Raw genomic sequence first — 113686 nt, forward strand, 5'->3', positions numbered from 1 at the left:
ACTTTTAACATCTTCACTGCGCCCACCATCTTTACTAATAATACTACCAAGATAAGTGAAGCTGTTCACTTGATCAATCTTTTCATTACCCTACGTCACCTTTTCATCTTCACTTATTCCTAGCCTTAGTGACTTAGTCTTCTTAACATTAATTTTAAAACCTATTCTAACACCTTGAACTCGCAAAACCTCTAAAAGTTCATTCATTTTGCTCATAGCTTCCTCTAGGATGCTTAAATCATCAGCGTAATCTAAGTCCAGGAGACTTTTTCCTCCCCATTTGATTCGGTTGTCTCCCATTGCCTTTCCTGTGCTCCTTAAAACAAATTCCATCAAAGTAATCCATATAAAGGGGGATAGAACACAACCCTGCTTAACTCCTGATTTAATGCAAAACCAGCTGCTAACCTCATTTCCTACCTTAACCGCAGCAGTGTTATTCTCGTACATAGCACTAATCACTTTGATGTATTTGTCTGGTATACCATACAAGGATAAAACCTTTACTAAAGCTCTTCTATCAACATAATCGAGCGCTAAATCATAATCTACAAAACTGAGGACCAAAGGTGTTTGACAACTCAGCCACTTCTCAATTATTAGCCTAAGAGTGAAAATTTGGTCGACACATCCTCTACCTTTTCTAAAACCGCACTTTTGTTCTCTTAAAACTTTGTCTACGGCATCTCTCAGTCTAAAAAGTATCATTTTACTAAGTAGTTTACTACCTACAAAGACCAGACTAATGCCTCGATAATTATCACACTCACTTTTATCACCTCTCTTATAAAGTGGCTTAATGAATATTTTTCTAAAATTATTAGGTACTTCCCCTTTCTCAAAAATCATAATTATAATCTTCAGTAACTTATTTCTAGCCTCAGAGCAACCATATTTGAGAAACTCGTTTACCACACTATCAGCACCTGGAGCCTTACTATTTTTAATCCTTTTAGAACTGTTGCTAATTCCTCCTCACAGAACAAATGTTCCTTCACATTCAAGGTATCACAAACTTTTTCATTTTCTTCTATATATTTTCCTGCAGCTCTATTTTGGTTAAAAAAAGTCTCAAAATGTTCGGCCCCTCTTTCTGTAATTTTTTCCTAGTAGCTAATTGTGACCCGAATTCTATCTTTAGCTGGGCCAAGTCCGCATCGACTCCTCACTCTCAATTTTTTAACATGCCAGAACAGTATTTTACTGTTATGCCGCCTAGATGCATCTTCCAGATCCTCGGCAATTTTATCCATGTCTTCCACTTCACACCTCCTTAGTTCATATTTTAATGCTTTCTCCACTTTCTTTATATTCTTTTGTTTCACTATCACTCAGATAATTCTTGTACAAGTCCTTTCTCCTTTATATTAAACATAAAGCTTTTTCTCTAATATTCTTATCTGCAGTTCTAGCTTTCTTCCCTAATACACCTTCAGCAACTTCACAAATTATTTTTCTGAAATTATTCCAACCATCTTCCACATTATCAAATTTTAAACTCTCAAGTTCAGTTTTCAACTGTTCCTGGAAAGTTTCTCTCAAATTCTCATCCTGGAGTCTACCAACATCCTAACTTTTCGGGAGGTAGTTACTCTTCCGATATTTCAGCTTTAAATTAACCCTTGACACTATTAGATGGTGATCTTTACTTTTAACATCAATAACGGCCCTCCTATATACCCTAGTATCTTGTATTGACCCTGCCAGTCTTCGGTTTACTATAACATAATCAATAAGGTTTGCTGTCTTACCATCACGCGAATACCATATTAATTATGAGCCATTTTATGACCAAACACCGTATTGGTTATAACTAGATTGTTATACCTACAAAACTGCAAAAGTCTATATTCATTACTGTTTTCTTTTCCTACACCTAATTTACCTAGGCTAGGATACCATCTATTCCTATTTCTACCGACCAGGGCGTTAAAATCTCCCAGTAATAACATAGTATTTCTACCTGGGACCCTATCTATTTTCTCCTGTTGTTGTAAATAAAATTCGTCTGAGGCACTAGTATCTCCATCAGTCGGTTCTACAGGGACATATATTACTATAACTGATACCCTGAACTTTTTAGTCATGAAGTAAGCAGTTAGTATTCTATTATTAATACCTTCCCAGCCTAAACAAGATTCAGCAGCTTCCTTATTCATCATGAGCACTCCCTGTCTATGTACCCCATCCTTCCTGCCTGAGTAAACAAATTCTATATCACCTAATTTCATGCTTCCTACCCCTGGGATATGAGTTTCTGAAACTCCTAATAAATCCAGTTCGAATCGTCTGAATTCGTCAGTCAAAATGTCGATACGATAGTAATTTTTAATGTCGTAACATTCCAAGTTCCAATCTTCATGTTCTTTAAATCATTGAAATTATTTTCGCCTCAGGAAAATCACTGATCCTAGATACCAGTGCAGGACGGGGATCACATATCTTCTCAAGTCTACACCGAAGTGCTTAAACCGGCTTATAACCGGACAGCCAGAAGTCCCTGGGACCTCCATGAATGGAGGCTTTGTGAGATCCTGGGCCCATCTTGGTCACAACATGGTTTTCAGCGCTTGGCGATGTTCTTCTATCGACAAGAGTCGAAATCCTGCACAGACAGTCTCAGGCCTATTACCTCCGACTCATAATAAATTCATGCCTACAAATATTATGCTACTACGGGGAGGCAGCCGATAATAGATAAATTAGCTAGGAAGAGGTTTTTCAGCTCGAAGACGCCCATAAAACATACCAAGCCCAGAAGAATTGTCCATTAGTCAGAATCCCGTGCGAATGCTGTGCCGTTTATTAGGCTATAATTTTCTCGAGGGGCGCCACTCCTCAAGTGGGAATAGAGTTGACCGCAAGGTCCCCAGTCTTGCAGGTACCCCAAAATGGTCGAGGCAGCCCTTTGCAGAGGCCGTTGTCCATAGATCTGGATCTTACGCCGTGCCGCATTTGTCCTCCTATAGAGGATCCTCCTGCGACGGTGTTCTGCATCACCATGCAATTTAACCCATTACTGGGAGAAGGTTTGCAACTCATGGGACTTCTGGACAAACCAGTGGGCCCTTTTGAGTGTAAATTTGAGGGGCCTTCTTCCTCCTCCGCCTGTATTTATGACCCCGGCGAGGGTGCCCCAGTTTCTATTATGGACCCCCAGGGACAAGGTCCCCCCTTGGTCCGTGCCTCCATTGTAGGTACCCTGCATATCTGTAGAGCGTTCCCCTATCGCCACCTGGGGACACGCTGAATGGCCTGGGGAAGGCCAGGAACAGAAAAATGAAATTAATTAAAAATATTATGTTTCCTTTAAACATGGAAAATGGTATAGTCTTCTGTATGAATTTTTAAACATCAAATTATTATAGAGAAGTATGAACAAAGTTATACAGAAGACTTTTTGGTTTTCTTATTTAATATAAATCAACATTAGCTTGTAAAACTAATATCTAGCCGAATTTATTAATTTACTTCAACATTAGCTTGTAAAACTAATGTAAAAATCTAATGTAAAACTAATGTCTAGCCTGTTTTATTGATTTACTTCAATATTAGCTTGTAAAACTAATGTAAAAAACTAATGTAAAACTAATATAAAGCTAATATCTAGCCAAATTTATTTATTTACTTCAACATTAGCTTGTAGTTCACCCAAAATGTAAAAACAAAGGCCACGGATTTGCACTAATGAATGTCTATTAATTAAGGACAAAAAATAACTTACTTAATACTTAGTTTCTACGACAACGCTTTCTATACAAAACCTTATATGCCCCCAGGGCATAACTTACAACCCTTGCCCTGAGAGTTGTGTGGGGGAGGGGGGTGTTGTTATCCTCAAAGACCTAATTTCCTGAATTTTCAACTACGTTGAACAAAATGGCTATCTAAAAATTTTGATTGGATGTGTTTGGGGAAATAGTGGGCGTGAGAGGGGGATTAGTTGCCCTCAAATCACTTTCAACTATTAAAAATGTCACTAGCCCTTTGAATTTCCAATCGAATAAGTCCTTTTTGTAGTTTCTACGACAAAGATTTCTATAAAAACCTTATATGCCCCCAGGGCATAACTTACAACCCTTGCCTTGAGTGCTGTGGGGGAGTGTCCTGCTCAAAAAAATCATTTCTGTCTGGAAATCAAATACGCTGAACAAAATAGTTATCTCAAAATTTTAATTGGATGTGTTTCGGGAACTGGTGGGCGTGGAAAGGGCGTTAGTTGCCTTCCAATCCCTTTTGACCCTTAAAAAGAGCACTAGAACTCTCGATTTCCAATCGAATGAGCCCCCTTTGAAGTTTCTACAACGACCCCTTCCATATGAAGTGCCTCTGGGAAAAAATAATAAATAAATATTAAAACATTGGAGCCGTATGGCCTTTACTATAGGTAACGCTATAGCGTTGCCTCTGATTAATTAAAGAGCGTGACAGATTGTACAAGGAAGAACAAATTCGTGTTCGACAATACAGTCCAGAAATCGTTGGGTAAATATGCTGATAGATTTATGCTACTAAATGATCAAGGTATTCCTGTCTATGCAAGTATTATTAAAGAGCATATTGAATCCATGTATTGAAGCTATCCTCCACATTCTCTTTTTCTTGAAAATCAGACAGAGGACAACATTCCAATAATCAAAATCGACCAAGTTAATGACTAGTAAGTCTAGATGTCCTGCATACCACATGCATGGGCGTAGGCAGCATATTGTCTAGGAGGGGGGGGCAGTCGATAGTGTGATGGAGTTTTATCAACTGCTTTTCCCAAACCATCTGCTTTTTCAGCCATATATAATGTAAAATTGAAGGTCTAGGGGGGGCCGCGGCCCCCACCCCCACCCTACGCCTATGACCACGTGGCATTGATCAACGGTTAACAAGCTGCCAACTAACTGCATTTTTAACCAGTGTCTTATTGATGGTATCTTTCCACGCATTTTTCTCTGATTTCTAAGATAAATCCCGCTAACGATATTAGCGACCTTAGGCTTATTTCTAAAATGCTAGCTCTCTCCAAGGTTTTTGGCAGTTTTCGTTTGTGACTTAGAACTAAGTACCAAGGAAACTGTAAAGCTCATAGGTCGTTGTTCTGACAGTGACCTTATGGGTAATTAAATAAAAAAAAACAAGTTTTTCTAACTGGAAGTAAGGAGCGACATTAAAACTCAAAACGAACAGAAATTATTCCGTATATGAAAAGGGTTGTCCCCTCCTCAACGCCTCGCTCTTTACGCTAAAGTTTTTTATTTTTTTAAAAAATAGAGTTGTGAGAAAGAGTCTAACTTTAGTGTAAAGAGCGAGACGTTGAGGAGGGGACAACCCCTTTCATATACGGAATAATTTCTGTTCGTTTTAAGTTTTAATGTCGCTCCTTACTCTCAGTTAAAAAAACTTGTTTTTTTAAATTTAATTTCTGAACGTTTTTGATTAATGCAGGTTTTGATTTTGGCTCACTGTACATGAATAATTAAAACAAAATTTGTATATTAATTTTACTTTCTTTTGGTTAAATGGCTTTCTCGAAAGTTGTTTAATTTTATTTACGAACGTTTTTATTAGTAATAAATATACGTAACTTACGAGTTAACTTAAGTAACGAACTTCTACATTCATATATTTTAAATACGTATATCAAGGGGTTCGCCCCCTAGTCAATACCTCGCTCTTTACGCTGAAGTTCGAATTTTGTTCCAATTCTATAAAAATGACCCCTGAATCACAAAGGCCATTAATTAGAATAAATAGCTCTTGAAAGTACTAAAAAAAACTTTAGCGTAAAGAGCGAGGTATTGACAAGGGGATGAACCCAATCATATACGTAATAACTTTTGTTCGTTTTAAGTTTTGATGTTGCTCCTTATTTTCAGTGGAAGAACTTGTTTTTCTTTATTTAATTTCTGATCGTTTTTTAAATAATGCTGGGAAATCCGGCAACCTCTTCATAGCAATATCCCTTCCCCCATGAAAAGATCCTCCCACGTAACCCCCGACCCACCCACCCCTCACTACCAGAAAAAATTCCCCCTGAAAACGTCTGTATACTTCCAATAACCAATACTGTATGTAAACATTGGGCAAAGTTCATTATTCGCAGCCCTTCCCCCGGGGACTGTGAGGGATTAAGTAATCCTCAAAGACATAGTTATTATATTTTTCGACCATGCTGAACAAAATTGCTATTTTAAAATTTTGATCGGGTGACCTTGGAAAAAAATGAGCGTGGGAAGGGGCCTAGTTGCCCTCCATTTTTTCGGTCACTAAAAAGGGCACTAGAACTTTTAATTTCCGTTTGAATGAGCCCTCCCGCAATATTCTAGGACCACTGGGTCGGTACTATCAGCCCTGGGGAAAAACAACAACAAATAAACACGCATCCATGATCTTTCTTCTGGCAAAAAATACAAAATTCCACATTTTTACAGATATCAACTTGAAACGTCCACAGTAGGCTTCTTTGATACGCTGAATTTGATGGTATGATTTTCATTAAGGTTCTATGACTTTTAGGGGGTGTTTCCCCCTTTCTTCGAAAATCAGGCAAATTTTCTCAGATGCGCAACTTTTGATGGGTAGGACTAAACCTGATGAAATTTATATATTTGAAATCAGCATAAAAATCCGATTCTTTTGATGTATCTATTGGTATAGAGTTCCGTTTTTTAGAGTTTCGGTTACTATTGAGTCGGGTCGCTCCTTACTGACAGTTATACAGACAAAATATTAAACCTACTAGCTCTTTGATAAACTATTGACTTATAACCCTCTCTTTATCGTATGTTCGACCGCCACTTGAAGACGCTTATCCCATTTGCCATCCATGTCTCATCGAAGATTAGCGATCTCTTGTTGAGAATATTCAAAAGGGGTCTAAAAATTATTCTTTGCTCTTCCTTTACTTCCTATGAATCTGACTTAAATTCGAATTTCTTTGAAAAAGACGACATAAACTTGCCGTGGACTTCGGTCTGAAATGCCAACAGTCTGACTTTCACTGTCACATTCTTCCTCCCTATTAGGACAACTCGACAGCTAAATATCATACTAGACTAAATAAAAACATAACTAGTAGACTTTTATTTCAAAAGTTTCGCTTCGGCAAAAGAAAGATGTCGTAGTTTCTTCGTACATTTTTTTCTTTGTCATCTTAACCGTTGATTTTAGTACTTGACATTTTCCACATACAATACCTTGTTGTGCTAACCTTGAAATAATACTTACCACTTTTGAGTTTTGTTGCTGATGTTTCTTTTGTAGCTGTAGGCATTATTTTTTTTAAATATTGACAAACCCGTGGTAGGTTAAATTTATTGTTGCGGATAAATATATTTTATTCTACTTCTTCTTCCAAGCTGTCTTATTTTGGAAAAGGAATATTTACCACAAGAACCGAGTATTCAAGATTGTTAATACCTTGGGTATATTGTTTATTTTTGCATGTGAAGTAATTATGTAAAACCAGTCCTGTCTTCTTCCTGGAAGATGAAATTTCATTATTCTCTTTCAGCACATATGGCTTCAACACCCACCAACTCGCTTTTGGGCTCCTAAGAATGTTTTGTTATCATTACGCATTGTCATGTGAAAAAAAAAAAACTAATTTGCTTAGAATTGGAGCAGCAGGCGTGATTCAACAGGTAAAGCACGTAAGAAAAAGTTAATTTAGGACTTAATAGTTTGGCATACTGGAAAGACCAAGCTGATCGAATGATCTTATCTAAAAGACGTTGATATTAACCTGACTAACAGCGGAAGAAATACACGGCTAAAGCGCATATCTGATTAACCTGAGCGATTTTTTAAGAAAATTGAGTTTTGTGACAGTCAAGATGACAAAAATAGGCCGAATGTCAAATCTCGAATTTTCGTTCAGTTGTTTGATGCTGCTTTGATCAATTTCTAGAATCGATGACCGTCTATTTCCACCATAAAAAAAACCTTCCTTTATAAACATAAAAATGCTTTCAAGTTACCCGCGCTCTAATGATTACCAGCCCAGTTCTACCGATCCTTGACGTAAGCAAGATCGTTCAATACCTCTATTTTGATCTATCTTTATTCGAAACGGAATATTTGCTCACTTGTTTCATGCAATCCAGTAACAAAAACCTTATAGCTTGTCTATGGGATTGAATATATTTTGATTTAGACAGTCCAATCCAAGCCTAATCTATAGTAAAGTGGCTTACGTTTTAAGCCACGGTTTCACGGACTAATAAAGAAGCAATAAAGCTAATAAACCGTGATTTTACCTCTAGACTCTTGAGGACTTTACCTTAAAGAAACTGAAGAATAAAGTATCGAGAATGTATTATCGAATTTAATATTTACATAACAAATTTACGTCCAAAAGTAAGAATTTAGCTTTCATTTCTTACATCACAGTGAAATCAGTCTATAGTTTCATAAAAGTCATAACAAAAAGAAACGGGCATCGTTTCTAATGCATAAAATGTGTTTTAAAAACCATAAAAGCCACATTTTTATCATGCAAGAAATCTGGTTCAATGTAGGCCTAGTAACACTAATCTACATACAATGCTATTATATAAGCTCACTGACCGTAAGTAGAAGATAGGAGAATGTTTTACCAAACGAGTGAGAATGATAAGCATGATCGTAATAAAGCAGCCTGGTTTTTCACAACCAGGATTATTGAAAATCTGTAGTAGTGGAATAATAATAGTAATAATAATGTTAAAAAAACCTACGACTTATGTTCTTTCACAATAATATATAATAATACATAAAATAAAAAAACGAATAAATCGCAGCCAGTCACTGTTCTAATAAAAAATCATCAGCAGGGATTTATCCAAAGGCATGTTTGTAACTGCATTTTTTACCAGGCCATGATTTGGATATAAATGTTTTAGAACTTCCAGCAAGGCAGTATCCAGTGGGGGGGGGGGGTACCAGGTTTGAACCACGAACCCCCCCCCCTCCGAAAAAATGTTCGACTCGTAAAAACATAAAAAATACATATAACAAATTTTGATACCTTTTTTCTTTTTTCGCAAAACCCCCTCGGAGAATTCTAGCCAAAAACAAATATTAACGAACTTACATGCTCGGGGTTTGAATCACGCACTGAAACTACATTATTTTAGAAACTAAGTACAGTTTTGAAGTTTCTTTATCTAAATTATTTCTTCAAAATGAAAAAAAAATTTGGAAGTAAAACGTTCAAAAATATTTCGTTGCTATCATACAAAACTATGCCTCAACTTTGGGCCTCCAGGAGTTCTGTCTTACACTATGTTATATCTTACAGCAAGATTTCTTCCATTTATCAATATATTGGTGAGCAGCCTTTTAACAACGACAGGCGTCCTTGATCACTGTTATGTAAGAAGAAAAAGAAAACAAATCCATTTCACAATAATATAATTAGCTTATACAAATTTTGGCATTGATGATTCATGAACGTAAAACCTGTTTTCGCCATCCAAAAAGAATTGTCAGTAAAAGTATTAAAAGCAGTTATGTTTCCGTGAGCTAAAAGAAAATTAATATTAACGATTATTAGATTCAAAAGGCTGTTGGGGAAAATAACTGACGAACTGCAAACAAAGCAAATATATACCAAAAACAAAAATTAAGTTATCATATTTTCTTCATTTAAGAAATGACTGTGGACGACTGTATTACAGATTTATATTGCATATATATATTCACTTTGAAGTTTAATTTACTATTCTAAATCGTCATCTACACTTGAACATTCCAGTTATAAATATCCTATTCAAAAAATAGGTTTCCACAAGTTATTAGCAGTAAATTTTGATTGGTTCACGGCTAAGACTTCCACAACCTAATAGAATAATATAACTAACAATTGGAAATGCGAAAACAGGTCTTTGAGTAACTTTCAAAGGCAAGAAATTTAAAGAGCATGAAAGTAAATAAAAGCTAGCTAAATTGGTACATCTAAACAATTGTAAGAATTGCAGCACAACCATAAACAAGAACAAACTAATCAAGGACTTCATTATAATACAAAAACACTAGCTGAAAAACCACAAAATTAGAAAAAATCCGACAGAAAGAAAGAAAACATAACCGGATTGGCGTGAAACTAAACACTATTCCTATGTATGTATATCGCGCTCAGCGGTCCCTGACACACTCGAACTAACATTGGCCTATGCGAGTAGATAGAACATCATTCAGATCTGAAACAAAAGGATTATTTTAATCAACTAGCATCTTTTAAAACTTCAAACCTTTTTCTTTGTTTTAACGGTGTTTTACTGGCAACAGTGCTGACAAGTTCAGCTCACTGAAATCATTTATAGTCAGGGTTTCACATTGAAAAATTTTGTATAATGCAATGCTGCTTAAACATTTTTGTGTTGGACTCTATTTACAACACGTTTAATGCAAAAGTTTATCTGCTAACTCTGAAAAAATTAAGTGTACACAAAAATATTGACAATAGCAAATATTCCTCAAAGTAAGGGTCAATATTAACTGGGATACTATAGGAAAGTTCTTTCTCAGCTTTAATATTGCAGGTAGAGGGACTGCTTAAGAGCCTACAAATTTTAAAGAAAGTAGTGATAATAATAGGAAAAGCTGGGACAGTGAAAGATAACTAAGCTTTGTGTTTCCTCGAAAACATCTCACATAAAAGCAAATCGAAGCAAAATGCACACTCACATCATACCTACTACTTTACACCAGCACACAACAACCGTCAAGTTTATGATTAGCTACAACAATAAAAGTGTGGTGACTCCTTAAATGCCCAAATATATCCAGGATTTTTTTTTTATATATCTGTTTACTGTCTTAAAAGTCATATCCTTTTATTTTTATATCCATACATTGTATTATAATTTACTGTGATTTTCAGTATTAACGCTCGTGCTAAATTTCATATTTCATATTCCAATTTTCTTTTCGTGTTTCTATCTGTTTTGTTTCATTTTTTGAATTTCTTTATACCTCTATTTCCGTTTGTTTTGGTTGTATTACACTATAACAGTGCATATGTCTACAATTTTAGTCACTATAATATTTTACTATCCAGAGGGGATTTTTTTTTTCTTTTTTTTTTAACAATTCACAGATGTGAAACTGCCCAACATACATTTAACGCTACGAACACTATTCTATAAGCACAAAAATAAGCGTCAGCTATGAAACCAATCAATGCGCCAATACAGTTAAGAAAAAAACGGTACTTACATGTTATAAGCGACCACACCCAAGAAGTGAAGTTAGGTTAATCCTAATAAAATACACCAAATATGACGAAAATATAATACTTTAGTAACATAATTATGGAAACTACAACAGAGAATTATGGAAAGCAGGCCACCCAGAACACATTGTAGTAAATACTAAACCTAAACAACTGTATATATTAAATATTTAGTCTAAACATACCTGCATAGTAGTTTATCTCACTAAGACTAAGCTAATTAACTCCGAATGCAGACAGAGAAGCCGGTTTGACTCAGATCAAGAACAACAGTGAGGTTACTATAACATGTAAGTACCAAAAAAAAAACATATAACTAATTAGTAATACTGATAGACGTAAATAATTAAAGGGGCTAAACCAAAACAGAATAAGATCGTGTCCAAACACTAGAACTAAATAGAAAATAAATAAGCTGAATAGTCACTTTTATTGACACACTCATCTTGGACTAAAGCTATTGTACTAGACAAGGCCGTACCCAGGATTTTTTTTTCGGGGGGGGGGGGGTTTACAGGAAAAGCTTAAAAAAAACGCATACAAAATTTGCTTATATCCATTTTTGTTACGTTTTTACGTGTCGGAAAAACATTTCGCGCAGAGTTCAACCCCCCCCCCCCTGGGTACGGCTTTGGTAGTAGATAAACATATCCCATTCAATTCTAGAACTTACCTTATCGATAAATCTGAATTATACTCAGATCTAATTTACCATCAACGTGTGGGTCTCCATAGGTGGTGCCGAATCATATAATGTGTCTGTTTCTTGGGTAGATTCACCTTGAAGTTGACATTGGTTGGATAGCGTGCCAGCTCCACAATCACAAAAAAATCTGGAGAAGGAAACATTTAATTAACCGTTTATTGACCAAAAATCACATAAAGACAATCTAGAAAATATCGAATAGCTATATAATACCTGCTCACGCGAGGGATCAGGGATTACTTTGTTTAAAGACTTCAATTTTAGAATCATAATCAACACATTAGCGGTGACATAGTAGAGAGCAATATGTCTCCTACGTTTTTTTGTTATTCTGGCCGCATCACGTATTATCGTAGACATAGGATCAACATTGTAGGATAGCCATTTCTATCACAACGGTCAAAAGGTACGAAAACTGTTTTATTCAGGCGGAGAAGATCCGTAAACCCAGGGGGCAAAGGCCTCGAATTATAAAATAGCCGATATCAAATAGGTATAATTTAGCAGAAAGGAAGAGGTGTTGTACCTAGCTAAAATCAGCAGTATTTGATCATTGGACACTAAAGCAAAAACTCCCTCCAAACCCCAACTTGCTTCACAAATGTAGACAGGCTGTGCCTCTTTCGATTCGTAATTGTTTAGGGACCATTTCTGGGATGGTTTTCATATTATACTTGATCACGGGTCTGAATCGACTAATTAAATAATTTTTCTGTATGCATAATTAGAGTGACTAAAGCATACCAGTAACCCAGTCTCTTTCAAATTCATATATGTTGACATTTTGAACCTCATCCAATTCGTAATCTTTCGAAGTTCATTTATGGAGTATAACCAGAGAGCCCAAAGATGGCCCCTCATCCTGCAAACTTCACGCACTCATATTGCAATACGAGTTTCCTAAGACAAAACGCAGAATGTAGCCAAAAATAACATATATATATTTTTTTATTTTATTTATTTATTTTTACAATTGCTTCCATCTTATGCCACCATTTTGAAATGAGGGTTGGTTACAGACTTTAGTGTACAAAAATCGGGCCCATGCCTCCTCCACCTACTATTTTAGTAAACATGATGGACCTCTTTTGATCCATGATTATTCAGCGATCATTTACATAGTGGTACGAAGGGATCCGATGACTGTCCAAATTCAAAACATAATATACAAGTATTTCAAATACTTATTGTAATTAAATTTTCATTTACGCTTTACTGAAAACATCTTTTTTATTATTTATATATCCTGCTTCAACTAGTCAACCTTCATGAAAAAGTAACTCTCTCTGCGAATTATCTTGTTACAACCTATATAGTATCACTGTTATCTAGAAGACACTAGTTTCCATCAGCATTTCTTCTCCTCAAGTCACTTCCTTTTAGTCGTTTTTTTTAATCACTTAATAATGCATTCAGAAGCATCGACTAGTAATATTTGAAGCCATCCATTGAGTTATACAATGGATACTTAAGAAGAAACTAAATAAACAGATATTACCACAAATAAGGGCAGGGTAGCCATCTCCTCAAGTCCAGGTCTCAGATTAAACCTTCCTTTGTTTGTTGACAAAAAAAAGTCTTCATATTAAAACATTCATGACAATTAAATTAGTTTTACTTTTAAAAACATTCTTATTTTCATCACCGTATTTCAGCTATGAAATCATTTCTTTTCAAATGTATAAAAACAAAATGGCTAAAGATAACTTTCAACCAAAGTCACATATTCAGTTATTCAGTAAAGCATAGCTCAAACCTTTTGGGGGATTTGAGGAGCGAAGTAACGACACGTTTACTAGCTGTGATTTCTGCTCGTTTTGAATTTAAAATTTGTTGTTCATCGCAATATTACTTCGTTTTAGATTTTATTGCCTCATTCCTCATTTATTGTACTTTTCCATCTGCTTTTAGTCTATGTTTTCCATAGGCTGATTTTTGCTTGTTTAAAGTTTTAATTTAGTTTTTTACTATTCGTGGAATAATAATATTTTCAAGTTAACATAAACAAGAGCCCATTCTTCGAACCAATTCTCCTATGAAAATGCTTAATTTATGTTAATGAAATCGTAACTTAGGTGTCTCAAATAGAATGTTGAAAGCTAAAATCACAGGAGCTAGGCATCGTATTAGGAATATATCTCTCTTAAAAAAGAATAAAAAACCAAAGATAAGAAAAACTAGAATAGTTTTATAAGGCCAACGAAAATACTGCAGGAAACATAACGGATATTTTGAAAGGAAAATATCCTCGCTTCTTCAACGCTGAAGAAGAAGTTAGAAGGAAAGATGTTGACATTTTTTAAGCGAAAAGAGGAAAACCCTTGAAACTTTTGATTCATCCCTTTTTGAGCATACTTATGACCACCCGCATCAAAACATTTTATTCGACCAGGCTAGTTTGATCTCACACGACAAGGTTGTGGCCCAGCAATATAGAGACGTTTGAAATTTATAAATATCAAAATTTAGGTTTGGAGAGATACAGATGATTTTGAAATAAGTGGCTCTTATTTCGGTTTTCTTACATGAGAAGCCGATAGTTTATCCATCCTTAAGATAAATCCTATGCAACTTTCACAATCACAAAGGAACACCTGCCCCAACCGCTCAGATCGTAAAGGGCTAGTGCAAAAGAAGCGGTAATTAAAATTAGACTAAACCTGATGTAGTACTTTTTCTAGGTCACTGACCTAGTATTGTGCAAATAAGTAGATTCGCTTTTTTGCTAATCGTAGTTTTTATGTGAGTGGCTTAATTTTGAAATAGGGATTTTTGACTTTTCAATTTGTAATTCTGCTAATTTTAAATTTTTTCTGTTTGTTATTTTTGATGGTTCTCCGCGTTGTTTGGCATATAGGTTTTTTTGTTCTTCCAATTTTGGCTTTTATTTGTTTTTTCTGTTTGCTTTTCGTGTTCTTTGTTTTTATCCAGTTTGTTTCGTTCACACTTTCGTTCAGAAAATGTGAACGTGTTTCTTTCTAAGTTTCTCTGATAGTTAATCCAGAAATAACGTTGGCCTTACAAAATCCTATTCTCGTGTTTCTTTTTTTTTAGTTTTTTTTTAATTCTTTGTTATGAAGGCTAATACGGCTTACGAAGTTATCCTAAATCTCTCTTACTGTTGATCTACCTTAGGTGGAGAATAATATGACTAGTAGGGAGCGTACATCTCCAATTTACGTACACTAGAACCATCTTCGTGGTACCAATTTCATATTACAAACTAAGAATCTACAAGTTACAACAAGCAAGTTCTTTTCTTTAAAATCCTATGTAAAATAATCCAATCCCAAGATTTAAGCATTTGATTCTTAATGCATACACATTCATGTGCAGTTTGAGAGCAAGTCTTATGACGCTGAAACATTCTATTTAGCCTATGGACCAGTAGGGTCAATCCTAAGCTTCAAGACCCCCCCCCCCTTTACTAAGTATTATATATTAGGAATATGTAATGACAAACTCGTAAGATTTGTTTGAAAATTCTTTTTAAGGAGGTAGCTCGAATTTCCGTCCTGAGGCTTATGGTTTATCTTTTAACATATAATTTTTCTTTATCTGAGCTTTATATAATTTTTCTCAAGCAAATATTTTAGACCGAACTGCCTTCTTTCCTTTTATAGACCCTGTACATAGAACAATTAACATTCTCTCACTTGAAATTTCAACCTTATTCACTGTCGCACACTGAAAGGTACATGTTTGCACCACCCGATGGATAAAAAAATCAGTACAGTTAATGAAAACGTGAAACTCTATTTTGGACAATTTATTTGTTTGGCAGATATTCCGTCCAGTTTTTAGCCTTTAAAGCTTCCATCAACAGCGTATTAACCTAAACTTGTCCAAAGATTTTATTACTTAAAACTTCTGAAAGGAGCATTTTTCAGAAATATTTTCCAGACAAAACACGCTTATTCTCCAGCAGATTCTAAATATGTAAGATTCTATGTGTGTTTCAGTCTGAAATTCTGGGTTCAAAACCTGTGACACTGAAGGGGGAGGGGGGAATGCACTCTGCCATTCATATCAACATCGTTCCCCTTATGAAAGTTCAATATGAATATATCTATTTTTTCAAAAAAAGGAAAAAATCTACAGGAAATGGAATAAGAAATAGAGTAAAATACTATTTGCCCTTCACACTATTTGTCCAACAGGAAATAAAAAAGTACAATACTATTTGCCCTTCAATACTATATTATAATACATTTCCTACAGGAAATGGAATAAGAAATAGAGTAAAATACTATTTGCCCTTCAGACTATTTGTTTAACAGGAAATAAAAAAGTACAATACTATTTGCCCTTCAATACTATATTATAATACATTTCCTACAGGAAATGGAATAAGAAATCGAGTACAATACTATTTGCCCTTCATTTAAAGAGTAAACAATTTTTAAAGCAGAACTGACAGCTTACCTATCGTGCCGGACAAATTCTATATCATGTCCTGAATGGCAAGTCTTGATACAATTCACACAAACAGCATTTCTATCCGTAGTATTACACGTTCGACAACGGTAAAAGTCATGCATAGGAAAACTTGTGTAGGACGAAATTTTATACAAACATTGACCACCATTTACAGCTTTTTCCACTACGTCTTGGTTGTTAAATATCTTATTGCCACGCATAATTGGCATCACTCCAGATGCAATACATAGTCCACCAAACCTATTATTAAATATTTGATTATGCTCGAGTGTTGCTGTTGCATTATTCGTTATTTCAACGCCAGCAGCTAGGCCATCATAAATCCGATTTTTTCTCAATATTGGATGCGACTGGGTAGATATTAAAACACCTGCTTGTGCGTTTCGAAAGATGTCATTTTCCTCCAACACTCCTGTTTAGGAGAAAACATTCAATTAAAATAGAAAAGTCAAAACGTCATACACGCTTTAAGGGACAGCACTAGTCTCATTTCATTTCAAGACAAAAGATTTTAAAGACAAAGCATTAATTCGATAAACACTATTTTATATAATCTTATCACAGTGGCGTCAATTCAGGAAAATGTAGGGGGAGGGAGGAAATTTTTTGTTACTCTTCAGATTTTTCCAAAAGGGATATTTTTTCAAGGAAAATACAAAAAAAAAATTTTTTAATCTAGAGATCAATGCCTCCAATACCCCCTCCATAAATAGAAAGCCCTGTTTGATCAGAGAAGGCAAAGGGCAATCCTAAAGCCTAAGGGGTTTTATAAAACTATTTTCTAAGATCAAACTTCTTCTCAAATGTAACCACTGCAGGAAGTTTAAAAAATTAACTTATTAAAGGGTAATATTTTTTCCATATTAAAAAAAAAAAAATAAAGATTTCAACATTTTCAGGTCCATAAGGAAAAGATCGTTAACTATAATGTTTAACTTGATGTTTTAAATGATTGTTCATTATGATTTTTCTTTTTCGTTGTTGTTTTTTGCATTTTTGCCAGTTTTAGTGCAACCATTTATATTGTCGACTCTGAAGTCCGAATTCGGCCCTTTGTGGGCTTATGATAGTGATATTTTTGAAATAAATATCTTATCTACGAGATCCCTTTCATGCCCTTTCTTTTTATACCCGGTCGTGTTTCCACCCCGAACATATCTGATAAAAAACTTGAAATAACCCTTTTGTTCAGGGTAGACAAAAGTCAAATAAACATGCTTTTGGGCATTATATAAACCCCACAGCCAGTAAGGCGAGTGTCATGGATAATTCAAATAGCTAATTGTCTACACATAGGTTTTACAATCTAAAAAAGGGGATGGGTTTGTTTGACCTTGGATGGGCGAATGACCCCAAATTTTAGGGAGCGTTCTCCGGGTCAAAGGATACCACATTTGGTCTTGGGGTGGGGGGAGTTAAGGGGAAAGGAAACGGGCTGAAAATGATTGTCCCTAGTTAGTTTAAAACTTTCAGTCGTAACTACTTGAGCCAGGACTCGGAGGCAAATATACAAACTGAATTGTTTCGCGGAACAGCCCCCTTCCCCAGAGAAGCGGGGCACCAATGCAGGAGGAAAAACATAAAACAGAATACTAGTTTCCCAAAAACTGACCAGATAAAAGGCAAGAAAAGGGCAGAGAAATTTCCAATACTATTTCGTACTTTAGATTTGAAATCTAAAGTGCACATAGTGTCTATTGATCTAATCAGGTACGCTTGTAACTCCCAGAGTATATAAGTGGAGAACTCTAGAAATCTTGACTCGACTAATGATCCCTAGGAGCTCCTAGTTGATGGGAACGAACCTAAGAGGAAATAAATATTAAAAAAAAAAGGTTGTACGGATTCGTGGAAAACCAAAATGGCCCAAAAATCGTTTTTTTTTCTCTCATCGCTGTAAAAATTTAAGGGCAGGATAATCAAGTAAAACTTAAAACGAAAAGAAATTACCAGAAACAGGAGTAAGGCTACTGACCCCTAACCTTCTAAAGGCCAGAGCGTCAATGGCGCTCTACTGAAGACAAAATATATTTCAAACTTTTCTCTGCTATAATTATAACACTGAAAAACCAAAAATTGCTGTGACTTCCCAGAACTAATATCATTATATATTAAACAATCAGCCTTCTTACATTAGCTCTTTCTAGTAATCTCTCAGTCCTTTTGATAGTTTAAGGAGCAGCACCTATGCTCCTGGTTGTGGCAATTTCTGTTCGTTTTAAGTTTTATTTGCTTATTCATTTTAATTCCTGTTCGTTTTGAGATTCATTGATTAATCAATATCAGTATGTATTATCTCTATGTTTCATGTGATTATTCATTTTAATTTCTGTTCGTTTTGGGTTTCAACTATTCATGGATAGAAATTTTTACTCGTTTTAATCTTGACCTATTATTTGAATTTATTCAACGTGGAATTCGTTTCAACGTTGACTTTCAATGTTAGAGTTAAGCTAAGATCCCGTATACTGTATTCATAGACTAGACCTCAGCTACCTAAGGATTAGTTATCCGATTTGCTAAAACTTACTGTTTCTTCATCAATAGCATTGACTTAGATTAACCTTCCAACTCGCTTCTTTTTATAAAGGGCTTTCCAATGATTTCCACATTGGAATTGAACCTAACAGTGACCTTCAAGAAGAAACAGTAAATGATGGAATTATTTTTAAATTTTAAACAATAAGATGGCAAAACATGTTAAAATAAACATTTATATTTAACAAAACTTCTAAAAAGAGACGAGTCTTTACAAAAAGGAAATATATACAACTTTTTTTTTATTTCAGTGAAATATTTAATATGGCATCTAGCATTGTTGCCTAATTCTTAAAACTGGAGCCGGGCAAATTATGTTTTCGGACCAGGAAGAAGTCCCTTTCTTTCGTGGACGTTACTCACCTTTCCCGCTGTTAAATATACATATTCCTCCATCTCTGCCATCAAAAATTTTGTTCCTCCTTAATGTAGGGTTTGAATCTGTTTTTATCCATACTCCAGCCATTGCGTTGTCAAATATCTCGTTTTGTTCCAATAGTCCTAATCCTCCATTATATACAAGAACACCGCCGTTTTGTCCACCCCAAATTTTGTTACGTTTAATTACCGGATTGCTGCCAGTCCTAGTAAAAAATAGCAATAACCAATAAAATACGTGTGATCGCAACAGACTATTTTAATTATGTTCTATTGCAGTTAGCTTTCCAAATATAAAACAGAACTGTAAGACAATTGTTTCGATGTAGAAAACATACAAAATATAGCAGCATCACCCCTCCAAAGCAGGAGATGTGGGTAAGGAATCCTCCCTGAGATTTGTCAGAGTATTCGTCTTCGAGGATAAGAGCACATTTTGAATCATTAATTTTTATTTGGACCAACATCACCCCCTCCTTCTTCCTCTTAGTGTTCAGGTATAATAAAAAATAAAATACAACAAAAAAGGTGCAAAGAAAAGTACTCCCTATTGTAAGTATTTTAATTTTTTTTTTTTTGATTACCAGCAAAATACTATAGCCTTTTATTCACCTTTGTTTCCATTGACAAAAGTTTCAAATATCAATTTATATATATATATATATATATATATATATATATATATATATATATATATATATATATATATATATATATATATATATATATATATATATATATATATATATATATATACATATATCGAAAAAGCACCAACTCGTAGATACACAAATCGGAATACAACCCAATCGTCCCTTTAAGCAATGAAAAAAAACAACAACAGAACGAAATAGAAATGAGCATAAACAGAGAAAATCAGAAATTACGGATTCTGCTTGCTTATGCTGGCAATGGCTAGAATTTCACCGTTATATTTTAAAATCATTGAACTTTCAAAACGGTGCTACTACTAGTGCTAAACCATTGACCGCCCATTACAATATCAAGCCACCTGAAGGCAACACAGCTACACACGCTCCGCTTATACCCCACCCTGTTTAGACCTTAGATTTTTGCGCCATCCCACGAATTTCCTGTTTCCTTCAAATGTTTTCTTTTAGCCCTTATTGAGTAGCCAAAAAGCACGATTTTCAGTCTTCATCCGTAGAACATGACTCTAATCCAACTTAATTTTAAATCGTAATACGATAGTAGAATCGAACCCCATTTGTCGTCTAGTTTATTGCTTGATGCACAATTTCTCAAATGAGTACCTGAAACTATCCAACCTAACCAGAAAATTCCTCTGGAAAACATCGAGTACGTTCTTCATCTCCGTTTCGAAGAGCCCACATTCCAGAACCAAGCTTGACCCATTACCGTGGTTACCAAATATTCTAATTGTAGTTTGGACTAATTTCTCCATTCCACCAAACTTTTGACAACAGCTAAAAAACGTGTTTTGTCTTGGGTATTCTTCTTTTTACACCTTTTGTTGTTGTGTTTGAATTTTTACGAACCAAGAGTGATGTAAAACTTCACCAATTATCATTGGTTCTTTCTTTCCACAGCTCAACGTGGCAACACTAAGGAAAATATGAAACTGCCCTACAAACTTCCTAATTTTGCAGCAACCGAAAGGAAAATCTTAAAAAATCACCGCCTTCAGGGATGATTCGACCTAAGATGAAACCAGCCGGCAAAAATTTCTTATATTTTGATGTGCACTGTACTTGGGCAACAATATTTTCATACATATGACTAATCATTTTGGTACTTATCTGGTACACCGTTAGGACCGTGCACGGATAGCACCTTCACTAAAGCTTTCCTATCAAGCGAACCCAATTCTCGGTCACTACCGATCAAACCAAGGACGAAATGGGTATGATAATTAAAGGACTATTCAGTTATTAACCTAAGCATACAAATTTAGTCAAGGCCCCATAGCTATTCTTATTTTCCCAAAACTATTTCTATTGACGAACTTTGTACCAGACACCTATTAGTCAAATAAACATCATCATTCTAAGCAGCTTGATTTTTTACTGAAATCAAGTTCATGCTTAATGTTTCACTTTTATTGCCTTTTTTTATAAAGGGGCCTAGCTTAAGCTTTCCTAGATCAATAGATATTTCTTGTTTATCTAAAATTAGAATCGTAATTCGTAGCATCTTATCTGTAGCATCATAGTTTCGAAAAATCTTTCAATGTATAAACCACAAATTTTTGAAGTTTTCACAAGAGTAACGAATACATTTTTGACGAAAAATTTCCTGTTTTGTCTTTAGATACATTTTCATGTATTTCTCACTTGAAAAATTAACTTATGATGGCACAAAATTTCCAAGTTAAAAAATCGAAAAGTCCCAAGCTATAAAGATATAGTGGACATTAGAAGATACATTGCTGAAGGGTAAATCTTTCCCCATTTCTTCTCCATGGCTTCCTATATGAACTTGATTAGATATTAAAGAAGGCAGCGCCTGAAAATTGATGGTTTATCATAGAACACAAATAGACTTATTCATTGATCTATCAAATGATGCACATGAGACCTATAAAAATATTATAGAGAAGGGAATAAACCAAGGCTTGTCCATTTTTATTGACAAGTGACCCACTTCAATAGAACTTTCAACTTCGACAATTTTTCCTTAAGAAGATTTGATACCTTAAAGAATCACCCTATAGCGTCCATTATAATTTTTTTTTTTTGCTTGTGTGGCCAAAACTGTTCAGAATTGGTTCGGAGGTCTTGTCAAACTTATAGAGCTTGGGAAAAAAAATACGGATAAATGACAGAAAACTAAAAGCCGAGGCCTAATTTCCCAGAAATCTTAGAAAAACCATTCAACTTCGGTTGTTTTGTGTCGGAGATAGATACACTCAGTTTTAAAGAAACATATATTATTTGATAACCCACTTCAATAGAACTTTCAACTTCGACAATTTTTCCTTAAGAAGATTTGATACCTTAAAGAATCACCCTATAGCGTCCATTATAATTTTTTTTTTTTTGCTTGTGTGGCCAAACTTTTCAGAATTCGTTGGGAGGTCTTGTAAAACTTATAGAGCTTGGGAAAAAAAATACGGATAAATGACAGAAAACTAAAAGCCGAGGCCTAATTTCCCAGAAATCTTAGAAAAACCATTCAACTTCGGCTGTTTTGTGTCGGAGATAAAGACATTCAGTTTTAATGAAACTTACAATATTAGAAAATGTGAATATTTATCTTTTCGATTAAAAGAAGCAGAATTTTCTTTTTAAAGTTCAGGAAAGGGCAGTCCCTAAAAATGTTCTACCATACCTGCTAAGAAAACGGTAAAAGTCACCTCAAAGGAAATATCATTCGATCAATTTATCAGCTTTGGGAGTATCCTGTGGTGCTACCCCCTTTGATTGAAAGACTTGTCGACATAGGGAACATAAAATTTCATTATGCTTTAAATCGAATTTCATAGTTAAACCACGTACTCTCAATAGATGTCGCTGGAAGCTAATCCCCTGGGAGAATTCGCTAACAAGCCCTTTGCCTTTGAGACGGTCAGCCAAAGCTCAGGCTCGCAAAATGATTTTAAGGTATCGACTCTCTTTAAAGGAAAACATACTACAAACACCAATGCTTGACAGAAAAGTGAAGTAAAGACAACTAATACAATAAACAATTTATCTTCAAGATAATCAGGAAGCAATTAGTTCAGTGCACATTACATCACTGGTGTAAAATCCCTCGGACAAAGTGAAAAAGAGGACAGATGCATATCAATAATAGAATAAGATATTAGTAACTAAGAAGAGAAAACAAAAAACAATCGGCAAACAAAGATGAAGTGTGATTATAACTCATATTGATGGCTTCATAATAAAGAAGAAAACAGGAAAAGAAGGATTGCCACCTTCTGCTGGAAATCCTAGGGAAGTAAAAAAAAATATATTACTTTCCTAGGAAAGTAAGAAGTAGTAGCCCTATTCCTTCAAAAAATTTTTATTCTACCTAAGATAGAACATAATTTTTCTCCGGATGCTTTAAGTAAGGGAATGGTTATAAAGGTCTCCAGTCAAATAGTTCGTTGTACGAACTGCAAGTAAGCCGCAACTCGGCCCAATAGTAACCGAAAATCTAAAAAAAAGGAATTTCGGTAATAATGGATATATCAAAAGAAGTGCATTTTTATGCCGATTCTAAACATATAATATTCAAGTCTAATGTTGCCCATCGATATTTAAAAGCCCAAGAAAATTTACCGGATTTAAAAAAAAGAGGGGAAACGCCCCCAAAAGGCATGTCGACTTTAATGAAAATCACACCATCAGAATAACTGTACCAGAGAACCATACTGGAGAGGTTTCAAGCTCCTATTACAAAAATTTGAAAATTTGTATTTTTTACCAGGAGAAAGATCACGGATGCGTGTTTATTTGCTTTTTTTTTTTTTTTTTTTTTTTTTCAGGAGTGACCGTCTCAAACTAGTGTCTTTTCTACGGCACTAGTTCTAAGTGACCAAACTTTTTTCCAGTTCTAGGCGACCACAAAGATTGGAGGGCAGCCAGCCCCCCTTCCATGCGGCTTTTTTCCCCAAAGACATCCTATCAAAATTTTGAGATAGCCATTTGATGCACCATAGTTGAGAGATCCAATAACTACACCTTTGGGGAGGACATGACCCCCAGAGTCCCCGAGGAAAGGTCTGTAAGCTACGGGGAGTTTTTCAGCGGAAATTTTACATGAAAGGAGGGGGGACGGAATTTCCAGCCATAATTTGAAAAAAAGTCAGAAATTAAATGCAAAAAAAAGAAAATATTTTTCAACTACAATTAAGGAACTAGATTAAAACTCACATCAAACAGAAATTATTCTGTATATGACGGGGCTGCCCCTTCTTCAACCCTCACTCTTTATGCTAAAGTTTGAATTTTTGACACAATACTGTAAGACAGACTGTTCAAAGACAAGGGCCGTTGAATTTGAATGAGAAGTATTGTTATACAACTTTAAGACTTTAGCGTAACGAGTGAGGGTTGAGGAAGGGACAGTCCCCCTCATAGACGGAATAATTATTGTTTGTTTGAAGTTTTAATGGCGCTCCTTACTTTCAATAGAAAAAACTCGTTTTTTAATGTTTAATAATATACAAGGACTCGGAAACCTGCAAGACATTTCTTTGGAAAATCGAAAAATGTGATATTTATCGACAACAATATCATACAAAAACATCTAAAATGATTGGATTGTCTTGAGTTTTTTTTTTTGTAAGTGCCTTTACTTTTTTTTTTAGCAATATTAAATACAAACTTTTAAAAATGTTCCCAATTCACATTCAAAAGCACACACCTATATGACACTTTCAAATATCCATCAATTTTATTGACACTTCTTTTCTTTCTTCTGTTGCCAATTGGCAACAAATATACAACGAAGGTCTAGAACAACTTCATACTTATGAGCTCTTTGAGATAGTTGCGACTTCGTGTTAATAGATTGCACAGAATACGTTGATCTTTAATTTATTTTTTTTTTCTGTGAGTTTTATGTTCATCTTTGGGTAACAAATAAATTCCTTGTATTTTTTTAGTCTTCACGGAAATTAATAACAATTTTCAAAGAGCCAGTAGAATAGATCCTTTGAATAATTCGTATTTGCGATTTTCATGTCTGTCCATTTTCTTCAGTGCTGAAAGTGACTCAGCTCTCGCAACTTTCATTTTTCTTCTACATTAAGAATTTCATTTAAAGCCTCGTATAATGGCGATGAAAGTTTTGTAGCTAGCGCAGCGTCTGCACTTGCTGATCGTCTTGTGTCATAATCAGTCATAAAAGACATCCCTTTCCCTTATTAATAATAGCATAAATAACCATGCAAATACAGATTTAGACAAATTACACATGTGACATATCAGACTTAATGGACACAATTTTTTTTAGTTAAATTTTGGATCTCCCGCACTGAAATCGTCAAAACTAGAATCCTAGACCTAAAGAGATCCAATAAGGGAATTTACAAATTAGAAATGAACAAAGACAAAATTTATTTGCCCGGAAAAATGAATGCTGCACAATTTGGGATCATATGGTAAGGACTCAGTAGTACCACTAAGACAACTACTACCTAGAGAAGGGGTCAACCATTGTTGCCTTATTTTATAAAAATCCTGCATATTAATAGATTTCTTTGACATCAACTACAGTGAATACTAAATATGACAACAGCTTTCATTCAAATTGTTGTTTACTCTACTTAGTTTTACTTAATCATATAGTCTGCTTGAAATGTCATTTAGAACTAATTCGACTTTTTCAAATCTTTCCAGTTGGCTTTGAACTAAATACACCCTAGGGGAGAACAACGTTAGGTGCTATCCCTCCTGCAGGGTCATTCCTCAGACAAACAAGTTTAAAGCGTTCATTTTAAAAGAAGAGCATACGTTCTGCGCTTTAGAGTATTCCCAGTTAAATACGTCATCTCCAACGGTGGATTAGTTATCATACTTTCTCTTTTCAATGTTACGTATTGTTACTACAATAAAGGCTAAAAGCTAGGGGAATGCTCCCCTAGTCAGCCAATAAGCAAAACTTCCTGTATCAGTTTAGTTGTTGACCTCAGTAGGAGTTTAGTAGTTGTGATGTACATTGTCAAAAAAGCAACGATGATATTTGGAAAGAATGAAATAAGGAATCGTAAAGAGTGTTGCGAGGCTATCGCAAGTTAGAAATACGTGTATTTCTCGTGTTTAGTATTTTATTACGTTAAGGGTATATTTTTGGTGTTTAGTGAATGTTTCATTTTAAGGACATGTTTGGGTATGTGCCGTTTTGTGTACTTGTTCTGCCTTCTTTTTTATCAAGGTAGTCGATCACCATGACCAAAAACCTGCCAGCCAATGAGAGGCTACTTTGGGGGTCATGGAACCAGAATTCTATGCTTGGGCCTTGGAAGATAAGAAGGGGGAAAAGACAACTTGTGGACAGTTCAGCTTTGAGAACAAACAGTGACAAGTGGTTAGAGGAACACCCCTGAGAGATTTCGAGCAGCCTCCACCTTCTAAAATATACGGTGTACCGTAAGTGTTTTACAATGAAATTCACAGTAACTGCTATTACAGAATGTCAGCAGACTCAAATAGTTAATTATAGATGCTAACCTTGGAGGGTGCAGTAGTTACATCCACATCAACTGTGCCAGCCGGTGCAAGCTGACTATAGCTCGGATTCTCTACGGCTTCAAGTTGTACGGCTACGGTGCAAGTTGACCATAGCTCGGATTCTCTACGGCTTCAAGAAGACTGTTCACGAGTGTACTCTAGTATTGTATTTTGTTTATTAGTTCATCAAAGTAGTTTCAGCAACATCTTAAGTAGATACGAATCCTGCCTACCACGCCACCCAAGGTCTTGTCCTCGTGGAGGCTTGATCAACCCCCACTAGGGACCAATAAGATGGTATTTCCTTAGAGAAATATACCATACTTCACAGAATCGTAATGGTGCTACTTTTACTTTATTAGAATATTTCCTTTAGATGTGGTCAATCACTATATTGATGACAAAAGTCCAATATTCTCAGTCCAAACCATTTGGAAACCAGTTTGCATTTTGAAACACTGCCTCACGTGTGGTAACTCCAAAAATTTTCCACAATTTTCATCCCCTGCCTTGCCCATGGTGACCCTCAGAGGAAGGGGGCACACACCTTTACTCATCCAATTTAAAGGAAATCATCCTTTTCCATCATTTATAAAGAAATATGACACTTGTAGAGGATAGCCACTAACCAAATTTTCACCACCTTCTGGATTTTTTTGGAGGTTTGCTCGACTCTAGCTAAATTTTCTTCGGCTTATTTTGTCTCATTTGTTTATCCTTACACGATACAATCCTTATGAACAGAACTGAAACTTTTCACAGCTCGCATGACGTAAATATGATCAATTCCAAAATACTATTTTATAGTTGAATTTGAAAGCTTTAAAACTTGAACTCTTTGTCTAGCCTATTTTTTTGTGTGAAAGACACTAAATTTCAATCACTAAATTCCGACCCAGTTACATTAGCGCCAGTCTGAATCGAAGTCATATACTTTTCACTTGATACCAAGTTTACAGAAATTACGGGTCGAGTGTCGAAAGGTCAGCTGCTCAGAAGCAAAGCATGCAAACCTGCAACAATAATGGTAATAGTAATACAAAAGACGTACCGGATTTGGACTCCAGAATAAAGGTGGTTAAAAATATCATTATCTTCTAATCTTCCGTGGCCATTGTCATAAAAATATACACCGACTTGCTTCCCAGAATGTATTCTATTCCGTCTTAAAACTGGTGTCGATCCTGTTGTTATCCAAACTCCAGCTAATGTATTGGCATATACTTCATTCTCTTCAATAAGCCCTTGACCTTTTTCATGAACATAAATACCTCCATGCTGTCCATGATGGATTTTGTTGTGTCTAACAATTGGATCACTGTTTGTACGAATTTGGATTCCGGCTAATGCATTACCTGGAAAACAAATAGCAATGCATTTTTTTTAATAAAAGTGATACATATGATGTGATACATACAAACGTCATAATAAACGTCACATCCAAAGATATCTTACAGTGGAGAACAACACACAATATCCTTGTTAACCGAGAGTCAATACATACATGTGTGAAATATTTATATATTGGAAAACGTTATACTTGCTCGAAAATATAGCAATCACAATATAAGTAGGGTGAATCGGGGAAAGTCCGACAGTGGGGTAAGTCCGATACCGGCCTTCAACTTGTCTATGGTTCATTGTATCTGTGGGAGGCTTTCATATTTTCTTCCATAATAGTAGCAGTAGGCAACAGTGCCATCAACTTCCGGCAGAGTTAGCACGCCTTCTATTCAGAGGGTTTTGAAGTTTTTTGGACAGCGTTTTTTTAGGAACACAGGTAACTGACTTTACTTTAACTTATGCAGATTATAAAGTAAGAGAGATAGAGAATTTTTTTTTCAATTCTTAGAAACTAGAAGACCAGGAGCATCTTCCTGATTTTTTAAAACAGGCTAATATTATTAGTTGAAGAGATAAGAGGGGTGTTAGTCTTACCCCCGAAAAAGCCCATCTGGGGAAAGTCCAACATGTCGGTCTTACCCCCTACGGGGGAAGTTTGGCTGGGGTGTCGGACTTACCCCATGTTACCATAGATGGATATTTTAAATGGTAGAACAGATTCTAAGCTTTAGATAATAAAGGTTGAAGCCAGTAACCATCCTTAGATGGCTCTACTAACTTAGTGGAATGTAGTGTTGTGTTGATCATTCATGTTTTGCAGTTCTGTGCCTGCTTTCGTTTATCTTTCTCCCTTGTAATTTTTTTTTCGTCTTAACCTTTACTTGTGACCTGCCGTGCAAAAAGTGTAGCAAAGTAGAAATGCTACTTGGCATGTATCAAATTTGTTGGCAGATTTTTTCTGAAAATACCCTTTTTACATATAAAATACTATACACCATTAGCAGTATTAAAATAAATATGAGACAGTACTTGAATATGATTAAATATGATTCAGAAAACTATTGATATTTCTAACCACAAGCTATACTAAGTTACATTTGTTACTTTTCTGCAAATTTTACCTATAGAAATACTTTTTGCTCAAAGAAAAGCTGTCAAAACACGGATTTTGATGCTAAAGTGTTGGCAGCTTTTGGAATTCTGCTACTGGCAGTTTTGGAATTTTTTGCACACCTACTTGTGACAGATTTTCGAATACATTCATCAATTCATTCATAATTCCCCTTCGAATAAATTCATCCATTCATTCATAATTCCTTTTTCTTTTCTAGATGCCTAGAAATTATGTTCGGAAAACACAACGCAGGGTTGAAGGAACATATGATGCAACTCAGCTACAAAACGCACTAGCAGAGATATCTTCAAAGAGAATGTCTATGCTACAGGCTTCGAAAGTATTTCAAATACCGCGCACTACCTTGCATGACCATCTTATGAAGAAGACACAAGTAAAAAAAACAGTTTCTGGTGGAGGGAGGAGCCAAGAAATTCCTGCTGAAATAGAAAAGGATATGGCTCAGGGTCTCCGAATACTTGAAAAGTGGGGCATAGGTCTCAGCAAGCAGGAATTTTTTTACCAAGTCCAAGACTATCTCATCAAGAACAAAGTTCAAACTAGATTTAAGGACAACAAACCTGGTCATGACTGGTGGGTGGGGTTCAAGTGCCGAAACAAAATTTCACTAAAGAAACCAGAAAGGTTAGAAAACAAAAGACTTTTGCAGCAATCTGATCACTTCATAATGTATGGTTTTTATGAGCTGTTGTATGAAACTGCCATGGCGATGGATATTCTTGACAAGCCCCAATGCTGGTTCAATTTGGATGGGACATCTTTCTGCAGAGATCCTGGCAACACGAAAGTTGCTGGAGCCAAAGGCTCACCAGCCACTCGTAGAACAGATGGTAATGGACGTGAAAATACAACTGTCTTTGCTTGTATCAGTGCAAACAGAGAAAAACTCCCACCTTTAATTGTTTTCTCTGCAAAGAATACCTGGACCTCATGGATACCTGTAGATGGAGCTTACCCTGGTGCATCTTACTCATCTACCAATAAAGGGTGGATGACGTCTGATCTCTTTATGAACTGGTTTGAATTCCAGTTTCTTCCTCATGTAAAGGGAAAGGCACTTCTCATCTTAGATGGACATGGCTCACATCTTTCTCTTGCTCTTGCAAAACTTGCAAACGAAAATAACGTGACAATTCTCAAGCTACCTCCACATGCATCCCACATGCTTCAACCTCTCGATAAAGTAGTTTTCAAGGGAATGAAAACGTCTTATGATCAGAATCTCTCGAAATGGCAGAGGGAGCACCCTGGCAACATTCTGTCAAAGAAGGATTTTGTATGTCTCTTATCAAAGGTATGGGATACCTATCTCACTCCTAGTCTGATCGAAAAGTCGTTCAAAGCAACTGGAATCTTTGATCTGAGTGTTCCAATGAGAGTAAACCCTTCCGTAATTGACCAGACAAAGTTTGAACCCACCAAGTTGAGACGCTATGCACAAATGAAAAAGGAGTAAGAGGAAAATTCAGGCACATCTAAAGTCACAACCACCGTCAACACTGAACTAGAAAAAATTACCTTTTCTGTTACCTTTAGTCCAAGGAAGTTGCTTGGCAACCAATCAAAAACTTTTGAAGAGATTCTTCTTGACTCAATCAAGCGGCCCGACCTACAATCAGTTTCAGGAATAGAAAAACGGAAGAAAATTGCAAGAGAGGCAGAAGTGATAACATCAAAAGAGCATCTAGAGGTGCTTAAGAGGGAAGAAAATCTGAAAGCAAAAGGCAAAGGTAAGAAGAAAAGTTCATATGGGACGGGTTTAAAATCGAAAAAAAAAATTCTTCATAAGAGGGAAGCCAATAGAGATATGGGTGATACCGAATCAGACATCAGCCTTGAACTTGGATCTGATGAGGATGAGCAGAGTATTCAAGATACTATTCAAGAAAGTGACAGTGATGACAAGGAGACACCCAATAAGCAAAAGATTGTTCCCAAGCTAAATGAGTACTATGCAGTTAGATACGATGCCAGGAATGACGAACAAGGTTACATAGGAAGGGTTCTAGACTTTCCTGATGAGGGAAAAGTTAAGCTCAAGTTTCTTCACTGCTTGAGCCTTGCCACCTACTCTTTCAATTGGCCAGAAAGACAATATTGATACTGTGGATGACAAATACATTTTTGCAGGACCAGTAAACTTAGTGGGAACCGGACCATTTGAAATACCCCAAATCCGTCAGGTTATTGTATCGCACAAGGCAGTTACTGGCAAGCGTCAGTAGATCTTTGTTTTATGCCCATACAAGTAAGCAACAACATATATGAGTCACTTCTGTATCTGAAGTAAAAGCATAATTTGTGTGATATGTTTTTCTTTTTTAAAATATAAGAAATCATTTACATTTAGTGATTTGTACACCTTGGCAAAGATACTTGTAATGTTTATCTGTCGGGTAAGTCTGACACTGTTGGAGTTACCCCACAGCAGCAGAAAAAGTATGGTCTGGCCTTTTGATGCCAGTCAGTTTGACATAAAAATTGTTTGCTTATGGACTTATAGTGATTCCTCGATGCCCTATAAGATGGTGAAGTCATATCATTTTTGACATATTGTTGAAAAAAGCTAGTAGGATATGTTGCACTTCCCCCAAAGCTGGGGTAAGTCCAACATAGCAAACTGCACCAACTATGAGACCTGGTGATGGGTTACAAGCACAGTATATGGGAAAATTAGAAAGTGAATAATATGGGAAACTGTTGTAAAAAAAAAGGTTGATAGAAGATGGTATGAGATACTCATAAAAAAAAATCTTGAGAGTCAATTTAACAAAAAAAATCATGTTAAGGTGTCGGACTTTCCCCGATTCACCCTAATCAGATTTTAAATAAAGCTTGTTCCAAAATAAAGCAATGAAGATACAAATAAGTCAAGGCCATACCCAGGATTTTTTTCGAAGGGGGTTATACTATTTTTTTTTTTGGGGGGGGGGGGGGTTACACAAAAAAAACTCAAAAAAACCATAAAAAAAAATTTTATGTCAATTTTTTTTACGTTTTTACGAGTCAGACAAATATGTCGGGGGGGGGGGGTCAAACCCCCTACCCCCCCCCCCTTCCCTGGATACGGCCTTGAAATAAGTTGATGCTACAGTTGAGCACTTAGATTGGCAGTTTTTAATTCGTCTGTTCCCAATCCAAATACACGAATATTTTAGTTACATATAAAAATACCAAACATCAATTCTGAAATAAGTGGCGTTACTAAACATCAATATCAACAAATTAAAAACCTATACGGAATTTGTCTTAGCAAAACAAAAGACTGAAAGACAAAACTTACACATAGCGTGTCAGCAAACTCGTAGTAGCACTGACAAAAACAATCTTAAGTAATGTTTTATATAGAGCGCAGGTTATTTACCCACATTTTTCATCATACTTTTGCTTATTCTTACTTCAGGGTTTTAACAACCGATTTTTTTGTAATCCATAATCCGCGAAGCCTTTTTGTTATAGACATACACAAATTCATCCAGGGGTCTGAATAAACTTAAGCCATTTTTGATATCAACGACCAATGTCCAAATCATTAAAAAACATGACTTGCATTAACCCATCGGATATGAGATAAATGAATAATTCTAACTGAGATTCAAGTTATAATATCCATGAACACTCGCTGTGATGAATATTTTAGGTATGAACTTTATTTTAAAGTCGCATTCATTCTAATATTTTTCTTTTGTAAAAAAAAAAGAAGAAAAAATTACTGTCATGCTCATTGGTATATATAGCGATGGGACGAGAGATTTCTTAAAAAGTTAGGTCAGAGCCCCGCACCTACCCCATTTTCAAAGGAAAAAATATGAAAGAAAAGTTTAACAGTTAAAAGAATCCAAGATTAACAACACAATATCTTCGAAGCATTAACCCAACACCCTCCCCTAGAATAATTTTTTTCATCCCTCTTGATTTAGATGCCAATCATTCTGATGGCGTTCAATATCATTATGCTAATAACATAATAAATGCCATAAAAAAAATGCACTCTTACCATAAATATTATTGTGTTCTATTAAGCCTCTGCCATCTCCAAAAATGTAGACACCACCTTGGTGTCCATCATAGATTTCATTCTTTCTAATTGTTGGATTACTCTGAGACGTTATCCACACACCAGCAAAATTATTTGAGTGAATTCGGTTTTCTATGAAAACACCACGACCTTTTTCATGCACATATATACCACCAGTTTGACCATGATGGATTTCACAGTTCACTACTGTCGGGTCTGCTTCTGCTTTTACTTCAAATCCTGCAATCCGATTATTGTGAATGTCATTTTCTTCAAAGAATCCCTGCAATTAAATTAATTGTTACAGGTTTAAAAAGTATTCGTTGTTCTTACTTCTGAACAAAACAACTCACAAAATAAGAATCCTTAGCATAGTTCTTAGAATATTAGCCATATTCCCAGTACATAAAGGCACATAAAAGAGAATATAGAGGGCTTGACGGAAATTTGTTCTATAATTCTCTTTTTCGGTGCTCTGCGATATGAAAAAAGGTAAAGCGACTTCTATCCTATTCTGCATAAAAAAGAATTGTACCACGAATAATCGATTGAAAAAGCGATTATTTCTTTCACTACTTGACTTTAGCAGTTACTTTTATATACTGTTATCTAGCTAATTATTACCTCACAAAGCAAAGAAACTAGCAAAGGAACAAAGGAACAAAAAGCAAAGGAACTACCGAAAATTTGAAAATTACCATCGATGTTTACCATCTAGCAGAAAATAAAAGTAAAGCGTAAAGACAGCAACAAAACAAAGAGACTGCAAGATGTTATACACAACGTGAAAGCGTTGTCTTAGTGAAGAGCGGTGTATTTACTAAATATTATAATTTTAATTCTTTTAAGGCCAATTCACACAGAAGAAACTTTGGCAACTTCACAGTAGAAACTTGGGAGGGGGCTCATTCAATCGAAAACTGTGTGCTCAAACCTAATTGTTAAAGAACAAAAGCGATTGGTAGGCCACGAATATCCTGTCCTTGTCCTCTTTTTTCCAGGGGCCCCTCATAGTTCATGGTGGCACCAACTCATAATGATCGACAAGGTCCAAAAATGGGTCTCCACACAGTCCTAAGAGTAATGACCCAAAATTATGCAATTGGCACAAATTGGCAATTGGCAGTCTTTAGACAAATTTAAGTAAAAATGGCCACATGTCTCCGCTCACTAAAACCGAAATCAAGCGGCAAATTAAAATACCTATGTTTGGAAATACAAATTAGCCACGTGCCCCCAAAGTCCCATTTGCCCTCCTATACATAGGATCAAAATTTCGAGCACCATTTTTCTTGTAATCGTCTAAAGGTCCAAAAAAATGCCTTCATGGATAAAATGACCCACGCAGCCTCAGCAGAAGCAGTAGCGTCGTTGAGAAGGAGGGTGGGGAGTCACCCCTCGAATAATTTGGAAAACACTATAATTTATTAAGTAGCTTTAAAATTGTTGCTCGTTTTAAGTTTCAAATTTGTCCTTTAATTTGAGCATATTATTTTTTTTTTATTAATCCATGCTCACTTTTAACATAAGAAAAACGAGAAAAATAGTGGTCGATTACAATTCATAATATGATCCACATTAATACTTTCCCAAACATACTGCCTTTGAAACCTTATCATCAAGTAAAAATGTGAGCCTAGTTAATGGCAAAATTGAAAATTGTTCTACGCTTCCTGCTTCGCCACATTTCCTCAGATCAATCTTTTCCCCTGATATTTCAGCTACTTTTGGTTCCTAAAATCTACCAGTTCAAGATTAGATTCTCTTGTTTTAAAACTTTCAAAAACCTTCTACATCTGCAAGTAGGACAGAAATGGAATCACTGAAGAATAAGAAGGTAGATATACAGTGAATATAATTTCTTGAATAAAGAAGAAATCATTGAAAAAGAAAATAAGACTTAGTGCTTTTTTTAGTATTTTTTTAGAAAATAAGACTTAGACATTCGCACTATAACTAGATAGGTCAAATCGGTTGTAGTTTGGTCATGGAATTTGGTAGAGGGGGATCCGCTCCAGAAATTATTTAATTGTTTTAATTTTATACTTCCAATATTTAAATCAAAACTCCAATTTAGCTAAAAATTCTCTTATTTGTTATTGAAACCCCTAATAAGCTCCGATAACGTCCTATTCCTTGCGTTCCGGATTCACATACTAACCCATAAATGTAGAACTGCCTCTATCTATAATTAATTAAAAAAAAAACTTTCCGAAAAAATAAGTTTTCAAAAGAAAAGTAAAGACCATTTTAAACTTAAGCTCAGCAGATACAAATACATTTTAAAATTAAAGATATAGACGACCATAAATTTCGATTACAGAATAAATGAAACCCAAAACGAACAGAAATTAAATAAACAATCAGAGAAAAAACATACAACAAGTAATGATATAAATGAATAAATAGATCTTAAAGTGTGTAATGCTTAGATTGAATTTAAAAATCAAGCTTAAGACAAAAAAATATTTTCCTATTGAAGTACAAATGAAACTTCAAATAAACAGAAATTAAATAAACAATCAATGCAATCAAATATATAATAGACATTAATGTAAATTAATAAATAAATCTTAAAACGAGTGAAACATAAATTGAACATGCAAATTAAGCTTGAAACAAACAAAAATCACCACAAACAAGAGTTTGGGTATGACCTCCTTCTCCCACTGTAAAAGTCTACAACCTACTGTGTCATTGGCGCTTTACTGAAAACCAATTTTATAACAAATATTTTCTTTTGTACTTATCTCTGAAAATTAACATTAAAATTATAGTAACATTTTGAACTGATGAGCTTTCAGCAATTAATATCATTATACATCAAATATTCAGTTTAATTTATTAGGTCTTTTTAAAGTTGTTAAAGACGAATATAGTTTCCCTACAAACAAGTGATTGGATACTGCCTCCTTTCCTAACTGTAAATAAAAACCAAAAGCCAACTGCGTCTTTGGCGCTTAACTGAAAACGGATTATATTACAAATACTTTCTTTTCCAGTTCTTACAGCATTGAAAATAAAAATACAATTACAGCGAAATAAATTCTTGAACTGATGGATCTTTCAACAATTAATGTCAATATACATCAAATATTCAATTTGATGTTGTTAATACTTTCCACGACTGTTCAAGACGCATATAGTTTTCAGTATGTTTTAGACTTTTACAGTAAGAGAAGGAGGTCATACCCAAACTCTTGTTTGTGGTGATTTTTTTTTGTTTCAAGCTTAATTTGCATATTCAATTTAAGTTTCACTCGTTTTAAGATTTATTGATTAATTTACATTAATCTCTATTGTATGTTTGTTTGCATTGATTGTTTATTTAATTTCTGTTTGTTATAAGTTTTATTTGTACTTCAATAGGAAAATATTTTTTCGTCTCAAGCTCGATTTTTACGCTAAATCTGTACATTACTCGCTTTAATCTTTACCAATTCGTTCATACTATTGCTTGTTGCGTATTTCCGTAATGATGTTCTGCTAGGCGTACTTTCGTTTTGGGCTTCGTGTATTCTGTATTAATAATTTATGGTCGTGTTGAGTTTGAATTTTAAAATGTATTTGTATATGCTGATCTTAATTTTAAAAAAGCCTTTACTTTTCTTTGAAAAACTTATTTTTTCGGAAAGTTTTTTTTAATGAATTTTTGTTCGTTTTTGATTGCAAAAAATTTCAAGTTTTTAAAAATTCCTTATTTCAAAATCAAAATTTAAAAAACAAATCAAATATTCATCAAAATATCAAAATTGATATCAAACTAACAATATCAAAGTGAAAAAATGGGTTTTTGTCAACCTCGGAGTTTTTATTATCTGATGTTTGAACTATTTTTAACAAAATTGCTATCTCAAAATCTTTATCAGATGGGTTTGGGGAAAAGGGGTGAGGGGGGACTAGATTAAGCTTTGATCTATTTCGACTCCTTCATAGCGAACTAGAACGTTCTATTTTCAATCAAATGAGCCCTCTCTGAATTTTATACGGGTGTCCCTTCTATAAAAACCATATAAATACCCAGAGTATAACTTACAACGCCTGTCCCTGGGAGGCTGTGACGACCCTGGGGTTTCAATATCTGATGGTTGAAATATTTTTAACAAAATTGTCACCTGCAATTTTTATCGGATGGGTTTATCCATCCGATACGCCCAAAGGCGTGGAGGGCGGGAGGCGATCGTTGCCCTCCGATCTTTTTCACTCTGAGAAAATGGACAACAACTTTTAATTTTCATTCAAATGAAGCCTCTCTGAAGTTTATTCGAGTATACCATCCATAAGAACCATATATGCCCTCAGATCAATACTTACAATGCCTGCCCCGGCCCTGGGGGGTTGTGTCGACACAGGAGTTTTTCTTATCTGACCTTTGAACTATTTTTAACGAAATGACGATACGTAGAGCCACTTTGTTATATGATCTTTGAACTATTTTTAACAAAATGGCTACCTCAAATTTTTTATCAGATGTATTTGGGGGGAAAGGGATTGAGGGGGCCAGTTGCCCTCTGATCACTTTTGACTCTTAAAAAGGGCCGGATTTCAATATCCAATCAAATGAGCCCTCTCTGAAGTATATACGAGCATCCCTTTCATACGAACAATATACGCCCCAGGGCATAACTTGTAACGCCTGCCCCCGGGCTCTGGGGGTTGTGACGACACCTGAGTTTTTGTTATCTGACCTTTGAGAAATTTTTAACTTAATGCCTATCTCAAAATTTTTATTGGATGCATTTGGGGAAAAGGGGCGTGGGGGGCTAGTTACCCTTCAATATCTTTTGACTCGAAAAAACTTAACTAGAACTTTCAATTTCCAATCAAATCAGCCATCTCTGATTTTTTTTACGAGCATCCCTTCAATAAGAACCATATATTAGTAGAATGCATATATTGAATTCTAGGAGACGTATAGGAATTCCCAAGCTATTCTACGAGACGTATAGGAAAAAATTTCTACGAGACCTATACACCTTTTCAAAGAGTGAGTAGCGAGGGGGGATTCCCCCTGCAATAAGCGATATATTTTTTTTGGACAATTGCCTTAACTCGAGAGTAGTTTGATTAAGAATGTAACATGTCTAGAATTGCTTGATTGACATTTGCAAAAAGGGATAAGGGATTCGCGAATTGGACTATACAAATGATATTGGGTTAAAGTGATTAGCAGTTAAGGTAACCCTGAAGAGCATGTTAATTCATACCTTATTTATTATAAATTTGAGACGACATAAATATATGAATATTGTTAATGATGAGAGGATGACATTGCGAACTGACTTAGCTCTACCTCTTTAATATGTTCTGCATAAGGCACAAGGGGTGTTTAACCGTTCTGTCAGTTTAAAACAGAGTCTATCGTTATAGTATACTAAAAGTTGCTACTAAGAGAGATGTAGATTTCAAGAAAATAATTTCAATAATGAAATTCATAACAAACCTTATAAATCCTTGAAAATCATGAGGCACGGTGTATGTGAATATGAACAACTAAGTATAATAAGCACCAACGACCCTAACCAGCAAAGACATCAACCCCCCCAAGGTCCACTATCCCCAAACTCGAAGGGCACCCCCCCTCCTCTCCAACTTTTTGGCCCCCTCCCCCCATTTTTTTATAAGTTTTTTTTTTAACTTTTTTTATTATTTTTTTTAACATGATATATTTTTTCAATTCTTTTTTACATCTCTAAATCATATCAGAAAAACAGAATGACACTTGATTTAAATTTTAAAATATATTCTTGTGCATACCCATACTCCTATTGATGAGGACTGATGGTTCTCATTCAATATTTTTTTCATGAAAGCAAACTATTTTTTTTTAATAAATTTTTTCTTTGGACTTCGAAATTATTCAACTTTTTTTTTATATCTCTAAATCATATCAGAAAAATAGAATGACACTTTTTGATTTAAATTTAAAAATATATTCTTGTGCATACCCATACTCCTATTGATGAGGACTGATGGTTCTAATTCAATATTTTTTTCATGAAAGCAAACTATTTTTTTTTAACTAAATTTTTTTTTGGACTTTGAAATTATTCAAATTTTTTTACGTCTCTAAATCATATCAGAAAAATAGAATGACACTTTTGATTTAAATTTAAAATATATTCTTGTGCATACCCATACTCCTATTGATGAGGACTGATGGTTCTAATTCAATATTTTTTTCCTGAAAGCAAACTATTTTTTTTAACCAAATTTTTTTGGACTTCGAATTGTAAGTAAGTAGCAAATTCTTTCTTGAATTCGCCTGCTGGATAAACAAAAAGACATTTCATCCAAGAAATTATGACAAAATTCTAAGTAAGTAACAAACTCTTTATTGTTTTCATGTCTTAGATACAGGATGCAGAAATTTCATTCAAGAAATTATGAAAAAATTCTCAGTAAGTAACAATCTCTTTCTTGAAGTCCCCTCTTGGATACAAATACGGAAATTTCATTCAAGAAATTATGAAAATATTTGTAAGTAAGTAACAAACTCTTTTTATTGATTTCACCTCTTGGATACACAATACAGATACTTCATTCAAGAAATTATGAAAAAATCGCAAGTAAGTAACAAACTCTTCATTGTTTTCACCTCTTGGATATAAAATACGGAAATTTCATTCAATAAATTATGAAAAAATTGTAAGTAAGTAACAAACTCTTTCCTGAAGTCACCTCTTGGATACACAATGCAGAAACTTCATTTAAGAAACTATGAAAAAAATGTAAGTAACAAATTCTTTATTGAAGTCACCTCTTGGATACACAATACAGAAATTTCATTAAAGAAATTATGAAAAAATTGTAAGTAAGAAGCAAATTCTTTCTTGAATTCACCTGCTGGATAAACAAAAAAACATTTCGTTCAAGAAATTATGACAAAATTCTAAGTAAGTAACAAACTCTTTATTGTTTTCACGTCTTAGATACATGATATAGAAATTTCATTCAAGAAATTATGAAAAAATTCTCAGTAAGTAACAATCTCTTTCTTGAAGTCCCCTCTTGGATACACAATACGGAAATTTCATTCAAGAAATTATGAAAATATTTGTAAGTAACAAACTCTTTATTGTTTTCACCACTTGGATATACAATACGGAAATTTCATTCAATAAATTATGAAAAAATGGGATGGACAATACAGAAATTTAATTCAGGAAATTATAAAAAAAAACATTGCAAACAAACTCTTTCTTGAACTCGCTTCCTGAACAGACAATACAGCAAATTCAGTCAAGAAATTGTGAAAAAATTGTAAGTAAGTAGCAAGTTATTTCTTGAATTCTCCTCCTGGATACACAATACAGATATTTCCTTCAAGAAATTATAAAAAAAATTATAAGTAAGTAACAAACTCCTTCTTGAACACGCCAGTTGGATACATAATGCAGAAATTCCATTCAAGAAATTACGAGAAAATTCGAAGTAAGTAACAATCTCTTTGTTGAAGTCCCGTCTTGGATAAGCAATACGATATTGAAATGTCATTCAAGAAATTAAGATAAATTTATAAGTAATTAACAATTTCTTTATCGAAGTCCTCTTCTGGATACAAAATACGGAAATTTCATTCAAAAAATAATAAAAAAAAATGGTAAGTAAGTAACAAACTCTTTATTCATTTCCCTTCTTGGATACACAAAAGACATTTTATTCAAGAAACTATAACAAAATTTTAAGTGAGTAACAAAATCTTTCTTGAATCTGCCATTTGCAGGCGTAGTACAGAAGTTTCATTCAAGAAATTATGTAATAACTCTTAGTTAGTAACAATCTCCATATTGAAGTCCCATCTTGGATAGACAATACGGAATTTTCATTCGAGAAATTATGAAAATATTTGCAAGTAACACACTCTTTCTTGAAGTCACCTCTTGGATACTCAATACAGATACTTCATTCAAGAAATTATGAAAAAATCGCAAGTAAGTAACAAACTCTTTCTTGAATTCGCCATTTGGATGCACAATACAGAAATTTAATTCAGGAACTTATGAAAAAAAATGTAGGTAAGTAACAAACTCTATGCTTTTTCAGTATCAATTGTCGGATATGTTGAATAAAATATGCAAAGTCGACATAGCTTTATTTCATTTTTTAAGGTTAATTTAGACGAGGTTACGTGCGCGCACGTAACCTCGTGATTGTAAGCAAGTTTTTATAATTTCCTGAATTAAATTTCTGTATTGTGCATCCCAATGGCGAATTCAAGAACGGGTTTGTTACTTACTTAGAATTTTGTCATAATTTCTTGAATGAAATGTCTCTTTTTGTTTATCCATGAGGCGAATTCAAGAAAGAATTTGTTACTTACTTACTTACAATTTTTTCATACTTTCTTAAATGAAGTTTCTGCATTGGGTATCCAAGAGGTGACTTCAGGAAAGAGTCTGTTACTTGCTTACAATTTTTTCATAATTTATTGAATGAAATTTCCGTATTGTATATCCAAGTGGTGAAAACAATAGAGTTTGTTACTTACTTGCGATTTTGTCATAATTTATTGAATGAAGTATCTGTATTGTGTATCCAAGAGGTGAAATCAATAAAGAGTTTGTTACTTACTTACAAATATTTTCAAAATTTCTTGAATTAAATTTCCGTATTGTGTATCCAAGAGGGGACTTCAAGAAAGAGATTGTTACTTACTGAGAATTTTTTCATAATTTCTTGAATGAAATTTCTATATCATGTATCTAAGACGTGAAAACAATAAAGAGTTTGTTACTTACTTAGAATTTTGTCTTAATTTCTTGAACGAAATGTTTTTTCGTTTATCCAGCAGGTGAATTCAAAAAAGAATTTTCTACTTAATTACAATTTTTTCATAATTTCGTTAATGAAACTTCTGTATTGTGTATCCAAGAGGTGACTTCAAGAAATAATTTGTTACTTACTTACTTACATTTTTTTCAGTTTCTTAAATGAAGATTCTGCATTGTGTATCCAAGAGGTGACTTCAGGAAAGAGTTACTTGCTTACAATTTTTTCATAATTTATTGAATGAAATTTCCTTATTGTATATCTAAGAGGTGAAAACAATAAAGAGTTTGTTATTTACTTGCGATTTTTTCATAATTTCTTGAATGAAGTATCTGTATTGTGTATACAAGAGGTGAAATCAATATAAAGAGTTTGTTACTTACTTACAAATATTTTCATAATTTCTTGAATGAAATTTATGTATTGTGTATCCAAGAGGGGACTTCAAGAAAGAGATTGTTACTTAATGAGAATGTTTTTATAATTTCTTTAATAAAATTTCTACATTGTGCATCTAAGACGTGAAAACAATAAAGAGTTTGTTACTTACTTATAATTTTGTCATAATTTCTTGAATGAAATGTGTTTTTGTTTATCCAGCAGGCGAATTCAAGAAATAATTTGCTACTTACTTACAATTCGAAGTCCAAAAAAATTCGGTTAAAAAAAAATAGTTTGCTTTCATGAAAAAAATATTGAATTAGAACCATCAGTCCTCATCAATAGGAGTATGGGTATGCACAAGAATATATTTTAAAATTTAAATCAAAAGGGTCATTATATTTTTCTGATATTATTTGGATACGTAAAAAAAAAGTTTAACAATCTCGAAGTCCAAAAAAAATTTAGTTAAAAAAATAGTGTGTTTTCATGAAACACATATTGAATTAGAACCATTAGTCTTCATCATTAGGATTATGTGTATATAAAGGAATATATTTAGAAATTTAAATCAAAAGTGCCGTTATATTTTTCTGATATGATTTAGATATAAAAAAAATTTGAATAATTTCGAAGTCCAAAGAAAAAATTTAGTTAAAAAAAATAGTTTGCTTTCATGAAAAAAATATTGAATTAGAACCATCAGTCCTCATCAATAGGAGTATGGGTATGCACAAGAATATATTTTAAAATTTAAATCAAGTGTCATTCTATTTTTCTGATATGATTTAGAGATGTAAAAAAAGTTGAAAAAATATATCATGTTGAAAAAAATAATAAAAAAAGTTAAAAAAAAAACTTAAAAAAAAATGGGGAGGGGGGGGCAAAAAGTTGGAGGGGAGGGGGGTGCCCTTCGAGTTTGGGGATAGGGGACCTTTGGGAGGTTGATGTCTCTGCTGGTTAGGGTCGTTGGTGCTTATGATCCTTGATGGTTCGTACTCACATACACCTTACTACTTGATTTGCAAGGATTTCTAAGGTTTGTTCTGAATTTCATTATTAAAATTCTTTTCTTGCCATCTACATCTCTCTTAGTATCAACTTTTAGTATACTATGACGTTAGACTCTATTTTAAACTGAGAACACTGTTCAAACATCACTTGTGCATTATGCAGAACATATCAAAGAAAGAGTGCTCGGTCAGTTCACAAAGCTATTCTATCATCATTAACCATTTTCATAGATTTATGTCGTGTCAAAGTTATAATAAATAAGGCATGAATTAACATTCTCTTTAGATCTATTCTAACTGCTAATCACTTTAACCCTTTTTCTCCACCTTCGTACAATCCAATTCGCAAATACTATCTAGCTCTGTTTTTTTTTTCTCTATTATTCAATTAATATCGTTTGTATAGTCCAATTCGCGAATCCCTTATCTCTTTTTGCAAATGTCAATCAAACAGTTCTAGACATGTTACATTCTTAATCAAACTACTCTCGAGTTAAGGCAATTGTCCAAAAAAAAATATATCACTTTTTGCAAGGGGAATCCCCGCTCGCTACTCACTCTCTTTGAAAAGGTGTATAGGTCTCGTAGAAATGTTTTCCTATACGTCTCGTAGTATAGCATGGGAATTCCTATACGTCTCGTACAATTCAATATATGCATTCTACTTATATTCCCCAAGGGCATAACTTACAACACCTGCCCTAGGGCCCTAGGGGCCTGTGTTGACCCCTGAGTTTTCGTTATATGGTCTTTGAACTATTTTAAAAAAAGGCTATCTCAAAGTTCTTATCGGATGGGCTTGAGGAAAAAAGGCCTTGGAGGGGGGGGGGGGGCCGAGGTACCCTCCAATCTCTTTTGACTCTTAAAAAGTGAACCAGAACTTTCAGTTTCCTTTCAAATGATCCCTCTTTGAAGTTAATACGGGAATCCCTTCCATAAGACCCATATATGCCCCTAGGGCATAACTTATACCGCCTGCCCCCGGGCCCTGGTGGGTTGTGTCAACACCGGAATTTTTATTATATGATCTTTGAACTATTTTTAACAAAATAACTATCTTAAAATTTTTATTGGATGTATTTGGGAAAATAGGGTTTAGGTGGGGGGGGGGGAGAATCGGGTGACCCTCCAGCATCTTTTGACGCTTTAAAGTGAACTAGAACTTTTAATTTTCAATCAAATGAGCCCTCTCTGAAGTTTATACGACAATATTGTCTATACAAAACCTTATATGCCCCCAGGGCAAAACTTACAACCCTTGCCCTAAGTGCTGTGGGGAAGTTGTCATCCTCAAAGACCTAATTTCCAGAACTTAAAACTACATTGAATAAAATGGCTGTCTCAAAATTTCGATTGGATGTGTTTGGGGAAAAGGTGGGCGTGAGAGGGGGGGTTAGTTGCCCTCAAATTACTTTCGACTGTTAAAAAGGGACAAAGGGCCCTTTGGATTTCAAATCGAATGAGCCTTTTTTGAAGTTTCTACGACACCGCCTTCTATAAAAACCTTATATGCCCCCAGGGCATAACTTAAAACCCTTGCCCTAAGGGTTGTGGGGGAGTGTCCTCCTCAAAAACATATTTTCTATCTGAAAATCAACTACGCTGAACAAAATGGCTATCTCAAAATTTTGATTGGTTGTGTTTGGGGGAATGATGGGCGTGGGGCAGGGGGGAGCTAGTTTCCCTCCAATCACTTTCGACAATTAAAAAGGGCACTAGCCCTTTGAATTTCCAGTCGAATGAACCTTTTTTGAAGTTTCTACGACAACGCCTTCTATAAAAACCTTATATGCCCCCAGGACATAACTTAAAACCCTTGCCCTAAGGGTTGTGGGGGAGTGTCCTCCTCAAAACCATATTTTATATCTGGAAACCAACTGCGCTTAACAAAATGACTATCTCAAAATTTTGTTTGGATGTGTTTGGGAGAATGATGGGGGGGGGCTAGTTGCCCTCCAATTACTATCGACTATTAAAAAGGGCACTAGCCCTTTGAATTTCTAATCGAATGAGCCTTTTTTGAAGTTTCTACGACAACGCCTTCTATAAATACCTTATATACCCCCAGGACATAACTTAAAACTCTCGCCCTGAGGGTTGTGAGGGAGTGTCCTCCTCAAAAATATATTTTCTATCTGGAAATCAACTACGCTGAACAAAATGGCTATCTCAAAATTTTGATTGGATGTGTTTAGGGGAATGATGGGCGTGGGGGAGGGGGCTAGTTGTCTTCCAATCATTTTTGACTATTAAAAAGGGCCCTAGAACTACGCTGAACAAAATGGCTGTCTCAAAATTTTAATTGGATGTGTTTGGGGGAATGATGGGCGTGGGGGGGGGGCTAGTTGCCCTCCAATCATTTTCGACTATTAAAAAGGGCCATGATGAGCGTGGGGGGGGGGTAGTTGCCCTCCAATCACTTTTGACTATTAAAAATGGCACTATTCCTTTGAATGTCCAATGGAATGTGCCTTTTTTGAAGTTTGTATCACAATGCCTTCTAGCAAAGCTGTGTATACCCCTACTACTTAACTTAAAACACTTGGCCTGCGGGTGTGGGGGGATTTTCCCTCTCAAAAATATATTTTCTATCTGGAAATCAACTACGCTGAACAAAATGACTATCTCAAAATTTTTATTGGATGTGTTTGGGAGAACGATGGGCGTGGGGGGGGCTAGTTGCCCTCCAATCATTTTCGACTATTAAAAGGGCACTAGAACTCTCGATTTCCAATCGAATGAGCCCCTTTTGAAGTTTCTACGACGACCCCTTCCGTATGAAGTGCCTCTGGGGAAAAAAAAATAATAAATAATAATAAAACATTGGAGCCGCATGGCCTTTACTATAGGGAACGCTACAGCGTTGCCTCTGATACCATGCTGACTTCTTGCTATTTTCGCTTATCTATGCTATTTTTCTTGCTATTTTCGCTATTTTTTCTCACAATTTAGAAATTGTGTGTGCATGTATAAGCGCTACTAACCCATTCTCTTTTTTTATTGTTATCATTTTTATCATGCAGCCCTAGGAGACCGAGCTTTGCTTGTGAAGGGAATTATAAACATATAAACGATATTCAGCGTAACCTCCCCCCCCCCCCTCTGGAAATGTATCCCCCCCATACCCCAGTTTACACAAGAAAATGTTTGTGTAATTTTTATAGAATTCGTTTTTTTTTAAACAAAGATACAAAGGGGAAGATAGTTTTCAAGCAATAGGAGTCAATTTTCCCTTCCTATTGACATCCCTGGCAATTTTTAATTAATTTAAGGTTTCCGCCTCAATGATGCCAAGAATTGTTCAGGTTTTCTTGACATTCTTTGTCAAACAATGTTCAAACAAGAAGTTAATAAGTCTAGCTTTATTTTTCGAATACTTTCAAATTTTAAATACGGTCGCTATGTGAGGAATATGTCACAATAGAATGCTACACACTTTGTGGTAATACTTTGACTCATCCCATATCTCTACTTAGACAGCGCTATTGCGCTGCCTACGATTTCTGTTTCAGCTTTATGCCTGCTGATAGCAATGCTATTTATTAATATAAATCGGCAAACACACAAACACATCAATCAAATAAAAAAATATTAACAATATTTTACTAAATCACGTATATTAAAAGTACAAGAAATTAAATCTTACGGAATCAAAATCCATTCAAAAGTACGAGCAAATAATAAGCGCAATACCTAAGGCTATTAGAATAGAGCTTGGTTCAATTATGAGATTGAACAGCCTGTGCTGGTCGTGGGGGTTGGGGAACTGGAGGGGGATATGTACTGTAGCATTAGTGGTGAATCTGGCTGAAAAAAAGCCGAAAAAGGATCATTTACCTTTGCCCACCCGAAAGCTTGTTTACACTATGCTACTGTCGTCTGTAGCAGGTCATTACTGACAATCTTAGTACAAACCAAGCACTGGCACTTATATTTACGATCGCTTAATGTGCGTTTATTGTTTATAATGTATTGCAAAATATTTCTAAATTCACCAAGTAGCATGTTTGTTAAATAGTTACTTTTCTTCATTACTACTTGAATAGTACCTACTCTAATAGCACCCCTTCTTGCCCCCCCCCACCAATGACAATACTGTAGCTATGTCCCTGAGTAGAAGGGCCCAAAATTATGCAAGTAGTCTACTTCTACAGGCAGATTTTAGCAGAAAAGATGGGAATGTTGCACCTTGTTTGAGCCAGAATCATAGAAGATTTTAGATCTAAGAGAGCGGGCATCCTCCCTGGGCTTTCCAGTCTAGGTGGCAACCAAAAGGAATCAAGTCTAAAAAGAAGTCGGTCAATCCAATCAACTTGAATCTTACAGGGCACATAGACAGATCAAACGGCATATCAAAGCACACACAATTTTTCTAAGAGGGCGTAAATGTAGAAAACATATTTATTTAAAGATCGGTTAGAACCGAAAATATCTTATTAAGACTACAGAATAACATTAGTCTATACTCAAAGGTGTCACCAGGGTGGATTTAGTCTCCACAAAAGACAAAAACCTCACTTTTTACAGAACTGTTTTTCCTTGATCCCTAGAAGGGACAAGGCGTTCAGCCCTCCTTAAAAATTTTATGTGCTAACAGGATGGTATATATCTGTAAACGGTAAATTCGAAAAAAAGACTAAGTTGGAAAAGATGTATTATACACCCCAAAAGGAGATAAAAATATGCTGTCTTTAGGCTGATTCTAGCAACAAGAAATCGTAGCTACTATTTTATACGAAAATAAATATGTGCCAATTGCAAAGTATTGAAACATTTAAACAAATTATGCGTAAAAGGTACGGTAGCAAGCGCTAAGATTCCAAACTGGAAAAACATTAAAGGAGCGTTTAAAAATATCGATTTGAAAAAGTATTGGAAGGTTAAGCAAAAACACAAAGCTGGTCGCAAAGAATTGCACTGCCACACCGAGGAAACTTGGGAGTGATAAGCATTTCGAGAAAAACTGAATACAAAAAATACATCGTTTTTCTTTATCTCCCTAATGTTATAACGTTACTCGTTCCATAAAATGGCATCAATGTGAAATATTTCCCACTTTTTAGGAAAATTAAGACCTTCCTGACACCTCAGGCGGGTTTCAATAACCGTCTTCCAATTCGTGTGACTTAAATCTTCCTCCCATCCACCCTCAATTTTTTTTTAACAAGCATTATCAAATCATTACTGCAAAAAATTACGCCTGATTCAACACTTTGAACTAATACTCAAATGTTGTCTAAGATTTAAAGCTTCTTTTTTTTTAAATGTAAATTTTCCTACAATGAACACGTAGATAAAACTATAATAAAAAGAAAAAAAAATGAAGTTTAAAATATTTTTCAAAGAATAAACAAGAGCGATATCACTTAAAACAAGAACGAAACAATGATGTAATAAGTTAAACTTCCAACGAACAGAAATTACTATGAATGAACAATGAAACTTAAAGCGAAGGGAAAATCAAACGATAAGGGAAGGTAAACATAAAATGAGCAAAATATAGCACAAATACCAGTGCGACTACCACCCCCTCAAATCTATTAAAGGCTAAAGTGTCTCTATGGTGTACTAAAAAATATATATATTGTGTTTCAAACAGGGTGATTTTTATTTGCCAAAACAACAACATCTATAGAAATTAACAAACTAATCAAGTTTACACGAAAATAAAAATCGTACAATAAATGTATTGTGCAAGGCTGTATCCAGGGGGGAGTAGGTTAGGGGGTCTGAACTTTGTCTGACTCGTAAAAACGTAACAAAAATGCGCTTTTTGAGTTTTTTTTTGTGTGTAGCCCCCCCCCCCCAAACAAAAAAATTTTTTTTTTTTAGTAAAACACCCTCCGAAAAAAAAAATCCTGGGTACGGCCTTGGTATTTTGACCTTCAATTTAGCTTAGCTAAAGACATATTTTTTTGTCAATACTTTACTTTTGATTCCATTCACTGAAAAGTATAGAAGATTGAGACCCAAATAAAATTTTAAAACCTTAATTGGTATTTTTTTAAGCCATGTGTTTAGCTTCGTAATGCAGTATTTTAAATCGGCTAATCAATAAATGAACTGTAATAGATGAACATTTATTTGCTATCCATCCGTAAGGAATGTATTTCAAAGAAAGAGGCATTTGAGAAAAATGTATTACATATAAAAAAAAAAAAAATCCTAGAAAAAAACTAGAATGATTGTTTAAAATAAAAAAGTATACATATAAAAGAAATCCTAGAAGTTTGACCAGTTATTAAATTTTCTGAGGATGAAGAAGAAAAGAAAAACTGTTTAAAATACACTTTGTTTTCAGTAAAGCGAAAATGACAATAACCTTTAGAGGGTGTGAGGAGGCGGTGACTTCACTCTTTATGTGTGGTAATTTCAGTTCCATTTAATTTTACTTACTATATAAATTTATTTTGATCGTTTCTAGTTTTAACACCTCTTTTTAGTTTTCTTGAAAAACTTTTATTAAAAAAAAAAAAAAAAAAAAAAAAAAAAAAACTTTGGCAGACCCTTTACTTAAAAACAGTGTGTAAAATTTCTACTGTTTTTTTATACTATCTATAATACCATCACAAGAAAGCGTGGGTTTCTTTTGACCGTCTTAGTTCAAAATCTCTTCTGACGCCAGATGCAACGATGTTTGCAATAAGCGTAGTCTCTAGACATCATTTTATAGAGAAAATCCAATTGCTTATGCTGTCCGCAAACAGACAAAGAGGCGTGAAACATAAATAAAGCTTTATTGTTGGTTAAAAAGACTACAAGACGTATATGGTGTATTAGATAGCTGGAAGATCACAGCACTTAATGTATGCAGCATTCCTTAAATATTACTGCGTTGAAAGACAAACTCATACGAAATAAATTAGCACAAAATGTAGATCTATTTGAACACTTAAAGCCCTTGGAGACTTTTTCGGAGGTGGCTAAAAAAGAAACTTGCAAAGAAAGGAATTGAAATGGAGCGTTCCTAACCACGTCAGCCTAAAGCGGTTTAGTGCTGTATCGAATCCGTATTAGGGGTGACGGTAATATTTACAAATCCAAAAATTGATGCGTGACCCCAAAATTTGAGATGAGTACTAACAATTCGTGGCAGCATTATGTCAAGAAAGACAAAATAGCTGCGTATTCTTCTTCCAACCTAACCTGTTCAAACCTTCATTTTTCAATTGCCCCCATGACACACAAATTTATATAAAATTTTTGTTAGCTGGATTGCGAGGAAGTATCAATTGCTGGCAACCTATCAAAGTTAAGGGGTAAAACCATCAAAGCACCTCGAGTGCTGTCTAAAACACAGTATATATACCTCAAAGTACCCTCTTATATTTAGGGTAAGCTTGAGAATATGATGTGACGTATGGTGTATGGCCTTCGTTTTGTATATGACCTACACAAAACGAAGAAGGAAAAAAACCTAAAAAGAGACAACAAAAAACACGGGTGATTTTCGACTACTCAATAAAACGAAAAGATAAAGCTTATATTTCGGCAAAGACTTCTGCAAAGCCATCCACAGTGCGAAAAAAAAAATAAAAGTTTGAAATAACCTGTGTAGAAAGAATAAAATGACTAAATAAATTAAAAAAAAATGAAAAAACATTCAAAAAAATCTATGGCCATGAATCCTTTCTCTAGCAATTAATGCAGCCCGTATACTAAAACTGATTTGCGTAAGATACGTAATTGACACTTTTTTAAAAACAGAAGGAATGTATTTTGAATAATTTTGTATCATAAATAGGTTATAAAATATCCCCATTATCTCTGTTTAAAGCTAAGTCTTTACGCAATTTTATAAAAAGAATGTAGCAAATCACCGAATGCCGAAACTAAGGTTCCCTCATCAAGAGTAACCAATTGATTTGAATTTTAAAAGGCTTGAAAAATCCAAGAATCAAAATCGGCATTTTTACTTTTAGACTTTGAGATTTGTCTATTGAAAAAGATACTACTATATAGATACTACTCCCACGAACAGGACCAGTTCTGTTTTTTCCAGAATTCAAGAAATGATCATCTTTGAGTTCATTTTTAAAGAAAACGGAAAAATCATGTTTCAGTAAAAAAAAATTTCCAATTTTGTCGCTGAACTCGGAGATATACAATCAATTTTTTAATTTTTGTTGCCCTTTATAAGGTTGGCCGGAAAATGGGGATGGATTCATTGTTGTTTTTTATCTTTTTCCTATAATTTGTTCAATAACTTCAATGGGATAACAATTACTGAAAAAAATGTCTTGTTTTTTTGCAATTTAGCTCAGAGGCTACATGAATGTCTGAACAGTTTTTTAAGACTTTATGAACTAAAGAGACGACCACGCCGCTTTCTACAGAAGGAAGAAGGGAGGGTGAGAAAAATATAAATAAAGAGCATTGTTAGTGGGTTTTTTAGATAAAAAAAATTCAAGATTGGAAATCATTTTTAGATAAAGACATCCAAGAAAGGAAACTTACTTGAATCCAACGTAAACTGTATATTGAAATCAAAACTATCCAAATGTACCAAAACATTTTTAGAGGTCCATATTTTTTTATAATTTGTTCAGTGAGTTCAATGGGAGAACCATTATAAAATAAATGTCTTTAAAGAAATTTAGCTGAGAGGCTAAAAGAATGTCCGAACAAATTTATAGCCTCGAGGAAATTGATTGCTCAATTCTCTAGGGATCATCTTGATCAGGATTCCAGTGAATATATATATATATATATATATATATATATATATATATATATATATATATATATATATATAAAAACCAGTGGTTATATATACAAAAAAGACAGAGAGAAAAAAATATATACATACATATAAATTGAATAAATAAAACAGTAGCACTCAACACATTGAAATCATAACTTCCGTGCCACTAAAACATTGTCTATAAATCCTTCCACCGCAATAATTAGCTCCCTAGAAGAGGTTTCCAAGATACCTCGTGGCCTCGTGGTACATCCCCCCCCCCCAAAAAAAACTGTTCTTTAATTTCTCCAAACTTTGGTAACTGCTCATAAAATGTTACAGATATCCCCATACTCCCCACAAAGAGGGCAGGCACACTTATCTCCAAGGCCATCTAATATATACTTCTTATGATGAAAGCTGAAACTTTTGGAACTTCCTTAAATCATAACAACCTTTGATTTAGTCTCAAACGAAAAACTTTCTTGCGACTATGAATTCCCAATTGCTCAAGTTGAAAAGACAACTAGTAGTGACTTTGACATTAATTATAACATAATTAATTCATTCATTATAACATGCTTTTACATAATTGCAAAGTACATATTTGTTCTTACGGCTACAGTTTAACTTGGACAAAGCAGTTATTAGATAGTCGGAGATCTTTACCCGTTTGAAGAGATTTTTATATTTATAATTTCACAAAAAGAAAAAACTTACTAGGCCGTTATCAAACGTGAAAATACCAACATCTCTTCCATGGTGAATATGATTCCGTCTCATTATTGGATTTGCATGGTTTTTCACCCAAATTCCAGCCAAAGCATTTCCTGAGATTTCATTACCTTCATAAATACCCTGGGCGTGGTCAGTTATATAAAGGCCAACGTTTTCACACTGAGAGATGTCACAGTATTTGATTGTTGGTTCTGCATTGACACCACTCACACAAACTGCTGCTCCAACTAAATCAAAGGAATCATCAAGATTCGGAAGAGCAACTCAAATTTCTAAAGTAAACTTTCAAAGCCATAGATTTTTTTTTCTAGTCACTTTGATTACATAGTGGTAAAAACATCTTGAAGATTTTTATTTCCTTAAGCCTTGAAAGAACCAAATCTAAATAATTCAAAGCTACCATGTGCTTAGAGACCGATACTTTCAACAATTATTAGTGCCTTCGAGCACCCAAAGATTATTTATCCGACAGACGGATTACTTATTCTTACGAAGTACTACTACATGAAACGGTCTGGATTTGTTGCCAGATAAGATAGCTGCTAACCCCAGAAACTGCAGAATTAATGAGGATAAGTGACACCATATGTTAACAAGAAATTCCGTCTTTTCACAATAAGAAAAAATCTATGAAATTATATGCAGATAACAAAAGTGTGAGTAGTAGTGAAAATTGACACACCTCAAGAGATTTGTAAATAAGCTAGGTTTACAGTGGAGTACATGTGATTATTGTTGTTATTCACCTAAATGTCCATAGCATTTCTGTAAACAAGTTACCAGATAAGAATTCATTATTATTTTTTAATTATTACATCCGGGAAAGCTAGTGCTAAACCGATAAGTCAGACAAAGCACGCTCAAAAGCACTGCACGTTTCCTGTAACAGACTCGTAACAGCAAAATAAAAGCGTACCTTCACAAAGAGAAAAAGGATTTAATGACTTTCCCCCTCTAAATGAAGTCCAGTACCCCCCCCCCCCAAAAAAAAGAAGAAGAAAGGTCTTCTAAAAATAGAACAGCGCGCAAAAAATTATGACCAAATAACGAGTACTTTTGCAAGTCGTAGCCCTACCCCTGGAAATAGTTTATGAACCCCAGCAGAACTAAGCTCTGACTCTGCATACTATAGTCTCATTTAACCCAATGTTTCAAATTTTATAGAGAAGGGGACATGTCCACTACAAGAACCCTACGAATTATTCTAGAGCCCTGCATCCAAATATGTTCGAGATTTATAGAAGCTAAGCATTTAGACAAACTCAGCCACTTTCAAAATATTGCGTTTCGTCTCATTTTTGAAGGCTTTACAAACCTTCAAAGAGTTGATCCAGTGGCTCTAACCAGTGGCTCTTAAGCAATCCAGTGGCTCTTTTTTAACAATTCAAAATCCTTAAACAACTAGTGGCTCTTTTTTAACAATTAAGAATCCTTAAGCAACTAGAAGAAAAAGAATTATTTTAAACGAATAATTTAAAAAAAAGAATAATTTAGACGAACTTTATAAATCCTTTCAGTATTTAGACCACAAAATAACCAACAATAAGATCAAAAGACTGAAATCGACTAAATGCAGGTTGATGGTAAAAAAGAAGAAGTGAAATTGGGCCCATAATTCTTTCTGGCTACTCAATATTTCTTATATCATTCATAATAAAAGCATAGCATCGGCAAAATTACTGAAAAAAAAAATTATTTTGGCATTTTTTTTTCCTTGAATAGTAGGTTCTCTTTGACCAATTCCCCCTTAGTGTGAATCAATTTAAATTAAATAAACATAATAAAAGGGTGAATTTGTGCAATTCGGCAGGCTAGAAAATAAATGATAGCCAACATTTTGTCTTATTCTCATCATTTATCTACTTTTAAAAATATTTATTATTACAACCTTTACAACAATGAAAATTTCGCTATCTCTCGCCTCAGACAACGGATTTCAGACATTTGAACTCTTTTTTAATGAACAAAATACACTTAGCCATTAGATAAAAAAGCAGCTTATTAATTACTCCGAGACTTTAATTAGTAAAGTGAATAGTAGAAAATAAACTGGTTACCTAAGGAGGCAAGGGCTCAACTTCTGAAAAACACCTAAAGAGCCATTAAAAAAAAAAATATAAAAAAAATAGCAACTTACCGACAGAAGTACTACGGATTATACAATGATCAATAGTGGGCGAGCAATTCTCACATATTTCCAATGCATAATGTTTATGATGTGGTACGTTAAACCCCATCTCTGGAGAAAACTTCAAAGTCACATAACCAAGATATCCAGTCTTTGCTCCCTCTACGAAAACTATTGCAGATTCCGAACTTCGCTCAATTATAACATTTTCAGCTATGTTTCCAGGAGCTGCTCCTATTAATTGCACATTAGACTCTATCACAAGAAATTCACCACGGTATATACCCTAGAACCAAATAGTAAAAATCAATGTTAGGTGGCTAAAAAGACAAAGTAATTATGGTTCAAGCAATAGCCAGAGCCTAGTAAAGAACACAGTTCAGCCAATAATAGTTGAAATTTTAGATTTTAAATTTACAGAAAGGCATATAGTGAGTATAGTTGTTTGTGTACTTCAGACTGAGAAATAACAATAATTATTGCTGTAGGCTTTATTCTTTCACTTTTACAGAAGACCAAAGTTATAACTTATTTCCTGATTGCCACTGGATCAGCAGCATTTAGAAACCCCATCGTAAGGGCTTTTAACTCCGAAGTGGAACACCTCCACTTCGTATATTGCTCGTATACTTCGTATATTGATAGGGGTAACAGTTGAACTTAACCATTTTTTAACGGTTAACGCTTAACCGTTTGAGTTTAACAGTTGTTTTATTTCCCCAACTGCCATTGTATCGAAAATGCTTTTGTAAGAATTTGAGCAAAGGGCCATTCAAATTGAATCTCGAGCTTTACCAGCCTTTGCGACAACAAATTGATTACGATATGGTGCGATAAAACTATGCCAAAACTAAACTCTTAAGAAGACAATTCAATATTAGATTTGGTTTGTATCAACAGCCTTATATGTAAAATTTCAGCCGTTTGACATATTCGCTTAGGGAGTTAAAGCTCCTCCTTTTTAGATTGTACATGCAGTGGCGTACACTTTTTTTGGCTATAAATCCAAATTAGAGAGCTTCAGTAGATTTTTCTTTGAAATCAGATCTCGAGATCATCAAAATGTGCCACAAAAATTCCTATTTTAGCAAATGGTTGTGCCACAATGGCACAAGTTAGCTACTGCATAAACGGACAGACCAGGAGATTCAAAAGCTGAACTGTAAGTTTTGCATAAATAATTGCCACTTTATTGCACCTCCACTTGGGACAATTATCCACTTCAGACCTTGATTAAAAATCAATTACAACAGTCACAGACAAAAGAAACATGTAAATTGGTAAAAAGGTAGAACTTCAAAGAAGGCTAAAAATCAAAATTATTAAAATTCCATTGGGTTTTTACTATTTCATACCCCCGCTTCCCCCCAAAGAAAAAACGGTATGTGAATATCGCAACCTTTTTATGCGTCAATGATTCAATAATGAAAGGGTTTCAGTTGCTTTGTATTTTCTGCTTTAGTTTTTTTGAAAGGTGATGGGTAAATAAAACAAATGCAACTACCAATTCGCTACATTTTTTGCATTCTAAAATGCTTTGATTAAAGCAATAGTTATGCTCTAGCGTGAGTAGTGGATTGCTGAGGGAGTCTGCACCCCCTTATGCATAGGATAATTTAAGTTCGTTTCAAGTTTCAAAGTTGCTCTTTACTTTCATTTGAAAGAAAAATTATTTCATACAATAGAGTTTCAGTTGTAATTTATTAAAAACGTGTTGAACACAATAAATACAGTCAGCTGGTGACTACAGATGCTTTATTTACATATTGACTTTCAGAATATTCACCTCCCAAGTCTAGTAAATAATAGATAAAAAAACGAAAATACACATTAATTTCAGTTGAGATAAAGTTCAAATTTGTACTAAACAGAATTGGGTTGAGGCAGTGGCAGCCCTCTCATACATAGGGTAATTTCTGTTTGTTTCAAGTTCTGACATGACTTAAGTATTTAATGTGAAAAGAGATTGTTTTTCTGACTTGAGTTTAACCAATACCACATCAGTTCAGTACCGAAATTTGTAAAACGAAAAAAGCAAGATAATAAGTCACTAAAACGCCCTTAATGGCAAAAAGTAATGCGTTTGATTAACTTACCTTATGAACAAAAATTAACAAATTATCAACTTCATCGGACAAATCCATCGCTGCCTGTATTGAGTCGAAATAGGTAATATTGGTTCCTTTATATTTGTCAGGTTCTGCTTCAACCATTGCCTGATATCCAGGTCGGACATGAACCCCATTGCTAAGCTGCTTGAAACTCTCTTTCCATGGATTTGAGTACCACTCCTCAGGATTCACAAATTCAAACTTTGTCGGACCAGAATATAAGAGAGGCATGTCATATTCAAAAACTCGTTGGTATAAATTCTTCCTGTAAAATAACGAATAGCTTACACAGAAATTCCAAGCAATTGCCTGAAAAAGTAGTTTGATACTACATAATCTGCAGTTTCACTTGGTTATTATGCTAGAAAATATTAACCAAAAGTATTGGATTTTTTTAAAAACAAACACATGATGCGGAGTGATTTTTTTTTTTTTTTTACAATAGTGCAGGAATGCTTCACTTCAGTGATTTCAAGCTCGATAGACAATTGCATTTTTAAATAGAGAAGAACCACGATATAATCAAAAAATATCCCGATCTCCAATTTCGGCAATCTGGGTTGCGGTTTATATATGTAGGGCTGCTACAGGGTTTACAACAAAAACTAAAAATGAGACTTTTAATATGCAAAAAAAAGAAAAAAAGTAAATTGGAAAACATGTGATAACAAAGAGCTGAATAATTCTTCTTCTATTTAACAGCAGGCGGGCTTTTCAGTAATACTATTTAGCCCTTTCCCTTTTGCTTCACTCTGTGGGCTACAGAGCTACTGGCTTGATTGCCTCATGATTATTAGATATTTTCAGATATCTTTCAGTAGATCTTTAGACTCTAAGAGTTCAATTATGAGATGATAGATGTCGATTTCTATGCTCTGTGTGCAGGTATAGTTGGCTAGGCTCTTTGCTGATAGTGAGATTTTCTGGTGTTTGAAGCATTTTAACAAGTTTACAAAGCAAGGTATGTTGTGCAGAAGTCAGCATATTACATTCAAATAGGCAATGGTCAATTATTTCATTATTCATATTACAATTCCTGCAAAGAGGGGACAGGGGAATTGAACCACTTGAATTAGAAAACTTGTGCGAGAATGCAAGAAAATTTGGTCCATTTGTTCCAGAGCGAATTCTATGATAGATTTTAGAAAGATACTTATTGGGAAAGGGGGAAAGGATAGGATTAACCTTATTAAAATTAATATCTGATAGCCTCCATCGGTAAATATCTCTAATCGGGATTGGTCTCCCACTTGGCTGGTCAATATTTATAGCATTTTTTGCTATTTCATCAACCTGATGATTACCACTTATGCCAGAGTGGCTAGGAATATAATGAAAATAAGTTTTTATGCCACTTGAAGCAAGATTATCTATGATACTGAGACAATGATAAGTGTCAATGTCCAACTTATACTGAGGAGCTGAAGCCTTGAAGCAACTCAAGGCTTGATAAAGAGTCGGAATATACAATAATATTATTTGAATTTGCAATCAAAGGTTGGTTTTCCTTAAGGTGTTCTAATGTCATGATTATGGCATTTAACTCAGCAGACATTATAGATAAATTATTATATAATCTCTCGCTCATTGCAATTTTCAGGTGAGGAAGGAAAGCACTACTTGCTACCTCCTCATTCATTTTTGACCCATCAACAAATATTTGGAAGTGATTTTTATCGGTAATTGTATTAAGTTCAGCAAATTCTTTCTGGACAAAAGCGATGGGGGTTAAATCTTTAGTCCACTTTGAGAAATCAGTATTTATTATGGGATTTGACCAATTCCATGGAGGGGATTGGGGGAAAGTGGGTGCAATACTTTTCTGGTACGGGGAACTTCTTCTGAATATTGGCTTACTCATCTGCAATGCCTCTATACATGGCTGGATTTCTTAACCAACTATGTAGGGAGTGTGATGTATGTGATTCAATTTTTGTAAGATGTTTTGTCAAGAGAAAGCTACGTCTCTCCCTTATTGTTGTTAATCCACTCTCCATAAGCAGAAACTTGGTGCTTGTGGGAATGAAAACTCCATTCACACTAAATGTCACTGTCACTAAATAAAAATCAAGCTTAATAATGAAGGGTTTTTCGGGACTCCTATAAGGGTGAGTTTGTCAATTTCTTTAACCCACCACACAGGAACTCTCATTTCCTAATCATACTTATGTAAAGCATTAAGTTGAAGTAGCCACTTAAAGCATTAAGTCGTCACCGTTAGTATCCAAAAGTGCAAGATCCGAAAGTATCCAGAAACAATGTTTCCATCAAATAACAGGTAATTTGACTAAGAATAGATTGAAGAACAGATGGCGTTTAATACCCCTGCCTCACTGCCTATGAAATGACCAATCACATATTTCAATGACGCATTGTAGTTGTTTTGAGCCTATATAAAAGCAATCACTACCTAATACTTCTGGTACACGTTCCAAGAAGCTCTCCACCCCGTCACTGCTGATCACGTCTTTCAATGCAGATAGTCCGATTTCATTCTCCAATTTTTAAAAGATCTAGATTTTTCGCTCATCCTCGAAACACCTCTTTCTTCACCCTTTCCTGTCAGCTTCAAAAATATGAGAGAACGAAGGGTATATAAGAAATCAACAGGAAGGCCAATATGGAAAAAATAAGAAGTCGCAGACATTTCAGACCGATAATCGAGGCCCGTATTCAGTTTCAAATTAAAATAAACTCGACCTACATCTTTCACAATTCACAAAAGGATGTCTATAAGGCCACAAGAATATGTGGATCATAAACAGAATATGTGATATAACACCGAATTGAAAGCTCCAAGTATTTTTGTTTAATAAGGCGTAATGGATTACGGAACAGAGATAGAGTTCCTGCTTCTGGAAGATTTTGAAGTCGTTTAATGTGATAAAGAAAGGGACCAAGGCTTCATATAGATTTCTTTTATATTACCTGGAGATACTTAAAAGAATGACGACTGAATATAAGTAAACATTGGGAAAATACCGGAGATATGATAAAGCAGACACATTTTTGACAACAAAAGACTCGTGTGCTAACCCAATCCCTTAAAATCCCTTAAATCGCACTTGCTAGCGATAGAACGAATCCTGTGTCCGCCAGCTTCAGTGATGATAGTTAATCATCATTTGTGGCGTCCCAACTGGTGCACCACGGCTTGTTGAGCCACTCCCTATCCACTGATGTCTTGAATGCATCCATGCTGGTAGAGGTTACTGTTTTTCCACTAAGGGAATTCCACAAGCTGACAACTCTATTTCAAAAGAACTTGCTTCTTAGTCTGGTGTTGGCTCGTTTTCGGAAAAGCTTTTGAGAATGACCACGAGTTCTGTTTGAATTGTCCGGTTGGAAAAGGCCAGGACTGGTATCCTCAGCATTTAGAAGCTTGTATGCTGTTATCACATCGCCTCGTTTGCGACGATATGTTAGAGATGGTATTCTAAGCTTACGGAGACGGGATGGATAAGGGACATCATAGAGGTCTTTAATACATTTCGTTGCCCTCCTCTGGACTGATTCTAGAGCTGCTTGGTATGTCTTATTGATTGGGCATGCGTTACACATTCCAAACTCTAGCCTTGGTCGAACTAGACTCTTGTATAGCTTGGTCATAACAATTGGAGATATGCTAGTGAACGTTCTTTTGATTAAGCCAAGAGTCTGATTAGCCTTCGCAATAGTCGCTTGTGCATGAATATGAAATTTCAATTCGTCGTCTACCAGGACACCAAGATCTCTCCCCGCGTGGCTGCTGGAAATGGCATTTCGGGACCCATCCCTACAACCCATATGATACTGAGTGTGTGGGTTTTTCTTCCCAAGGTGGAGAGTTTTGCATTTTGATGCGTTGAATTCAAGCCTCCAAATATTAGTCCAGTGAGTGAATGTATTGAGGTCCAGTTGGATCGACTTAATATTCTCCGCTGTGTCTGCACAACCCATAAGTTTCGAGTCATCATCGCAGAGACTTACTTTATTGTTTGGGATTTTTGGCACGTCATTTATGTATATATTCAATAAAGTCAGACCAAAAACTGTGCCCTGGGGGACACCACTTCCAACAGCGGCCACCTCGGAGAAAAAAGTCCTTCCATCCTCGCCAAATACTTTAACCGTTTATTTCCTATCTGTTAAGAACTGCATCACCCACTCAACCACACCACCACTCACCCCAATAGCTTGGAGCTTGATTCGAAGTCTTTTATGGCAGACTTTGTCAAACGCCTTTGCCAAATCGAGTAGTATGATGTTAACTGGGAACCCCTGGTCTAGAAGATCGGTGATATAATTATAAGAATCAATCAAGTTTGTTTCAACCGACCGACCAGACCTAAAGCTCTGCTGACATGATGAGAATAGTTTATTGGTTGTCAAGTGTTTCAGGATTGCAGTGTTAACAATCGCTTCTAGTAGATTCCCGACTGCAGAGGTGACACTGATTGGCCGGTAATTGCTTGCATCCAATACACTATTTGCCTTAAACTAATTGCGATATCTGAATAATTGTCCAGCTGAATTCCAAACTCCTTCTGTTCCAGGAAAACGATATTCCGATTAGAATATTTATTTGTGTTCTTTTTCCTATTTTATACACAGACTTCAATTATAGGATATTTCTTTCTAAAGCTGCGTATCCTTCTAAGGAAAACATAGTTTCGCCAAGACATGGTATGAAAAGCAAAAATTAAGCATTTATTACCATAGTCACGGACCTAGGGACTTTGAGCCAGACACTTTTGCAAGTTCTCCCCCTCCCACCCTACCTCCTCCGATGTGACCCAGACCTTTCCACGCTCGGACACCCTTTTTGTGCTACGCTTATGCACCTAGCGGAGATTCTATGGGAGAGCAACATATTTAGAGACTGAAAGCCTGTATAAGAACGGATTTCACTAGATACAAAAACGTGATAGTGTGAAACATACTACATCAAAAGACAAGCTTTTACAGTGTAGCAACAATACATAAACACAGACAATGCGAATAGAATAACACGAAAAGTGAAAACGAGCAAACTACCAGTTTATAATGAAAATTAACATGTCTCTTGATAAGTCAGACATTTATGCTATTAGACAGAAAATCTAAGTTGCATTAAAAATTTACAAAGGGAATGAAAAATAAGTAGCTAGGAAATTAATAAATTAGAATCAGTAGAATAAATAAAAAGCACCCTGTTAAATACCCAAAAGGAGAAAAGGAAAACGAGAAAGGGGGTAACCAAGCCAATTAATGACTATGAAAAATATGCCAAGATGCGCCCCTTCATGAAGGGGGAAAAATTACCAACTGGTCGAATGAAACTCCAAAACAAAATAGACCGATAAATCGGAGATTTATAAGCAGCTGTGGACAGTCTCTCAACATAGTATTAATAACAAAATAATTATGGGTGAAAACTTTCAAATAAGCAAAAGGATAAAAACTTGTCAAAAAGCTTCTGAGAAAAAAAAACCAATAAAAACCTTAAGAATTTAATACTGTTTTCTTTGGGTGAAAAATTAACACTAACAAGCCGATTGTGTTCGACTCAAGCTGAAGTACGTTCTAGATAATGTGACACGCAATGTACAGATTGAAATTAGATCTTACAGATGAAGTAAAAAGAAACAAAGGAACTTGAATTTCATATTCGGCTTAACAAGAGGAATAATGAGAAGCAAAAAGAGGAGTACATTCAAGAGCCTTAGGAAGGTTCCTGAGAAGATGACGAAATGTAAAAGAAGTAAAGCATAAAAAACGAGTATAAAGCCATTTAGAATCATGCAATCATCATGCTACCCAGAAAATGGATGGTCGAGCACCCACATTTTGCACTACTTGCTCTTAAAGCGTAATTTTACAGTGTCTATTCTTCCCTAGAAAACAGATAAATCCAATGCCACAATTGAATTGCTGAACAAAAATGTTGTCCTTCACATTTTTCACTCACAGTACCCCAAGAAAAGTCCCTGATTCCTGTGCCCTACAGTTTGGACTTCTGTGCTCCCGTGTCTAATCATTAATTTGAAATCATTTATCATCATCAGATTAATTCCCAAAAACCCATATGTAGTATTTTGAATTGAGGTTCTCCTCCCAGATGAGAACTAGACAATTTTCCAAAGATGACCTCATACATCATTTTGTCTATTTTATGGCTCGAAGAGCGAGATATCAATATAATTAGTGGATTTCTCTTAAGTTATTTACAGGGTGGAAGGGGTCCTTGCAGAGTTATTAGTGGATATTGACAGTTTTCTTTTTACATCTATTTTTAAGACAAATTTACAAGTCTGAGAAACATTCTTTAGCTTTAAGGAAAAATTGTATTTTTACCTGGATTTTTGAGAATCAATTTGCTAGTCATTTCAGGGGGAGAAGGGGGGATCCAAACCACCAGCCCCAAGAAAACAGCCCTGAGCCCAATTACTTAAAGAACCAAAGGTGGTGAAACTGAAATTTGATTGTTTAAATTGGTCCAGTGGAAACTTTCCAACTTATACATGGTGGAAATGGTGAACTGAAAAAAACAACACAACCATATACATTTTAAGAACAATGAAAGATCTGAGATTCATTTTTTAATAATAAAAAAAAACATCATGTGCGGATATTCATTGTTGGTAGTGGGAGGAGCCAAATTGAAAGAAAGCAATGTGGGTGAAAATCAGCAAAAAATAATAAAATGACATAAAAACCTTAAGAATGTGTAGATTTCCTTTGAAGGGGTAGCTGTCTTTGGGAATTAACCAATTATTACCCCCTCCTGTAAAAAACAATTCTTACTTACCTTCCTGAATCATGATCACGATACTAAAATTTTTGGAATATATGTTATATATATATATATATATATATATATATATATATATATATATATATATATATATATATATATATATATATATATATATATATATATATATATATATATATATATATATTCTTAAGGGACGAACGCTGGAAGGAGGGGCCTTGGGAATCCCCGGAATACAGGATTTTCCTGATTTCTGGAAATTTCCTATTCGAAGTATACAATCAAACTGGTTTGTTTTCTATTATTGCCCCCCCCCCCTCGAAAAAACTACCCCCCCCCCTCTTTGTATTTGGGAATTAACTGATTGTTAATGTTATCAAATCTAACGAAAAGGTTTCTCGTACTAATTAATTTTGTTGACTTACTTTCAAGGTTCAACATGGTAACACTGAAGAAAGTATGATACAGCCTTAACGCTGGATGGAGGGGGCCTTGGCAACCCCCGGGATACAGAATTTTCCTGATTTCTGGAAATTTCCTATTCAAAGTATACAATCAAACTGGTTTTTTTTTTCTATTATTGCCCCACCCCCTTCGAAAAAACTGCCCCCCCCCCTCTTTGTCTTTGGGAATTAACTGATTGTTAATGTTATCAAATCTAACGAAAAGGTTTCTCGTACTAATTAATTTTGTTGACTTATTTTCAAGGTTCAACATGGTAACACTGAAGAAAGTATGATACAGCCTTAAGTAGGCTGCATTAATTTAAAAATCAAAACACTCACTGAAAAGTAAATACATTTGATAAAACTTCAAAAAAAAAAATTTGAACTGTTCTATTAACTTCTTTCTAGAGGGAAATAATCTAAAAATGTTAGTGTTTCACGCTGTTTGAAATACATCCATGTAAGATGTTCATCAATCATTAAGCTCTCTGAGATTTAAAATATACTTCTGTATTAGTCACTTATTTTGACTTTTCACTTGGGGAAATTTTAATGCTTAAAAAGTCTATTCAAAAGCGGTAAAATATTTGAAAGGCTTTACGGTACTTATATGATGCACGCCCTACGGCTCAAGTTGTTCATTCTTAGATACATTATAGAACCGTTTTTTTTTCGTTAGTTTCTTTCATCTTAGTGTGAGACAAGACAAAGAGAAATGACAGAATAGACGGAAAAAATACAATTTAGGCTATATATTTGCACATCAGGGGGGAAAGGGGATTATTTGGACAGTGTGAAGTTTGAAAACAATTCTTACTGCATAATATGCAGAATAATTGTACCTAAGACATTAGGCATGCAGACCCGCTATAGTTTACCCCCCCCCCCCATGTGCAAATATATACCCCAAATTTGTTTCTAAAGCATTATATTTTATCTTATTTTGGTATATTTCATTAGGATTGAGCGTCAGAGAACCATATTAGAAGAACATTAGCTAGAGCGTATATCATACAAGTACCGACTGCACTTACAAAAGCTGCTACCGAACCACAGGAATTTCTATTCTTCACCACTCAGTAGCATATTCTCTACCAATACAAAAAGGGGAAAAGATACGAGAAACTTACCATAGCTCAGTATCATTGGCGATGGTATTAAACCGCTTACAAACTTTACTAACTTCGCACAAATCTTCTTCTAAAAGGTAGCCAAATATACAATATATCACTTCATCAGGAAGCTCGTACTGTAAATAATGTGAGCCATCCTTTACAACATCTGAAACATAGGAATTCACATATTACATCTACTTTTCAAATAAAAGAAACGAGAGAAATCTGAAATAAATAAGAGAAACAAGAGAAATCTCGAAAACAAGAGAACTGATCTGGCAAAAGAGGTGGTTAGAAACAAGACCGTATTCAGAGGGAGGAGGGGTCTGTCTTTCAACCCCCTCCCCCTAATTTTTGTCCGACTCGTAAAATCGTAACAAAATGCAGATAAGCAAATTTTTGATGTGCGTTTTTTTTTAAATCCCCTCCAAGCAAAAATCCTGAACACACCCTTGGTCATTAAGGTCATATAGGATGTAATCCCATTTTAGGTTTGACTAGCAAATTCAACCTCTATTCTTTGACTTCAGCTAGTTCAAAAGCACTAAGTTGACTAAATCAGAGCTAAACACTCTTGGAATAATGAGTTACCTGAATGAGTCAAACTGCTATTCAGGACATTTGGTCGGGATCAGGGGTTTAGTTTTGTAGAATATTTAAGGAACAAATCGTACTGAAAAGGGTTCCATTGTAACAGAACCCCCGTGCAACTGAGCCCCCGTATAACCGATCCCGTGCAACTGAACCCCATTACAACTGAACCCTCATGCAACTGAACCCTCGTGCAACTCAACCCCATTTAACTAAACCCCCGTGTAACTGAACCCCCGTATAACTGAACCCCCGTGCAACCGAAACCCCGTGCATCTGAACCCTCATGCAACTGAACCCTTGTGCAACTTAACCCCCGTGCAACTCAACCCCATTTAACTAAACCCCCGTGTAACTGTAACTGTGTGTAACCATGTAACTGTGAGTTAACAGAACACAACTGATGAGCGAAAAGTGATGAAAGAGAAGGGTAATACCGAACTCTCAGCTACCATTCTTGGGAGACATCTGAAAGTTTATAAGTGACCATGGAATTCCTGTGTTGTTTTAAAGTCACTTTTCTGTGAATAGGCAGCGTGGCGGCAGAGTGCATATGGCGACGATAAATCACATCAGTCCAGTTTTTGTCAGGAAAAAATTACTCAGTGATAATTTATTGCTCCCGCTAGCATTATGCGCTTCTAGGACCGGGCCTAGGAACCTAGGGGTAAATCCAGGCCTGAGCATGCACATATTTCCTTTTGGTGAATTGAATTTCCTTTAAGCACTCTCTGAAAGTTCCAACTTAATACACAAATCCCTTTTTGAGATATGCTATTTTGAAAATCTGCATGCACATAGTGTCTTTTGATTTAGTTCAAGTTTCATCTCAAATACCTCATTCTGTCAAATTTTCAACTTGATATGCGTAGCCTTGATATTGGTAGTTCAATAGTAGCAGAAGTCGTAGTAGGAGCAGTAGAAGTAATAATAGTGTTGAATTAGTAGTAGTAGTAGCAGTATTAATAGCAGTAGTAGCAGGTAGATGCCCCAGAAGTTTCATCTTGATGTGCTAAGCTGTTCCAAAAAAATTCTGTATCAGCAATCTGTATGTTATTGGAAGTTACCAATTGTTAAAATTTAAAGTTTTTATAGAAGGGATGATCGTAAAAACTTTGAAGGAGGCTCATTCGATTGGAAATTGGAAGTTAAAGTCCAATTTCGAAGATTCAAAGATAATCACAGGACAATCAGTCTTTCCCTCTTAATCAACACCCCCCCCCCCTCAAATACATCCGATCAAAATAAAAATAAACATTTTGTTCAAAATAGTCTAAAGATCAAATAACCATACCTTTGGGGTTAACAACCCCACCAGCAGCATCGTGGGCATGGGCTGTAAGTTAAGCTACCGTAGTTGCTCATTGCTAACACATAAGGTTTTGTAGAATAATATTTTTATGAACTTTGGGGGGGGGGGGGGCTCATTTGATTGGAAATAAAAATTTCCAGTGCAATTTTTCAGCGTAAAAGCGATCGGAGGGTTTCTACCCCACTCTATTTTCCCCAAAATACATCCGATCTAAATTGCGGGATGGCCATGGGGGTTCAGTGACACGAGGGTTCAGTTGCACGGGGGTTCAGTTATACGGGGGTTCAGTTGCACGGGGGTTCAGTTGCACGGGGGTTCAGTTGCACGGGGGTTCGGTTATACAGGGGTTCAGTTACACGGGGGTTTAGTTAATCGGGGTTGAGTTTCACGGGGGTTGAGTTGCACGAGGGTTCAGTTAAAGGGGATTCAGTTGCATGAGGGTTCAGTAGCACGAGGGTTCAGCTGCACGGGGGTTCAGTTGCACGAGGGTTCAGTTATACGGGGGTTCAGTTGCACGGTGGTTCGGTTATACGGGGGTTCAGTTACAGGGGTGACCTTTTTTTTTCATTTTATCATAAATGACAAAAAATATTGTTAATTCTAGAAAATATCAATGGTGTGTCTAAAATCATGAATAACAGTCTGATCGGAACTAATGAATAATGCTCCAAAAGGTTTCAACGTGAATGGTTTTTACACTTTTAGAGAAAAAATTAATTGAAAACAACCAGTTTTTTTTTACAAGAAAGCAACGTTAAAACTTAAAGAGAAGAGAAAATATTTTATTTTCTGCCTATTTCGTACAAGTGTTGCAACTCCCTCAAACTTGTTCTTTATGCTTTAGTTTAGGTATTGTTTCCCTGAAAACAATTGGAAATTTAATAAAAACAAACAGTCGGCGCTGCAAGCGCTTTATTTACCAATTACCTCTAAAAACATTTGGACTTCCAAATCCTAAACTCTATAAAAACAGTTTGAAAACGATATAAAACTTAAAAGTACAGGCTTTTTATACTCATTCCAAACACATGATAACGAAATAGTGGTTACCCATCGAAACCTATAAGCATAAAACATGTCCCCCCAAAAAGGGGGACATTCCCCAAAGGCATGCAATCTGAACAAAATTACAACATAGCACAGATTGCCAAAACTACAAGCCTGAAAAGCTTAAATAGGAACTTTAAATCTCTTAAAAACAAAATATGTCCGAAAAATATCCTAGAAAGAAAAATTTAAGTTATGACTCAACAAATCCTTTTTGATACTACCAATCTCTCCCTCCCCATCCCCCAAAGACAGAAATAAGGGGCGCACTTTTCAGGGTTTATAATTCTTGAAGAATTGTTATACAAAATTAGAGGAACATGAACAGCAAGGGACGAGGGAGGGAGTGAGGTAGTAGTCCCCCTTCTTACTTAAGATAGCCCTTGAGCAGATAGATAACGGTAACAACAAGTAAGCAAAGAGAGACACTTGGCAACAGAAACCCAAACTCCGAAAAACAGAATTTGAGTGTAATATAAACATCAAAAGAATTTGATTTTTACGAAGGTTCTAACTAAAATAGTTTAGTTACCCATCAAATCCAATTGGCATAAAACATTTGCAAACTTCAATAAAAGGAGGGGGTGAACATGCCCAAAAGGCATGCGATCTGGACAAAAATTACAATATTACATCCAGTACGCCTGAAAAACTTAAATAGGAGGTTTAAATCCCTTAAAAAAAATAGTTCGAATAACTCCCCTTAGAAAAAAATTCAGGTTATGACCTAAAAATACTTATTGACAATTCCAAACTCCCCCTCCCCCATCCCACCAAGAAAGAAGTAATAGGCACTATAAGGGCTTATAATTTTTGAAGGATTGTTATACAAAATTAGATGAACAGGGAGGGTCAAGAAAGGTAGTTGTCCTCCTTCATATTTACTAGAGCTTTTAACAAGGCAGTTCCTGGTAACGATCTATAAGTAAGGAGTAATCCCTGGCAACAAAAAACCAAAACCTTAAAAAAGCAGTTAAAGATCCTTTTGAAAATTGGGGTAATCACGATGTAAGTTATACCACGAAATTCATCATATATCAGAAACTTAGAGCAAAGTTTTCAACTAGCTATCTTCAAAAATATGAAATGTTGTACTTTTCCTGAAAAGGGTTGTCAGGGATGCATATTTGTTTGTTTTTGTTGTTTTTTCAGGGTGGCTGCGTGATCTTGGATAATCGGAAGAAGATTAATCCAAATTAAAATTTGAAATTTTAGAGCCTTTTTACAATGGCAAAATATGTTACGTCAATGCAGTCAATTTCGACCATTTTGCCCCATGAAATAAATTTTGGCTTTATTAGGGCCAAAAAGGAAGCGAACAAAAATTTTGAGACAGCAAATTGGGTTCAAACGTGAGAGCACGTTTCACAGGCAATACTAGCGCGCGGTGGTGCATTCGTCACTAAATATGTACATCCGCCCATGAGAATTGAATCGTTATTATATACCTTTTATCAAATAAAACTAGCATTAGAAAGTATTACATAGTTGTACATCAGCCATTAGGGCACAAGTCAGTGGAATTATAAATGCATGTTTGGGGAGCCTAAAACCCCAAAAGGCCCGTTTTTACGCCCTAGTCTTGAAACTTTTCAGGACAGGTTCTTCAGATGAACATGAAGAGGAAATTTAATATCTAACATTCCATTATTTGCACGAATACATCTGCACTAAGCACACAATATATGTGTTGAAAAGGTTAACAACTCCCATACTATTTTGGAAATGGTAATTTTTAACGAGAAATATTAGTTTTTTTAACATGAGAGCATTCTATTAAAAAGTTAGATTAAAGGATGAAATGCGGGGGTTAGATGGGTGCGAAAATAAAAAAAAACAGTATTAGTTGAAGAACTGAGCATCAATATATAATTACTAATTCGTATTGCATGTGATCAATACGAAACCTATAGACGGATTTTTGATTTTGCGAAGATTCGATCTTTGATCCTTCAAACTGACGAAGTGATATAAAAGCGTTTATTTAAAACTATTATATTTTACTATATGGAATTCAATTCCCTAAACTTGCCAGAATTTCTACAGATACCCCTGTCGTCTTCCAATTTGTCTGATAGAAATTCTAATTTTTGACTATCCTAGGTAATGTCTATAAGTCTTTATAGACACCAGATATAGCTTTAAATATTATAGCTTTATATTTTTAGACGTTAGGAATTTTTAGACATTACAAAAAATATAACTGTTCTTGATAAGTATATGATTTGAAAAATGTAGCCAATATAAGTTTCTATTAATATAATAATCTAGGTTTCCTGAAGTAATTTTTTGGACGTAATTAATTCGTTAGCTGAAAGCTAAATATATGTTCTTTCAAAATATAATAATCACTACCGTTATGATTGCGTTATTGCTCTACCCCCTCCCGCAGTCAACAATACCTTGATATATCAAGGCAAGGGGTATGGGTTTCCCCCTCTACCCCCTCCCTTAGTACCCAGAACGTTTGTATAAATCTTGCTAAAGACTGTGCGAGATTAAACTGTGCACTAACAACTAAATGTTTTACTTTGAATTTTGGCTGGAGCATTTTTCTTTTTTTAGTTTTATTTAAAAAGGCTCTCTTCTATATTAAAAAGCATTTGTGAGAGTTGATGGGGCAACAGCCTACCTCGTTTTAGGACAGTCCTGAGTGACGTCAAAAACGAACAAGAAACTGAACTAAAAACTATGTTTTCAAATGACAGTAAATAATTGCATTAAAGTACAAAACGAACAGAAACTGTCTTGCAATTGAGAAGGGGGTTGCTACCGCCTTAACACCTCAATTATTATTTAAAACCGACTTTTCCCCACTGCCTCAATAACAAACGCCCTGACACAAGATAAGTGCAAAAAAATATTTAATTGTTTTTAACACAATGCCCAGAAAATCGAAGGGCTTATTTATTCAGTTATGTTAAGCAATAACATCTTCAGTTAATATGTTTTGCAAGGCATTAGGTAAATATTAGGTTAAATATATAAATAGGTAAATATTATTACAGATAAATAAGAAACAGGTAAATATTATAATTTCGTTAAAATGTTCCACTCTGTATAGAAACCAAAAGTCTAAAAAAAATTTAATTTTGAAAAATTTGTATACCACCAAAAAAACCACCAAATTTGTATACCACCAAAGTTGTATACCATCAGAACATAATAGCATAAGAAAAGTTGAACATTTTGAGAATAATTGAAACCATGTTGAAAATAATTAAAAGCACCATATGGTAAAGGATTTGACCAAGACAGAGAACAACTTGAGCTCTTATTATTGGCCAATAGAAACATTTTTTTTATTTACTTTTTTTGTTTGACTACACAAGAAGATAACAAAAAATAAATCAAGTTACCATTTTGAACAGAACCTGTTGCTGTTCGTCTCACTTTTTTTCTAGCAGGTAGATAAGCATCAAGGGTACTAGAAGCTCCAGGAGAAAGACTTACTGAGGGGTCAGATTCTGCAGGGCCATTTCCTCCCATTACCTATAAAATAAAACATCCGAATAAGTGATATACAACTAGGGAACTATCCCAGTTTTGGAATCAGCATTGGAATCAAGAGAATCCCTCCAATCAATTCTCCTAACTGAAAAATGTTCCAAATCAATTTTTATTTGCAAATGAAAGCAATTTATATTGTAGAATTCAATTCTTATACAAATACACCCACAACTAAGAATTTTGGCATGGGTATGATCAAAACAAGCAAGTTTTCTCATATTATAAATAATCCATTAATATCTCTTTATAAGTGAGGTTCAAACTGTCTAAATTTATATATATTTATATATTTTTTTATTCTTTGATAAAAAAAAGCATTATCTATGTCATATAAAGTAAAATACCAAATTGATCACTTCAGTTAGAACTTAGCGGCCATTCTTTTATTTTAACCTAAAGGATTGTATTGGTAATTTCGACCTTATGCAATACTAAAATGGTCCAGAAAGTTAAATTTTTTACCCGCCCCCCCCCAAAAAAAAATTGACTTACTTTTAATCTAACTTTGACTTATTTTTATGCCCACGTATGAAGCAAATCAACATTGGAGACAAATCCAAGTTCATCAGAGCCCCAGAAAAAAGGTAAATTAAGCAAAAAATATGAGAAAAATCAAAATAATATGAACATTCTGTAACAGTTCGGACATTAAAGGACCTAGAATCTTTACTTTAAGGCAATATTTGCTAGAATGTGCAATGAACAGCTAAGCAGCACTTTAATAGACGTTTTTAAGGGAACTTGGCCTTGTATACCATTATGCTGTTTTAGTATGAACTGCTGCTTCTAAAACTATGTTCAAGGCCTAAGTTGATCCTTTCCCAGGGTCCCAAAACCCACTAATTGTCTATAACACCATGTGCTCCCACTTACGTTGTTCTTTCTAATTACTCCAAGATTAAGCACAGTGGTCAAACCTGATTGATTCTAGTAATTTTGTAACCAATCTTCTGGACCAGGGGTTTCCTGTCGATGTCATGTTGGATTTGGCAAAGGCATTTGACAAAGTCTCCATAAAAGACGTTAAATCAAGCTCCAGGCTATTGGGGCAAATGAGGATGTGGTTGAGTGGGTGAAGAAATTCCTAACGGATAGGAAACAGATGGTTAAAAAAATTTGGCAAGGATGGAAAGAATCTCCACCTTGAAAAGAAAAACCAAACACTCAGTACCATATGAATTGTAGTGATGGGTCCCACAAAGCTGTTTCCTGCAGCTATGCGGAGAGAGATCTTGGTGTCCTGGATGACGAGTTGAATTTTCATATTCATGCACAAGCAACTATTGCAAATGCTATGACACTTGGCTTAATTAAAAGAAAATTCACTAGCAGATCTCCAACTGTTATGAGTAAGCTATATAAGAGTCTAGTTCAACCAAGGCTGGAGTTTGGAATATGTGTCACCTGCCCAATCAACAAGACTGACTGAGCAGCCATGGAATCAGTCCAAAGGAGGACAACGAAATGTATTAAAGACCTCTATGATGCCCCTTATCCATCACGTCTTTGTATGCTCAGAATATCAACTCTAAAGCATTGACATAAATGAGGCGATGTATAACAGCGTACAAGCTTCTAAATGCTGAGGATATTATTCCTGGCCTTTTCCAACCAGTCCATTGAAAGAGAAGTTGTGGTCATCCTCATAAGCTTTTCCTGAAGCAAGCAAATACCAGACTAAGGAACAAGTTCTTTCCAAATAGAGTTGTCAGCTTGTAGAACTCCCTAGCTAATTTTTTTCCTTATTTAATTTATGATCGAAAGATTGTTTTTATTATTCTGTATTGTTTCTTTTTTTTAACGAAATTGAAAATTGGAAACCAAAATGGATCTGCCAATCACATGTTTCTAGTCTTAGTGTTTCTCAGAGGGAATGATCTGCACAGAAGAAGAGGATGAAATACTGATTGGAGAAACAGAGCCTGTCAACAATGATTGGAAAAACAGTATTTGTCGACAGTGTCTATTTCAACTGATTACCAGTGGCTGAAACGTGATACCAGAATAAACAATATATCACTGCTCTTTCATAATTATACCTCTATGACTACTACAAACCCACTACAGTATAACTACCTGAGGCTAGAACAATTCCTGATCTCTACGTCATATTGTCTGCTGATGCATTCCCATAAGTTGTTTTCTTTTTTATTACAATCTTGCATTACCTTTCTTCAAATTAAGATTATGCAAAAAAAATCTCATTCAAGAGCTCTTCTTTTTCTTTTTTTTTTCTCTTGCCTGATTTTTAGTCAAAGTATTTTAGGGTTTCAAGCTATGAACACCTGTCCAATTTTGATGTATTGAACCTGTCAAGTGTAGATACCACTACAGCTTGGAGTACCAAGGGCAGGGAAAAAGGAACTTGATTGTTTGAAATGCCTATGTGGAAACTTTCACAAAACAAGATAAAAATATGTAGCACAGAGCAGCTCAAAAAGGTGCAGCTATCCTTTGAAGATGTAGTTCTTTTTGGGAGTAAATAGATTGTTAACAAACGAATTTTAACACACAAAAATACATCATTAAATTTAACCAATTACTTTTATTGATTTATTTTCACATTTCAACAAGAGACAACACTTATGAAAAAGTAGTAACTGGTCTAAAAAGTTCACAGTTTTCAAACAGCCAAATCATGGCTCAGAAAATCATGGTTCTCAGGTATAAATAGACCTATGGTGGGTCTACAGGATAGAAAATGTTTTATTTAGATATCTTTAGGACTTTAAAAAATATTCTGCTTCTAGAAATGAACATAAATTTTCTGATTGGCGTCTGCTTAAAGTGGACAACATCTTTGACCATAGGTGCACGCAGAATCACATTTGAGACAAAACATCAAGAACATCATGCAATTTTACTCTTTTTTTATAGCAGTTGGACATGGATTTTTAGCAAGAGGGAAGAGGCCTTTTACAATACCCATTCCTCTCAGGTTGGCAAATATGCTTACAATTACCCTTCTTGTCTTTCTTCCTTGTGCAGTCTGTGGTCTATAATCTCGACCTCTTGTCCAATGGGGAGGAGACAGTCTGGATCAATTTGGTTTTACCTCAGGTGATTGGACAATCCCTTCTAAGTACAGTTATTCCTGATCCCTGTCAAAGCGTTGACTTTGTGTATTTAGTCTACTCTATATGGTGTCTCAAAATTGCTAAGCTAATTTCTACTTATTAATAATATTTGACTTATCTGAGTATTGATGGACAATAAAAATGAACTTACAAATTTCTGACATGGGAGGGAATCACTTGGGTTGAATTTTCTTCTCAAATCATATGGTGGTGGTTGATGAAATGCATTATTACCAGTGCTGCCCTGACTCATTCCAGGGATATAAGGAGCTTCTATTGCACCAGGTGCAGCTATTGCTGATTGTTGAAGATGATTTTGGCCTAATGTAACATTGTCCACTGCTGGATTTTCTTCTACAATCAAATTCCCCTCTACATCTACTGGTGCATTACCTTTAATAACAACAAAGAATTATTCTGAGAAAGCTGAGGAGATAAGTTAGTTTTTCCATCATCAAAACACACATACAAAAAATCCATTAAAAATAAAATTGATATACCCTGAGAAAGCTGAAAACATTAGTGCAGTTTTCCACTATTCAAAATACAAAGGAAAAAAGAATCTAAAACCTGAAAAAACTAAATTGATTTACTAATGAGAGAAAACAAAAACTCCTTGGGCCAACCTGTATTTGGAAACAAACCTACTGCTATAGCTTGCACCAAAACATTAATACACTTATGTCATCAGTTTATTAGTATCAAATCTATCCATTCACCAAACCAAAATTATGATACTGCTAAGAACTTCCTTTAAAAATAGAAAAGTTTGCACATTTTTGCATGTTTCTGACATATTTTCAAGATATCTTTCAATCTAGAAAAAATATGAAGCAAATATAAAAAATTAGCTCAATCTCAGCTATCAAGTGATATCAACTATCCTCTAAAACTGAACAATAAAATCATAAGACTGCAGAAAAATAAAATACAACAACAACTATAGGGAACAAAGACATTAAGAAATTGAACTTCAGAATAATTTTTTTTACAGATACTGATAAAAGTCCAAATAGTTTGGCTTAACACCCAGAAGCCTTTATCAATGGGAAAAAACTTAGACTGAACAAGTTAGCACATAATTGTTTCTTTATTAAGAAACAATTAGCCTAACCTCAGTGGAAAACAAGTGGCTGGAGGCAGAGCACATTGGAATTATATAATTTGGGCATTAATCAGGTTACCCCCCCCCCCCTAATGTGCAGATATACAGCCCACATTTGTTTCTAAAGTATTATATTTTCATCATGTTTTTGTATTTTTCATTAGGATTAACCTAACTTCACTTCTTGAGTGTTGGCAGTATAATAAATAAGTACCAATTAAAGGAATTGATCCTTTTGCCAGGAGTCTTCACCATTTAAAAATTTGTCGAATTTTGTTTTGTTTGATATGTAAAAATTAAGTACTTTTCTTTTTTCCTTGAGAATTATTCTGCATATAATTTTTATTGAGAATTATCAGTTTAGCTAAATGAAGCATTAAAATAAATTTAAGAAACATTTTTATATAATAATATAGGGGGTATTACCCTCCAACAATTTAAATGGATTAAGGTGATTACCCTGCAGCAATTTTATTCAGGCTTATTCTAAATGAAGAAAGAATAATTCCTGCACCCCCCCCTCCTGTCTGACCCTATGCACACATACACTTTTCTACATTAATGCAAAGGCTCATGAAAAGTTCTGAAATTTGGGTATTGACATGCACTCTTTCAGGCATGTAATACCCCCCACACACACAAAATAACCTACGTCAATCCTTCATAAGAGTGGATGCACAATTATATATCACTGCACATAATTTCATGAAAAATCAAATGAACATTCTTTATATTTGCCATTTATCTTATATGGACTAAACTATGTAACTTTTCAGGAATGAATATGCCACTGTGCAGCATCACTTTCTCTTCAACTGGGAAGCTAAATATATACTATTTTCATACCCATAAAATGGTTGCCTATCTCATAATTATAAAACAAAGGCAAATTTTACCCTCTTTAAGGCAAGATTATAGTTTGGTGGCCAAAAATCACTTTCTCATTGCACAATCCCTTTAATCACTGAAAAAAGCACTAGAACTTTTAATTTCTGTTTGAATGAGGCTTTCCCAGTCTTTAAGGACTACTTAATCAATACAATCATTCCTGAAAAAAACCAAACATCCCTAATCTTTCTTCTGCAAAAAAATGTAGAATTCCACATTTTGTAGATGGAAGCTTCTCTGATATACTGACTCTGAGAGTGTGATATTCATTAAGATTGCTTGACTTTTTATGGGTGTTCCCTCTTTCTCAAAATTCAGTCAAATTTTCTCAGGCTCATAGCTTTTGATGGTTATCATAAACTGTATTTCTTTTAACTTAAAGTGGGATATCCCTGTATGGGCAAAGCTAGGATTTTCAGTTTGAAAGGGGGTATATAAAAAATGTGACAATAAACATTATTCTGTGTGATAACAAACACAAATACATAAGCAAAACTAACACAATAAAGATGCCCAAAGTTCCAAGACATTGGCATGCAGACACCTTGGAACTTCAAGGGGAGGGGGTGGTGCCAAACTCTCTGCTTCTGGAAAAAGCTAGGATAGAAACACTTAAGCACAGGAGACTTATCTTGTGCCTTCATTTTACAAAAATTCAATAACAAACCCTTGCACAGAAAGCTTTTTCCCTAAATATCATTCCCAATCAAAATTCTGATTGCCTCAGGCTGTTTCTGGACCCATTTGTATTTTGTCACCTGTTTGCTGCTTTACCTCATGACATGAAAAAAATAAACAAAATATCCTGCTAGTTTTATATCCTGCTTGGTATCAATGTTTAGTATTTACTTGTTTGTTTGTTTTGCCCCCCCCCCCGCCTACTTTTTTTTATCTCCCTTTAAATTTTTTTATGTTTGTTTATTTTTGTTTTTGTTTATTTTGACTGGTTTTTATCTTTTTAAATTACATTTCAAAGTTTAATTTTTGACTAATAAACAATTATTCATTCAGATTTTTTTTTTGGGGGGGGGGGGCATCCTATTCCAGTTTTTCACTTTTTGTGTTTTTTTAATAATATTTTGACTCCAAAATTTGAATTTGACCCTTTTGGAGCTTGTGATGGTAATTTTTTAAAATAAATATCATAATTAATTCTAGACATTTTGAATCAACATAAAAAGTCAATTCTTTTGACACATTAATTGTTATCAAAATTTCTTTCTTTGGGGTTCCTAAAAATTTTAGCTCCTTACTTACAGTTCATTGCAAAAAAATGTTTGATGTACAATAATCATTATTGAGCTTTTACCTAGAGTTCTTATGCTAACCTAACCTATCTCCAAGAGCAAGAGTAATCTGGATGCTGAACTATCTTAATTTTGACATATTTCCTTTTGGTGTTGGGCCCCTGGCTTCAAGACACCCCAATATAGGGTACCTCATTTGAGCTGATTGTTTATTTTACCAGGTTTCACTTTTGTATTATAAATTTTTTTGTCAAAAAAATTTTTCATGTCATCTAAGGTCAATGTCTTTGGATGGAGAAAAAGTGGAGCATAAGTTTCAGATTAATTTTTTCAGAGATCATTAAGACTCTTAATGTATTCTTGAGTTTTGTTTTGTATTAATGCACAATTACATCTCTTGACAAGGAAACATGCAAAGAAAACAATTATTTGGTTATAATATTCAGAAAAACTGTAGCAGAACAACTGTACTATGCTTAAACCCCTGTCCCCTAATGTGCAAATATACAGTTAAGCAAAGAGTAGACATTTCCCTTGTGTTTTTCTGTTTCTTGATTTTGTCACTGTTGATTCAATTTATAGGCATTAAATTGAAACATGAGTTATGCATGGAAAATACATTTATTTGGCTATACATCTGCACATTAGGGGAGGGCCTTGGGGATTAAGCATAGTGGAAGCAGCTTCAAAATGAGGTAACTAGAATTCTTCTGTATAATAAGAAGTAAGAATTGTTTTCTTAACATGTTTCCTTCTCATGAGCTGTAATTATACATTAATACTTTTTATATACCTATGCTTCCTCAACCACTTTCTAAACTGACTAAAAATCCCTAAACTCGAATTTAACCAATTACTATTGTTGTGACAGTACCCTGTTTAATGCCTGAATATGATTCTAAGCTAGGTTATATAAAAGTTCATTGGTTTTTATCTTTTTAAATTACCATTATGAACCAACTTCTTGGGAAGAGTTCTGAACCATAAATTAAATCATCTAATGGTAAAGGTCTAGAATAGCAGCACTTCAGTAGGAGAAATGCTAGAGCATAAAGAGACATTTTTAGATTGCTGATTTTATCTTCATTTGTGTAGCTTTGCTTACATTTTGACAATTCATTCCCAGCCCCCCTTTATTGGTCTCATACACCCCTATGCAATATAAAAGAAATAACCAAAAAATGCTGGAATTCTAATTTTATAATTGCAGCAAGTATTAATGAATCATATTTCTACTCTTTGAATCAGTTCTCATCAATTATTGTGTTATTTGTTTGTATAGACTAGGACTATATGAGACATTAGTGAAGACTAGGGATGAATTGTCAAAAGTGTAAACAAACCAATAAAAATGAACATAAAACTAGCAATGTAAAAATGTCTCCTTTTTGTCTAGTATGTCTCCTGACCTTTGACTGCTTTATTTCTTTTATAATAACAGAGTAAGCCATAGGCTTGTCTTGCTATAAATTAACAGTAAACAAAACAACAATACACAAAAGACAATTTACCAGAAATGAACCCCTATGTATTGATTGGTACCACAACTTCTCAGGCTGAACACATTACAAAAAAAGCAAATACACCAGAATGCACAAAGACACATATTCATTAAACTCTTTTTAGGGGCACTGAATAAAACAAGTCATACAAATACCATAAACATTTTGGTTTTATCATAAAACCCATCATAAAAATTAAATCTAATTGTCTTTCAACTAGCATATTAATAAGTCATAAAAAATTGCCTATGTTACCATAGGCCTAATTAAGTAAACAACAATAATCTGCATAAATAATGCAGATAGCCTAAAATCAGAGAAGCAAGATCTTAGCACCAAAAATAGACCTATTCAACTGAAAGAATAGGTGTTGGTAAAATTCTAATTTGGCTACTTTTTGCTAACTTGGATAGGGGTTAGGCCTAGGTTAGGAAAGGAAAACTTTCAGTAATGAATCCAAGGACAAAAATATACTCTGGGAAGGTACTACCAAGCTTCTTTGTTAATCCTCTTCTGATTTTAGGAAAATTATCTTCTGATAATTTGAAGTATTAGGAATTTGCCCACTTGAAAGGTGAACCCATTGAAATTTTGACAAAACTACATTTTACCTTAATTTTTGGTTAACAGCTTCTTTTTCTCTGGTTTTAGTTCTGAAAATGTAATTTCTCTTATCTGAGTAGAATTTAAAGCCATATAAATGTTACTTTTTCTAATTTTAGGAAATGTATTTGCAGATCTTTGAAGCCTCATAAATTGGGATTGAACAAAGTTGTGAAGCCACAAACAACTTTTTTGCACTTCATTTAAGCAGAAGATATATTTTCAAGGTTTCACTTTTAAACACAAAGGGTTTTAAAGGTTGGGCTCTCTTGAGGATGGAGTTGAGGTAGGTACTTCAAAATACCTTCCCAAGACATAGGCCTACTAGATAGTATGTAGGCCTAGACCAATCACTGAGTTTCATTTTCCTAACCTAACCCTTTCCAAGATAGAAAAAAGCAGCTCAACAAGAATTTTACCTAGACCATTTTTTAATCAAATGACCTAGACTTAACATGACTAACCAGCAGCATCAATAGAATTTGGTAGTCTGATAGTCCTGACTGATTTTCCTGAGGCCTTTGAAGAGCCTGCAACATATCTCCTAGTATTTTTTCTCGTTCTCCTTGTGGTAGTTTGAGGAGTATTAGATCCTGAGTTTGGCATTGCCAAATATAAAGGGTCTATCAAATTATTTTATTTCTTTTACGCCATTTATTAGTAAATATAATGATGATGGTGACAATTTATCAGCAGTGTTTAGAGCACATAAATAATAGCGAAATATTAAGGAAACCATATTCCGAGTCGCATTTTGGCTCATATAAGGACATCAGCTAACTTCCTGTGTGGTAAGAAAAGCTGACTTTTGCAACCATTGCCATAATGGGATTAAAAATGCAAAGAAATACAAACATTTATTCTACCACAGCAGTTGTTGTGCAGTATTAACCTAACATTGTAAACTTTGTCGGATACTTTCACACGTGTTTGGTGTGTAGGCCCCCGATTCTCTTTGGAGCTAAATAAAACCAAATAATTTTCATTTCGATGAAGATATGATAACCAATCAACATATTTGACAGGCTTTAAATTTTTTACCGTCAAAGAAATCTGTACGACACAAATTACATTGATGGCAGTCCTAATTCTTTATTTTTTTTTTTTTTTTTTTTTTATAACATCCGTGCTTTTCTCTCATCTTGTTGAACACCTGTTGTAATAAAACGCATTCTGAAATTTTAAAACGGTTATACAAACACTTGAATTAAAGTTAATCTACAAATTTTGGATTTTCAGTGAATGTATAATATTAAAGCAACATTAAAACTCAAAACAAACAATAATTATTCCGTATGTGAAGGAGCTGGGCCCCACCTAAATATCTTGCTTTTAACGCTAAAGCCTTAGGCACTTTTAAAAAAGCTTCCTATTTTAATTAATCTGTGTTTCAGTAGCCGTTCTTGAAAAATTGGGACTAACAGTAAGACTTTAGCGTAAAGAGCAATGTATTGAAGAGGAGGGCAGCCCCTTTATACATGGAATAACTTTTGTTTGTTTTGGGTTTTAATGTTGCTCCTTACTTTCAGTTCAAAGAAACTTGTATTCTTATATTTAATTTCTAACCGTTTTTCAAATAATGCCGGTAAATCTGGCTAACACTCCATGAAATATTTCCCTCCTTTCACGAAAAAGTCCTCTGTGAGAATTTTCTCCATGTAAAATAGACCCCTATGGATACCCGTCAGCTAAATTTTACGAGGGGGGCTCACCTGGTCTAATCGATACTTCCTATAATGTGTAATAGATAGCTCAAAATAAAAATATAAGGCAACATCTTTCAGCCAGGAGTGGGGGGGGTGCCCCCATGCCCCAACCCTTATGAGCGTCCATGTACACCCGTCTCGTAACATTCCCTCCAAATAGTTCTTTCTTCAATGACCCCCCCGCCCCCCGTAAATTTCTTGTGGACGATTCAGCCTGCAAAATTCTCCTTAACATACTTTCATTTGAAAAAGATTTAAATTTCTAATCGTTTTCTCGATCACTCCGAAAATCCCCCCTTCCGTGGAATCTTTTTCTGGAAATCAAGATAGGCTTAAAATAGCCTCCAGATGATTCACTCGGAACATCTTTACAAGCAAAATTGATTTTTTTAAAGAGAAAGTAAGACAATCAAAAGAAAAATTGTTTAAAATTTTGTCAAATCCCGCCAGAGTAAAATTTCCCCCGAAAAAATTTACCTCCCGAAAATTTTCCTCCCCAAGAAAAAATCAGCTTATGGAGACCCACCCCAAGCACAAAATCCCCTCTAAAGACAGAGTTATTGGATCTTTCAATCATACTGAACAAAATGCCTATGTCAATATTATAATCGGATGTTTTTGGGGGGAAAGGGGCTTGGGAGGGGGCTAGTTGCCCTTCAATCTTCTTGTTCACTCAAAAAGAGCACTAGGACTTTTAATTTCCGTTTGAATTCACCCTCTCCCAAGCTTCTAGGAACATTATATCTAGATGATCACCCTTGGGGAAAAAACAAAACAGAAAAAATAAATAATAAACACGCATCCGTCATCTTTCTAACAAAAAATGTTAAATTCAACGTTTTTATATGTAGGAGCTTCAAAATTCTTCAGTAAGGTTATCTGATACGTTGAATCTGATGGTGTGATTTTCATTGAGATTGGTTGACTTTTATCAGGGTTTCTCTTCTATTACAGAAATCAGGCAAATTTTCTCAGGCTCGTATCTTATGATGCGTAACACTAAACGTGATGAATTTTATATTTTTGGAATCAGCGTAATAAGCTGATTCTTTTGATGCATCTCTTGGTGCATAGAGATTTGGTTACTAATAGAGCCGAGTCCATCTTTACTTACAGTTCGTTACCACGGACTGTTTGATATTTTTTGATCAACTTATCTAGCCGAGAATGTTTGGTTCAACATTGAAGTAGAAAACAGAGCTGATCAAAATGGACGGCCTAATTTTTGAAGGATAATTCAATATCAATAAAGTTAAGCCCTAACAAGGCGAGAATGCGTTTAAAGTAAGAATTTTAATATTCCAATTTAGAAAAAAGCTACGTATTGCTCGATATAAATGAGAAAGGTTCATTCATCCTTCCGAAATGAAATGGAATGAGAAATTTTCAAATTTGAATTGTGTTTTTTATTCTGATTTAAATAAAGCAAACTACGCTTAAACATATATCAATCAATAGTAGAATTTAAGAGAGAAAACAGGATATAATTTCAATAAAATAGTGGAACAAAAAAACAACAACAACTTTAGATAGTCTCACATCTTAATAATTTCCAAAATACTGCAGCATCTAAACTTAAAGTAACTACCGTATTTTGGAGGTTGTTAAGAAGTGAGTTTTATTTATTGATTTGTTGTGTTTGCGTTTTTTGTCTTTTTATTATGTGTTACGTTTCATTTAGTTTAACTTTAATTATTTTTGATGATGCAGCGACTACATTGACAAATACTCTTCATTTTTTCCAATTAGTTCCAAAGATTGCTTATTAATTAACTTGAGCTTCTGCAAGTGAGATTTAAAAGTCAATTGCCAGATCATTGCACAGTACTGTAAATGGGGTTTGATAAGAATGTTGTATAGCAGGACCAGTTTTCTCTCCGACAAATTGTTCTTTAGTTTCTTTATTATTTCAAGTATAACAACCGGACATTTTGAGTTTGAATAAATTGATTTTAATAAAAGTATTTAAAAATGCAACAACGCATATTATATGTGGGTTCTAGATAAATTTTTTTGGAAATTAACCACCAAACTAAGAACTGACGGAATGGCGGTGAAGATACGGAAAATTTGCAATAACACTTCCTTGTTTTACAACAGGACGTGTGGTGGAGGCATAAAGTATGTAATTGCCAGTTTTGTGTTAACGAGGGTCGTCTCTCTAAGTTAATTATGCTGACCTCTGGATTTTTGGATCGTTTTGGAAATTGTTAGTTGTTGATGATTTAACTATTATTTGTATTTTATGGGTATGCCTTAACAGAAATTTCAAGATGACCATTTTTTGTCGTAAGACTTCGGAAAGAGCTCATTCAATTGAAAATTGAAAAGGCTACTGCCCTTTTTAATAATGGAAAGTGATTGGAGGGCAACTAACCCCCCCCTCTCCCACGCCCACCATTTCGCCAAACACATCCAACATAAATTTGGAGATAGTCATTTTGTTCAACATAAATGAAAGGTCTGAGAATTGTGTCTTTGAAGTTGACACCCCCTCCACACCCTTCAGGGCAAGGGTTGTAAGTTATGCCCTGGGGACATATTAGGTTTATATAGAAAGGGCGTTCGTATTAATTTCGGAGGGGGCTTATTGGATTGATAATCAAATGTCTTAATGCCATTTATGAGATTCAGAGTGATGGGAGGGGGGATATCCCCCCCAAACCTCGTATTTTTCCGAAATGTATCTAATACACATTTTGAGATAGTCATTTGTTGTCTTAGAAACCTCGAAAAAAGGTTCATTCGATTGGAAATTTAAAGGGCTAGTGCCCTTTTTAATAGTCGCTAGTGATTCGAGGGCAACTAACCCCTCTCCCATGCTCATCATTTTCCTGAACACATTCAATCAAAATTTTGAGATAGCCATTTTTTCAACGTAAATGAAAGATCTGGAAATTATGTCTTTGAGGATGACAACCCTCCCAGAGCCCTCAGGGCAAGGGTTGTAAGTTATACCCTCGGGGCATATAAGGTATATATGGAAAGGGTGGTCACATAAACTTCTGACGGGCTAATTGGATTGGTAATCAGAAGTTTTAGTGCCCTTTTTAAGATTCAGAGTAATAAGAGGGCGGATACCACCCCCACACACCTCATATTCTTCATCGTAAGTTCTACTGTCCTTTTTAAGATTGAAAGTGATCGATTCGTGGATACCTCCGCCCCCAAACCTCATATTTTACTGAAATCCATTTGATGGAAATTTTGAGACGGCCATTTGTTGTCGTAGAAACTTTGAAAATGCCTCATTCAATTGGAAATTGAAAGGGCTACTGCCTATTTAATTGGTCAAAAGTGATTGGAGGGCAACAATCTCCCCCACACCCATCAATCCCTAAAACACAACAAATATAAATTTTGAGATAGTTGTTTTGTTCGGCGTAGTTGAAAGGTCTGGAAATTATGTCTTTGACGACCCCCATAGCTTCTCAAGACCAGAAGATAATTTGCACTTTACTGATAAAAAAATATGGCTGTGGATTATCAGTTTAGTATACATATATTGATATTTATTCCTGGAGCTATTTTGTTCAGCAATGTTGAAAGGTCCAATATTGGGTATATCCACCTCCCCATAGTCCCCAGGACAAAGGCTGTAAGTTAGGGAACTCGTTCATTGTTTACACATAGTATATTTTATTGAGAAAGGTATGCATGTTTGAACTTTTAATTTTGAAGAAGCCAAAGGGTATTCAGGTGAGCCTTTCAGAGAATAATGAGGGGAGTGTTGAACTATATCAAACAACGTTTTGTGTATACGGATTGTCGAAAGGGTACAACACAGGAATAAATGAGTATATTATTTTGGAAAATTCATGAAATAATAAGGAAAATGAACAAAAAGTCAGTATTTGCATGCTATCAACAGTACTACAACTACAACCACTACTACTACCACACTACTCTATTTACAGTATTAAGGGGAAATTTGAGCTAAATCAAAAGACGCTATGTGCATGCACATTGTCAAAATAGCGTATCTTAAGAATTGATTTGGGTATTAAGTTGAAACTTTCAGAAAATACTTAAACGGGAAGATCATGTCACCAAAAGGCAATATTTGCACACTACTGCTAATACTACTGTTAGTGCTACATTTACTACTACTGCTACTACTACTACTACTACTACTACTACCTCTAATGCAACTACTTGTAGGGCTAAGAGCAATGAGAGGAAAATTTCAAGAAATATATAAACATACAGGCTATCTATAGTGCATATTAGTAATATCATTGCAATGGCTATTTGTATTAAGTGTACCATGAGTAAAATGCGATGTATTTAAAATACCAAAATAAAGTTCCTTCTTTCTAAAGATAATTCCGATTTTCTATAATTAAGTTAAACTTAGTTTCAAAAATGAAGTCCTTAATCAGCAAAGAGAGAAAGTGCAGTCACCTCAGACAAAGAACAGCACTATCCAGGCTTAAGATTTCGCTAAGAGAGTGAGAAATAAAAAATATGCTACGTACGATATTTCTAAGGAAGTTTAAAAGGCAAAAACCGTGTGAACGCCTGAATCATCAGAAATATCTAAAAGAGATTATTGGACGAAAGATTTACATCCTTGGTCCTCTTGGGCCAATGGTGAGCCAGTCCTCATGGCGCAGGACTGAAAAGCTATGTTTTGATAGTAGGGTAGAAGTGCTTTTTGAGAGGATTCGTAAAGTTGACGCAGGACCATTCTGATAGAAGTCTTAAACTCTTTTATCTTTGTCACCATTATTGTCATTTGTAGTGACCCATTGCTGTACACCTAAATATGTAAGTCAATAAATCTATTGCCTTTTTTATCTCTGTTTATTCCATTTTATATGTCTGTATCTCTCGCTACAAAATTTTTATCGCTACAAATGGCGCGTGTCGGAAATTGGAGGAAAACTGCGAACTAGTTGGGCTATGAAACTTTGTAATTTGAATTTAATTATTGGGAACGATACAGACATATAAAAAAAGTGATTAAGCCTATTGCCGCTAAGCTACGACAGGAAACCCCTTATATCTCATAGGAGATAATAGAATCCCCCAAAATAGGTTAAGTAAAAATAAATTTATTTTCAATTAATTCAAAAAAAATGGAAGAACTCCAGGAATTATTAATAGTGCAAAAGTTAGTCGCAAAAAATATAGAAATAGCAAAATCTATCCCGGAATACAATGGTCAATTGGATATTGACAAATTTAATATCCAATTGACCCAGTTTGTACAACTAACAAAAACAGACGTTGGAGCGTCAAAAGACATGCTCCTACTACGATTAAAAGGCCAGGCCTTAACTATTCTAAAACAGGTCGAACATACCATAGGCAATGACGCCAACTTGCCAATAAATACGGTTGATGACTTGTTAAAAGCATTCAAAGAGAGATTTATAGAAACCAGTTCTATAAATAAATTAAAACACGGAGTAATAAACTTTGATTTTTCACAAAATATAAGGGAATATCTTGATAACATACGCATTTCTGTAAAAGCAAAATACGGAAGTAATTTTGGGCAACTGTATGAAAAAGTCATACTAAATACCTTTTTGCAAGGGCTACCCCCAAAACTATATAGAGCAGTAATATCCAAAAATATTCAGACGTTGGATCTTGCAGTTCAGCAGGAAGAGCGATTGATCGAAGTGGATACAATGGTTGCCAATCATAGTAAAGCAAAAATAAATAGCCTAGGCGACTCAAACGCGGACCTAATCTTCAGGGGTGATCAGGCATCCCCCAATTTCTTTTCAAGGGATAACTCCCCAGTACCAAAAAGAAACAAAACGCCATAACCCGCTAGGCAGAAAACAGTACGCTTTCAGCCTATTAAACAATCTAATTATGGAAATAACCCTACAATAATAAGGTGCTATAATTGTAATCGTGTTGGCCATATCGCCAGAGAGTGCCATTATATCAACAATCGCATACCAAGAATTTCTGTCGATAACATGCAAAATTACGGCAAACATTTGTTCGGAAGACCAAATTTTAGCACCGGTGGTGCAATAAGCTATATCCAGGGGGGATTGCGCAAATCAGTACCTTATAATGCGTACCAACAAAATTTATATAACCCTCCCCCCAATAGACAAATTAATTACTGATTTGAAAACCCAAATACCCGCCAAAGCCAATATAATGCAAGAAACCCATATAGAAATCACGAAAATTTGCCAATGGGAAATGAAAATTTTGCAAGCCAACGGCATTGGCAGGCAACGCCAGCAAACGGCACTGACACGAGACATCCACGTTACCAAAATAATACATGGAGAAGACAGACAGACGTAAATCATTTAAATATGCCTACGGAAGCTAATACGTCCGAATATCTATTACAGGCACCAACAAATGAAATAAATCCTCAGGGAAACGTGTCAGGCCCCTCAGAAACATAACTTGGACTAAAAGAGTTACATAAATATTAAAAAGGACCAAGACAATTCTAGTGCCGTTTTGTAGCTATTTCATTAAAAAGTTACCTATGTTTAACGTTTTTTGTGCAGAAAATGTTTATTTTAAGGCTTTGATTGACTCAGGTGGATCAATTAGTATCATCCACTCTTGTATATTCAATATATTGCCTCTGCATATCAAGCGACAGAGGAAGCCCTAATAATCCCAATTTAATGAGCGTAACAGGTCATAAATTAAATGCAAAAGGGTCAATTTGCCTAAACGTACAAAGAGACAATAGAAACTTTATGACAAATTTTATTAGATGTGATAATTTCCCATATGAGGCTATTATAGGAGCAAATTTTCTAAGGTCTAATAGAATACTATTAGACGTAGTAAACGAGAGGTTTGTCTACCCAGCTAAGGCAGGGGAAGAAATTTCTACCCTAAGAAGTCGTAACAGAGGTTACGAAGACAACGTAACAGTAAACACAATTTCTGGTGGTATAATGCCGCAATATTTTGAACCTGATATCTCGCAAAGACATGTCATAATTGGAAATTTGTTCAACTACCCTGAAAGACATTGCAGAAATGAAGTAAATTTGAACAATGAAAGTATTGAGTCTGCAAAAATAAAAATTGGAGATATGAGACGATACAGGTAAAATAAAATTAAGAAAATAGCGGAACTATGGAAGAACATAGTAAAACCCAACGTGACACCGCAAGATGCCACAATGGCGTAGCATAGCACCACTATGAATCTAATAAACAATGAAAATAAAGATAAATATTATGGATTCGCGATAAGGAAAACAAAAATCCCTCCAAAAACGATGCAAAAAATTCAAATATCACAAATGATTGAGCCCGTGGTTAGCAAATCAGAAATATGGTTTGCGACACCGTCTGAAATACCTGAAAATCTGTTATGCGAGGAACAGATTATATCTTATGACAAAGGGGAAGGTTTTATTTGGGTAACCAATAACCATGAAAACGATACAATTACAATTAAAAAGGGGACGTGTTTAGTCCAAATCCAGGTTTTATCAGAGAATGATTTAAATAGATGGGAAAAATCTAAAAGAAACCTAGTTAACGGTATTAAAACTTGAAATAACGAATACCCCATGATTAAATCGAAATTTTTAAACAAATTTAATATGGATAATATTACGGATATGGAACTTAAGAAAAAATTATGCGATTTATTATGGAATTTTAAGAATGTATTTTCTGCATCTTAAAATGATATTGGAATGATTCCATATTACGAAAACTCAATTTTAATGACTGGTAATCCCGTAGCAAAACAGCCATATCGTGTGCCATATAAGCACAAAGAGTGGTTAAAAAATAAAATCCATGAATTAGAAAAAAACGAAATTATACGCCCAAGTATAAGTCCATATAGTGCACCAGTGATCTTAGTACCAAAAAAGAATGGAGATCTTAGACTCGTAGTAGATTATAGAGCCCTCAACAAACAAGTAGTTAGCGATAAATTTCCTCTACCAAGAATAGATGAAATTCATAGGATGTCCTATGAATTTCAAAGGATGTCCATAAAACTGCATTTTCAGCATCCGAATATGGTTCTTATGAATACTTATGGGTACCATTTGGGCTTAAAACAAGCTCAAGCGCGCTATGTAGATCCCTATTACACCTGTTAAGAGGATTAAAGAATATAATTCATTTTGTTGATGATATTATATGCGTGGGGGAAAACACTGAACAACACTTAGCAACATTAGCTAAGGTGTTCGAAAAGTTCAGACAAGGCAATTTAAACTGCCGGCCTGAGAAAGTAAATTTATTTAAATCTAAAATTAAATTCTTAGGAGTAGAAAGACCACAGAGAAAGATCTTCCAATACCCGGACAACATAAAAAGCGTTGAAAAGTGCAAGCCCCCCAAAAATGTGTAATAACTATGGGGAGTCTCAGTCCTCACAGGCTATTTCAGGAAATGCGTGCATACTTATATCCAAATTGCGAAACCCCTCACGGAACTAACTAAAGGGAACTCCCATAATGTTACCTGGCCCCAGGAAGCTCAAACGTCCCTAGGCCGTCTCAAAAAGGCACTCACTTTTGAACCAATATTAGCACTCACCGAGTTAAAGAACGGAGAATTTGTAGTTACAACGGAGGCTTCTTCAAAAGGCGTTGTCGCATTTCTTTCGCAAAAAATCACGGTAGAAAACACAGATCCTCTTGGGGGAATACCTAAACAAAAACAAATAGAAAAAGCCATATTCTATTCGAGTAAAGCCTTATTAAAAGTTGAAAGCAGTTATTCCGCCAAAAACTTAGAATTATTATCTATTATCTACCACTTAGACAAAGTTAGACATTATTTACTTGGTAGAAAATTTGTACTACGATCAGACCATAAGAGCTTGCAGTACCTGCGCACATTTAAAAACCCCACGGGCATTCTAGCTACATAAATTATGAAAATCCAAGACCTAGATTACGAATTTGAACATTTAAAGGGCAAACAAAATGCAGCTTGTGACTTTTTGAGTAGATACCCAGAAAATAGTCCGTCGGAAACTGAAGAAAATGAAGTTAATGCTATCAATGCTAAATGTAAACACAAATTTAAGAAAAACAAAGTCAAAGACACAGTAAAAGAAAATAAAATTAACTATTGTCCCTTGTCTTTGGAAAGTATAAAAAGAAAGCAAAAAAAGGACGAAATGTGTGTAGCACTAATTGATTATTTTGTGAATGATGATGCGCTACCTGATAAATTAATAGCTCTTACAAAAGAGAGAGATAATTTTTACTATGATCTTGATGAAGAAATACTATGTAGAATTGTGACTACCGAGACAAACAGAAACCAAACCTCAATAATACCTGTATTACCGCAAAACTTGAAAGGGCCTGCATTTGAATATTTTCATTCAGAGACAGGTGGACATTTAGGGGTGATGAAAACGTTCGATAAATTGAAACAATATTTTCACGCACAATCAGCACTGACAAAACTTAAAAAATTGATAAGTACATGCGAAGCTTTTAACTTGAGAAAAATCCCCGCAGCTTACCCAAATCATCCAATGGGACGGGTCTAGGTAGCAAAGTACCTCTTTAATATTATCTCATTGGACCTTTTCTGAACACGTGGAGGCCTACCTGTTTCTAGCAGAGGCTATACTTGTATTCTTTCAGTTATAGATCATTTTTCCGGATTTACTTTTGCAAAAGCATTAAAAAATTAAGGTGCTTAAGCCACAAGTAAGGCGTTAGCAAAATTATTTTTACAATTTGGCATTCCTAGTAAAATTTTGAGTGACAACGGGAGCAATTTTGTTGCAAAAGTAACAAAAGATTTAATGAGTTTTCACATTATATAGAAAATGGTGACAGCTCTGTACCACCAACAAGATAATGTTAAAATAGAAAACAGGCATAAAATATTTTTAACCGTATTAATTATTTATACAGAATAGAACCGGAGCGACTGGGATAAATTCTTACCTTATTTAACTAACGTAATCAACACCGCTTATTCCGAAACAACCAAAGACAATCTATTTTATTTACTTTTTGGTCGAGATTTTAGAATCCCGTATAATGAGATTATTGAATCTCGGCAGTGTTATAATAGCTCGGAAGATTAAAAACAAGAATTCATAAATAGAATGAGGAAAACTTATAAAATAGTTAGGCAAGAGTTGGAAAAATATAAAATAAACCAAGAGCTTAGAAACCAACCTAAAGTTAAGGGGAATATAAATTTAAAAATAGAATACTTCGTTTACCTAAAGAATGAAGCAAAAACGGAAGGAAAATAGATTTCTAACAAATACTCTTGACCGTACAGACTAGTCAAAAAGTACGATAATGAAGATACCTTTAAAATGGAAAACCCCGAGAGTGGAAGAACTTACAAGGCGCATGTTAGTCGAATAAAAAGAGCCAAATTTCCAGAGAGATGGATATCACATCCCTCTTCTACTGATTCGTCAGATTCAGAAAATGAGCCCCCTAGGTCAAGCCTGGCAGAGATAAAACCCTTCAATTTCAAGCAAAACTATTTCGAGAACGACAGTGATGAACAAAACTTTGAATAATTTCTAGCTATGGAAAATCTAGTTGTTCCTAAGAAAAAATCCCTAAAACAAGGATTTTTTTCTGAAATAAAAATGCCAAAAAGCCCAAAAATTTATTCATTAGCGAGTACAGGAGATTTAGAATATACAATATTTCCTAAAACTCAGTTTTTCTCAGGTAGAATCTTGGCCTCAGGTACATCCGAAAGACTTTAAGATGTTATGGCTTCCCCTGCACTCCCGATAAAAAGGCCCCTGTCTTTACAGGAAGAACATAATAGAGCTTTAGAAACTCCCGGCATTACTGTAAAGAAATCTCCCCCCAAAGATTCAACTAAAACAAATCTGCGAGAAGCTATGCATTTCATAAATTTTCCCATAGAAATGAGTCAAAGTACATTGCCCGGGAATAAAACTCCAAAGGATGGCCAGCAAGGTCAATATCATAATATAACTGTGTCCAAGGCCAAACCTAAACAGTGGACTTCATGGAGGGAAACCCTATTGCAAAGAGTGCCCCATCCTCCTGAAGACATGGCCTTCAAACAATGGAGGAACCCCGCAAAAACTATTGATTCCTCCCAAATCTCGCAAGAATCTTTCAAATCCCCCAAGTTGAGAACTCAAGGCGAGGACCTAGGGAATAAACCTTCTACTTCCAGAGGAGTAGAAATTTACGAAGGAAGGGCAGGTGACACGTCAAAAAGTGCCACCTCTAAAAGTTCTGATCCGGATTCGTCGGAAACTAGTTCCGAAGAGTCCGACAGCGAATCAAACCACATAGTAGTTAAAGAAATAAAGACATCAAAATAAAATTTAGCAGCTGCACCCACGAAGGAAACAATATTGAAAGATAAATAGTTTTTGAAAAAACAGAGCAAGAAGTTTGACCTTATTTCATTAGAAAAACCTAAAAAGAAAAAAACACAAGAAACAGAGAAGAAAATAACGACACAGTCAGGTAGAACGGTTAAAAAACCTGACAGATGGAAATATCCATAATTAATTTAAAGACAAATTGGCAAGATAATAAATATAACATCAAAATAAATTCAATAGCGTTCAAGTAAAGTTAACCAAGTCAATATTAATGAAAAAAAAAATACAAGTGATGTCAAAACGTTGACAATCACCGAAAATAGCCAAAGGTAGGAAGCTAGTGGTCTACTGAGAACGACAACTGGCGTTGGACCACGTCTTTTGGGAAGCCTGGGGAGGAACTCAAGTCCCATGATTGTTTTTTGTAATTTTTTTTGTGTGAACGATCGTAGGAAGGAATATTTCTCAGTCCTTCAAGTGTAAGAAATTAGTATGCTTATGCCAATCAGGGCCAGTTAAAGCAATACTTAAAGGTTGAATAGAAACTTCAGTGAGCTAAGTTTTCGTTTTTGGATCAGAATGCTTTGAAAGAGAAACAGAGAGTTTACTCTTTTATAGCTCCGAGGCAAAAAAAAACAAACACAAAAGCTTTTTAATTTCATTATATTATATCTATGGCGTATTCTTTCCTACAGCTCTGTGTTAAAAATTACTTTCAAAGAGAAACAAAGGCATTAACGTATTTAGATCCTTGGCGAAAAATTTAATTTCATTAGTTTATATCTATGACGTATACAATAACAGAGAGATCACTGTTTTATAGTTCTGTGACAAAAATGTCCTTTAATTTCATTGGTTTATCTATGTCATATATTGTGCTCTAAATTTTGTGACATATTTTCGCAAGTCAGTCAAGTTATCTTACCTATACTGACTCAAGTCTCGTCGAATTTTCTATGAAAAATCGACCCATGTCCTAACCAAGATGGATATTATCCAATACAAGAAATTATCAGTACAGAAGCGTCTAATTATATGAAATATTTTGTCATAGTGCAGATTATAATTGTTTTAGGCCTAGACATAAAATAGGAAACCAGTGTAACCATATGCTACAAGTTTGCTTATTCATGTGTTTCTTACTCAAGAAATATGTGTACCAATAGTTGGCTATTGATAGGTTTATATGTAAAGTTTCACAGCAGATGTGGAACTATATCTCAATAATAATATGTAAAATTTTAAAACCATTTGATCACTTAAGATACATGGATTAAAACCCTGTGTATGTCCAATGGCGACTAAGTAAAACCCACAAGGAATTCCCCATTAATGTGAAGGTGTTTCTCGCTTAACGGATTCTAATATATCATATTTATTTATTTAGTGCTGAAGGGTTTGCTCAAACAATAGCCTTCTAAAAAGATATTGATGTCAGTTCTTCATTACGCTTATATTCTTTGCCAAGCATCAACTGGAATCTACGCGGGCAAGCTTGGAATCCTGCATCTAATGATCTTATTCGAAAGGCGAATATGAGGCACCAATGTTGACTTGTAATTACGGAAAATCCAAGAAAAGAAGACGGGGGAACAAAGAAGAACACCTCTGCATTTCAACTGAGGTTAAACCCAGAACCCCATGAGAATGCCTAAGCCAAGAAATAGGGAAGACATTAAAAAACAAGTGGGTATAGAGGTTTCCATTTGTCCTCGTTATGTCTTGTTCCCTCATTGTATTATCGTTTACGTAAAACCGTGTGGTAATGACGCTGCACATGCATTTCTTAAACAGCACGGACGTGCGTGAACAATACAGGCATGAAATAAGTTGTAAAATTACACCTCAAAAATTAACCAAGTAGCATAAACTCTGTTTAAATGATTATTTTAAATCTAATGTAAAATTAACTAAGTGTTGAAAGAAGTTAAAATAAAGTGTATGTAGTAGTGTATATTAGAAAGTATAAGAAGAGACCATACTTAAAGTTGAAGAATTAATATTTTATAAGAAACTTCTATGTATTGAATTTCCCAATGGGAACAATGTTGATTTATTATAACCCAATTAATGCGTGAATTATTGTATGAGTATTTACTTTAAAGAACGTGTGATTCTGCCTCGTTATTTTTATTACAGGAAGTAAATGGACACATTGGTACTGAGCATTACAATGAGTCACCCAGTACAGATACGACCCAGTAGCATCTATGTTCATCATATCTCAACCAACGAAGAGTACTCACCATAGACTCCAGGCAATTTTCATCCCAGCTTCGTCTACGAAAACAACAGTTACCTTCGATCGTCGTTTTTTCGACCATGAACCATATTACGTATCAGGTAACACTATGTTTGAAGTTTAATTCTGAAAACCCCATCGATCAGTACAAGATAAACGATATTTAACGATATTTGAAGTTAAATGATATTTAAAGACATTAAAATATATTTGAAGCTGAAGTTAAAGACAATTTGAAGTCTATTTCTAAGAGCCCCGTCGATCAGAACAAGATAAACAATATTTAACTATAATTGAAGTTCAATGATATTGAAAGACATGTGAAGATTTTTTAAGCTGAAGTTAAAGACAATTTGAAGTTTAAATCTGAGAGCCCCATCGATCAGTACAAGATAAACGATATTTAACGATATTTGAAGTTAAATGATATTTGAAGATGTTTGAAGTTCAAGTTAAAGACAATATGTTAAAAGAATCACTATAGTTTGATGACAACCCATTCTAAATCCAAACTTCAATTACCCCGTGATTAACCTAGGAATCACCGCAAAGGCTAATCGGCGCAAGCCGTGAGCTAACAGTTTTATAAAAGACAGAAATGAAAAATTTTAAAGCGAGAATATATTCTCGATTTGCCTTAAGATATCCTAAACAATCATATGCTGAGAAGAAATACGCCAACACCTGAAGTGCGAAGCATCATTTCCCAGTTGAGTATTAGAGAAAACTTCGTGTAAAGACAACCAGGCTCGAACTGTTCCGTGAAGAAACCATAACGTAAATGCTTCAAAATTTTTGCCAAGACAAAAAGAGTGAAGGACAATAATTTACAACAGAAGGGTGTAGTACACTAAGGACTCGAAGGTGATGAATATATGTGAATCTACATATGTTACTTCCTAATAACTTGGACAATTCAAAAATCCCAATAGTGAAAGTGTTTTAATGTTACCAGTGAATATGGTAAACCCAATATTGTTTGTTATAAATCATTCATGTATGTACCGCTAGACGTTCAAGTAGAATTAAGTGTAGTATTATCATGTCATTCATTTAATGTAGCGTATATAGAAATTAGTGTACCATATAGACAAAAAAAAGTGAATTAAAAAAAAACTAATATAAAGGTAGAATAGCACTAACCATGTTGGAAATGTAAAAGTAATTAGTGCTAGATATAGAAAAAAAATCCTTAGTATAGTAGCTAACCTAGAACCAAAAATAATCTTAGTCCGGTAGATGAATTTTAGATAGGGATGTAGAATAAAATAAGAAAAAATATAGAGAAAATTTTTAGCACTCCTAATGAGCAGTTACTAATGACGGGATGTCATTAATTGATGGGATGGGTGATATGTACCATGAGTAAGATGCGATGTATTTAAAATACCAAAATAAAGTTCCTTCTTTCTAAAGATAATTCCGATTTTCTATAATTAAGTTAAACCTAGTTTCAAAAATGAAGTCCTTAATCAGCAAAGAGAGAAAGTGCAGTCACTTTAGACAAAGAACAACACTATCCATGCTTAAGATTTCGCTAAGAGAGTGAGAAATAAAAAATATGCTACGTACGATATTTCTAAGGAAGTTTAAAAGGCAAAAACCGTGTGAACGCCTGAATCATCGGAAATATCTAAAAGGAATTATTGGACGAAAGATTTACATCCTTGGTCCTCTTGGGCCAATGGTGAGCCAGTCCTCATGGCGCAGGACTGAAAAGCTATGTTTTGATAATAGGGTAGAAGTGCTTTTTGAGAAGATTCGTAAAGTTGACGCAGGACCATTCTGATAGAAGTCTTAAACTTTTTCATCTTGGTCACCATTATTGTCATTTGAAGTGACCCATTGCTGTACACCTAAATATGTAAGTAAATAAATCTATTGCCTTTTTATCTGTGTTTATTTCATTTATATGTCTGCGTCTAGCCCAATAATAGATAATTAGTTCGCATGTCTCCAAGGTAAACGCTCCCAAAGGAATCTGATCCCCAGATAGCTCGAGAAAAAAGAGGCCACATTTATATGTCTACATATTCAATTTTCCCCCATTAATTGAGAGCGGCGCTAGCCTATTTGACACAATCTCCAGCGCTATAAGAGGCGCTATCGGAGAAATTTCTATCACCACAAATACCAATCTTTTTATCGCTACATAAGTTGAAACCTCCAGGGCTTGATGAGAGGGATGTTCATCTAATCAAAAGGCAATAGGTTTATACTACTGCTGCTAGTAATACTACAGCTACTCAATACTAACACCAGTAATAGATAGATAGATAGATATATAAATTTATTGCAATAAAAGCCGCTTTGGGCCATGGCAAAAAAAAATGGAAAATCACACAAAATAATAACACATGATTATAACACTCATAGCAAAACATAGTAGCCTACATAACAATAACAACACAAAATTACAAAACAAAACAAAAACATAATAAAGCACACAATACCATTAAACTAACATACATAGATAGATGCATGTTACATCTATCAAGGGCCATGGCTACAAAAAATAACAAACAAGAAAACAACTTACACACATACAACAATAATTTCAAAACTTACCCTACCCCCTTTACAAAAATCTATCTGAATGTGACATAACCAATTTTATTTATTTTGCTATCATTCTTATTGTCCCATATTTTTTTGATCCCATTACTGAAACCAACCACTCACTTCTCCCCACATTACCAAAAAATAATTCTTTCCTTAGATCCTGTAATTCGGGACAAAAAGCCATGAACTGAAACACATCCTCACCATTTTCTCCACGCATAGGGCATGAGTAAGGACCGTCTATTACCCTTGCCCTCCCTAAATATTTCCTCCTTTCTCCAAGTTCTAGAAAATTACCCCTCCCTGATATATACCACTTAATTTCATCACTATTTAAACCCGCTTTAAAATAAATATCACATCCCCAGACCTCCTTCCATTCACCAGCCTGAAGTAATAGCCTATCGCCCATCGCTCTTGCCATAGCTCAGTGTTCCGTGTTGCCCACTTCTGACAAAAAAAACCCTCGCCGACCACCCAATATTTCGGATTGATTGCGATGTTGCAAAATTGTGTCTCGTATAGCTTAAACTACTATTAAAATTACTTTGACACAATTGACTCACAGCAGAGAAGATTCTAAGAGGTCAGACACTACTTTTTGGGACTACACCTTATCTGCTTGACTAGTAGCTCATTTTAAATCCCATTTTTCGCTGATTCATAATATATACGTCTTACCGTGTTTAAAATTCTTGAATTCAATTTAGTTCCCAAATAAAGTTTTTTTTGGAAATTCAAAATCCTTGTCTTACAAAAAAGCGGGCGATTGCCTTGCTTTGGCTTATTATGTCCTATACAGTGCTTTTATGAAGTGAAAAACAATTTACCATAATATTCAGTATTTTCTTCATTGCTACAACTCTTTGTGACTTTTTATTTAACCAGGGCGATTTTCTTATCGCCCTAGTCTTAAAATTCTAGTCATATGGTCAAAGAATGAGAAAAAGGTTCCTATTCTTCTCAAAGCGCGGAGTGCTATCATCAGACGGATGATACGTTTCAAAGGAGCAGTCAATCACCAAAAATCGGAGCACTATCACAATTGACTCACAACAGAGGAGATTCTAAGGGATCAGGCACTACTTTTGGGACTAAACCTTATCTGCTTGACTAGTAGCTCATTATAAAGGCCATTTTTTCTGATTCATAATATATACGTCTTACCGCGTTTAAAAGTCTTGAATTCAATTTAGTTCCCAAATAAAGTTTTTTTTTAAAAATTTACAATCCTTGTCTTACAAAAAAACGGGCGATGGCGTTGCTTTGCCTTGCTTTGGTTTATTATGTCCTATACAGTGTTTTTATGAAACGAAAAACAATTTAACATAACATTATCATAACATTCAATATTTCTTTCATAGCTACAACTCTTTGTGACTTTTTTATTTAACCAGGGCGATTTTCTTATCACCCTAGTCTTAAAATTCCAGCCATAAGGTTAAAGAATGAGAAAAAGGTTCCTATTCTTCTCAAAACGTGGAGTTCTATCATCAGACAGATGAGATGTTTCAAATGAACTGTCACTCTCCACAAATCGGAGCACAATCACAATTGACTCACAGCAGAGGAGGAGATTCTAAGGGGTCCGACACTACTTTTTGGGACTAAACCTTATCTGCTTGACTAGTAGATCATTTTAAAGCCCATTTTTCTCTGATTCATAAGATATACGTCTTACCACGTTTAAAATTCTTGAATTCAATTTAGTTCCCAAATAAAGCTTTTTTTATGAAATTCAAAATCCTTGTCTTCCAAAAAAGCGGGTGATGACGTTGCTTTGCCTTGCTTTGGCTTATTATGTCATATACAGTGTTTTTATGAAGCGAAAAACAATAGGCCTTAGATTTACCATAACATTCAATATTTTCTTCATTGCTACAACTCTTTGTGACTTTTTCATTTAACCAGGGCGATTTTCTTATCGCCCTAGTCTCAAAATTCCAGCCATAAGGTCAAAGAATTAGAAAAAGGCTCCTATTCTTCTCAAAACGTTGAGTGCTATCATCAGACAGATGAAACGTTTCAAATGAGCTGTCACTCGCCACAAATCGGAGCACAATCACAATTGACTCACAGCAGAAGAGATTCTAAGGGGTCAGACACTACTTTTTGGGACTAAACCTTATCTGCTTGACTAGTAGCTCATTTTAAAGACCATATTTCTCAGATTCATAATATATATGTCTTACCACGTTTAAAAGTCTTGAATTCAATTTAATTCCCAAATAAAGTTTTTCTAAGAAATTCAAAATCCTTGTCTTACAAAAAAGCGGGCGATGGCCTTGCTTTGGCTTATTATGCCCTATACAGTGTTTTTATGAACTGAAAAACAATTTAACATACAATTACCATAACATGTAGTATTTCCTTCATTGCTACAGCTCTTTGTGACTTTTTTATTTAACCAGGGCGATTTTCTTGTCGCCCTAGTCTTAAAATTCCAGCCAAAATGTCAAAGAATGAGAAAAATGTTCCTATTCTTCTCAAAACGTGTAGTGCTATCATCAGACGGATGAGACGTTTCAAATGAGCTGTCACTCGCCACAAATCGGAGCACAATCACAATTGACTCACAGCAGAGGAGATTCTAAGGGGTCAGACACTACTTTTTGGGACTAAACCTTATCTGCTTGACTAGTAGCTCATTATAAAGGCCATTTTTTCTGATTCATAATATATACGTCTTACCGCGTTTAAAAGTCTTGAATTCAATTTAGTTCCCAAATAAAGTTTTTTAAAGAAATTTACAATCCTTGTCTTACAAAAAAGCGGGCGATGGCGTTGCTTTGCCTTGCTTTGGTTTATCATGTCCTATACAGTGTTTTTATGAAACGAAAAACAATTTAACATAACATTACCTTAACATTCAATATTTCCTTCATTGCTGCAACTCTTTGTGACTTTTTTATTTAACCAGGGCGATTTTCTTATCACCCTAGTCTTAAAATTCCAGCCATAAGGTCAAAGAATGAGAAAAAGGTTCCTATTCTTCTCAAAACGTGGAGTTCTATCATCAGACATATGAGATGTTTCAAATGAGCTGTCACTCGCCACAAATCGGAGCACAATCACAATTGACTCACAGCAGAGGAGATTCTAAGGGGTCCGACACTACTTTTTGGGACTAAACCACATCTGCTTGACTAGTAGCTCATTTTAAAGCCCATTTTTCTCTGAATCATAACATATACGTCTTACCATGTTTAAAATTCTTGAATTCAATTTAGTTCCCAAATAAGGTTTTTTTTATGAAATTCAAAATCCTTGTCTTACAAAAAAGCGGGTGATGACGTTGCTTTGCCTTGCTTTGGCTTATTATGTCCTATACAGTGTTTTTATGAAGTGAAAACAATTTACCATAACATTACCATAACATTCAATATTTCCTTCATTGCTACAACTCTTTGTGACTTTTTTATTTAACCAGGGTGATTTTCTTATCGCCCTAGTCTTCAAATTTCAGCCATAAGGTCAAAGAATGAGAAAAAGGTTCCTATTCTTCTCAAAACATGGAGTGCTATCATCAGACGGATGAGAGGTTTCAAATGAGCTGTCACTCGCCACAAATCGGAGCACAATCAGAATTGACTCACAGCAGAGGAGATTCTAAGAGGTCAGACACTACTTTTTGGGACTAAACCTTATCTGCTTCAATTTTAGCTTATTTTAAAGGCCATATTCGCTGATTCATAATATATACGTCTTACCGCGTTTAAAAGTCTTGAATTCAATTTAGTTCCCAAATAAAGTTTTTTTTAAGAAATTCAAAATCCTTGTCTTACAAAAAAGCGGACGATGGCGTTGCTTTGCCTTGCATTGCTACAACTTCTTAAAACGTTTAGTGCTATCATCATACGGATGAAGCGTTTCAAATGAGCTGTCACTCGCCAAAAATCGGAGCACAATCACAATTGACTCACAGCAGAGTAGATTCTAAGGGGTCAGACACTACTTTTTTGGACTAAACTTTATCTGCTTGACTAGTAGCTCATTTTAAAGGCCATTTTTCGCTGATTCATAATATATACGTCTTACTGCGTTTAAAAGTCTTGAATTCAATTTAGTTCGCAAATAAAGTTTTTATAAGAAATTCAAAATCCTTGTCTTACAAAAAAGCGGGCGATGGCCTTGCTTTGGCTTATTATGTCCTATACAGTGTTTTTTATGAAGTGAAAAAACAATTTGCCATAAAATTAGCATAACATTCAATATTTCCTTCATTGCTACAACTCTTTGTGACTTTTTAATTTAACCTGGGCGATTTTCTTATCGCCCTAGTCTTAAAATTTCATCCATAAGGTCAAAGAATGAGAAAAACGTTCCTATTCTTCTCAAAACGTGGAGTGCTATCATCAGACAGATGACACATTTCAAATGAGCTGTCACTCGCCACAGGTCAGAGCACAACCACAATTAGCTCATGATTATTGGACTTCTCAACAATGCTCAATTAAAAGTTTGACTGGTTATGCTCTATATACCGTTTTAATTTAGTAAAGAGTTATAGATAAATCTTAAATAAAAATCATATTTGAAGTGAAAGTTGGGAACAAAATTAAACCTTAAAATAGTGAGGATGGGGTCTACTCCCTCCCCAACTCTCGCTCTTTACGCTAAAGTCTTCAAGATTTATAAAATTACTTCTCATTCAAAATCAACGACCCTTTCTCCAGGTTGAAATAACCATCATTTTTAGAGAGAGTAGTTGCGTAATTATGACTTTAGCCCTTTTCTCTTAGACGCATACAAAAAAAAAGAAGTAAGATCGCATCAAAAAACGCAAATTTTTTTTTTTTATATCCATTTTTGTTACGTTTTTACGAGACAGACAAACATTGGGGGGGGGGGGTCAAACCACCCTGACCCCCCCCCCCCCCTAAATGTCTTTCTGATTTTCTAATTTAACAATTTATTTTTCCTTATATTCTCTAGTTCACTGTGGAGCGAATACAATTTGTTCTTAAAGGAATCGTTTATTATGAAAAAAATCTAGAAAAATGAAAAAAACTTCGTCATGATTTATTCACAAAAAAATAAGTAGCTTAAGTTCAATTATCAGCCTTCATGAAGCTTGAACAACAGCAAAGCATTCGTCTTCATTTGTTTCTTCAACTTTGGCTTTGAATATGTTGGGCTTAGATGAATTCTCTTTGCTCCTCATTTTTTGCTTGTTTCAGTAGATATTTATGAATTCCTTAAAAGAGGATTTTCAATGGCCTTATGCAGCAAAATATGCCTGAAAGTAGGAAAATAAAGGTAGTAAAAATTAGTCAAAAAAAAGATTTGTTGGCATGAAAGTCAGGAAAATGATTATACATAAAATAAGTCAAATTAACCTGAAATATGATTACTGTCATCCTTTCACTAGAATGCTAGGCTTTTGCATTTACCTCTACTTCAGCCGACATTAAGTTGTATTGAAAAGTAATACTTACTAGTGTTTTATGCTTTTTCAGCATTTAATTTTAAGTCTGATTATGAAAAACTGTGATTTTATGGAATTATTTGACTAGTTTCTGGAGAAGTGTGTAAGCCTTCCACGTTGTTTCAAGCATAATAATTTCTAGTATTGGTAGTACCAGGGGAAAGATAATTTCAGTGTCCCCTCCCAACTCAATTATAATAAAAGAAAACCGAATGATGGTACTACTGTCATTTTAGTTTTTCACTTTTCCCGCGTAGCATCTTTTTTTTATTATGTACTCTTACAGATTTAACTGCAGAGAGTGGTTACGGCACCTCCTCCACTCAACGACGTTATAATTTAGAAATTTCTAAACTTAAGGTCGCTTAAACTATCTTCCATCATTCACTTTCGGTAGTTATTAATAAACAAAAAATTTCTGAAACTCATGAATAAAGCTAATGAAGTTAAATAAACAGAAACAGAGAGCATTATTCAATAGAGCTGTTGATTGAATTTTCTGCATGACCAACAACTTGATACATGGTGTTGAAGGAATTTTCCCCGAGTTTGCTACTTTTGCCTGATTTTTTTGGCTAAACTAAGATAAAAATAAAATAAAAAATTACATTAACAAAGCTAAGACAGATGAGGAAAATTGGAGCAACTCTAAACAGTATAATAGACAATGAATGTTCTCTTGTTTCAAATTGTTTTTCTTTTTTTTTTCAGCTGTGTAATAAATAACAATTTTATTTTCTTTCAGGATCATAAAATCCACCATTAATTTTCAAGTTAATCAACTTGTTTTGACGAAGCTTATATTTAAAAAAAAAACCACATAAACGAGGAATATAAAACACAAAATGACACAAAAATGAAAATATACCAGTTTCTAACAAAGAATTGTAGATAAAAATTTTTATTTGACTAGCTTATTTTTCAGTGTAACGACCAATTAAATATTGCTTTTTTAAAGACTTCCGAGCTCCATAGAATTCAATTTATTTTCTTAAATCTCGCTTTTATTTTGAGATAAGATATACCAATTATTTTCCTTTTACACTCTTTTTTGGTGAAACTACGAAGTAGCCTACATGAAACATAGAAAAAAATAAACAGACTTAATTAAGAAAAACAGATTGGCCTTTAGCACTAATTTGTTTATTTTTATTTTTAGTTGACCCGAATGTTTTAATATACAATAGGCAATAAATTTTAGCTAATATCAAGATTTTTTTGTTCTTCATCTTGCTCACAACTTAGTTTGTCCCACAACCATTCAATTTACATTAAAAAGGAATATTTGGTTTACCCCTGAATTTTAGATATACGAAACTTGTGCAACAGTTGACCCAAAACTTCCCTTTAATGAGCCTTTTTTTTAGATTTTTTTGGTAATTAACTTTTATAGTTAAGTTTTTAAGTATAGAATAAATAACTCAGTGTAAACAAATGAAGAGACCAATTTTCTTGAGCCAAAGTAATCAATTAGTCTAATTTCAGTATGTAGTTGTTTTTAAACCCAAACTAATTTATCAATCCAACATTTAGCCCTATCTACTTCAGCAAAATTGAGTCTAGGGCCAAATTGGCACTATTATGCACACATTTATAAGCTATGCAAAACTATGAATGTCGTTTGATTAAACTGTTTTATCTGACTCGGTTCTTGTATTGGATTAAATAAAAAAAACAAGTTTTTTAAACTGAAAGTAAGGAGCGACATTAAAACTTAAAACGAACAAAAATTATTCCGTATATGAAAGGGACTGTCCCCTCCTCAACGCCTCACTCTCTTCGATAGAGTTTTTTATTGTTTTAAATAATAAAGTTGCGAGAAAGAGTTAAACTTTAGCGTAAAGAGCGAAGTGTTGAGGAGGGGACAGCCCCTTTCATATACGGAATAATTTCTGTTCTTTTTAAGTTTTAATGTCGCTCCTTACTATCAGTTAAAAAAACTTGTTTTTTTTATTTAATATCTGAACGTTTTTTAGTTAATGCAGCTTTTATTTTGGCTCGCCGTCATTGAATAAGTAAACAAAATTTGCATAAAAATTCACTTTTCTTTTGCTAAATGGCTGTCTCTAAATTTGGTTCTGACGTAATTTACAAATTAACTTACGTAGCGAACTTCTATATTTGTATATTTTTCTTCTGGCAAAAAAATACACAGTTGCAGATTTTTGCAGATATGAGCTTAAAACCTATGTTATAAGGTTTTCTGATACGCTGAATCTGACGGTGCGATTTTCATTAAAATTTTTTCACTTTTAGGGGATGTTTCCCCCCTCTTTAAAAAATCAGGTAAATTTTCTCAGGCTCGTAGCCTTTGATGAGTAATACTAAACTCAATAAAATTTATATATTTGCAATCAGCATTATAAGTACATTCTCTTTATACATTTATTGACTTCAAAGTTTTCTTTTATAATGTTTCGCTAAGTATTGAGCCGTATCGCTTGTTTTTTTTATTGTTTTTTTTATTAAGTATATGTTATTAAGTATATGAGTGGGTTCTCCTCTTATTCAATAACACTCTATATAATCTAAAAGTTAAAAAAAATTTTAATTCAAAAACCCCAGAATTACAAAGGCCGTTTAATTAGAATAGATAGCTCTTTTGAAAGCAATAAAAAAAAAACTATAGCGTAAAGAGCGAGGTATTGACTTGGGGGAGAACCCCCTCATATAAGTAATAATTTCTGCTCATTTTAAGTTCTAATGTTGCTTCTTACTTTCAGTTGAAAAAACTTGTTTTTTTAATTTAATTTCTGATCGTTTTTTAAATAATGCTTTAAAATCCGGCGCCCCCTTTATAGAAATGTCCCTGACCCCAAAGAAATGTCCTCCAAGGACATAGTCTCCCGAGTAACCCCCTCTTCCAGCCCCTCCCCCACCAGAAAAAAATCCTTCCGGAAAATATCTGTATACGTCCCAATAACCAATACAATATGTAAGCAATGGGCAAAGTTCATAACTTGCAGCCCTTCCCCTGGGAACTGTGGGGGATTAAGTCATCGTAAAAGACATATTTATTAGATTTTCGACTATGCTGAACAAAATGGCTATCTCAAAATTTTATTTGGGTGATTTTGAGAGAAAAATGAGCGTGGGAGGGGGCCTAGTTGCCCTCAATTTTTTTTGGTTACTTAAAAAGGGCACTAGAACTTTTAATTTCCGTTCCAATAAGCCCTCCTAAGATATTCTAGGACCACTGGGTAAATACAATTTTCCCTGGGAAAAAAAACAAAAAAAAAACAAACAAACAAATAAACACGCACCCGTGATCTTTCTTCTGGCAAAAAATGAAAAATTCAACATTTTAGTAGATAGGAGCTTAAAACCTCTACAGTAGGGTTCTCTGATACGCTGAATATGATGGTGTGATTTTTATTAAGGTTCTATAACTTTTAGGGAGTCTTTTCCCTTTTTTGAAAATCAGCCAAATATTCTCAGGCACGTAACTTTTGATGGGTAATATTAAACTTGATGAAACTTATATATTTGAAATCAAAATTAAAATCTGATTCTTTTGATGTATCTATTGGTACCAAAATTCCGTTTTTTAGAGTTTCGGTTACCATTGAGCCGGGTCGCTCCTTACTTACAGCTCGTTACCACGAACTGTTTGATTCAAGTCATCCATTATTTTTCATTTGGAAAGATATAATTGAATAATATTTACGTGACTGTTGAATTTATCTCTTTCAAAAGCTGTAACATTTTACAAATTAGACAGTTTAATTTTCCCTCTTGTACGGTTTGAAACATTTTAAAGAAACAATCCCTGTGGAACCAATGGTCTTCATTTGTATTACATCCAATCCAATTTGTTGCATCATCTGAATCCGACGAATCAGAATTGGACTATATGTTACAGGTGACATTTTGCAAATTCTGCAAATATTAGTCAATGATACGTCCATGGCTTTTACAATTTCTGCAGAGATTTGGGCTCGCATTGCATTGTTACTTTCGTCATCTGCCAAATTGGCGATTATATTTTCTTCATCTCTGAAATTTAAGTAGAGATCGTTGAGTGGATCTTCACACTCCAAATCTATCGAGTTGCAAAGAAAATCTATAAATTGAAGGCACATCGGCCCGCAATTGAAACCATCTTCTTGTTTTTTGAATTTAAAGGGCAAAATTTTTAAATCGGAGCGCTTATCAAGAAAAACGTTTGAAATTTGCCCAAATATTTTTCTTTACCCTGCAAAGGGTAAAAAAAAAATGTAACTCCTGCTCAGACTATCAATGAAAATAAGCGTCCAGTGCACACCAAACTCGTTAACCAAAAAAAATCGAAATTTTGGCAGGAATCAAATAACCTGGATCCTTGAGTTGTAATAAGATCTTGTTTACAAGTGGTGCTCCTTGAAGAACGACACCATGGCCTAGATTTATTTCCTTTATTCTATTCATTATATAGGCCTCCATAATCTGATTGCTTAGCCAAGCCTGTCCTATTATTGACGCCAGTTCACCTATTGAAATGTTTGCCAAATTGTTTTCCTTCCCCCCCACTGACACTCTTCCTAAAACAATTGAATCGTTATTTTTCTTGTGGAGCGTAATTAAGAATACTGTTCTGTATGGCCTGTTTTTTGGCTTATAATAAATTATTATTATTGTTATAGGCCTCCATAATCTGATCGCTTAGCCAAGCCTGTTCTATTATTGACGCCAGTTCACCTATTTAAATGTTTGCCAAATTGTTTTCCTCCCCCCCCCCACGGACCCTCTTCCTAAAACAATTGAATCGCTGTTACCCGAAGAATACTTTGAATGCGCGCTGCTAAAGTCTTGGAAGTTGTCCAACTGTTCATTTTTCGAAAGTAATTTTTTAGCTAATTTTATGTTTCTTCTATTCAATTTTTCAGCAGGTATGATGTATTCCGGTGGCAGTATTCATCGGTCATTCAGATCGATATCATTAAATAGTTTAAAATAATTTAATACAGTGCGCAATGACGAGAAGAAGTTAGCCGAGCCCCCCAGCATTACAGCGTCTCCGGATAAAAGTTCATTTCTTTGACAACTGAGGAAGAGAGTGCTACAAAGCTGTGTCCTGGGCTAAAGTGGGACGCAACGAATAAACTCTACTGCCGGAGAATATTGCTGGCAGAGAATAAGGTAGGCAATCTTAATTATCTTGAATAAGCAAGCAGAAATGGAGGGGAATCAGATTCAGCCACCTCAACTTCCGGATGCATCATATCCCGACGCTATTTCTCAGTTTATGCGTGAAATAAATTTCAAACTGGATTTGATCCCTCAGTTCTCACTTAGCTTATCCGTTATAGAGTCAAAAAAGAATTGTTTCAATAAACATCTAATTACTACAACATAAGGAAGTTCAAACGATATATTAGAAATGAGTAACCGGATGAGAGAGTCAGAGCTGAAAAGTTACTCATAAAAGGCAGAACTGAATCGTTACAACCTTATGTTTTCCAATTTCCCCGTGACTGGTCCGTTCCAGTCCAGTTTGAAGGATGAGCTATGCGAGTTTCTTAGCTGGAGCCTCCCAAACCAACAGATTTCTTGGAGGGACATAAAGGATGTTTTCCGCCTGAGATGAGGACGTGTAATATCTAAGTTGCACGACTTGGAAATCCGAAATGCGGTTCTCAGGAAAAGTTTTGTATTGAAACAGAACGGTGTAGAGGTTGCTCCGGACTCTACGTATCAATGCGAGGATAAAAAAAACTTAAAGCCCGTGCTGTCCCAAGCCCTATTAAAGGGTCAAAATGCGCGGCTTAAAGGCGATAGGTTTATCATTGAAGGTAAAACGTACACATACGACCGTGAATGTCAAAAAGTAAAAGAAATGACGGTAAGCCATCCAATTAGGGCCCCTAATCCAGCGCAAAGTAACTCAGAGATCAGAGGTATAAATCCCGCTAATGTGAATGAAAATAACCAGAGATCAGTCCAGAATTGTCCTTCAGGTCAGTCGGACTGTTCTGGTAATGAAAGTGACACGAACAGGATAGTTGTAAGAAACAGCAACTTGCCGAAAACAAAAGGAACAGGGAAAGGTCGTAAAAGTAGCGAGATTAGCCCCGTCGATAATACTTACAGTCTCACCGCTAGAAATGTACGGCAAAGAAATGAGGAGCCATTGACAAGTCGGGTTGCTGAAGGGAATTGGCCATCAATTTACAGACAAGACACACGCCCGTTCAGGAAGCTACAGAAAAATCAGCCTTGGCAGTACAGGGGTATTAATAGGCCTAGGAACGACGATTATTACCGGTTAGCTTTCCCCCCGAGTGATTACAGAGCCCAATAGTATCGACAAGGCCATACACAAACCCTGAAGTTTGTATCTTGCAATGTACAGGGTATAAAAAATAAGTTAAGTTCTGTGGAAAGTGATTCGTCAAATTTTGACTTCGTTGCATTAATAGAAACCTGGCATTGCCCTAGTGAAACTCCAAAAGTAAGAGGTTTCAATGTGGAAAGTGTATCGCGAGAGTTAGCTTTGAACAATCGTTATTTTGGAGGCCTTGTAGTGTTGATAAAAGATGAGTCTTTCAAAAGTTATACAAAGCTGAAAAGTAAATCAGAAAATGTTATTTGGATTAGATTAGAATGTTGGGATGGACTGTGTATTGTAGTAGGATCGATTTATATTCCGCCTCAAAATAGCTCGTACAGAAATGAAACTACGTGGAATTTGTTGGTAAAAGAATTAGATGAAAAAAGAGCTAATTTGAAAATGATAGATTGATATTAATGGGTGATTTTAATGCTTATACTAGTGATGAAGTTGAATTAAAAGATGTGTTAATTCCAGGTATTCCGTCAGCAGTCCCAGCCGTCTACAGAATTTCCAGAGCTAGCAGGGATGAAAAAAGAAGAATAAATCAATGGGGTAGAAGGTTGCTGACACTATGCGCAGAATTGGGTTTGATGATTGGAAATGGAAGATTTGGAAAGAATAAAAATCGGGGTGAGTTTATCTGCGTATCTGGGGCTAAAGCAAGTTTAATTGATTATGTTTTGGTGGAAATTCGCTGTGATCTTAATTACCTTAATGTGGATGTGCTCAAGCTAGTAGGATCAGACCATCTACCGGTATTTTTAGAAATTAGGTCAAGGAGTGCTCCCCAAAGGTGGGATATTTCAAGTGAAAGTCGTATTTATAATAAAAATGTTAGACGTCAGATACCTAGGGAATGGTCAACAGAGGAAAATGTTAAATTAAGTGAAGCGTTTTCAGAGGATGATGCAGCTATAAGGCTAAGTGATTTAGAGAAGATAAATAACAATGATAGATTGGTAGAAGAGTTCACGGAGATTGTACATGAAAAAGCAGGCCCATTTCTGGGAAATAAAGGAGGTTGTAAGGACTTAGAATTTATTGACGTGGAATGCAGAATAAAAAAATTAGAATTGATTAAAGAAATGGAGATTTTGAGGGAAGAGGAAAAAGAGAAAAAAGGCTTCGACTAGTAACAAGGTTTAAAAATGTTCGCCGTGAGTATAAACGCCTTTTAAAACAGAAGAAGAGACTGACTATTCAAAAAGGTAAGGAGGAGCTGATCCAGTTTTATGAAAAGGGTGATATGCGGTCTTTTTGGAGAAAGATAAAAAAAGGGGGCCTCCATAGCTCAGCCAAAAGTACCTGACCCGAAAACATGGCCTACATACTACAACGACACGGTTCAGGAAGACTATTCGTTTGACTGCTGGTTCAGCGACGAATTATCGAATACAGAGAATGAGACCAGGCTGCCACAGAAAGAACACGATTATGATCTGATAAATACCGCATCAGAAGAAGGAATTGAAGAATGCATAAGCGCCATGGAAAGTGGATTAGCACCCGGTAGCGGTGTAGTCCCAACAAAGATTTTGTAACAATTTCAACTTGTATCTGTGTCCATTTTCTTGGTTATTTTCAACTCAGTACTGGCTTCCGGAGAATGGCCCTCGCCGTGGAAAACATCCTTGATCTTGCCGCTTTTCAAAAAAGGAGACCCAGGGGACCACAGTAATTATCGACCGATATCTTTAGTACCTAGTCTTAGCAAAATATTAGAAGGAATACTTGATTCTAGATTAGCTCATTGGTTAGAAAAATATAGGATTTTGAAGGAGGAGCAGGCAGGATTTTGAGATGGATATAATGCTATTGATAGGGTTTTAGTCCTACAGGCGCTTGTAGAGAAATATGCAAAAGGGAAGAATAGGTTGTACGTTGCATTTTTAGATCTAGAAAAGGCCTTCGACAGTATTGAGGCCTTCGACTGTATTAAGACTTTTCGTTAGGATACTTAGCTGATATGTATAGAAAGACATTTGGTATAGTTAAAGTTTTAGGGAAGGGATTATCGTCGCCGTTTGAAATTAGAAAAAGAGTAAAACAGGGTAGTAGTATTTCGCCTAGGTTGTTCACGTTGTATATAAATGATATTGTTGACCATTTTAAAAAGGTATGGGCCCCTACGGTGTCACTAGGGAACCTGGCGTTATCTCTGTTGCTTTTTGCTGATGATGCGGTGTTGATAGGCAAGTCACCAGAGGAGCTCCAAATCTTATTGAGTATATTAGAAGAATATTTATATAGAAATAAAGTAGTGTTGAATATCAAAAAGACTGAGATTGTGGTTTTTAGTGGAATTCGTGTGAATAATGATTATCAAAAAGTAGAATTTTATTATAAAGGTGAAAAAGTAAAAGAGAGCGAAAGTTTAAATATTTGGGAGTAACACTTTCAGCAAAAGGAGGATGGAAAGATCATGTGAAAGAGATTATTAAGAGAGGGAAAGCAGTTTCAGCTACCATTTTACGTAATTCAAGGCTTTTAATATAAAAGATCTAAAAATCCATAAATATGTTTTTAATTCTAAAGTTTTGCCTACTATACATTACGGAGCTGAACTCTGGGGGCATGACCCGGCACCACAATTGGAATCAACTCAGCTGCAACACTTTAAGAGATTAATTGGTCTTCACGTAACGACCCACAATCCGGCAATAAAAGGTGACCTAGGTATATTTTCGCTGAGAATGAATCGATTAGCACAGATGATCCGGTACTGGCTAAAAGTTCTAAGTCTGCCAAAACATAGGTTAGCAAATGTAGCTTACGTGGAGATGCTACGGTCGAAACGTAAAAGATCGTGGCCGTATCAAATAAAAAATGTTTTAGATGGATTAGGAGGTAAAATTCTACTTTAGTTACTTTTGGCTATCTTCGAAAGGGGTTGGGTTAGGAAAATGAAACTTTCAGGGATGGATGTACATGCTAAGGTTTGTCCCGGGAAGGTACTTTGAAGCACCTACCTCCACTCATCCCCCTTCTATATAATGGTAAATTACTGCACATTACTAGTTGTTTTAACTCATATTTCATCCTATATTACTATCATAATTATAAATCACTGCTTACCTTACACAGCTTCTGCTTTTAACCTTGTTCATTAAAATATATTCCAAAATCCTATTTAAATCCTAAGCCATTTAATTTTCTACCCATGCTGACTTTCGTTATGGTATAATGAAACCAGGTTTGTTGTGATGTCACAACTTTGCGTATCAGAACCCCTTACCCTTAAGGGTAGCAGGCACATGCCAAACAACTCTGTGTTGATAAGACCATTTAAACTGTATTAATTAGGGAACGGATTTGACAAGAGAGACCAGTAAAAATAACCTAATTGTTTTTAGAGGACAAATTATGTCATGGGAAGATGTTTTTGAAATCCCCCTTCCACCCAAACTCAAAATTTTCTAAAATTCTACTTTAGAAGCTTTTAAAATATTTCTAAAGCACTAAAAGATAGAGTGCTAAAAACATCAGAATCGACTTCAGAGGACACGTTATATCACGGGAAGATGTTTTTGAAATCCCCCTTCCCCCAAAACTCAAAATTTTCCAAAATTTTACTTTAGAAGCTTTTTAAATATTTCCAAAGTACTAATAGATAGAGCACTACAAATATCAGAATCGACTTAAGAGGACACGTTATATCACGGGAAGAGGTTTTTATAATCCCCCTTCCCAACTCAAAATTTTCCAAAATTCTACTTTAGAAGCTTTTTTAAATATTTGTAAAGCGCTAAGACATAAAACGTGCAGAAATTATTTGAAAAAAACTACGTTTTCTAAAGACTTAAAGAGGCTGAGTCACAAGTTCGAACCTTAAAACGAACAGGAGTTAGGGGGTACAGTTGGGGGGGTGGCGCCCCCCAAACCCCCCCCCTTTGCAGCCTTTAAATAAAAAAGTTTTTTAAACTGAAAGTAAGGAGCGACATTAAAACTTAAAACGAACAGAAATTATTTCGTATATGAAAGGGACTGTCCCCTCTTCAACTCCTCGGTCTTTAAGCTTAATTTTTTTATTGTTTAGAAAAAGTAGAGTTGTGAGAAATCCAACCTTTAGCGTAAAAACCAAGGCATTGAGGAGGGGAAAGACCCTTTCATATCCGGAATAATTTCTGTTTATTTTAAGTTTTAATGTCGCTCCTTACTTTCAGTTTAAAAACTTTTTTTTTTATTTAAAGGCTTCAAAAGCGGGGGGTTTGGGGGGGGGGGGGGGGCACCCCC

At 34.9% G+C, this 113686-nt stretch overlaps 1 protein-coding gene across 1 annotated transcript; it reads right to left on the reverse strand.

Annotated features, from left to right (window-relative positions):
- Positions 1 to 8290: 8290 nt before the first annotated feature.
- Positions 8291 to 80547, reverse strand: FBXO11 (F-box protein 11). Its single transcript, XM_089108112.1, has 13 exons — positions 80380 to 80547; positions 74722 to 74963; positions 71343 to 71475; positions 65049 to 65199; positions 56722 to 57001; positions 54635 to 54911; positions 52480 to 52724; positions 32890 to 33193; positions 27465 to 27768; positions 19254 to 19474; positions 16338 to 16764; positions 11880 to 12039; positions 8291 to 10172 (listed from the first exon to the last, which is right to left on the reverse strand). Exons 1-12 carry the CDS (start codon positions 80519 to 80521, stop codon positions 11910 to 11912), a joined length of 2856 nt encoding a protein of 951 aa, XP_088964238.1. The 5' UTR covers positions 80522 to 80547; the 3' UTR covers positions 8291 to 10172; positions 11880 to 11909.
- Positions 80548 to 113686: the final 33139 nt, after the last annotated feature.

This window comes from Artemia sp. Qi Xiang Cuo, chromosome 1 (genome assembly GCF_049724085.1).
Source record: "Artemia sp. Qi Xiang Cuo chromosome 1, ASM4972408v1, whole genome shotgun sequence".
NCBI lineage: Eukaryota > Metazoa > Arthropoda > Branchiopoda > Anostraca > Artemiidae > Artemia > Artemia sp. Qi Xiang Cuo.

Bases quoted from the DNA above. Each gene is read 5' to 3' on its own strand.
- FBXO11 (XM_089108112.1), bottom strand. From the start codon at position 80,521: ATGCCAAACTCAGGATCTAATACTCCTCAAACTACCACAAGGAGAACG. The intron at 71,476-74,721 runs GTAAGTTCATTT...TTTATTTTATAG, and splicing joins CCCTCCCATGTCAGAAATTT to GTAATGGGAGGAAATGGCCC. The intron at 19,475-27,464 runs GTACGTCTTTTG...ATTTTTTACTAG, and splicing joins TATTCTGGAGTCCAAATCCG to GACTGGCAGCAATCCGGTAA.